The sequence below is a fragment of the Sciurus vulgaris genome (assembly GCF_902686455.1).
Source record: "Sciurus vulgaris genome assembly, chromosome: 6".
Taxonomy (NCBI): Eukaryota; Metazoa; Chordata; class Mammalia; order Rodentia; family Sciuridae; genus Sciurus; species Sciurus vulgaris.
Genome location: NC_136466.1, coordinates 44770906 through 44915084, shown reverse-complemented (window position 1 = coordinate 44915084; position 144179 = coordinate 44770906). Strand labels below are relative to the sequence as shown.

At 35.6% G+C, this 144179-nt stretch overlaps 2 protein-coding genes and 1 pseudogene across 4 annotated transcripts; 2 read left to right on the top strand and 1 right to left on the bottom strand.

The window, feature by feature from the left end:
• The first annotated feature begins 27940 nt into the window (after window positions 1-27940).
• CCDC112 (coiled-coil domain containing 112) lies at window positions 27941-57315 on the top strand. The gene is given in 14 exon segments (XM_079143894.1): window positions 27941-28204; window positions 39862-39983; window positions 44307-44317; window positions 44320-44346; window positions 44349-44402; window positions 44405-44425; window positions 47439-47528; window positions 49339-49414; window positions 49784-50174; window positions 53560-53587; window positions 53590-53972; window positions 55341-55436; window positions 56418-56536; window positions 56747-57315. Coding segments are annotated over 14 exon segments (1566 nt in total). The 5' UTR covers window positions 27941-28087; the 3' UTR covers window positions 56778-57315.
• Window positions 57316-61647: 4332 nt separating this feature from the next.
• On the top strand, window positions 61648-122318 carry PGGT1B (protein geranylgeranyltransferase type I subunit beta). Of its 2 annotated transcripts, XM_079143904.1 has the most exons (9): window positions 61648-61830; window positions 76577-76695; window positions 86014-86081; window positions 88347-88498; window positions 90523-90655; window positions 94321-94366; window positions 112523-112707; window positions 117266-117374; window positions 120017-122318. In XM_079143904.1, the coding sequence occupies exons 1-9, from the start codon at window positions 61691-61693 to the stop codon at window positions 120196-120198; spliced, it is 1134 nt and encodes a 377-aa protein (XP_079000030.1). In that variant the 5' UTR covers window positions 61648-61690; the 3' UTR covers window positions 120199-122318. The 2 variants fall into 2 exon arrangements, with proteins under 2 accessions (XP_079000030.1, XP_079000031.1); XM_079143905.1 differs by lacking the exon at window positions 61648-61830 and having other exon boundaries at window positions 76629-76699.
• On the bottom strand, window positions 94377-98880 carry LOC306663545 (heterogeneous nuclear ribonucleoprotein A3-like; annotated as a pseudogene). Its single transcript, XR_013766675.1, has 2 exons — window positions 96205-98880; window positions 94377-96166 (listed from the first exon to the last, which is right to left on the bottom strand). The product of XR_013766675.1 is annotated as a heterogeneous nuclear ribonucleoprotein A3-like (transcript).
• Window positions 122319-144179: the final 21861 nt, after the last annotated feature.

Here is a 144179-nt window from a genome sequence, read left to right as displayed (position 1 = left end):
CATATCTCATTTTGCTTTGCAGTCCTAGCATTGAGCATTTAACTAGCACATAATGATCATTCAATAAAAAAAAACCATTGAATGAATGAATGAAGTTAGTTTGTGGTCCCTTGGCCCTGTTGTGGCAGACTTGGAAAAAGCCCCTATACGACCCCTTCTCTATGTGGAAGAGATAATCCATGCTTCTACCCACCTGTGAGAAACCGTCGATAACTACTGCATCATCCCAGCTAAAATCCCTATGAATGAACACCCTATGAAAGGGTTCAATGTCATGTTTTTATTGGTTTCTGAGTAAGTGAATGAGGGTGATGAGAAAAATCAGTTGCCACTTTAAAAAAAAAAAAACAATGACATGTAATTTCACCTAGGACTTGCAGTGTTTTTGTCATTTCCATCCCATTTCACCAGTGGACAAACACAGCTACTTTTAACAGCTCCCATGTTTGGAGCTCCTGTATTTGGAGCTATCCTCTATCCCACAGTTCTAAAGTTAGTTCTCATTTCAAATCCTTGTCCAAATATGTCCTAATTTTTAGCTCAGAAAGTATATACTCATTTATTTATTCATGCATCTGTCTAACAAATATTTATTGGTGACTATGATGGGCCTGTTTCAGACATGTGGATGCAACAGTGAACAGAACAAAGCTCATCCCTTGCTGAGCTTGCATTCTAATAGAGGGAGGAAAATAAACATTAGAGTCTGTATTCAGTAATATTTGCCTTCAACAAACATTAATTGGGCACCATGATGGACTTAGTGCTGGATAGCAGTGACACAGAGGTGCACCATGGATGTTACTGTAGAAGGGAATGGACATTACTGAAATCATCACACAAAGAGATAACAAATGGTATCAAGGATTGTGAAGGAAAAAAGTAGAGTGGAAGGGATACAAATATAGATGGGGGTGGGAGTGACTAAAGAAGTCTCCTTCCCTGGGAACTGACTTTCAAACTGTCTCTAGAAGATCACAATGAATAAGATAAAGGAAGGGCTAGAGGCTCATTCCTGATAGAGCTGCTAATATATACAAAGGGGAACTGGCACATTCTGGAGGCCAAAAGAAGTAAATAGTAGCTGGAGGATCAGGAGACACAGAAGGAAGGAGAAAAGGTGGTTAGGAACCAGAACATGCAGTTTACATGTATTCAGACTATTAGGGAATAAATGATTACAGAACACCAATGTTGCTAGTCTCTATTCTTTTGGAGTACACTCTGGTGTAAGCAATTGAGTTTTTTTTAACTCTTTGCATCATGTAAAAATTGATATCCTTGAAAACTACTGTAATAGTTTCCACTAAAAAAAAATTCTTAGATTAAGTATCAAAATTTTGGAAACAACCTATTTAAGAGACTGTTGATTATATTTGAGAATCCAAATACAACAGTAAATGTTTTTATTTATCTTCCATGATTTTAACTGGTATGTTTCTTCCTACTTCAATTACTGATATAACAAGAACATTTTTATTTTCATTTTTTTCATAAAAGATGAAAATCATTTTTCATTTGCAAAAAAAGCAGTCTACTTTTTTTTTTTTACTGTTTCTCAGGTGACATCTGGTGGATGAAAACTGAAATGCATTTTATATAGTTAAGAAAGGTGGGGTTCTCAAAGAAATCTTTAAATTGGGAGCTGAATTGGTTTAAGATTAATTTTGCTCATATTTTTGGCATTCTATTATTCACAGTAAGTAGGCTTCATGTAACGAGGTTTGACAGAATATTCTGGTGCTCAAGTAGATTTGGCAGGCTCTGAGTCCTGCTCAAGCCTCTGGCAGTAAGTGGTTAAGTGACTTAATTTTATTTTGTTTTTCAAAGAGCTTCCAAAATGGAAAAGGATTAGCTAAAGATGAATAAGAATCAGATTCATACTGGGTTTCTCAGTGGAAATAATAGAAAGAAACAATAAAACAATATCTGCAGTGTTCGAAGCAGAATTTTCTTTCTATATAGAGCTAAAAAATTGAGTGAAATTTTCCTGGTCTAAGTAAAATAATAGTGTTTTTAGACATGCATGGATATGAAAGTTAACCCTGCTGATGTCTTCGCTGAAATAGTAATTAACTTAAAAAAATTTTTTTAAAGAGTAACTAACTTAAAGTATCACCTTGAGCATACATTAAAATTGTATTTGTTTCTGTGTGCATGTTCCAATAAATATTTGGTAGAATGTGTCCCTTATTATTATTAATTTTCTTCCTGAAAATTTCTGAGTATTTTTGTTTATTTTTTTCATGTAAGTTACAGACATGCTGTTCTATTTAAAATTTCTGTTTGGGACTGGAATATAGGTCAGTGGTAGAGTGTTTACCTAGCATGTGGGAGGTCCTGAGTTTACTATCCAGCACTACAGTAAATAAGTAAGTAAATAAATAAAATTTTATTTACATTTTATTATATTCTTTTATATATTCTAAAAAATAGTGAACAGGCATGCAAGGTCCTTTCTAGATTGGAGATTATGTTTTAACTTATTTTTAAGTATTTTCTTTTTTGCTATGTCAGATTGGGTCTTTATTCTCATTATGTTTTCTAACTGGTTGTTTACATAAATGAAAGAAATTGACTTTCCTTTTTTTTTTTTTTTTTTGAGATGGGGAGTCTCCCTGTGTTGCTCAGACTGGTCTTGAACTCATAATCCTTCTGCCCTTGACACCTGAGTACCTGAGATTACAGGTGTTGGGCCATCATACCTGGTTCAACTTTCTTTTTTTGTGTGTGTGTGTACTAATTTTATATCCATTCACCCCACAAGATCTCATGTTGTTTGCAATAGATTTTGAGTTGAGTTTCTTGAATTTTCCAAGTATTCAATTATCTGTAAATAGTGATCATTGTACCTGTCTTTCATTTTTCCACTGTTTGTATCTCTTATGTCTTTCTCTTGTCTGAGTGCACTGGTTAAATCTCCAGAGATGTGCTAAATAATAGTGGTAATCGCAATCATAAATGTCTTGCTGCTGATTTTAATGGAACTGCTTTTATTGTTTCTTCATTAAGCAAAATGCTGGCTTTTGATACATATTGATCTTTCCTATTTTATTAAGATTTTTTTTAAAAAATCGAGTGTGGGCATTAAAATTTATCAACTGCCTTCTGTCATATTTGGAAAAATATGTAATTTTTTTCTTCTTTAATCAATTTTATCAGGCAGATTCAGTTTCAGTAAACAGAAAAGCATTTAAGACAGAGAATCAACTCCTTGTGAATAGGTAATTAACTGAAAGCAGACTTGCTAGAAAGGACCCTCAGAACTGCAGAACTGGCCCCCAGGGAACGTGCTCCCTCGTCAGAGTCAGGAAGTCTTTATGTGATATGAGAACCAAAACCTGCCATCATGATTCTTAGTTCCAGGAACACAACTTATGTGTCACCTCTAGATTAGGAAACCAAGGCAAGAACTGTCAGCTCCAGAGCCTCACCATGTCTGCTACAATAGCTGCCCCCTGGCAAATAGATGCCTCAGGTGCCATCTCCTGCTCTATTTTGTTGAGTTCTAAAATCAAGTTTTACACAAGTACATAGATCTGATTGGCAAATATAATTCACATTGAAGACCTCAGCAGCAAGGGAACCTGGGAAATAAAGATTCTTAACATTCCCACCTCTATGGCATAGGATGGTACACCAAAAAGATTGTAATAGATACTGAGTAAGCCAGTTGGTCCTACCAACCAGTTACTAACACAGTGCTGAATCGTTGTGTAGATCCTGGCCTGGGGACAATGACACTTTTTTTTCTCGTAATTCTTTTAAGGTGTTGTTGGATTTAGTTTGCTAAAACTTTGGTAAACAGTTTTTGCATCAATATTCAGAAATGATTTTTGTCAATGATTCCCCATCTTTTTTGCTAGTGCTGTCAGTGTTTGTTAACAAGTATATGTTGCTTTTTCCTTCTCTACTTTTTGACTGTGAAGCTCTGGAGCTCACAGTTCCTTTTTTTTTTTTTTTTTTTTTTACAGTTCCTTTTTGGTTGTTGATTTTTTTCCCTTTATTTTTGAACGGGATGGCTAATTCACTTATTCTCTTGTTAATATAATTATTGAAAAGTGATTTCTTTCTTCTGAGGATTGCTTTAGCTATATCCTATGAATACTAGCATGTAATGTTATCAATGTTTCCAGATTAAACTATAATTTTAGTTTTTGACATTCTCTTTGACTCTATAGTTTTAAAATTCCAGGTGATCAGATTTTTTATTTTTAGTTAATATGCTTTGTGATCAGAAAACTATAGCTGTATTTTTCCTGCCTTTGGCATTTATTAAGGGGATTGTGGCCTAAATATAAGGTGAGTTTTGTGAATGTTTAAGAAGAAGACAGATCATGCTGAGTGAAATAAGCCAAACTCAGAAACTCACAGGTCAAATGTTTTTTCTCATATGCAGAAGTTAGAGTAAAATAAAGGAAAGGGAGAGGGAAGGATAGGATGACATAAAGACCCAATCAAAGCCAGGTGCTGTGGCCCACACCTATAATCCCAGCAGCTCTAGAGACTGAGGCAGGAGGATAGCGAGTTGGAAGTCAGCCTCAGCAAAAGTGAGGCGGTAAGAAACTTGGTGAGACCCTATGTCTACATAAAATACAAAATGGGGGCTGGGGATATAGCTCAGCTGGTAGAGTGCTTGCCTCGCAAGCACAAGGCCCTGAGTTCGATAGATAAATAAATAAATAAAATACAAAATAGGGCTGGGGATGTGGCTCAATGGTGCTTCTGAGTTTAATCCCTGGTACCCCACCACCCACAAGAAGAACCAATCAAATATAAATTAATAGATGAGTGAAAGGAAGTCAAGTAGAGTAAAGAGAATGGGAGAGGGGAGGGACATGGGAGGGAAAAGGGGAGAATCGTGAACTGAAATAGAATTCCATGCATGTATGAGTTTGTTGAAATGAACCCAATTACTGTGCATAACTATAAAGTTCTAATAAAAAGGAGAAGGAGGAAGAGGAGGAAGAAGAAAGAAGGCAATCTCTTGCCAGGCTGAGTGGTGCATGCCTGTAATCCCAGTGACTCTGGAGGCTGAGGCGGGAGGATTGCAAGTTCAATGCCAGCCTCAGCAATGTAGCAAGGCCCCATGCAACTTAGTGAGACCCCTGAGGGCTGGGGGATGTGACTCAGTGGTAGATCACCCCTGGGTTCAATCCCCAGTCCAAAAACAAAAGAAGGTAGTCTCAATTTGAATGCATAGAGTAAGTATTTATCAATCTACTTTATAAAACACAAGTTGAATATTCCTTATCCAAAATGCTTGGGACCAGAAGTCTTTCAGATTTTGGGGTTTTTCAGATTTGGGAATATTTACATAGATTTACCAGTTGAGTGTCCCTAATCTGAAAACTCCAAATCCAAAATGCTCTGAAATCTGAAGTTTTTTGAGTTTAAGATTTTTGGAGTATTTCATGTTTCAAATTTTCAGATTGGGGTACTCAGTTTGTACAATATTTAATCTATACCAAAAACACCTACTCTTTACACCTTTCTCTAATTAGCTTCCCCATCATTTGTCAAGACTGCTATAGGTCTCTGCTAGCTACAGTTTCAAGCTCTGCCAAGTCAGTGAACACCATTTCCTCCCATATTAAAAGCCAGTTCTTGCAGAAATATTGATAAGGAGAGGAAATAAACAAGAATCTTTCATTATCTCTCATTCATTTACACTGACCAGCAACCAAATCAAACGTGTGCTTGTATTTACCTATTCGTAACAATACCAAAACTTTTTCGGTTCATTCCACTAAGGTTTTGTGTTAGTCAGCTTTTTGTCACTATGACTAAACTATATGACCAGACAACTCAGAGAAGGAAAAGTTTATTCTGAGCTCACAGTTTCAGAGGTTGAGTCCATAGTTGTCTGATTCCACAACAAATGAGGTGAAGAATCATGGCAGAAGGGTGTTGTGGAGGAAAGCTGATCATCTCATGGCAGCCAGGAAGCAGAGACAGAGAGGCGAGAGAGAGTCAGGGACAAAATGGAAACCGCAAAGTCAGCCCCCAGTGATCTACTTCCTCCAACTACATCCTATCTGCCTATAGTTATCACCTAGTCTATTCAAATTAATTAATCCATCAAGTGAATTAATCCACTGATTAGGCTACAGATGTTGTAATCTAATCATTTTCCTTCCTGGAAAACACAGGAGTTTTGTTGGGGGTAGCTCATATCCAAACCATAATAAGTTTTTACCAGGTACTTCCCTCAGATTGATCTGTAACACCTCCTGTGTAATCTGTCTATCCTGCCTGCTTGGGTATCCAAATCAGAGTGGGACATCCACTTCCACTTTCTTTCTTGTGTTTCTCTGTCCTAGGCAACCTGGTTTGGTGTCTGCATCTTTCCCTGATTAAAAACGCTCATAATTGCTGCTTTCCTACCAATGTGAGTAAGTCATATAGTTTCTATGCTCCAAATTATATCCATCACTATGTTTACTTTTTGTCTTATTTTATAGGCCTAGTAAATTGACAGTATTTGTAAGCATTATCTGAGTTTAAGTGTAACAAAACTCCAAAAGCAATGGTTTTAAAGATAGTTGATTGTTTTCACATCAAAAGAAACTCAGACCAAGGAGGAATTTCAGGATGAATGGAATTCTCAATGAGCTCCTGAGTTCACTGTGACTCAACCTGAGGTCACTGGCCTGTCTGAAGCAGGCAAGTGGGCTCCATGCCTATTTATTGCATCCTCACTGAAGACCCACCTGTAATCAGGCTACTGAGTGGGTAGGAACAACAACTGGGTGGGCTTAAGGTGTTCTTGCACAGGCTCCTAAGCAAAGTGAGAATAAGGTTGACTGAGAATAAACATTTCTTTTTTAGAAGGAGAAGAAGCAGCCCCAGCAGCAGCAGAAGTAGCCAATATAGCTGCTCATACAAATAAACAGTAATTATAAAAAAATTTCTTTCATTACTTCATCTCTGGTGTTTTATCATTTTCTTGATATATGATTTCTTAACTTCTACATTTTTATATGGATCCAGTTCTGATTTAAAATTCTCAAACAAGAATAAATAGTTAATTGGAAAATTCTATGGTATATAAGAGTTAGATGCTTCTGAGAAATTTCCCCTAAATCCAGGGAACAATATAGATGATATATGAGTTTAATTTTCTATCTAACTATAAAATAAAATGACCCTACAGTAACTTTTCTGAAATTAATTTTGAAATGATAGGTTCATGTTCATCATATGGGAAAAGTACTCTATTGGAATTGAGTGATGAGATCATAAACTATCATCCACACTGAAGATTTTTCATTTTTCTAAGTCTGGTCTGAGAAGTATAAACTTGGAACTAACAGAAAAGAGTAACCAAAAACCATTCAAACACAATTTATTGTTTTCTTTGATTTCTACTGGTTTCCAGTGAATTATTATATTTCAAAAGAAGGAAAATAGACTTGGAGCTTTTCTAGTTGAGAAAAATAAGTACCAACTATAAAATCACATTCAGGCTTGATGTTTGGCTCTGCCCTATGCTAGCTATTTTAGCTTAGAATGTTTACTAACAAAGGCCCTCGAACTTAATATATTTATTTATAACAAAGAGAAATTATTAGCAGAGACAAAAATGTTTGCACAGTAAAAGCAATGAGAAGGTAGAGGTTATTATTTTTTAAATAAATATTTGCATTTTTTTTTCTCTTTTGTTCAGACCTGACTTCAAACTCTTTTGTCAGCTGCTTTTGAAATAAAGATTTCCTATTGTTGCTGTGGCTGTTGTAGTTGTTGAACAATAAATCTCTTTGACCCACCCTGGGGGAACTTTAGTCTCTTAGGTGTCTGGTTAGAGAACTGACTTTTCTAAGGATCTATAAAATGAAAGTTGAAAGACTGGCAACTCTATAAATCACGTCCTCTTTTTAGTGTTCAGAAATATAGTTTGGTTAAACAATTGAATGTCTTATATGGAAATAGTCGGTAATAGATTGATAGAGAATCTCAGTTGCCCTTATTTGAGAGAGAAAATTGCAGAGGGGGTTATTGCCTCATATGTAAGTAATATTGATTAACTTGTAGTCTGTTCTAAAGTCAGTATAAAACAATTTATTTCTGCCCTGGCAATTTATATTGGTGAATTCTGTAGGACAACAAAATCATCCATTTGTTGTATTTGAAAGTGTAATGCAAATATTTTGTTGATAAGTAATCCTTATTCTAAAAAATAAACCCAGTGCCCAGGCATAAGAATGTATCTGATTTTTGCCTAACTCTCTGGAAAATTCCACCCATTTTCAGCATATTATTCTGTGACGTTGGGATGAATTATAACTTCTCAATCTTTTGCTGGACTGATTCTCTATAAAACACTTCAAGTCATTACTTAACAACACTACATAACAGGTTCATTAATTGGACTAAGCTTATTTGGTTACACTTGGAAAGTAACCTTTTCCCCCCTCCTCCTGATGGTTCTTTAAGCTTCATCTGTTGACCATCTCTTTCCTGTCCCTAGATAACATCTTTGGTGGAGCCCATATGTTTTCTGGTTACTTTGGGTATTACTTGTTTTCAGATATTAAAAAGTCAACATTGCCCAAATAAAAAAGATCATATCTAATTTGAAAGCTTTTCCTTATCCCTTGATCAAAATCAGTAACCAGCATTAGAGAAAATGGTTACAGTTTCTTCTTTCACTTTTCTTGACCCACCTCCCTGCTTCACTCACTAACCTGCTACTTCAGGGTCAAGGCAGGTTTGAGGAGCTAATGGAAAGTCAGGGATTGGTGACTGTAAATATGTAATTGTTTGGTTTTCAAAGAAAATTGACAGTAAGCCAGAAATATAAGGCTATGACTTGACAAACACATTGGTCATGAAGCAATGTTCAATAATATGCTCCATATAAGAGACATGCCAAGAAAAGTGATTTTAAAATGTTGAAGCAGATGGAAAAAGCATGCCAGAAAAATGCAGATAAAAAGAATCATCAGTTAATTACCAGATGTGTTCAGATAAGAGGACATTCAGAGCAAAAACAAAACAAAAACCAAACAAAAAAATCCCAAAACCATTAAATAAGAACCAGTACAATCCACAATGCAGATCCCAGTTATAAATTCTATACACCTAAATAACAGAGCATCATAAATTCATAAGAATTATTACAGGAAATACAAGAAGGAAAAGACAAAGAAGCATAAGCAGAAAAAGACAAAGACAGATCAAGAATCAAAAAATTGAGGAGATCCAAGATGGCAGACTAGAGGAAGGCTGCGTTCCTTGTCACTCCATAACTCCGGATTCAAGCAGAGGATATCTGTTTCTTGGTGAGGCAGTTCTTGCTGCTTATCAATCCCCTGCTGTTTACCCCATTTGTCTGCTGTGATCACCTGCAGTCAGCCAGCATATGGACGCCTTTTTTGAGTGCAGATTGTTCACTGTCAGGCACCTATCATTCGCCATTTGCCTGCCTCTCACCTGTCCATCACCTGCCTTACACCTATCCATCACCCAATGCACGAGGTTCACCTCCTGATCACCGACAACAGTCAGCAAACTGATCGCTGGCCGCCAGTGGAGCACCAGCTGCCTGCTGTTGCCTGGAAGTTCACTGTTACAGTACCTCCAGGTTTGATTACATGTGACTGCCACCATTTTGAGATAACAGCCAGGCCTTGTAGGACCCCTGGCCAGACTGACTGAGCCCTGTCTCCAGGATACCTCAGCCCGACCAATCACTCCCTGTCTCTGGGGCCCTCATATCAACTGACTACTCCCTGCCGCCAAGACCCCCAGACCAACTGACTGTGCCCTATCATTGAAACCCCAGACCGACTGATTGCACCCGGCCTCCAGGATCCCACAACCACACCAAACATACCCAACCTCCAGGACCCCTGCCTGACCAACCACACCCTGCCTCTAGGGCCTCCAGCCAACCATGGACACACCCTGAGCTGCAGCTCCCCATTTGCCAACACATTTCGAAGCCAGAGTGGCCATCTTGGATAATTCTGGAAGCCATAGCTTCGATCTTTAGGTGGGGCAAATCCCATCCTGAGACGCCTGCTGGAGGCTTGAAGCTCATCGTCAGGTACCTCTCATGCATCAGGCTACTGAAGACTGGGAGGTTTCATTACTATATGACTGTTATTCTGTAGATTTTCTTTTTTCTCCTCATTGAAAAAATTTCAGTTTTTATTTCTTTACGTTTCTTGCTCTCTTTTCCTTTTGTTTACCCTCAGAGTCTCTTTCTCCTTTTTTTGCATGCTAACATCCAATTTCTTTTGATTACACTCTCACCCTTTCTATTACCTAGAACTTCTGTATATTCTTTTCTTCTCCCATTAACAGCCACATTCTACATCTCTCTGCATCCTCTTTGTCCTCCATTTGAAAGCGCAGACCTTATTGCAAATCTGTTTGTTTTACTGAAGATAATATTTGAACTCATTCTGTTTATTATGACAATTTTTTTATTGTCCTCATAGGAGCTATTTGGTCTAGGATTGCGTAGTGTCTGAATTGGGCACTGCTAATATTGATCTCCCCTTAAAGAAAGGATTTTGGAAATCTATAGGGCCACTACAAGACTATAGGGGGAAGTCTGCAATACCCCAGATCTGCACTGCTAGAGGTTAAGATACATGAACAACATGAAAAAACAAGGGAAGAAAATGATCCAAACAAATCTAGATTCTATATTAATAGAATTCAATGATGGCATGTTAGAAGAAATGTCAAAAAAGAACTTCAGATTATACATGATTAAGATGATTCACGAAGCAAAGGATGAGATAAGAGAGAAAATGCAGGCAATGAATGATAATACCAATAAGCTGGAAGAGCACCTGCAGGAAGCTAAAGATCATTTCAACAAAGAGATAGAGATTCTCAAAAAAAAAAAAAATGGATATCCTTGAAATGAAGGCAACAATAAACCAAATAAAAAACTCAATGGAAAGCATCACCAAAAGGCTAGACCACTTGGAAGACAGAACCTCAGACAATGAAGACAAAATATTTAATCTTGAAAATAAAGTTGCCCAAACAGAGAAGATGGTAAGAAATCATGAACATAATCTCCAAGAACTATGGGACATCATGAAAAGACCAAGTTTAAGAATTACTGGGATTGAGGAAGGCATAGAGAAACAAACCAAAGGAATGAACAATATTCAATGAAATAATATCAGAAAATTTCCCAAACCTGAAGAATGAAATGGAAAATCAAATACAAGAGGCTTACAGAACACCAAATGCACAAAATCACAACAGATCCACACCAAGGCACATTATAATGAGAATGCCTAACATTCAATATAAAGATAGAATTTTGAAGGCCATGAGAAAAAAACATCAGATTACATATAGAGGGAGACCAATACAGATAGCAGGCAACTTCTCAACCCAGACTCTAAAAGCTAGAAGGGCCTGGAACAACATATTTCAAGCTCTGAAAGAACATGGTTGGGGACCAAGAATCCTATACCCAGCAAAACTAACCTTCAGATTTGAAGATGAAATAAAATCCTTCCATGATAATCAAAAGTTAAAAGAATTTACAAATAGAAAGCCGGCACTACAGAATGTTCTCAACAAAATATTCCATGAGGAGGAAATGAAAAACAACAATGGAGTCAGCAAAGGGAGGAACTACCTTAGAGAAAAACCACTCAAAGGAGAAACCAAGCCAACTTAAAAACCAAAAATAAACCACATGACTGGTAATACAAATTATATCTCAATAATAACCCTGAATGTTAATGGCCTAAACTCATCAATCAAAAGACATAGACTGGCAGAATGGATTAAAAAGAAAGACTCAACAATATGCCGCCTGCAAGAGACTCATCTCATAGAAAAAGACATCCACAGACTAAAGGTGAAAGGATGGGAAAAAACCTACCATGCACATGGACTCAGTAAAAAAGTGGAGTTTCCATCCTTATATAAGATAAAGTGGACTTCAAGCCAAAGTTAGTCAGAAGGGATAAAGAAGGACATTTCACACTGCTTAAGGTAACAATAAATCAGGAAGACATAACAACAGTAAATATTTATGCCACAAACAATGGTGCATAAACAAATCATTCTCAATTTCAGGAATCACACAGACCACAACATAATAATTCTGGGTGACTTTAACACACCACTGTCACCACTAGATAGATCTTCCAAACAAAAAACAACCAAAGAAACCATAGAACTCAATAACACAATCAATAACATAGACTTAATAGACATATGTAGAATATTCCATCCATCAATGAGCGGATTCACTTTCTTCTCAGCAGCACATGGAACCTTCTCGAAAATAGACCATATGTTATGCCACAAAGCAGCCCTGAGGAAATGCAAAAAATTGAGATACTGCCTTGTGTTCCATCAGATCATAATGGACTGAGAGTAGAAATCAATGACAAAATAAAAAACAGAAATTACTCCAACACCTGGAGACTAAATAATATGCCATTGAATGAAACATGGATAACAGAAAACATCAGGGAGGAGATAAAAAAATTCTTAGAGGTCAATGGAGAATGACGATACAACATATCAAAATCTCTGGGACACTATGAAAGCAGTACTAAGAGGAAAATTCATTGCATGGAGCGCATTCCAGAAAAGAATGAAAAGTCAACAACTAATGACCTAACATTGCAGCTCAAAGCCCTAGAAAAAGAAGAACAGAATAACAGTAAAAGTAGTAGAAGATAGGAAATAATTAAAATCAGAGCTGAAATCATTGAAATTGAAACAAAAGAAACTATTCAAAAAATTGACAAAACACCAGGAGGAGGAGGAGGAGGAGTGTGGCCACTTGGATTCGGAGTGACTATACCAGAGTTACTGGCGATTGCCAGAGGAGGAGCTGCACAGCGAGCTGTTTGGACTCAGAGCGACCGCTTCTGAACACCAGGGCCTGCCCTGAGGAGGAGGAGAAGGAGGAGAAGGAGGAGGAGGAGGAGGAATGCGGCGGGTCGTTTGGACTCGCAGTGACTACATTAGAGCTCCAGACGGCTGCTCAGAGGAGGAGGTGATTGGTGAGTTGTTTGGACTCAAAGCGACCGCTCCTCAACACCAGGGGGCTGCCTGGAGGAGAAGCGCGGTGGGTTGCTTGGTCTCGAGTGGCCGCACCAGAGCTCCGGGCGGCTGCCCGGAAGAGGCGTGCAGCGGGTCACGTGGATTCAGAGCCACTCAGAGCGACCGCTCCTGAACACCCGGGGGGGTTACCTGGAGGAGGAGGAGGAACGTGGCGGGTCACTTTGACTCTGAGTGATTGCCCGGGCTATGGGCGGTTGGTGGGAGGAAGAGGCACTCAGTGAGTTGCTTGGACTCCTAGTGACGGCACTGGAACACCGGGCAGCTGTCTGGAGGAAGAGGCGTGCGGCAGGTCGCTGGGACACAGAGTGATTGTACGGGGCCCCAGTGGCTGCTCAGAGGAGGGGCCGCATAGCCAGGCGATTAGGTGCAGAGCAGGGTCCCTGGATCTAGGAGGCTTCTTGGTGGAAGAGCCGCACAGAGACATGCTTAGGGGCGGAGCAAAGGTTCCAGGACTGCGGGCAGATTCGCTGAGGAGGGGTAGCCTAAGGAGATTCATCTGCGAAGGGTGAGGCTCCCAGGCCCAGGAGGTAGGGCCGGGCCCCTGGGAATGTTGCAGAGGAAGGCAGCCCAACCCAGGCGGTAGTTGTGGATTGAGGGGAACCTCTAGAAGGGGAACTGACCAGTGAGACCTCCCCACTGGGTGAGTCTTCCCTGCCGGGTGAGGTTTCCCCACAAGGACGGTAAAACCAGAGACACAGGCCCAAACAGGCCTTGCCTCAGCCTGCAGCCTAGTTCCACTTTGGATGACCATTGGTCAACAAGTGGAGGCACCTCTGCCCACTAGCAGGGAATATACCCCACCTGAAAGCCACCACTCCTAGAGAGGCAGCTTCCTTGTGGAGCACCGCATTATCAACTTCCTCCAAGACTTCAGTCTACTGAAGGCTAAGAGGGGATATACAGAAATCTTCAGGGACATTATAAGTCAATAGAGGAAATCTGCTATATCTCAGCGGTCCACTGATACCTGAACAATATGAGAAAACAAGGAAAGAAAATGCTGCAAACAAATCTAGATGTTACATCAATAAAACCCAATGACAGCATGGCAGAAGAAATGACAGAAAAGGAGTTCAGAATGTACATAATTAAAATGATCAGGGAAGCAAAGGATGAGATGAAAGAGCAAATGCACACACTGAATGATGAGATGAAAGAGCAAATGCAGGCATTGAATGATCACACCAATCGACAGTTAAAAGAGCAAATACAGGAAGCAAAAGATCATTTCAATAAAGAGTTAGAGATATTGAAAAAAACCAAACAGAAATCCTTGACATGAAAGAAACAATAAACCAAATTAAGAACTCCATAGAAAGCATATCCAGTAGGATAGAACACCCGGAAGACAGAACCTCAGACATTGAAGACAAAATATTTAACCTTGAAAACAAAGTTGAAGAAACAGAGAAGATGGTAAGAAATCATGAACAGAATCTACAAGAACTATGGGATATCATGAAAAGGCCAGATTTAAGAATTATTGGGATTGAGGAAGGCTTAGAGAAACAAACCAAAGGAATGAACAATCTATTCAATGAAATAATATCAGAAAATTTCCCAAATCTGAAGAATGAAATGGAAAATCAAGTTCAAGAGGCTTATAGGACTCCAAATACACAAAATTACAACAGACCCACACCAAGGCACATTATAATGAAAATACCTAACATACAAAATAAAGACAGAATTTTAAAGGCTGTGAGAGAAAAGAACCAAATTACATTCAGGGGGAAACCAATACGATATCAGCAGATTTTTCAATCCAGACGCTAAAAGCTAGAAGTGCCTGGAGCAACATTTTTCAAGCCCTGAAAGAAAATGGATGCCAACCAAGAATCTTATACCCAGCAAAACTTACCTTCAAATTTGACAATGAAATAAAATCCTTCCATGATAAACAAAAGCTAAAAGAGTTTACAAAAAGAAAGCCAGTATTACACAACATTCTCAGCAAAATATTCCATGAGGAAGAGATGAAAAACAAAGAAGCAAATCAGCAAAGGGAGGAATTACCCTAAAGGAATTGTCAAATAAAGGAGGAACCAAGTCGTGTCAAATAAATAAATAAATAAATAAATAAATAAATAAATAAATAAATAAATAAATAAAATTTAAAACATGAACCAAATGACCGGGAAACCAAATCATATCTCTATAATAACCCTGAATGTTAATGGCCTGAATTCATCAATCAAAAGACATAGACTGGCAGATTGGATTAAAAAGAAAGATCCAACAATATGTTGCCTACAAGAAACTCACCTCATAGAAAAAGACACCCATAGACTAAAGGTGAAAGGATGGGGAAAAACATACCATACACATGGACTCAGCAAAAAAGCGAGAGTATACATCCTCATTTCAAATAATGTGGACTTCAAGCCAAAGTTAGTGAGAAGTTATAAAGAAGGTCATTTCACACTGCTTAAGGGAAGCATAAATCAGCAAGATATGACAATCATAAACATCTATGCCCCAAACAGTGACTCATCCATGTATGTCAAACAAATCCTTCTCAATTTCAGAAACCAAATAGACCATAACACAATAATACTAGGTGATTTTAACACGCCTCTCTCGCCACTGGACAGATCTTCCAAACAAAAATTGAACAAAGAAACCATAGATCTCAATAACACAATCAATAATTTAGACTTAACGGACATTTATAGAATATACCATCCAACCAAGAGCGAATACACTTTCTTCTCAGCAGCACATGGATCCTTCTCTAAAATAGACCATATATTATGCCACAAAGCTAATGTTAGCAAATACAAGAAAATAGAGACACTACCTTGTATTCTATCAGATCATAATGGATTGAAGTTAGAAATAAATGAAAGAGTAAAAAACAGAAACTATTCCACTTCTGGAGTTTAACAATATGCTATTATATGATGAATGGATAACAGAAGATATTAGGAAGGAAATTAAAAATTCTTAGAGGTAAATGAGAACAAAGAAACATCATATCAAAATCTTTGGGACACTATGAAAGCACTACTTAGAGGGAAATTTATTTCATGGAGCACATTTAATAAAATAAGTAAAACTCAACAAATAAACAACCTAACACTACAGCTCAAAGTCCTAGAAAAAGGAGAACAGACCAGCACCAAAAGTAGTAGGAGACAGGAAATAGTTAAACTCAGAGCTGAAATCAATGAAATTGAAACAAAAGAAACAATACAAAAAATTGACAAAATAAATAGTTGGTTCTTTGAAAAAATAAACAAAATTGATAAACCTCTAGCCACACTAACAAAGAGAAGACGAGAGAAAACCCAAATCACTAAAATTCAGAATGAACAAGGAAATATCACAACAGACAGGATTGAAATACAAAACATAATTAGAAACTATTTTGAAAATCTATACTCCAAAAAAATAGAAAATTTTGAAGACATTAACAGGTTTCTAGAGACATATGAATTGCCTAAACTGAACGAGGAGGACATACACAATTTAAATAGACCAATTTCAAGTACTGAAATAGAAGAAGTCATCAAAAGCCTACCAACAAAGAAAAGTCTGGGACCAGATGGGTTCTCAGCCGAGTTCTACAAAACCTTTAAAGAAGAGCTCATTCCAATACTTCTCAAAGTATTCCATAAAATAGAAGAGGAGGGAACCCTCCCAAACTCATTCTATGAAGCCAATATCACACTGATACCTAAACCAGACAGAGACTCATCAAGGAAAGAAAATTTCAGACCAATATCCTTAATGAACATCGACGCAAAAATTCTCAACAAAATTTTAGCAAATCGCATACAAAAACATATTAAAAAGATAGTGCACCATTATCAAGTGGGTTTCATCCCAGGGATGCAAAGTTGGTTCAACATCAGGAAATCAATAAATGTAATTCACCATATCAATAGACTTAAAGTCAAGAATCACATCATTATTTCAATAGATGCAGAAAAAGCATTTGATAAAATACAGCACCCCTTCATGCTCAAAACACTAGAAAAAATAGGGATAGTGGGAACATTCCTTAACATTGTAAAGGCCATTTATGCTAAGCCCATGGCCAATATTAGTCTAAATGGTGAAAAACTGAAACCATTCTCCCTAAAAACTGGAACAAGTCAGGGATGCCCTCTTTCACCACTTCTATTCAACATTGTTCTTGAGACTCTAGCCAGAGCAATTAGACAAACCAAAGAAATTAAAGGGATATGAATAGGAAAAGAGGAACTCAAACTATCCCTGTTCGCTGATGACATGATTATATATTTAGAGGAACCTGGAAATTCCACCAGAAAACTCTTAGACCTCATAAGTGAATTGAGTAAAGTAGCAGGTTACAGGATTAATGCTCATAAATCAAATGCATTTTTATACGTAAGTGATGAATCTTGAGAAAGAGAAATTAGGAAAACTACTCCATTCACAATAGCATCGAAAAAAATAAAATACTTGGGAATCAATCTCACAAAAGAGGTGAAAGACCTCTACAATGAGAACTACAGATCACTAAAGAAAGAAATTAAAGAAAACCTTAGAAGATGGAAAGATCTCCCATGTTCATGGATAGGAAGAATTAATATTGTCAAAATGGCCATACTACCAAAAGTGCTATACAGATTCAATGCAATTCCAATTAAAATCCCAATGATGTACCTTACAGAAATACAGCAAACAATTATGAAATTCATCTGGAAGAATAAGAAACCCAGAATAGCTAAAACAATCCTCAGTAGAAAGAGCGGAGCAGGGGGTATCGCAATACCAGATCTTCAACTCTATTACAAAGCAATAGTAACAAAAATGGCATGGTATTGGTACCAAAATAGACAGGTAGATCAATGGCACAGAATAGAGGACATGGACACAAACCCAAATAAATACAATTTTCTCATACTAGACAAAGGTTCCAAAAATATGCAATGGAGAAAAGATAGCCTCTTCAACAAATGGTGCTGGGAAAACTTGAAAACCATATGCAACAGAATGAAATTAAACCCCTATCTCTCACCCTGCACGAAACTAAACTCAAAGTAGATTAAGGACCTCGGAATCAGACCAGAGACCCTGCATCTTATAGAAGAAAAAGTAGGTTCAGATCTTCAACATGTCGGCTTAGGACCAGACTTCCTTAACAGGACTCCCATAGCACAAGAAATAAAAGCAAGAATCAATAACTGGGATAGATGCAAACTAAAAAGCTTTCTCTCAGCAAAGGAAACTATCAGCAATGCAAAGACAGAGCCTACAGAATGGGAGAAAATCTTTGCCAATCATACTTCAGATAGAGCACTAATCTCCAGAATATATGAAGAACTCAAAAAACTCTACTCCAAGAATACAAATAATCCAATCGACAAATGGGCTAAGGAAATGAATAGACACTTCACAGAAGATGATCTACAAGAAATCAACAAACATATGGGAAAATGTTCAACATCTCTAGTAATAAGAGAAATGCAAATCAAAACCACCCTAAGATTCCATCTTACCCCAATTAGAATGGCGACTATCAAGAATACAAGCAACAACAGGTGTTGGCGAGTATGTGGGGAGAAAGGTACACTCATACATAGCTGGTGGGGCTGCAAATTAGTGCAGCCACTCTGGAAAGCAGTGTGGAGATTCCTTAGAAAACTTGGAATGGAACCACCATTTAACCCAGCTATTGCACTCCTTGGCCTATACCCAAAGGACTTAAAATCTGCATACTACAGAGATACAGCCACATCAATGTTCATAGCTGCTCAATTCACAATAGCCAGACTGTGGAACCAACCTAGATGTCCTTCACTGATGAATGGATAAAGAAACTGTGGTATATATATATAATGGAATATTACTCAGCCATAAAGAATGATAAAATTATGGCATTTGCAGGCAAATGGATGAAATTGGAGAATATCATGCTAAGTGAGATAAGCCAATCTCCCAAAAACCAAAAGACCAATGATCTCGCTGATAAGCATTTGATGACACATAATGGGCGGTGGGGGGGCAAGAATGAAGGAAGGAGGGACTGTATAGAGGGAAAAGAGGGGTGGGAGGGGTGGGGGGAGGGAAAAAATAACAGAATGAATCAAACATCATTACCCTATGTAAATGTATGATTACGCAAATGGTATGCTGTTACTCCATGTACAAACAGAAACGACATGTATGCCATTTGTTTACAATAAAAATAAATTTTAAAAAAATCAAAAAATTAAGTAAGGATTGGCAGGAACTACACTGATGTGGCGTAAAATTGTTTATATAATAAACTATTACTTTCAAATAATATTTCAGTGAAAAGTAGACTAGTAGAGGAAAAACAGGCTTGTACTTAAAGACCAAACCAAGAAACATAAGAATGATTAAAAAGACCAACAGGCAAGGCTGACTCTAACCCATCCATCCTCACAACAACCTAGAGAAAGTACATTTTCAGGATGCCTAGACCTAGCGGTGGCCATGTGACTCAGCTTCAGTTAAAGATATCTAAGTGGAAGGCATTGGAACAGTCGCCTAAGAAAGCTTTGTATGAGGGACAGATTAGCTATCACACTCCTTTTTCTCTCTGTCTTTTTAGCAGACACGATAGATATCCTGCCTCCATGTACACCCAGGCCTCTTTCCCTGCTTCTTGACCTAACAGTTTTCCCTGGGAGCCTGTTTAGTCATGTGTGGGACAGTCTGTAAATATTGGTGTTTAATGTCCCCACAGCAACCTTTGATCAACAAAGCTTGGAATTTGGCAGGTAAATTCCTCAGCTTCCCATCTTTTAGAGGGAATATTATGAGGAATGTTCTGTAAGATGCCCCAGAAGATCTCCAGCTAGAGTGAGCCCTAGTTGCCCACCCCACCTCTTTATTGATTTTTCCCCCTTTCCCTGTCTCCCTTCCTTCTCTAGAACTTCCTTGGCTTCCTGAGATCACTTCCCAGATAATTTACTTGCTCTGACCAAATCCTGGTTCATGATCTAATCTCAGGGCAGCCTTCTTGCTATCTAGAATGTAAGAATGGAATTAAAGAGAAAAAAATACCATGATCTCCGTTTGCAGATAATATATAGTATATATGGAAACCCTAAAAGATTTATTATAAAAGTAATACCAAAATTAAGTATTTATTTAATAACAATTTATAGAATAACAATATAAAAATAATGAATAAAGAACAATTGTCTTCATGCAAAGAATAACCAGATAGAAGATATAAGTAAAGGGGAAACCACGTTTACAGTTGTAATAAAAAAGATTTTTAAAATTTAATAATAAAATAAAATGTTTACTATTCAAAAAATGCAAAAGTAGATTTAAACAAATGTAGAAGGCATACCTTGCTTATGAATAAAACAACTATGCCTCATAATACATGTTAATTATTTCCAAGTTAACAAATAAATTTAATGAGAGTCTAATCAAAGTGTCCATTTTTTCCCCTGAAGTAGACCATGGATACTGAAATTCTTATGAAAAGTGATCAAATAGGAACAGTAGTAAAACCTGGAAAAGCAGAATATGAGAGGAACTAGCCCTATAAACTATTATAACATTTATAAAGTCCCTATAATTTAAAAATGTGTTCATTTATTAATACACAGACAAAAAGAATGATAGAACAGAAAATTCAGAAATAAAACAATTATATGTGACAAGTTCAATGACACCAAAAATGATAAATTAACATATATTCTTTTTAATAAATGTTGGGATATCCATTTGGGAAAAAGTAAAATTGGATCATTATCTCACAGTGGATACCAGAATGAAATCCAAATAATCTAGATATGTAAAATGGTTATGGTTTGAATCTAGGAATGTGTCCCAAAGAGTTCAAGTGTTAGGCAATGCAGCAATGTTCAGAGGTGAGAATATTTGAATGATGAGAGTAGTAATCTCATCAATGGCTGAATCCATTTGATGGATTAATACTTTGAATGAACTACTGAGTGGTAACTGTAGGCAGGTGGGGTGTAGGTGGAAGAAGTAGGGCACTGGGGTATGACTTTGGGGACTGTATCTGTCCCCAGACCCTTCCTCTCACTCTCTGTCTCTCTGCTTCCTAGCTGCCATGAGTTGAGCAACTTTTCTCTGCCATGCCCTTCTACCATGTTATTCTGCCTCATCTCAGACCCAGAGCAATAGAGTCAGTTGATCATGGACTGAGACCTCTGAAACCATGAGCCAAAATAACTTTCTCTCCTCTAAGTTATTCTTGACAGGTATTTTGTTCACAGCAATGAAAAGCTGACCAACATAATAAACGTGAAAAGTGAAACCACACAAGAAAAGAAAAATTAGTCAAGAATACAAATAATAAATGTTGGAGAGGCTGCAGAGAAAAAGGAACATTTTTACATGGTTCGTGGGATTGTAAATGAGTACAACCACTATGAAAATCAGTAGAGAAGTTCCTCAAATGACTAGGCATGGAATCACCATATGAACCAGCTATACCACTCCTTGGTATTTATCCTAAAGAATTAAAGTCATCCTACTACAGATATATATGCCTACCCATGTTTACAGCAGCACAATTCACAATAGCCAAACCATGGAAACAACCTGGGTGTTCATCTATGGATGTATATATACACAATAGAGTTTTATTCAGTCGAAAAAAAAATGAAATTATATCATTTGCAGGTCAATGGATGGAACTAGAGACCATTATATTAGTGAAATAAGTCAAACTCAGAAGGTAAGAGTCATATGTTTTCTCTTGTATGTGGAAGGCTAGAGAGGAAGAAGGAAAAGAAAGTTGGAGGGTTGGGAAACTCATGAAAATCAAAGAAAGATAAGTAGAAAAAAGAGAGCCAAGGATAGGAAGTGGGGAGGGAGGAAGAAGGACTCACTGGCGAGTGAAATTGGCCAAATTATATTGTTATATTGCGTACATATATGAATATGTAACAACAAATCCCATCATTATGTGCAACTATAATGCACCAATTTAAAAAATGGAAAAAAAGGGAAAAATTCCCTGCCTTAAAAAAAGAAAGAAAGAAAATGGTTCAACACCTATGGAGAGGAGCTTAGCAGCATCTGACCAGGTTGCATTTGAAGTTATCCTCTGACCTGGCGATTCCACCAAATATACATTTTGCCAAATATAAAATACTTATGAATTGTTTCTTGCAACAGGAAAAGATTGGAAATAGCCCAAACATCTATCGGAAAACTAATTGAAAAAAGATAACAGAATATTACACTTCCATTTTAAAAATTTGAGGAAAATTTCTGTGAACTGATAGGAAATGAATTCCAGGATACATTGGTAAATGAAAAATGTAAGCTTTGGGGTATTATATATCATATGTGTTATTGCTTGAATTGTGTTCAAAGAGTTATGATTAAGACCTAACCCCTGATACCTGTGAATGTGACCTTCATGGCAGGCATAATCAAATTAAAATTAATATTGGATAATAATAGTATCCTTATAAGAAGAAGGAAATTTGGACAGAAAGACACAGATACTCAGGGAGGTCATGCAAAACTGGAGACAGAGATTGCAGTGATTGCTCCACAAGCCAAGTAACATCCATGATTGTTGGCAATCTTCAGGAGCTAGGAGACAGGCATGGAATAGATTTTCCATCTAAGCTTCCAGGAAGAAATCATAATGTTGACATCTTGGTTTTGGACTTCTGGCACCATGAGTTATGGGAATCAATGTCTGCTGTTCTAAGCTACCCAGTTTATGGTACTTTATTACAACAGCACTAGAAAATTAGCACAAAATGATACACCACCTCCTTCTTTTTAGTATGGAAGATTGAATCCAAGGCCACTGAGCTACATCCCCAGGCCTTTTTGTATTTTGAGACAGAGTTACCCAAGCTATTCTTGAACTTTTAATCCACTTGTTCCAGCCTTCTGAGTCACTGGGTTGTAGGTGTGCACCACTGAGCCTGGCTATGCTGTTTTTGTAAGAAAAAAGGAAAAGTAGAAATTCATATGTATGTATATTTAAATTTTTGCAATAAGAAGTCTAAAAGAATGAGTCAGAAATGACTGAAAATGGTTACTCATAGAGAATCAGTTTAAGTGGTGTGGAGAGAATGAGTTTAGGAGCAAGACTTCTTCAAACATAATACCTTGTCATATAGTTTTGACTTTACATATATGATACATTTTAATTTATTTTAAAGGTAAATCAAATAGAAAAACAACAAAAAAGGAGAAATACTGAAATTGAAGAAAAGCATAACCAAAAGAAGTGAACTGCTTATCAAATTGGTTCCCTAACTATGTAGAGAAAAGACTGGTATCAAAAAACTTCGAAACACAATACTCTGGCAATCCCAAGGACAAAAAGAACTGTGAAAGGATCTTAAGGCTCAGCTAGTAGATTTACTTAAAATGGTAATATTAATTTAAACTACATGATTATTGCAAGATAAAGGGGACAAATATATTTGTTGATATTCTAAGTAACCAGGATTTTCAGTGTAAGAGGAAAAAATGCAAATATAAAACCAGTCAGGAAGCTGGTTGTGGTGGTGACCACCTATAATCACAGTGGCTGGGAGTCTGGTATGGGAGAACTCTGAGTTCAAAACCAACCTCAGCAATTTTAACGAGGCCCTAAGCAACTTAGTGAGATCCTGTCTCTAACTAATATAAAAAAGGGCTGGGGATGTGACTGGGGATGTGGCTCAGTGGTTAAGTGTCCCTGGATTCAACCCCTGGTACAAAAAAAAAAAGTCAGGGAAAGATAAACCTGTCATGTGAAATTAGAATTGGCACAAAATGAAAAATGGAACTATACAGTAAATATACATTTATAGCTCTAACCACTGGGAGGGTTTGCAAGTGAGGACAGAGGAAGCTATCTAGTCTGCTGGTCACAAAGGTCTGCTCTGGTTTTCTGCTTAGGAGATTAATTTTTTTAAAAAAAATTTACATTCTAATAAATCATTAAAAACCCTAAATTTGGTGAACATCTGGGTGGTTGCTCCTATTTCCCTTATTTATTATTTATTATTTCCAGTGCAGTGTTGTCCCTCACAAAGGTCACTTGATTCAAAGTGCTGATTGACTTATTTTCTCCTAAAGCTGCAAGATTTTCTGAGCTGACTAATACAGAAATTTGGACGATGTACAAAGCTCTCCTCCCTATCCACTATCGAGATGAGTCCCCGTTCCTGTAAAAGACCAAAACTTTTGCTTGTGCTCCGGACTTGTCTTGCCTTCCAGCAGTCTTAGTAAACTTTCTTTTCTGTGGCATCAAATTTTGTCCTCCCCTGGGTCATTCCCAAACATTCAACCAATCCTCCACATGGGAGCACAAAACAGCAACAACAAAGACTCTCCTCTGAGGCCCATCTTCCTCTAGCTACTACCTTATTTCCTTTTTTATATTTTATTATTTATTTATTTATTTATTTATTCATTCTTTTTTAGATATACATGACAATAGAGTGTATATTGACATATTATACTTAAATGGAGTATAACTGTCCATTCTTATGGTAGTACATGATGTGAAGTCACAATGGTCACGTATTCATATATGAACATAGGAAAGTTATGTTTGATTCATTCTATTGCCTTTCCTGTTCCCCTCCCTTCCCTTCCCTTCATTCCCCTTGTCTAATCCAATCAATTTATATTCCCCACCCCCACTTATTATACTTTAGCATCTACATATCAGAGAGAACTTCAGCCTTTGGTTTTTGGAGAATGGATTATTTCACTTAGCATGATAGTCTCTAATTCATCCATTTACTAGCAAATGCCATAATTTCATTCTTCTTTATGGCTGAGTAATATTTCATTGTGTACATTTGCCACATTTTCTTTATCCATTCATCTATTGAAGGGCACGGAGGTTGGTTCCATAGCTTAGCTCTTGTGAATTGAGCTACTATGAACACTGATGTGGCCACATAACTGTAGTGTGCTGATTTTAAGTTCTTTGGGTGTATACTGAGGAGTGAAATAACTGAGCCAAATGGTGGTTCCATTCCAAGTTTTCTGAGGAATCTCCATACTGCTTTCCATAGTGGTTCTACCAATTTGTGCCCACCAGCACATATATGAGTGTAACTTTTCCCCCATATTCTCGCCAACATTATTATATATTTTTTTTTCTTTTTTCTTTTAGTTGTAGATGGACATAGTACCTTTATTTTATTTATTTTTATGTGGTGCTGAGGATCAAACCCAGTGTCTCCTCACACATGCTAGGCAAGTGCTTTACCATGAACCACAACCCCAATCCCTGCTACTTCTGTTCTTGATAATTGCCATTTTGACTAGAGTGAGATGAAATTTCAGCGTAGGGTGTTTTTTTTTTTTTTCCCCAGGAAGCAGGGCTTTATTCTTCAACACAGAGGAAACATGCTTTGCCCACCTGCCCCAGATATAAATTGTTACAACTCAAGTACTGGCCAAAAATACCCCTTTTGGGCCCCATGAAGGGTTCTAAAGACAAAACAGAGCCCCAAAATTCTGAGCTTTTTTCCCATAAACACACCCATATTATTTACAGAATTCACTTTTATACTGGTATTAAAAATTACAATAAAAATTTATCACCAAACTAACTTTATTATTTTTTCCGTCTTAAATTTCTTTGTTGAATATCTTCACTATCCTGATGGGTTGGGTTGTTTTTTTGTTGTTGTTTTTTTGGTACTGGGGATTGAATCCAGGAACCCTGTACCACTGAGTGAGCTCCATTCCCAGCACTTTTTAAAAAAATTTTTGTTTTTTGTAGTCATCATAGATGTAGTCATAGATGGACAAGCATGCCTTTATTTTATTTATTTTTATGAGGTGCTAAGGAGTGAACCCAGGCAAAAGCTCTGCCACTGAGTTACAGTCCCAGTTCCTCAGTATAATTTTTATTTGCCTTTCTCTAAACAGCTAGAGACCGTGAACATCTTTTCACATATTTGTTGACCAATTGTATTTTTTCTTTCATGAAGTGTGTCTTTTCAGTTCCTTTTTCCATTTTTTGATTGGGTTATTTGGGTTTTTGGCATTAAGTTTTTTGAGTTCTTCATATATCCTGGAGATAAATGCTCTAGCTGAGGTGAATGTGGCAAAGATTTTCTCCCATTCTCATTCTGTAGGCTCTCTCTTCATGTTCTTGATTGTTTCCTTTGCTGTGAAGAAGCTTTTTGGTTTAATACCATCCCATTTATAGATTCTTGATTTTACTTCTTGTGCTTTAGGAATCTTGTTGAGGAAGTCAGTTCCTTGCAGGCATGATGGAGAGTTGGGCCTACATTTTTTTCTTGTAGTAGGTGCAGGGTCTCTGGTCAAAGGCATAGGTCTTTGATCCACTTTGAGTTGAGTTTTGTGCGTGGTGAGAGATAGGAGTTTAATTTAATTTTGCTACATATGGATTTCCAGTTTTCCCAGCAACATTTGTTGAAGAGGCTATCTTTCCTTTAATGTATGTTTTTGACACCTTTGTCTAGTATGAGATAGCTGTATTTGTCTCCTGTTACCTCATTTCTTTGATCATCCTGTGTACCTCCAAATCCATTAAAATAGTTGTCAAAACGCACCGTTTCTACCACCCCTCCTCCACTATTTCCTCAACCCATTCAGCCAGCCATTGGTCCTTACCACCCACTGGGACTTTCTCTTGGCATGCCTAACAATGGCCTATTTATTGCCAAACCCAGCTATCATTTCTCTGTTTTCTCAGCCTCAGAACTGTAGACCACACTGTTGAGCCTTCTCTCCTTGAGACACTTTCTTCCAGAGTCTGGTTTTCCTTCCTCCTCACAGACTTCTTCTAGGTCTCCTCCTCCTGTCTGGGACATCTACACTGGATAGCCCTAGATTCTATTATCGGATTTCAGGTTATATATTCCCCGGAGTACTCAATTTTATTTTAAGTAACTCCTATATGGAGATGAAGGCCAAATTCATATCTGGCTTTAGTCTCTCTCCTGGGATCCAGAAGTATTTATCCAACTGCTGTTTAATGTCTCTACCTGGTTCTCTGGAATCAGACTAGCTTCTTCCTGTGTGATCTGGACTGTTTCACTTATTTGTGAAAAGGATAATCCACATCACTAAGTTGTTTGTGAGGATTAAACGGGAAAGCACATTTGAAACATTTATAATAGACTGATCCAAAATAATTGCTCAGCAAAGACCCACTTTGTTTACCTAAATTTTCTCCTAAAAGTCATGACAGAAGAAACCTTGTGTATCTCATTCAAGGATGAATTCGCAAGACCTGAAATGATTGATAAATGAATTCATTTAAACCAGGTAAAGGTAGAACCTATAAAAACTAGATGCCCTGCCACAGGTTGCCTTAATTGGAGGAATCATTCAGGTCTTTTCTTCAGCTTCCCAACACACACTCTTTGGAATCTTTTTATTGACCAACACCGAGAAATCCAATTATAGCATTTCTGCCTCTGATATCTGCTTTGCGGGCCATGCTTTATTTTTTCTTAGAAAATGTGAAATATATTGCTAGAACCCATCAACAGTGCTTTTTCATTTATATTCATTTTCACCAGCATTTATTGTAGCAGAAAACTAGAAAGCAGCTACATCCTGTGAAAAAGATATGGCACCAATTCAGTTTAAGGAATACTATGTAATACAATAAACTTTCTTGGCAGGTATGGGGTTGTGCCCACACTAGCATACCAGCAACTAAAGAGACTTCACAAACCGCCAGTGGACAGAATGATCCTCTCCCCCAGCGTATACTACACCCGGCCCCACCTCCCCACCGTTCCCGCCCTTCACCCCGCCCTTTCCATCCGAGGCCACGCCTCCAGCCCCGCCCCACCCTGCATTCGGGCCCCACCCTCGATAGCCCCCCTTCCCGGCTCCTCCACAGTCCCTTCCTTTACCCAGGCCCCGCCCTCCGCGACCCCGCCCTGCACCGCGGCCCCGCCCCGGAGTCGGCCCCGCCCTGCACCGGGCCCCGCCCCGCGTCTCGTCCCGCCCCGCACCGGACCCTGCCGGGCGTCTTGGCCCTGCACTGATTCTGCCCATCCCTGCGGCTGCTGTAGGAAAAGTCTGCAGAGACCAGAACCCCCAGGCCTAAGCCGCTCCGGGAGGAAACATGGCCGCCCTGACTACGGTCGTGGCGGCTGCGGCGGCCACCGCGGTAGCTGGGGCGGTGGCGGGGGCGGGCGCGGCCACCGGGACCAGCGTGGGAGCGGCGCCCGCGCCGCAACAGGTAAATCGAGGACCGCTGGGAGCGGCTCTGGTGGCGGGCGTGGGGCTCGGGGAGCTGTGGGCCCTGGGGGCGGACCGGGTCTCTGGCCCCAGCAGAACAGGTGTCCTCCGCAGCGCCGCCCGGGAGGTGCCGAGTGCACTTCCCTTGCTCGAGGCCTGGTACACCCGGCGGCGTTGCTCTTTGTTGGTAAATGCGTTTGTCTAACAGCTTTGATAAGCCACCTCCACGTAGTTTTGAAGTCGAGGAAGACCAGGGTGGAAGCCCCGGGCTTTGCCGCTTTCTAGCCGTATCATAGGAAAATGCCTCGGCCGCTCAATTTCTTCTCTAAAAATGGGTACTGATAAATAATCCGCCCCTCACCGAGCTGTGGGCATTATGTCTGGGGAGCCGCTGACATAAAGCTTGGTTGGAGGGAGACTTGGCACCCAGTATCATTGCCAGCTTTTTTATTGTACGGGTACTGGGAACACAAAGAGGGATAAAATATGGGAGGATCTGAGCAGAGGTGTTTCCCACGATGGGCTTAAGGACCATTTTCTCCACAGCGAAGACCAACATACCTTTTGTCAGATGCCATCAGCTTAACGAGACTTTTCCTTACCCTCTAAACTAGATCCCCCTTATACCCAGCACACCCAGCCTCCTTTTCTGGTTTTGTTTTTCTCCATAGCACTTATTACCATATGATATAGTACATATTTTTTCATTCTTTTCCCCGCCTCCTTGAGAATGTAAGCTCCATGAAGGCAGAAATTTTTGGAAGCTTTATTCACTATTGTATTCCCAGCACCTAGAATATGCTCGCTTTGTAGTGCCAAGGATATAGTAGGCACTTACTAAATATTTGTGGAGTAGTCCAAACCTGAAAAAAGCTGTTGTGAACTAAGGACAGGCTTGATAGTTTTAACCCTCAAAGAAATTACAGTGCCTTTTCACCTTTGCAGTTCAGGAAATTCCACCTCAGACAAATTTCTTTCATGTTCTTTGTGATTCTGTTCTAACTCTGGATCAAGTGCATCAGGAAAAAAAATATAAAAATACAAAATAGATCAAATGTTTTTAAGTATGGACTAAAAAATGTATGATCCTGGTAGTTTGCCTATATTACTGGCTTTCTCCATGAAAACTATTCAACTAGTGCAATGTGATTCGTTTTCTAAATTCTCATAGCCTGTTTTACCTCCTGATTTAGTTTTTTAAAAACTACCTAATATTGCTATTGACAAAGCACTTGAATCTGCTATAGTGATTCTCAGAAGTGGTGTTTGCCCCAGGACTTCATCAGAATCACCTATAGAGTTATTTCAAACATTATATTAGTTCTCAGAAGGCATTTAGCAATTTCTGGAGACTTAGTTATGACAAAAGGGAAGAGGTTTTGAGTTGCTGCTAACATGAAATAGGTAGAGGCCAGAAGACCACCCCCCACAACAGGTAGTAGTACTAAAGTTGAAAAAACTTGCTTTATATACCTTTCCCCCACTTTATTAGGGAAGACAGAGCCTCATAACTGAGAATCACAGCAGGAATGAAGTAGAAATCCTCAGGTGTTTGGTTCTAAAAAAAGTTAGAATTACTGCTGTACTGTTGTGATATTTTTGAGGAGTTTAATGTGTGATGTATCTTTGAATTCCCCCAATATGTCACACGCACACATATTTCTAAATAAAAATTCTACAATCTAATTCCAAACCTGAATATTTATCATGAATGAATATTCCTGCTCCTTAACACTGAAACCTACTAATATTTCTTGAGAAGAGATGATCTTTCTGATAATCTCATGATATTCGAAGTATCAAAAAAATATCTGAAACCTAGGGTTTCCTTAACAGCGTATTACAGGTTGAGTGACTAAAACAACAGAAATTAATTTTCTCACAGTTCTAGAAGCTGAAAGTCCAAGAACAAGGTGTGTTAGGGTTGGTTTCTGGTGAGACCTCTTGTCCTCACCTGTAGACAACTATCTTCCTGCAGTGTCCTCATGGGACCTTTCCTGTGTGTGCCTGCAGAGGAAGGGAAGAAAGGAGGGGGGGGAGAGAGAGAGAGAGAGAGAGAGACAGATCTGGTGTCTTTCCTCTTAAAAGGATACCAATCCTATTGGATTAGAGCTCACCCTTATCACCTCATTCAACTAAATATCTCTGGAAAGGCCCTATCTCCAAATGCAGTCACTTTGGAGCTTTGAATTTGGGGAGGAAACAATTCAGTCCATAACAATTCCCTTAAATTAGTCTGGAATAATTATCTTTAAAGTTCTAGAACTATTTTATATTGTATTTTATTTTATAATCTCCTTAGGGTGTAAATGTCATACATTTAATGTACCCTCTCTATGCTTTTTGATGTTTGTATATGATTCAGCCACACTGCCTTTCAAGACTAAAGGCCACAGATCTTTTTATTCTCCTCTCAAGTGCCATTGCCCTCTTATTCCTGTAAACTGTTCACCTGATCATTTTAGTTTTGAATTATGAGTTTTTTTTAATTGTCTCTAACTGATGCTGCTGGTTTTGTACCACAATAGGGCTGTGTCTTCTGTTTTATTTCTAGTGAACTTTTCCCTAATGAACTGAATTTTAAGCCCTTTGACTGCCTCAAGTAGCCCTTCAATAATAACTACATTCCTTCTTTAACTTTAAATGGTCATTCAAAATGGATTTTCTCTCAAAGGTCATGCACATGGATTGGGCTGTATATGTGCTCAGGTGTAGTAGACTGAATAGTTCCCCAGGGCATACATCATAAGCATCTCTGCTGATTTAATTAATATCTTAAAATGGGGACATTTTCATGGACCTTCTGATGGGACCCATTATGATCACAAAGGAGGCAGGGGAGTCAGTCAGTAGTAGATGTGATAACAGAAGCAAGGGGATAGAGTGACTTGAGGAAGGGGCCATGAACCAAGGAGTAAAGGTGGACCCTAGAAGCTAAGAATAAGGTAAGGAAATAGTTCCTCCCCTGAAGCCTCCAGAAGAAATATAGCCCTACCCATACCTTGATTTTACTTATCTTTTATTAAGATTATTTTTAGTGAATAAATCATGATGTACCCTCATGATATACATTGTGATGTTTTGATATATGTATACAATCTGGAATGATTAAATCAGGCTCATTGACATATCACCTCACTTTTCATTTTTTGTGGTGATACATTTGAAAATGCATTCTTTTTTTTTTTTTTTTTTTTTTTTTTTTGCGGTACTGGGGATTGAACTCACGGCCTTGTTTGCAAGGCAAGCACTCTACCAGCTGAGCTATCTCCCCAGCCCTGAAAATGCATTCTTTTTCATGTTTTATTTATTCATTTATTTTTAGTTATAGATGGACAACTTTATTTTACTTATTTTTTATGTGGTGCTGAGGATCAAACCCAGTGCCTCACACGTGCTAGGCAAGCACTCTACCACTGAGCTACAACCCCAGCCCTGAAAATGCATTCTTAATAGTTATTTTGAAGTATACATTTTTATTGTGCAATAGGTCTCAAAACTTACTTCTCATTTCCGTCTTGACTTTGTACCCTATGACCAACTACTCCTCATGCCCGTCTTCCCTGTTCCCTCCAATCTCTGGTAACAACTATTCTGCTCTTTACTTCTATGAGATCAACTCTTTTTTAGATCTACATGTAAGTAAGATCATGAGGCATTTTTATTTCTGTCTAGTTTATGTCACTTAGCATAATGTCCTCTAGTTTCACATCATGATTTTAGACTTGACTTCTACAACTGGAAGAGAATAAATTTGTAATGTTTAAGTCAGAAAGTTTGTGGTAGAAGAATTTGTGATAAATTTGTTGTAGCAGCAAAGAAACATCAGGATAGACCTGAGAAAGTCCTGTGTCCTCATCTTTGACTAACCTTAAAGCTTGGTGCAGACAGAAAGAAAAGTCTGAGGTAGAGTTGTAAACTTCCTGCCTGAGTTGAAGGTGTGCCCCAGAATGTATGCAGACCCTCTCACCCAAAGATAGCAAAGGCTAAGACTTATTGGTTAAAAGCATCTCAGGAAATTTATGACCAATTATTAACTGACAACTCACTAACCAACCAGAGATTTCAGTGCTGCACCCAACAAAGAATATATACAGTTCAGAATAATGAGTAAACAAACAGCAACAAAATAAATCCTAACAATCTTATTTTCAGAGTTGCCACATTTTATTATTTTAAATGTCCAGTTTTTAACAACAATAAAAATATGAGACATGCAAAGAAACAAGAAAGTATGGTTCACACACAGGGGAAAAAAGAAAAGTGGAGGACTAAATGATATACTAGACAAAGACTTCATATCAGTTGTTTGTTTTTTTCATATTTAGTCATTTTACCTTTTTACTCATTTATTTATTTAGATGGCATTTTGATGTTGCCTAGGCTCATCTCAAACTCATGACTGTAGTGATTCTTCCACCTTAGTATCCTGAGTAGCTGGGACTGCAGGTGTATGCTGTTGCGCCTGACTTAGATCATTTATTTTAAATATATTCAAAGAACTAAAGGGAACTAAAAGAAAATATGAGAATGATTTGTCACCAAAAAGAAAATATCTATAAAGAGATAAAGATTACAAAAAAGAATCATATAGAAATCTTGGGGTTAGGGGCTGGGGATATAGCTCAGTTTGTAGAGTGCTTGCCTCGCAAGCACAAGGCCCTGGGTTCAAATCCCCAGCACCACAAAAAAAGAAAAGAAAAGAAATCTTGGGGTTAAAAGTACAAGAACTCGAATGAAAACTTGACTAGAGAGGCTTAATACCAGGTTTAGCTGGCAGATAAAAGAATCAGCAAACTTGAAGGTAGGTCATTCAGATTATCCAGACTGAAGAACAGAAAAAAAAAAAAAAATTAAGAAAAATAAAGACTCAGAGATGTGGGACACCAGTAAGCACACTAATATTAATAATGAGAATTTCAGAAACAGAAGCAAAATGTACACAAAGAAATGGATATTTGAGTGATGTCAGAAAACTCCCCAGATTTGGTGAAAAACGTTAACCTACACATTGTTGGAACTCATCAACTACAAGTAGGATAAACTCAAAGAGTCCATACCTGGATATGTCATAATGAAGCTGTCAAACAGTATAGATAAAATAAAAATCTTGAAAGCTCCAAGAAGCAATTCATTACATACAAGAATGAATTCTCAATAAGATTAGCACATCAAAAACCAGGGGCATTGTATTAGTCTGTTTTCTGTTTCTGTAACAAAATGCCTGAAGCTGGGTACTTATTTTTTTAAATATTTTTTTTAGATGTTGATAGATCTTTATTTATTCATTTACTTATATGTGGTGCTGAGAATGGAACCCAGTGCCTCACACCTACTAGGCAAGTGCTCTACCACTGAGCCATAACTCCAGCCCTATGGGTACTTACTGGATAAAAGATTTTTATTTAATTCTCTATTTTGGAGGCTGAAAGTTCAAGATAAGTGGACTCCATATGTTCAGCCTCTCATTAGGGCCCCCCACCCTGTGTCACAATGTGGTGTATGGCATCATGACAGCATATGTGAGAGGGAGAGAACAGTCACATGTGAGACAGGAAGCAAGGGAATGACTGAAAAATGCAATAATATCACAGAGTAAAATACACAAATTAATTTAGTAAAAGGGGTGCAAAACTCAAACTTTAAACATTTTTAAAATAAATTCAAGAAAACCTATGCAAAGGGATATTTCATGTTTATGAATTTAAAGACTTAATTCTGTTAAGAATGATATTCTTAACTGAGAATCCAATTCAGCTGCCCTTTTTTTGGACAAAAATTTACAAGCTGATCCTAAATTTCATATGGAAAATGCAGGGTACCCAAAATAATAAAAACAGCTTGGAACAAAGAACACAGTTGGAGGGCACACACTTTGTAATTTCTAAACTTATTTCAAAGGTACAGTAACCAATGTATATTGGCACAGATATATAGATCAGTGAGAGTCAAGAAATAAACCTACATTGTGGGCATAAAAAGTGATTTTCAATAAGACAATTCAGTAAGAAAAGAATAGTCTTTTCAACAAATGATATTGGGACAATTGGATATCTGCATACATAAATTGAGCTCCTACTTCACACCATATATGAAAATAGAGACCAACATGTGGGATATAAAGCTCTTAGGAGAAAACACAGGCATAAGTCTTCATGACCCTTGAATAGGCAGTGGTTTCTTCTATACAAAAACCTGACATATAAACAACTGAGCTCAAGTAAGATAAATTGTACTCTATCAAAATTTAAAAATTGGTGCCTCAAAGACATTATCAGGAAAATTAAGAGGCTTGGGGTATAACTCAATGATAGAGCATGTGCTTAGCGTGCACATGGCCCTTAGTTTAGTTCTAGTACCAAAAAGGTGGGGTGGAGGGGAGAAAGAAAGTGAAAAGACAAATCAGAGACTGTGAGAAAATACATGCAAGTTTATAAAGGTTTTATGTCTAAAATATATGCTAAAAAACAAAATTACACAACTAGTTTAAAAATTGAATTGATTTATTTACAACTCATGAATTGGAGCAGTATCTCATTCTATAAAATAAAATAACTCCCACAGAACAGTGTTCCATTGCTGTTTTTCTTTTAAGGTAGGAACTAGAAAACAAGAGAAAACTATATCGCTTAACATCAGGTTGCTTCAGTTTACTTTTCTCGTGAGAGTTAAAGAGGATTTATTTATTTCACTCCCTCAAGACTCCCTCAAGACTGTTAAATCACGAGAGGAGCGGAGAGAGAGGAAGAGAAAGAAACTTGTCCATTTTAAAAATAAGTTGCAGTGACAAAGCAGTGAGGGCTATATTCAAAGCATAAAGTGGACCACTGTTACAAGAAGTCACCTTTGTGTGCCTGCGCTACTGGGAATCTTCCTTCCCAAACAAATGGAGATACCTCTCGCCGTAATTACTACCTTCATATCAACCTCAGTGGACCCTGTCAACAGTTAGTTGCATTAATCCTTTTTCTTTTGATGTATTTTCCCATTAACTTCTTTGCTTCTGTTTATTTTCTACAAATTAACTACCACCCTTTGCTTTCTCATCTACTTTGAAAGTAGTTTAAAGAAGACCCTAAAGTAATTTAAAGAACACTTGTGACCTTGCCATGCATTTCACTGCTCATTGCTAGCTACTCTGGGATTACAGGAGTGTTACCACCATGCCTGGAAAAATTAGTGATTTCTACAGTCAGCTAAAACTAAAGAGGAAATGAAGAAGGGTACATGTTAAACAAGAGAGAAAATGAGAAGTGGAGCAAGCCGAGGGCTTGGTCTTCCACCTCCTGCAATCAGTGACTAACTTTGACAACATTGGAGCAACTTTTTGAGGATTCAGCTCACCTACCAATGGACCCATTGCAAAAAATTAACCCAATCGTGACCCAGGAGTCTTTTCCAATGTCTGAAAATGAAGAAAAATTCCCTAAAGATTCAGTAGAATCTCGTCCATTCAGCTCAGAAATGCTAATAAGCAACTTCATAACTTGACACTGAATCCTTGTGCTAAATACCCTTCCCCAGATAAAGAAGGACATTTCATACTGCTTAAGGGAATCATACACCAACACATGAATCCTTCTCTAAAATAGACCATATGTTATGCCACAAAGCAACTCTCACCAAATGCAGAAAAATAGAAATACTACCCTGCATTCTAAATGCCTTTCCCCTCTGCCCAGAAGGTCCACCACAACCACAGGAAGAAGGAGAGAGTCTTACAGGAGGTCACAAGTGGCTTTCCCTACAGGTAGCAAGGAGTTCGGACATTGTTATCTGAACATGTGGCAAAATGGAGATATCTCCTCAGTGTAAGATTTTCCCAGCCTGAAAGAGAACAACAAAGAGACAACAATCTTACGGGAGTTCAGAGTGAATCACAAAGTGTACCATTCAAATGTACCTGCAGTTATTAGGTATATCATGGATGGGATCCTTCTGAGAATGCTGGAATAGGGTATGATTATGACACAGAGTCAATATAGGCATAAATTATATCTTGTTCCTCATGATGATAACTTTAGGCATGCTTTTCTACACTTAGACTGAGTACCAGTGATTTTGAATAGCCTATGTATGAGTTCTGTGATGTCTTTATTCTTTTGCATCTATTTTTTTTCTGGTGTTGGGGATCTCTTCATGCCTTAGTGTCAGTAATTTATAAGGAATCTGTGCAGTTAAAATGTACATAAATGATTTTAATATACTTTAGTTTTACTTTTCTGTTTGACCTAAAGAAGTACCCATAGGTCTCAAGTCTTCCTGTGGATTTTATAAGCCTGAAATCCATGAAATAAAACTCAGGAACTGGAAGAGATGTAAAGAGAATATTGGATAGTTTGATTAGACTGTAATAATTAGAGTAGATAATTTGATTTTCTGGTTTTCAAAAATTTGAGTTGGAATAAAAGGAAATTTTGATGTGCTATTTTAATTTTCAGTAGCAAATAAATGTGTACATGGGGAGTGAGGGAGGAAAGACTGATAAAGCCTTTCTGATTGGTTGTTGTGAATGTCCTGTTAGGAAAAGTTGATCTGTTTGGGGATCTATTGGCTTCCTTAGAGTTTCAGTTTGATTATGTAGCACTTAGCATGAGTGATTCCATTTTGGTTTGGTCTGGTCTTTGGGGACTTAGTGAAGGAGTTCAGTCTAAAACAATGCCTTCCCATAAAAATGAACATACATAAATAACTCTTAGAATTCAACAATAAAATGGTATGTAGCCCAATTTTTAAAATGAGAAAAGGCAGAAGCCACCATATTCTTTGTTTTTCTAGACTCCAATTCACTTGCATTTATAATGCTGCCTGGAAGCCAAAGTCACACTTCCCATGTGGTCCTTCAGCCAGGGGGCATGTCAGATGAGAGCTGCTCCCTGGGCAGCACCAGAAACTTAGCCACCAGCAGCAACTGAACCATTTGCAATTGACTTACCCGCATCTGCACCTCCCAGCAAAGTCTGATGCCATCTGGGTACTGCAGCTAGTGAGGCTGTGTACACTGCTGTCCAGCACACACAGGGTCATACCATTTTTAAAACTATAGTGGAAGAAGTAATGCTGCGCCCTCAAGCCTGACCTCACTTACCAGGAGTCTCAGGGACCTGAGCCAGCACAGCAGCAGCAATTTGGTGGCCCTTGCTTTTGAGATACAATAGTTTTGGGAGTATGCCTAGAACCAGAGTAATGTGAAGCCATTGTAATGATTTCAGTGAGGTACTGAGACAGTGCAGACTTGTAATAGTCTAATCTAATTAAGAAATTCAAGTTGAAGAAATAGAAGATCAGCTCTGATGACCAAATTACTTCAGCATAAAAATGTAACTGGTAGTGAAAATATATTCAGTATGGCAATGGAAGAGGAAGTTCCAAATGTATAGAAGTTCATTGAGATGGTATAGAATTGGGGGCTGGACAAATGTTTGTGTGACCCAAACCATTCATGATATTATTGCTTATGAGTTAGTAAAAGTTATTTTCTTCCAAAACAAGAATGAGAAAAGATTTAAGTAGGTAGACATTCCTCAAGAGTAGTGATGTATAAGCTCATGAAAAGATGTGCAGCATCATTAGTCATTAGGAACTAGTCAAAGATTAATCACTGTGAAATGCCCTTTCACAGGCATTAAAATGGCTAGAATAAAACAGATAATAGCAAGAGTTGGTGAGAAATTGGAACCCTTATGCAGTGTTAGTGGGAATGGAAAAGGTGGAGCCATTGTGGAAAACAGTTCGGCAGTTTCCTCAAAAAACTAACAACTTTTGTGCATCAGAGGCATTACTAAGGACATGAAAAGACAACTCAGAGAACCAGGGAACTAACTGCCAATTGTTTAATAAGATACTTATCTTCTGAATATATAAAGAATGCTTCCAACTCAACAAAAGGGCAACCCAATTTTTTTAAGTGGGAAAGTAAAAAATAAAGCTACCTTATGACCCAGAAATTCTGCTAGATATTTACCCAAGAGAATTGAAAACATTAGGGCTGGTTATGTAGCTCAGTGGTAGAGTGCTTGCCTAGCATATGTGAGACCCTGAGATCAATCCCCAGTACCATAAAAATAGTCAAGCTAAAATTCACATGCAGATGTTCATGGTGACATTATTTGTCTGGGTCAAATAGTAGAAACAACCCAGTTGTCCATCAGCTGATGTCCAATGAGTAGGTAAATAAAATGTGGTGGATCCATATAAAGCATCACTATTCAGCCACAAAAAGGAATGGAATACAGATTCATGGTACAGCTGGATGAATCTTGAAAACATTGTGCTAAGTGAAAGGAGCCAGACAGAAAAGGCTACATGTTGTATGAGTCCATTTAGCCAGAATAGGTACATTCATAGTTGGAAAATAGTTTCATAGTTGCCTGGAGTTGGGAGAAGTGGGGATGGGGAGTGACTGCTAATGGGTACAAGACTTCTTTTTGGCATGACGAAAATATCTCAGAACCACGTAGTGATGATGGTTGCACAGCTTTGTGAATATACTAAAAACCACCAAATTGTACATCTTAAACAGATAATATTTTATGGAATGTGAATTATATCTCAACTTTTTAAAAATTTCCTAAACTCTTTACTTTGTTCTTGCTCCTAGAAATATAGAGCCTGAATTTCCCTTTTTCTTCATCTCTCACATCCCATTGTTCAACAATTCCTTTTGGTTATACCTTCAAAATAAATCCAAGGTTCTTACTTACTGTAATTTCTATCACCTGAGCAGTCCTGGACACTCATTCCATGCCTGTTTTGCTGTACCAGCTACTCCACTGATCTTCCTGCTTCAAGTCATGCCTCACCCACCCCCACACTTCCCACCAGTTAATTCCCCCAGAACAGCTAGAAAATTTTTCTTAAAGAATTAAATTTACCACAGCATTTCCTTACTCAAAACCCTGCATAAAATACACTCAGTGATCTAAACCATGTGTGTATCTGGCATGTACCTACCTGTCAATTCTCATCCTACCAAGCCCCCCACCTTTACTAATCTCATGCCACATTACCTTTTCTCTGCTTGAACTAGTCAGTCTTTCCTGCTCTTTCTAGTTTGTGCAGCTAATCTGTAGACCTAGCACACCATTCTGTGCTGCTTCTGGCTTGGCTGACACTATTCTTTCTTAAATGTCACCCCCTCAAATAGAACCCCTGAGTCTATTCAAACTGAAAAGCAAGCCTGATCCCATTTTCTCCATGTTAGCATTAGTTCCTTAATAGCACTTATGACAGTTGGTGCATTTTTATTTGTTTTTATTGTTTGTTTTGTATTTTCTTTTTAAATCTGTTTCCTCACCATAGGTTTTAAAGAGGGGCCATACTAGGATGGATCATTATTGTTTCCCTAGTGTCTTATTCTGCACCTGTCACATTGTAGATAGTGTTCAATCTATAGGTGACAAATGACTGGTGAATGACCTAGATCTTTTTTGTAAATAATCTCTGGATTATTTATTATTATTATTATATATTATTAATTTAGCATTTTAAGATAGAAATTCCTTCTTACACAAAATGTATTTTTGAAAAAATTAGATTTACCTTAAAAATGACACTCAATAAACTCCAGTATTGATGTTTTACCATCTGAAAAAAAATTTCTCATTATTTCTTACCACTTTTATTATGGATAATACCTTCTTGTTATTCTTTATGCAGAATGATGGCTGTTTTAGTACTTCAGGTGGAATTCGTCCTTTTCAACTTCAAAACTGGAAGCAGAAAGTTAGTCGAACTAAGAAAGCAGAATTCATACGCACAGCAGAAAAATTAAAAAACCAGTAAGTATGTTTTGTTCAAATAACATTACTAGTCAATTTATAATAAACAGTATTCACCCTACCAAATCCTATACTATTAGAAAATTATAGTCACTAGCCTGTCAACCATAACAAAGAAAGGTGGGAGATATGAAAGGACAAATGGTAATACAGTATTTAATATAAAATTGTAAGTGAAATTGTTTCAATTTTATTTTATTCTTTTACCATTTTGAATTTGTATTTTAAGGAAAACAAAACAGTTGTTTCTTTAGATTTGTATATCAGATAAACTGAGTACATTTTCATTTTTACAACTGTAGGTAACATTCAGTAAGTATTTTTGGGTAAGTGAATAATTTGTGGGGTTGAAATATATATGTGTGAAAAATGCTTTATAAATAAACATGTATTTAAATTGCTATTCTTCCTACTTTGCAGAGGACGATTATAGGGAATAATATCTTCCCATGGGTTAGTTAGTAAATGATTGATTTAGGGACTCTTATGGGTGGGCTTCAGCCACTCTGAAGCCATTGCATTTTTTTACTAACCAGTGCTGTTCTTCAGTAAAGCCTGTTGGAGTGTGTCAGTGTGATCTCATTGAGGAAAAGCAGTGACTAGTTTTCATGAAAAATCTGTACCCTTGAGTTACCCTTTTTTTAAAATAACATTGATCTCTACTCCTTTCTGATCTGTTCTATACATTATGATGAAATTGAGAAGTTTCTGTTTATTTTAAAATGTTAGTGTATAGTATATGTATTTAGTCCTTAAGCAGTGATATTTATTGAATGTTCATCGTTGTCTACAGCATCATGATGTAATATCATGAGGAATGGTAATAATTAGAACTCAAAGTGCCCCACTCTGCTCTATAGTTTTTTATAAACATGCTGCTTTGAATTTAAACACTATCAATTGCCAAAGACTTGAGAATTCCTTACTATTGTAAGGAATAGTCTCTGGAACAGAATTAATGACAGTTCTCTTAGAAATTCTGCCAAAGAAAAACTATACTATTTGAATTTTAAAAAGTTATACCATATGTAGCTTTTGGAGATTAATTCTTACTACATTTATATAATACTTGTCTTTCCCCCCCAGCTTTATTGAAGTATAATTGACAAATAAAAATAGTATGTTTGAGGTATACAACATGATTTTTTTAAAGTGAATTTTTTTAGCTGCAGCTTTATTTTACTTAGTTTTGTATGTGGTTCTGAGGATTGTCACAGGTGCTAGGCAAGCACTCCACCACTGAGCCACTATCTCAGCCCTGATGTTTTGATATATGTATACATTGTGAAATTATTATTGCCATCAAGCTAAATAACATATTCATCACCTCAGATATTTACTGTGCACATGCGTGTGTATGGAGTGTGACTACTTAATATCTGTTCCCTTAACATGTTATACTGAATAAAACAAGTCAAATTCTGAAAGACATACATGGCTTGATCTCATTTATATGTGGAATCTAAAAAAGTTGAACTCATAAAAACAGACCAGAAGGGTAGATACTAGAGGGATGGTATGTGAAGGTTAGGGGGACAGATAATGGGGAAATGTTGTTCAAATACTATGTGTTCACGTTGGTTAATAATAATATAATAATAATATATTTGAAACTTATAAATACTATCTCTTTAATACCCAGAATTCAGTAAAATACTATTTACTTATTTGTATTTTTTCTAAAATGCATTACTCTAGGTAGATTGGATTCTTGTTAAGTGTTCTGGTTTATATTTCTTTCTAGATGGCATAATGTCCACTAAATGGTTAAGGTCCATAAACACAGCAATTTGATGTGTTTCTGTTCAATTCTTATTGAATAATAAGGGAAAAACAATTTGTTGTATCATTGTTATTTAAAAAAAATTTTTTTTGGTTGTCGATGGACCTTTATTTTATTCATTAATTTTTATGTGGTGCTGAGCATGGAAACCAGTGCCTCACACATGCTAGGCAAGTGCTCTTCCACTGAGCCACAACCCCAGCCCCATCATTCTGTTTTTAGAGTAGGTAATACATTCACGTAGTTCAAAAATCTAAACAATATCAAAGGGTACTCAGTAGACAGCTCAGTTTTACCCTTAATTGCAGCAATCTAGTTCCTCTTCCCTCAAATAACCAGTAGTACTAGTTTTTTGTATATTCTTCCACTTATTTTATGTGTTCATTAGGAAATGGAAATATATATTCACATTTGTCCTTTTTATGTAAATGGTAGCATATGGTACATACTGATTTACATCTTGGTTTTTATTGTTGCTGGTTTTATTGTTGGTTTTATTGTTTTTAACTTCAGAGTATATCTTAGATACAAAGGCATTGTTGATTTTGTCAGGTTCTGCAATGGCATGGTAGTTATATACATCAAATATCCTTAATCTCCAGAGATGCACATGGTAGTATGTTAGAGAAAAACTGCACAGGGTGGAGGATTTACTTTAAATACTTAAGCAAAGGAAGAAAGGATAGATTAAAGGAGAGGTAAAATTGTTGAATCAGAGCAATATGAAAGGCACAGCATGAGGGTAGATGAGGGGTCAATTTATCATTCTCTGGCTGTGGGCATGTTTGACATTTTCATAAAAACTTTGTAATAAAAGAGTGTCTTCTTGGAGATGTTTCCTGTTCAGTATGTGGAATATACTTCTGCTGCATTATTAGTCTGGTATTTGAGTGTAACATGACTTATTTAGCCTGTTCTAAACTTGTGGATGTGTAAGTTGTATTATAATGAAAAATGCTGCAATTAATTAATCCTTATAGGTCCACATTGTTTTGCACATGTGTGTATCTTCAGGAGAAAGATACATGTGTGTATCTTTAGGAGAAAATACTGGGTCAAAGGCATATGAATTTGTGATGTGATAAATATTGCTGAATTGCCATCCATAGGCAATTTATAATTTCACCAACAATGTATGAGAAGAGGTATCTCCCCACAGTTTTAGCCAGTGGAATATGTTATTTAAACTTGTGATTTGGGGATAATCTGATAGAAATGCAGTGTTACTATGTTACAGTTTTAATTGCATTTCTCCTAATTTGAGTTTGGACATCTTTTCATATATTTAGCAATTTGTTTCTTTTAGTATATTTTGAATGTCTTTACATGTTAGTATTTCTAGTCTGGCAATAACAACATGTAACTGTCATATTGTATCCTGTGTCCTTGGCAGACATTTCTATTTGATCATAATATTATCCTTGCTCCCTATCTAGAGCCTTCATGGGATTCCCAGTTCTTAACACACAGGACTTCAGTAGTAACCCTTAATGTGTTAGAAATTCATGTAGAATGAGTCTATTCAACGTCTCTGTTCTATTTCTTGCCTCCTCTTACAAACATCACAAACCTCCTAATCATACATGCTAAGATATAATCCCCTCTCTCTTTAGGGCCTGAGGCTTTCTCATCTATTTCCCTGTTGTGCCTCATAAATATTAAATTTTTCTCTGTGTGGCAAGGTGAAAAACACTGATAGTTGCCCCTCAGATTGTGTGAAATTAAGTCAATGGCCAGAGATACTCCAGCACTCATTAAATCCAGGATTAAGGAAGAAATATTCATATTAATTTCCACCTTGTGAGAGAAAGGAAACTAACATTAACACAGTTAATTTCTTTGCCCAACTAAAAAAAAATTCTTAATAATTTATCTTTTGTTTTATCCAAGGGCTCAAACTAGCAATTACAACTTCTTACTGGTAGATGGACTAAGTCCAAAGAGCAATAATAAGATGAAAGAAGCTTTGAAATAAATGAAGACATTATCCCTGAAGTATACTCAATTTCCTGTCTTTGTAGCTTGTTTACCTCTTGAAGTTTTAGAATTAATATCTGCACTTGAATTTCCATAGTACATATTTATATATTGTAGAAAGATCCCTCGAATACTTTATCTCATTTGATGTTAATTATAGCCCTATTAGGTAGTACAGCACTGTTATTAATCCTGTTAGCTATGAGTCACGTCAAATGAGGTTAATGACTTGGCTAAAGTTACAAAGTTAAAGGTATCTATTGCTAAAAACAGTGATCAACAGTGACTGCCATTTTCAGACCCCATGAATTGGAAACTATAAACAAGTGGTCTGGTGTATTTTCAAAGGGAATTCATATATCCATGTTATAAATTAAGTAATAGTTCAAATTACAGTTGATATTGGTTGAACTTATTCCTACCTACTATTTTGATTCCTTAACCTTATTAATCTAAGTAATTACTTCTTTTTAAATGAATTAATCTATTTTGAGTGTCTTCATATTGTAAACAGTTAAAATATATTTAAATCATATTTATACCATTTGTTTCTTTTCCTAAAGAGTTATTATCATAGAAAAGATAAACACAGTCATTTCTACAACCAAGAAGTGACTTCAGAATTGAGCATAGTATGCTGGAAGAATTGGAAAATAAATTGATAACAGCAGGAAAACAGAAAGTAAGTTGAGTTCATGATGAACTAAAAACTGTTCAGTGAAATAAAGTTATAGTTTTGCCCTGACTTTGTCTTTGTGCATTGACTGTATTATATTCTGTATCAAGGTATTTTAGTTGGTAGTAAGTTTGTCTTTTTAGGGACATGTGTTTATTTTCTCAGGTCACTGTTTAGTCATTCTAACTGGAATGTTTTCTAAGTATATTCTTCAATTTGATAGGAAAGAGAGGGTTTTGGTGTTTTGGTTGACGAATTTGTAAATGCTATTAAAATTTCCTAAAATAAAAACAAAATGGTTCTGAGCTATCTGATCTTAGCTGGTCACCCTGGCATTATTAACCAACCTCTGGACTCAGTAGGCATTAGCAGATTTAGAATCTGTACTGTATGAGGAGAGCATGTCACATGATTATTTAAATCTTAGTTTCCTCATCTGTACTCTAAAACCTACCATTTCTACCTCAGGGAAGATAATATATAAGAAAGTGCTTTAAAGATTGCAGTGAATATTTTCTAATATTGTCATGAAAATTAATCATTTTCAACAGAGTGTACTAAATGCTAGCCCTAAAGAATTCTATGAGAATACCTTGTAAAATTAAATTCTTTAAGTTGAGAAATCCACTTAATAGAAAAGCAACTTAGCATTGCTTACAGAAAAAATAATGGTTATCAGTTAGCTAAGCTTTATGACATGTTGACTTACTATGTAGAGATTAGGCTATTTATGGTACTCTCATCAGCAATTAAATCCTAATAACTTTTTTCTTTCACAGTACAAAATTATACTATTTTTAGAAGACATCTTTTGTCAGGTAGTGGCAAAAAATCATCCCCCTCTTCTGTTGGAATGACAATAGGACTTAATGTAAATAGCACTTTTCCAGTTCTTTCTCCTTTGAGTCATAGAAGAATACAGACTTTGCTGATTTAGTATTTGTTAATTTCCCTTAGTTCTTTTGCAAGCAAATGGGAAACTAATCTTTCATTTCTTGGTTATGTTCTTAAGTAGAATATCTCAATTTGTGCATTTTTAAAGTCTACTTGATTTTCTCTTTTTTTAAGACAACTTTGTTTTCATCTTTTTATTTCCTTTGTTCTGTAGTTTTGCGTTTTGTTATTAAGACTTACACATATCTAAGACAGGAAGGAGTATATTGTTTTACTATAGAGATATAGAAGCTTCCACTTTATAGATCACTGCTCAGAAATAGTAAATACCTTTTCCTTACCTCAAATATCCGTGCCTCAGTTTTAGCCTGAATTTAAATTTTGTTGTTCTTTGGCTATGCAGAGTGTCAGTTCCAAAGGATAAATAAAATAAGGTTGTTTGCCATGTAGTGATTTTACTGTAGCTAATCAAGCTAATAAAACAACCAAAAATTCTTTCTTAATTATTTAAACTTACTAGAGAAGTTTCTTGACTTAAAGTTTTATGACTTAATGTTTTATAACTTCATAGTCTTGATAGTGATCAAGATTATTAAATTAATGGGATAAGCTGTCTTTTATAGAGCTCTCAACTGTTAATTAAAAAATAGAACAAAGCCATATAAATATTCAGAAGCTTCTTTTGGATATTAGCCCTGACTCTAAGATTAAATAACCTTAAAATTCATAACAATTAATTATTATTATTGTTATCATTATTATTGCCAGGGCTGGGGGCATAGCCCAGTGTTTGCCTTGCCTATATAAAGTCCTGGATTCCATTCCAACACTGCAAGTAAATAAAATAAAATAGAATGTCTTTACAGACTTTTGATACTTGATGCTCATTTGTCAAAGTTGCAAAAACGCTGGATATGGTGGCACACCCTGTAATCCCAGTTGCTCAGGAGACTGAGGCAGGAGAAGCATGAGATCAAAGCCAGGCTCAGCAAAAGTGAGGCACTAAGCAACTCAGTGAGCCCCAGTCTCTAAATAAAATACAAAATAGGGCTGGGGATGAGGATCAGTGGTTGAGTGCCCCTGAGTTCAATCCCTGGTACCCCCACCAAAAGTTGCAAAAACAAAAGGAGGAGGGCACATAAAGTACCCAGTGTTGATAAAATAATATTACTGTTATACGAATACATATGCATGAATATGAGTATTTACAACATAAGCCTACTAACTTAAATAAATCTTAAAGTAATAATATTACTTCAGAAAAAAATGTGAAAGAAGAATCTAGTCTTTCTACTACTGATAAAGACCACTTGAAAATGTCTGAGACTCTTAACCTGTTTTCCAGACTTTTTAAGCCCAGGGCTTAACATTTTACCTCAGGATATTCCTCTGGTTGAGCTTGGCACCTGTAGCATAGATACCCCTTAATGGCACCTGAGGGACCTCTTCAGGGGCATGACAGTGACACCAGTAGGTATCCTCTCACCTTTGTCTTAGAGAATGCATTTAGATGAATTTAAATCTTGGTGGGAAGTTTGTCGGTATCCATAGAATTAGTAGTGGGTAGACAGTTTTAGTATTCCCACTAAATTCTATTTCCATAAATTACAACAAATTAAAAAATGCTTTAAGCCTGGTGCAGTGGTGCTGTACTACCAAAAAGAAAAGAAAGAAAGATAAAGGAAGGAAGGAAGAGAGAGAGGGAGGGAAGGAAGGAAAAGAAAAGAGAGAAAGAAAAAATAATTTAAAGAACAAAACATGATAAACTTAAACTACTAATCCTGCATTCAAAACAATGTGCAATACTTCAGTCTCCACAGAAGGTAAAAAAGACATTTCCTTGGCACAAGTTTATAGTAAAATTTAACCCACTGTACTTTTAAATATTGGAGAAAATTAAGAATACTGTTTTTAGAACAGGGTACTTATTTCGGTTGTTTTCATATAAACATCTTTTATTCTTTCATTGTTCTTTGCTACCTTTTGTGATCAGTGATGTGAGGCATCTCACATCACCTCTGATCAGTGATGTGATCACTGATTATGACCAGTCTTATGTGTAGAATCCTAATTGCAACCACACTTGTCACAGAATAATTTTACAGTATGTACTTCCTCCTCACAGGAGCAAAAATCCAGCAACAATTGGCCAAAATACATAACAATGTAAAGAAACTCCAGTATCAGTTAAAAGATGTGAAGCCTACACCTGATTGTAAGTAAATTCAAATTGTAGAATTTTTGATATATTAATATCTCTTCATGCTCATTAGAAAAATTTATACTTTTCTAGTATGAAATGTCTGTTTTTCTTCTTGGCATTAATGATGGTAACAACTACTTTATTGTTTGGAGATTGATAAGGATATATCAACTGTAGTATCTGGTGTTTACATAGATTTTTTTTTTTAATCTTTAGAGTGCTACCAAATCCTTAAAAATTATAAGGTAGGATAAACAGATATTAGTGTCATTTATAAGACAGATAATCTGTGGTACAAAAAGTTTAGATTGAGTTAATTAAGGTTAGAGGGAACACTGATGTCCTGATTTCTGGCTTAGTTCTTTTCCTGTCATTTGCTTTTTGAAATAATTACCTTGCAGAGGAATTTCAAATGTGTAAGAAAGGTTCAATTGTATTGGGGCAAATGCTAATTTTGGGAGGAAAAGTTGGATCCCTGTCTCCTTGTTTATATTAACATTGATTCCCAAAGGTTCAGAGCAATAAAGTAAAGTGCTCAAGATTATGGACTAGTACAGATGACTTGATCTGTCATCTGTTAGTTTTATAATTTTAAATTTTAGGCAAATTACTTGAACTTTTGTTTTCTTAGTTCTCATGGTGTTGTTGAAGAGATGAAGTGAAACAATGCACTAACACACTTATGCAGTGGTTATAACATAGTGAGCACTAAAAGAAAGTTAAATATGAATAGCGTAGTTATTTTTCATTAAATAAAACCATAAAATATTAGAATAGAACATGGTTTAATATATTTATAATAATATTATGTTTCAAAGGATAAGAACAAAGTATAAAGAAAAAAGTGAATATAACAACTACTTACAAAACCTTCAACCTGTAAGCAAATGTGATAAACAAATCAGAAAAGTATTAATAGTATATATGTAATTTTAAAAGCCAACATCCATAATATACATAGAATGCCAGAAATTAGAGCAACCAAAATAAATAACCTAATAGAAAAATTAGCAGCATAAGATTATAAGGTGTACAGTGTAGCAAAAGAAATTCAAAATACATATAAAAATGCTCAAGCTTATTAATGATCACAAAAATGTCAGCTTACATCAGTGATGATAAATTTTTGCTGCATTTTGGAAATGGTTAAAAGTACATAGGAAGGGGCACTCAGAGAAACAATGAGTTGGTATAGCATCTTTGAAGAACAAGGTAACAGTATCTAGCATACTATAAACTTTTCTACTTAACATTTAAAGTTTTATCATTTATTCTCTAAGATCACTTATTTGAGTGTGCTAAAAATGTATGCAAGGAGTTTTACTATGACATTGTATATATTTAAAAGTTAAATTGGAGAGTGGATTAAATGAATTACAATATATGTAGCCATATATAGCCACAGGAAAGTGAGATAGTGATGTGTGTGTGTGTGTGTGTGTGTGTGTGTGTGTGTGTGTGAAAATTTTATCACAATTTTTTTTACCTAAAAAATTTTTTTTTAATTTATGATTTTTTTTTAATTTTTGTAAAATTTTGTTAAATGAAAACTCCAAACAGCAGTATGTTTTGAAAATTTTTGCAGAAACTAATATTAATTATAACATTTAATTCTGTGGATACATAGGAAAATTATCTGTAATCAAAAATAATTGTAATCATAAAAGTTTACTTTTGAAAAAGGTTTATTAATTCCTTAGGCCAAGAAGTATTTTAAAATTAGGGAAACATTCCACTTTTTTGTGTTAATTTTTAACTCTGCTGTACTGAAATATAACAAAATAATTTGTCCCTGGCTTTTTTTTTCTCTTTCTTTTCACAGTTGTTGAAAAGCTCAGAGAAATGATGGAAGAAATTGAAAATGCAATTAACACTTTTAAAGAAGAACAGAGGCTTATGTATGTTTTAAACTTACTTTAATATCACGGACCTTTAATTTTTAATAACACCACTAGATTGTTGTATACAACCATATTATTATTTTGTATTGAATCTTACACAAAAGAAATATAACACCTCTCCTTTTGTCTTAGAGTTTAGATAGCTTTTCATGTCTTTAGGGAATTTTCATTCATATTTGGACACTATAAAATTTCAAATAAGAATTAGAAAGATTGATTTTATCTTTGAGAAAACTTAGGCTTAGATTTATAAATGTTAATGTCAATTAGAGAAGAAGATATAAAGAGTCAGGAATAATTGAATTTGAGGGCAACTGGAAGATTACTATGGTTTGATTTTTATCTTCAAACTTTTTAAAATTTTAGATATGAAGAGCTTATTAAAGAAGAGAAAACAACGAATAATGAGTTGAATGCCATATCAAGAAAAATTGACATATGGGCTTTGGGTAATTCAGAAACAGAGAAAGCTTTCAGAGCAATCTCAAGCAAAGTTCCTATAGACAAAGTGATACCAAGTAGTCTTCCAGAAGAAGTGGTAGATTTTGAAAAATTCCTTCAGCAAACAGGAGGGCGACAAGGGGGCTGGGATGATTATGATCACCAGAACTTTGTAAAGGTGAGAAACAAACATAAAGGGAAACCAGCATTTGTGGAAGAAGTTCTTGAATACCTTCCAGGAAGAACACAGGATGAAGTTCAGCAGCATGAGAAATGGTATCAAAAATTTCTGGCTTTAGAAGAAAGAAAAAAAGAGGTAATAATAATGGCTGTTATTCATTGTATGTTTCTCTGATCTAGGCACTGTGCTAAACTTAACTATCATTAACTTTGTAGCAACACTTTTAAGTGTATTTGTAGTTGTTTTTACCCCATCTTACAAAAGATGAAACTGAGGCAATATGAATTTAAGTAATTTTACCCAAGTAATGGAACTACAGTTAGGCTTCCTAAAGGGCACAAATTTCTACCCCTAAGAATTTGCACAAGGGGCCATAAAATTAGTAACTGTGGACTTTGTCTCCATTTCTTAAAACTGTATATAATTTATATCTACTCAAGACTTTTGAAAAAAAAAATCATCTTTTCAGCAAAGGTTACATATTTTGAATAGAAAGTCAGGAAGCAGAGGAGAAAATACTATTAAAAGAGGATTTTTTGTTTGTTTTGTTTTTGTAGTCTTCCGCTCTGATGAACTTTCACTTGCTTGGTTTAATAAGAAATGTATGTCTGTTCGACAGATGACACACCTAAGGAGCAGCAAGGAAATATTGATTCCATGTTTAGTCTAAAGTTTTAGAGGAAGTAGCTACATTTTTTGTTATTGTCATTGCGTGCCCTACCTCCCTTTAAATAAAGTGAATGTATTGAGATTGATTCTGGGAGTTTGAAAAATATTTTTGAGATGTTATTTTTAAAGACTCAAGAGAGTCTAAAAATAAAATAAAAACTAAAAATAAACTAAAAATTATTTTGTTTTTTCTTCTGGCTACTGAAAAGAAAGGGGTGTTCTCAGAATACTCCCTAAACTAACAAAATTAGCATCACCTGGGAATTTCTTAAGACCTTTCTAGACCCCAATCCCAGATCTAATCAGAACTAAGACCGGTGGGTGGTCCCCGCAATGTGTACTTTACCAAGCCCTCTGTATTACTTGTTTCAAGCTCATATTTGAGAGAACCCTCACTGGAAAAAAAAAGAACAGACATTGTACTGCTTATAATAAAAGTAAACCACCCCAGTCCCAGATTACTGTTGTTCCCAACTACTCATTTCTTGATATTTGATGATTGATTGGATGTAGGACTGAGATAGAAGGGGGTGTAGAGTGGAAGTAATAGTTCACTGAAGAAATGTTGGAGGAGAAGAGGGAAATTTGGGGAGTATATTAGGAATTCAGTTTGAAATCTACTGAGTTTAGGATGTGTGGGAAATTTAACATTGCTATCTTCCACTTATTTTAATGTAGCCTTTTTTTTTTTTTTTTTTTTTTTTTTTGGTGCTGGGGATCGAACCCAGGGCCTTGTGCTTACAAGGCAAGCACTCTACCAACTGAGCTATCTCCCCAGCCCCTAGCTTGTGTTTTTTGTGAATGAAGCTACTTACCATTTTCATACATACTCTGAACTTTTTAAGTGCCCTCCAGTATCTTGTTCTTACTTTATGTGTCTCTATTCTTTCCTCTTCAATGTCCAGCTTATCAAAATCTGCATAGAGCAGAAGCTGCCTTCTTCTTGCCCACCCAAACATAGTTGTCCTTGTCACACTTTCATAACACGTTGGTTATACTTTTTTTTTAAAATGATGTACTATGGCATGCCCATGTGGTATCTCCCCAAGAATAGTGCTGCTCAAACTTGGTCCGTGGACTGGATATTAGTTTGTAAACTGTTACTGGTTTACAATGAGATAAGGTGATTGCCTGAAAATCAGTTCCCAGTAAGCACACTATTTAATTCAGTTGACTTTTTTTTTTCATAGAAAATTTTCTCATTGAAGGCAGCAGTGAATTGATTTACATTGTCATGAATCCCTTATACTTTTTTGGATTGGCACTTCGAATGCGTTATATCAAATGGTATTTGGTATTGTTTAATCATCTATGAATCTTGTCACATTGCCTTGTGTATAATATACATTCCATGTGAATGTAATGAATGAATGGTACATGATAAGATGATAAAATGTATTTATATATGTCCTATGTGGCATTGAGAAGGACAGTAGAATTTTAAATAATCTTTCCATACCCAATCTATACAGATATTGAACTATTTTATTATTTGTTTTTTTACATTTATGAAGTACTGTCTTCCAGGTACTGCCTTGTCGCTGCCCGCGGCAACAATCGTGTGGGTATTTATCGGAGGCGGACTGGGAATAAACTACTTTTCCTATATTCACTAATTTATAGAGGAACAGAGACTTTGAGAAGAAGAGATGCTTTGCTTAGAGGTTAGAGGAAGAGAAACTTTGCTTATCAGGAAGAGAGACTTTGCTTAGAGGAAGAGAAACTTTGAGAGAAAGATAGGTTTTGCTTATAGAAAGAGAGACTTTGCTTATTAGGAAGTTTTTAGAGAAAGAGAGGCTTCTACACTTATCAGAGATCTATTTCTTCTTAGAGTTGCGTCCCGCATCCTGTGAACTAGGTGCTATCTATCTGAGGGCTCGCTACTTCTTCTAGATGCTTCTTCTCTCTGCTAGCTGCTTCTGCTTACTGCTGCTCCTGTTCTCTGCTAGCTGCTTCTGTTCTCTGCTAGCTGCTGCTGCTTGCCTTCTGCCTATTGCCCGCTTATATTCCCTCCAGGAGGTGGAGGGCGGGGCCACGCCACTTGAGATTAGGCGAGGAGCCAGCTGCCCTATCACGGCAAAGGTTAAAACGAGCAGGCCTGAGCAGGAGCGCTCGGGAACACCTGTGCATGCGTTGTATGCATGGACTTAATTGAATACGGCCAATGATAAATCACCTGAGTGTGCTTATGTTAATTAACCTCTTCACTGCCAATGTGATCAAAGCAACCTCCGGCTGGCTGCCAGGCGCCATCGTGGCGCAGCCCACATGGCACAGCCCCCAACAATGCCTCATTTGGTCTTCATAATAGCCCTGCATAAGAAATACAGGACAGAGTAGCTTATTGATTTATCCAAGGTCACATCTAGTAAATGGCAGAGCCAAGATTTGGTCCCAGATAGTCTGACTTTGGGGCTCTTGCTCTTAAACTACCTCACTTTTAATTCTGCTTCTGATATTTGAACAGAGAAAGATCACCCAGAACATAGGCTAAGCCTAGAAAAAGAATTTGGAAGCAAAAGTGAAATGATTAAAGGAAAGGGATGTTGCCCATGAAAATAAGGCAGGTGAAGAGAAGAAGACTTAATAAGTATCGTCCTTGTGAGCCTAAGTATTTAGAGAGGAAAAGGAAGGCCAAAAGAATGACCTACTATTCAGAGTTTTTAAAAGAGTAATATTTTAAAACGGAAGTAGAAAAAAATTTTCATTGGTTCAAACAAAACTTAAAACCCTAAGTACCCAGCATCCTATAATTTTTATCCTTTCTAGAAAGATGGAATTGTAGTTGTATTTTATATTACTTTGGAATAAATATTTTTCTCCTGCTATCTTTTTTTTTTTAACTGTTTAGTCTATTCAGAATTGGAAAAGTAAAAAGCAGCAAAAAAGGAGAAAATTTTCAAGTTAAAAGAAAAGGCAGACAATATACCTTTGCTCTTTCATAATAAACTAGAAGATAATCAAAAGCAAAAGGAAGAACAAAGAAAGAGACAGAAATTGGCAGTTGAAGCTTGGAAAAAACAGAAAAATATAGAAATGTCAATGAAATATGCTTCCCAGTTAAAAGAAGAGGAAGAGAAAGAGAAAAAGCAGCAGAAAGAGCGTCAACGCCAGTTTAAACTAAAATTACTTCTAGAAACTTATACCCAGCAGAAGAAAGAACAGGAAGAATTTTTGAAGCTTGAAAAGGAGATAAGAGAAAAGGCAGAAAAGGCAGAAAAAAGGAAAACTGCTGCTGATGAAATTTCCAGGTTTCAAGAAAGAGTGAGTAAATATATTTCTTAAATAATACATGGAGGTATTATTTCCAGATTCAATTCAACAAAAGTTGAGTGCATCTTATACATCAGAGCTATGCTTGGCATCACCATACTAAAATGAGTAAGCCAGACTCTCTTAACTTCCAGTGGGTATAATCTAGTGGGAAGGTGTATACAAATAGATTTCAGTATCAAGTGGTAAATAGTGCAGTGATTGAAGTGTACACAGATTATTTTAGGAGGTGATATACAGAGATGCTTCCCACAGCTATGAGAGAAAGAAGGTGTTGCTTGGGTTGATTCTTGAAGGAGAAATCTTTCCTAGTAGCGGGAATACCATGAATAGCATCTTAGAAGAGTGTTACAGCATGGTGTAATATAGATACTTGATGTATACTTAATTCATTTTGTCCTATCATCCCAGATGTGAAACACTTACAAAACTTAAATTGAGCAACAAATATACCACTTATGATAACTTTGAAATCATATTTCCAGAACTGAAACCTTGTGACTTAATGGGTTAAAAAACTCTGTCTTTGCTAGGTAATAGGACTACAGGTAATTTTCAACAAATATATCCCAGAAAAACATTAGTAAAGACAAAGTGGAATTAAGTCCAAAAAATATTAAGACAAGGAAAGGTTTTTTAAATGCAAAAGGGTGCAAGTAAGATATAACTTATGCATGTAACTGTTAAGAATTACTATGTTCATCAAAATGTATAGCAGTAACATTAAAGCAAAAAATAGTGGAAGTATAAAGAAAAATAATAGACAAAATACATTAATAATAGAAATTTTAGTTCATTTTTTAGTCCATATATAAAAATCTTTTTCCTAATAACAAAAGATTTCATGCCTTCTCACTTCCTCAAAAGGTAAATGGGACATGTAATAAAAGACTTAGAAATAAGAAAACCAGTAAAACCGAAATATGAGAAATCTAAAGCTAGACCTATCTGTAGCAATAAATGAAGATGGACTTAACTTATGTATTAAAAGGAATTTTAGGTTGAACCTTAAAGTGAAATAAGTGATACCTAAAAGTATACAGAAAGGATGGGCATGTTACAGTTATATTTAGAAAAAATAAAGCTCTTAGCCTTTGTTGGAAATGGTTGATATTGAAAGAGTATTGATAGTTAAGGTAATTTAATTTTATTTTCCAACAACTAAATTTTAAACAAATTCTAGTTGATTTTCTTTTTTTTTTAATATTATTTTTAGTTGTAGATGGACACAATACCTTCATTTTATTTATTTATATGTGGTGCTGATATTCAAACCAAGTACCTCACACATGCTAGGTGAATGCTGTACCACTGACCTACAACCCCAGCCCCTAACTTTTTTTTCTTAATTTTTTTAAGGATTTACATAAACTTGAATTGAAAATTCTAGACAGACAGGCAAAGGAAGAAGAAAAGGCAGAAAAACAAAGAAGAGTGGCAAAATTAAAAGAAAAGGTACTCTGTACTGAGATTTAATTTCTTTTTTAAGAAACTACATGAAAACATAAAAATTATACATATTAATGGGGTACCATGTGATATTTCAATACATATATATTCACTGTGTAATGTTTAAACCAGGACAAATATAGCTATCTCCTCAAGCATTTTCATTTCTTTACAATACCACTGAAAATCCCTTCTTTTAGCTTTTGGAATTGTACAGTACATCATTGTTACCGACAGTCACCCTACTGTCATTAGCATACCAGAACTTGCTCCAAACTATAACTCAGTACTCATTGATCAGCCTTTCCTTATCTCACTCCTGTCTTAATTCCTTGGTTTCTAAGTCTACTGACATCATATGTATTTTCTTCATATCGTTTTTATATTTGTATACTTTAAATTTCCTGTTCATTAATATATTACAAAACATAGGCTTACAATTTAAAAACTATCATTTGAATTCTACCATTTTACATTATAAGTAGCCTTTTCTTTCACCCTGAATTCTCTCTCTTCCTACTTTTTCTTCTCATTTTCATTCTTTCTATGTAAACCTGTTTTTTATACCTGTGGCAGCTGTGAGCACTTTGAATCTCACTGATAATCCTGAGAAATAAAGAGGTTGATGATCCGAAGGATTAAACAGAGGACTCATTGGTGGTTATTTATCCTAAATTTTTGTCTGCCTATATCAGTATTAAACTTAGTTGTTTTACATTTTTCTCATAGTAAAAAGAGAAAAAAATAGAAATAGAACTAGGAAAAAATCTAATAGTTTATTAATAAATTGATGTAGTCCAAATGCTATTTTAGCTATATGAGCACAATTAGAAGTTTACTGAACAGGTTAACAATTTTATTATTGTTTAACTGATATCAAATATGTTTTTTAAAACTGCTTTGTGTTATGTTACTAAGGATCTTATTCATTTAAATACAAACTTAGTTCATATAAGTTAACTGGCACTATTTTGCTTTGGATTATAGGTTGAAAATAATGTTAGTAGAGATCCCTCTAGGCTTTACAAACCTACCAAAGGTTGGAAAGAACGAATCAAGAAGACAGAACCAACAGGCTCTGGGCCTCTTCTACATATCCCACATAGGTAAAAAGGAGTTAGAAGGGGTGTTCACTTTAGAGAAATTTAATAGCTGCATGTTTGTATTTTATATAATTTCTGTATTATATTTTACAATTAAGAGGTTGATAACGTAAATCTATACACATTTTTAGCAGTTAACATGTAATCAGATGGATTTATGTCTTTAATTTTTTTCCTATATATTTGTAATTGCTTTTCTCTTTTTCTCCGTAGGGCTATTCCAACCTGGAGACAAGGAATATAGAAAATGTCAGATAACTGAATTGCTATTCATTTTTTGAGAATGTTAACATATTCAGTTATACTAAGAGAGTAACTAACCGTATTCTTTAAATATCACTAGCTTATTAGCCAGGTTAATTATTGTGCTGTAGGTGAATTGAGAGGTATTTTTAAGTTTCATGCACCATTGTCATTAGTATTTCCTGCTTCTACTAAGAGGATACTTAAGGTGTATGTTGGCCTTTTATTAATGTTAAAGTTATTTAAATAACTTGTTCAAACTTTATTCCATTTAAATACTGAAAACATTTCAAAGATATTTTGTTTTTTTGTCATGTGTAGCAAAATAAATTGGGATAGTCATAGAAAGACATTTTTTAAACCAAAATTTTGTAACTTTTATAACTTTGAAGTAAGTTAGCTAGAGTAACAAAAATGTAAAGTGTCTTTTTTTTAAGAGTTATGAAATACCTTAATATTTTTTCTAAGTTTAACAAATTGGTAGTTTGTCAGTTATTACATTTTTGTGTAATAAACATTTTGTATTTGTTTGGAGCATGCTTTGTTTTATAAAGAGAATACTTTAAAAATATACCTTGCACCTCATATTCCCTATTAATTGAATTATTGCTATCATCCTTTTGGTTTCCTTCAGCTATTCCCAATTGCCCTTCAGTCTTTCTGAACTTCATACATTTATAAAATCTTTGTGTCTTTCACATCTTACTGGCTAATGCAGTTTTATTGTCTGCTCTGTTTGCCTTACAATAGAAAAATTCTTTGTTCTGAAACATCATCTGAAATGAGCTAGCTTTAAAATACTTTTTTTCTTAGGTGACATTTAAAATGCTTTAAAATTGCTAGACAAACATATTTGGTACAAAGTGTTTATTTTTAAATTTCTAAACTTTTATAAATGAAAACACAATTTTACTGAATTCAACTTTTCACATTATAAAATCGTAGTTCCTAATCCTAATTACTTTTCATTTATAGGAAACATACTGTATTCATAAAAATACAAAAAAAGGTTTTTCTTATAACTTTAAAGTATCTTTTAATTGTAATGTGTTACATATAGGCTGAATGATTCATAGTGGTCAAAACCTTTTCTAATATAATAGATAATATTCAAAGCGTGTAGATTCCAAATTTTACAAATTGAATTCTAATTGTATAGTTATTGGTGCAAATGAGAAAACCAACTCAAAAGATCTTTAGTTGCAATTGTCCATTCTACTTATATTATTTGTTCCCTGTAACTTAATGATCTGAAATAATTAAAAAATAAAATGTGTAAGACAAGGGAATTTTAACAACAGCTTGAACCAGCTACAAGATACAGAAAAGCAAATCTTTCTTCTGTTGCTTTCTGTTATACACAAATGCAGCTTTCAATTTCCTTCATCTAAGCTAAGCATTCTGATTGATGTGTTTCTTATGGCTTTTGTTTATTTTGGAGAGTTTTGTTTTGTTTCAGTGCTAGGGATTAAACTCAGGGCCTCAAGCATGCTAAGCACATGCTTCCCCACTAAGCTATACTGCTAACTCTCTTTTATTTTATCTTATTTATTTATTTTTAATAAAGTATGGAAGTTTCTCTGAAGAAAATCATTCTTTTTAACTGAATCTGAAGTAAATGAGGAATTTATTATATAAATTCCTACATAAAGAATGTCAGATATGGCAGAGCACTTGCGTAGCAATGCAAGGCCCAGAGTTCAGTCTTCAGCCCTGGAAAAGAAAAGAAAAAGAATGTAGGATAAACATAATTGAAAAAACATTTAGCTATAGTTTTGTAGATGAGATATCAAATAAACATTTCTTACACTGGTTTAAAAAGTATATGAATAAGAAATTTAGAAAGAAAACACCAAAGAAATGTTACAAAGCATCTGTAATTCCAAGACAACAGTTTTCTAAAATATAGCTATATATTTTATAACAGATACATGGAGGCACATATTAGTTACTATATTATAATCACTTAATAATACATTATACATGTTTTCCTACGTTTCTACATAAGTTGAACATTATTTTTTTTGTGGGAGGAAAGGCACTGGGGTTTGAAACCAGGGACACTCTGCCACTGAGCTACATCCCCAGCCCTTTTTATTTTTTATTCTGAGACAGGGTCTCTCTCAGTTGTCTAGGCCAGTCCCGAACTTGTGATCCTTCTGCCTCAGCCTACCAAGCCTGGTATTATAGGCATGCACTGACACCCTACCAGGCTTCAACATTTTCATTTAATGGCTAAATAATATTGATTTATAGATATGATGTCATAGCTTTGAACTATTCGTACTTAGCTAATTATGTAGAGTGGCATTTTATGTGGATGTTAGATTCTGTCATGCATATACCAAATATCTTGTATGATCAGACTCACTGATGGAAAGTCTTTTACTTACTTAGGAGGTGTATAATATATCTTTCAATGAGTTCAGCATAGCAAGTTTTTCCTTCAGCTTCGTATTAAATTGCTAGCCCTTGAGCTTAAGAATGAGATGAAATATTTGCCTTCCCTAATTTAAGGACTATGTTGACAAGAATTGTCAAACATGTATAGAGCATACACAGTTGATTCTAGTAAATTAAATCAGTGTTATGACTCTATTTTTAACATCTTCAGGTTGTGTGTGTGTGTGTGTGTTACCTGTTGTGTGTATGAGACAGCTTAATTGTAATAATAGCAAAAATATGATCCAGTCTGGCCATAACTGAGAACAAGAACTGTGAGCTCCATATGTGTAGCAAAGCACCAAGGACAACCCTGAGACCATCAGGCTGTTTGTTAATACATTATTTATTAAAGAAATGCAGGAATGCCTGTAAATAAGTAGTTACTAATAGCAAAAATCACAGAAGGAGCCTTAGATTGTTGAATAAATATAACACCCGCCCACAGGCACATTTAAAAATTTTTTTCTTTAGTTTTACAGACTGCATTTTGATTCATTGTACACAAATCAGGTGCAACTTTTCATTGCTATTATTGTACACAATGTAGCTTCACACCATTCCTGTAATCATACATGTACATAGGGTAATAATGTCTCAGTCCACTATCTTTCCTTCCCCCACCCCTTCTACCCCATTTCCCTCTACACAATCCAAAGTTCCTTCATTCTTCTCTTGCCCGCCTGTCATCCGCCCTGTTATGTATCATCATCTACTTATCAGAGAAAACATTCAACCATTGGTTTTAGGGGCTTGAGTTATTTCACTTAGCATGATATTCTCGAACTCCTTCCATTTACCAGCAAATGCCATAATTTTATTCTTCTTTATGGCCGAGTAATATTCCATTGTGTATATATACCAGTTTCTTTATCCATTCATCAACTGAAGGGCATCTAGGCTGGTTCCACAATCTAGCTATTGTGAATTGAGCTGCTGTAAACATTGATGTGGCTGCTTTACTACACAATGCTGATTTTAACTCCTTTGGGTATAAACCAGGGAATGGGATAGCTGGGTCAAATGGTGGGTCCATTCCAAGTTTTCTGAGGAATCTCCATACTGCTTTCCAGAGTGGCTACATCAATTTGCAATCCCACCAGCAATGTATGAGTGTGCCTTTCCCCCCCACATCCATGCCAACACTTATTATTGCTTGTGTTCTTGATAATAACCATTCTACTTGGAGTTATAGGAAATCTCAGGTTGGTTTTGATTTGCATTTCTCTAATTACTAGAGATGATGAACACTTTTTCATATATTTGTTGATTTCCCCACAGGCACATTTTTAAATAAAACAGATTCTAAGAAAGCTAGCAAAAGTAAAACCAAATTTCTAATAGCATAGTTATTTTTAAATAACCTAGTTTTGGCCTGATCCTTCTCCTCCACAAGAGTGCCTCATGAATCTTTAAAGGAAAATGTACATAACAGCAGTAACTTAAACCCCCATTTTTTATAAAAGATCTAGAAGCACCCTATTTCAGTCTTAATATAGTTAGTTGGAGAATATGTTGAGCTTATTTTGGTGTTGCAAATTGATGCAACGATTCCTGATGACACTTAGTCACAAGTGTTAAATCTGGTAAAATGTGTGAAAGAAAAAAATGCAGTCTCGTGCATATGAATACTGTAAGTTATCTGTAAAGTGTGTATAGTGCATATATATAAATGCTCCTCCATGATAGGATTATATCCTAATAAACCCTTTTTAAGTTGAAAATAAATTTAAAAATGCAATTAATACACCTAGTTTAATACATAGTACCTTGGAAATATTATGAATATTACACTATGCATTTTGATACCCTAAGAGTATTGGTTAGTCCTGGCTGATTGTGCCTCCCAACCCTCGTTCCAGCCTTAGGACAGTATCCTATTACCTATTACTAAGTTGAGAGGAAAAAATAAGAATTCAAAGTATGATTTCTATTGAAAAATCGTTAGGTCATACCCTGGTAAGTTGAGGACTATACATTCATTTTTAAAAGATTCTGGTCAGTCCAAAGAAAATTAGGAAAATCTGAACGTTTGTGGTGCTGACAATTATATGATAAGCATGTTTATCTCCATCATTTTAATTAGGTTTAGTTTCCCTATTCATTGAGATTACAACTGTGTTCCCTTGGAAATGACTCTATTAGCAAATTTATGCTTATCCATCCCTAGCTTCAGATCTACCAATTTTACATTCTTTAGGGCCAGGATTTTTACAAAACGAACACGGAGCTCTTGTCCCACTAAGACCAAAGTTTTCACAGAGGAATTTCCGGGCTGAAGTTCACAAGATCAAGTATTTCCAAATCTCTGGAAGCGCAAGGTAGAAAATGCTGGACATTTCCAGTCTACAGACTATAGCTCCCACTATCGAGTTGGTTTACAACCCGGCACATCCGGGTCGCTAGTGAGGTTTTGGTTACTCTTTACGCCTATTGCTTCCGGGTCGCGGCGGACACCACTTCCGGAGCAGCATGGCAGCCGCGGAGGATGAGCGGCTTCCTGGGAGCGGTGAAGGCGAGCGGCTGGATTTCCTGCGGGACAGGCATGTGCGGTTCTTCCAGCGCTGCCTTCAGGTCTTGCCGGAGCGCTACTCCTCGCTGGAGACCAGCAGGTAATTCATGGCCACGGCCTGGAGGGCGTACAGCAGAGCCCGGCCCCCTCGGAAAGGCGCAGCGGGGCTGGAATGAGAACAGGGCGTCCGCCGGGGAACACGCGACACTGACCGGTCCCCCCCCGCCTCAGGTGGAACTACAGTCACCCTTGCACCCCTGAGGTATGGCGGAAAGGTTTGGAAAGCTCTAAGTGAACGGTTTTTTGGAATCCTCAATTTCCGCCTCTTATACTTCTCAGCCATTTTTGTTTGTTTATTCTAAGCTGCTTTTTTACTTGTTTCCCAGATCCCGTGAATCAGTTTGTTTCGTTATTTATGAGTATAAAAGGAAAACACCAAGCTCCTGTGCTTCCCTTCTTCCGTAGTCAGTAATGCGTAATTGAAAGCTAGTATGGTGTTTGGTGTGTAGGAGCAGCGGAGTGTAAGGTATGAGTAGAAATTTACTTTCCAGGAATTTAAGTCCAATGGTAAACAAAAAAGGTGCAATGTTGCATGAAATATTTCGTTAAAGTGTTTTTGCATTTGCCTTTGTTGAGGTTGGAGACGGCTGAGGAATGTGATTCACAGTAAAAGTCTGGGGATGAGAAAGAGAAAGAGGTGATATTTGCTCCGCATTGCTGTGTTTTAAAGTGAGGCTTCAGAACTGCATGGGACTGGATGAGAAGAAACAGATTGAGTTTTTGGTATTTTGAGTACTGCACAACTGGGTTAGTTTGGGGAATTTCAGATTGCTTCTGCACACGAGGTCAAGTATGTTTATTATGGTAGTTTTTGAAATACAACTGAATAAGACAAGTTCTTCCAGTAGAGTTCTATTTTAGTTCAGTAAAGCTTTCTATTAATACAGAGTTCATGGGAGCATATATAGAAAGGGCATGTACCTAATCCACGATTCCTTAAGAGAAGCCATGTGTAACCACCACTTGACGTGTGTTTATTATTTGATTTATTTACTAACTTTGTGACACACAGAATTGTAAATTTGTGAAGGCAGGATTTTCTATCATGTTTACCTCTGTAACACATTGAGACTGCCTTGTCCATATGGTATCTACTAGCCGCATTTTAATATTTTGTTTTGAGTAAATTAAATCAAATTTAAAAATCAGTTCCCCTGGGGCTGGGGAGATAGCTCAGTCGGCAGAGTGCTTGCCTTGTAAGCACAAGGCCCTGAGTTCGATCCCCAGCACCCCCCCCCCCCCAAAAAAATCAGTTCCCTTATTCCAGTAACCACCACATTTCAAGTACTCTGTCACCATATTGGCCAGTGGCTGTTTTTCTTTCTGTTTCAGCAATTTGCATCATCTTACAAAGGCCTGTGAGGCTGCATTGCACTGATGCCTTGAATGGTATTTGTCATATAAGCAGTACAGAAATATTTGTTGAATAATGTGAGCTGAGCCCAGGAGGACAAACAGACTCTTGAAAGACTATAATGTTACTTAGGTTCTTTTCTTCATCTGTAGAATTGGCTAGCAGAGCCCGTAATAACTACACCTTAAATTGAGATTTCAGGTACTGGTTCAGTAGCAAGAGTGCTTCTTTAGCATGCATGGGACCCTGGGTTCAATCCCCAACACTGAACATGCAAAAAAAAAAAAAAGAAAGAAAGAAAGAAATCCAGAACTTAGTCCATTGATATGAAATGTTTAAAAATGTTAATAGATCAATTTTATGGAGATCGATTTCATGTAAATTCAGATTTTTGTTACATTGTGACTTTACTTACAACTATCCATATAGATCTGTGGTTACATTTTCAAGATGCCACCATGTTTGATCTATAAAATTCCAGCTTATACAAAACCATGTAGACTAATGCATGGTGGCATTAAATTGTGTAATTCTGCTCACAACATAAGTAACAGCAAAAATTGCCTGACTTAATTAATTTAACAATTTATTTAATAACTTTTTAGTAGGACCTACACCAAGCATTATGTATTAGAGAATAGATAGTACTGTTGCAGTGGTTAATTATATTCTTTTTATGTTTAGTATTTGTCACTTGCATAGAATTTTTTATCATTTTTAGTTTTCCTATGCTTACTCACTAGCCGCATTTAAAGGTTAAAAAATGTTTCAGATTTTGTAGTTCGTTTTTCAGTTTCTCTTTCCCTAGTCTTTACCTTTCTTCATTCAGCATTAAGGTGTGTGGGATTCATAATTGACTTTCAGATGATTGTGAAGAAGCTTTAACCTTTTAAATAAAGGTGACTAGTCACAAAATTTCTACTGGTATTAGAGTTTTAAGATGAAAACAATGCCTTGGGTAGGTCACAATTTTTACCTAGTTTTGCAGTTCAATTCCACAAACATTAATTGAGTGACTACTAGATGTCTAGTTACAGGAATACAGTGTTAAGACAATGACTCAGGTGTTCTCTGTTCAGTTATTTTTGCAGATGAATATGAAACAGTTGACTTTTTAAGGCAAATATTGAACCAGATATTTAGACACTTATTTTCTGCCCCAGTATTTTAGCAAAGATAAAGAATAAGTTTCTGTCAAGTAAGAATAAATGATTTTTTACTTTTCTGGTGACAGTTACTTCATGCAAATAAGTATATTGTTTGCTGTTTCATCTGAGGTTTTTCTTTTAACCTTGGAAAAGTGGTAGTTACTAGTTAAGTGACTAACCTTCAGATGGTAAGCTTTGTCAATTAAAAACGTTTTTGTGACTCTAGAGTTTTTTGTTGTCTGAGTTATTGTCGTTTGTACTGGGGTAATAAAAATTAGGTAAAACTTTTTTTTGATTGAGGAACACCATAGTGAGCATTTTCTATATATTTATTTGTTTAATCCAGCTGTTCTAGAAGAAGGGTTTAGGCAGTTTTTATTTTAGGAGGCATTTTTAATCTACCAAATTTTTGTGTATCCTGTGTTGTGACCTCTCTGCTGCCTCCCATTCTGCAACTACAGTGTCCTTTCATTCCCTTTCTTATATCCACCATATTGTAGTCTAGCAGTGTTTCTTTCAAAGCATAATTGTGAGAAACTCTTTTTTTAGTGACATGGGTGCTTATAAAAATGCTGGTTCCTGGTCGCCTCCCCATATCTGCTATTTTAGACATGGGCCTGGGATTTTGTATCATAACAAGCATCCCAAGTGGTTCTGATGCTTGCTGAAGTTTGAGACTGTTTGTCTGATAGGAGAGAAATATATGCAACAGATTATTGCAACAGTGCTTCCCAATTCTTATGTGCATATGACTCACCTGGGATCTTGTTAAAATGCAAATTCTAATTGCGTAGTTCTGGGTGGGGTATGAGATGCTGCATTTCCAACAAATTCCCAAGTGTTGTGGACACTGCTGATCCGTTGACCACACTTTGAGTTTGTATATACAATGATGGTGATATTCACAGGGCATAATGGAAGCACCTAAGTAACTGAACCTGAAAAGAGAGGAACTCAGAGAAGGCTTCCTGGAAGAAATAACTCCCAAATTAAATATTATTAGAGTGTGCTCCAGTGTTTTTTGGTGTTTTTGTGGTTTGTTTGTGGGTCGTCACCATCTCCACCCCCTCCCCCCCGCCGCCCCAGCCAGTGGTGCTTTGCAAGTGGACAGTAAGAGTTAAGGCAAATGACCAGGTGTTTAGGAGATAACTAATATTGGTTCAAAATGTAAGGCAAGTGTGGTAGGAATTGAGCCTAAAGCGGTAAGCATGGACCAAATCATTGAAGACCTTGTGTACCCTGTTCAGAAACTTGAATTTGATATCATGTGATGGAAAATCACCGAACAGTGGATCTTAGTGTACACTTCAGGGTGATCGTTGGATTTGAGAATCATCATTATATTGGATGAGACAGGTCCAGAACCAGGGATATCAAATAGAAAGCTTTTGCAGTAGTCCAGGAGAGAGGGGCTAGAACCACGAAGTAGGAATCCTCATCTCAGAATTCCAGTATTGGAACTATCATCTGTTCTAGAGAACAAGAGACAAAAAGGAGCAAGTTTAGAAAGGAATGATTTCTATGTATGTATTGTAGAACCTGCTTTAAGTTACAAAGATTTATTCATTTTTGTGATGACATCAGGTTCTGTCTAGTTTTTAGTAACTTTCTTCTTGAGTTAATAAGATAGGAGAAAAACTATTTTACACATTAAGTAATTCTAAAGTCGTGTGACTATACTTAAACATATTTAATGAGTCAGCCATTGTAAAGTATGAATGAATAATGCTTAAAATTCTAGAATTCATACTGAATCATTTCAAAGTATTGGGGCATCTATGTGCTAGTATTTTAACTTCATGATTGATTTTAATGTGTCCTCTAAGGGCTGTCTGTTGACACTGTTATCAGTTTAATGTGTATATCTGTTTCTCAATGTAGCTGCTTGTTTATAATTTTAGATTTCTGCAGTATGATTTAACCATAGCCCCACCTGAGATCTAGGCTGAAATATAATCCATCTTAGAGATATCCGTAAAGGAAGGCCAAGGTGTTGTACCAGAAAGGGACAAAGCAAGTGATCCAAAATTTGGGAAGCCAATTAACTCCCATAAATCAGTATTTCCAATGTATTCCCAAATTGTCACTCACTGCCCTGGCCTGACAGCACACTGCTTATATCACTGCGACTAAATTCTTTTTTCCATCGCCCAAACTTAAGCTTGAAAAATGAGGTCTTTTGGAGATGTTTATTTCATCCATCCCATCTTTGCATTGATCCAGTGATGAAGCAACTTTTATTTAGGGTGGGAAATATTACTTTACTGCCCAGGTAAGATAAACTCTGTGTGTGTGTGTGTGTGTGTGTGTGTAGATATATGTGTGTGGATGTGCGTGTGTGTATAAATTTTTCCAGTAAGAGTTAGGGGGTACATGGTACGTGGCTTGTTTGCTTGCTTGCTTCAACTTCTCAAGCTACAAACTCAGAGATTCAGTTATAGGAAAAAGAAAGGAAGGAAACAAATGTTCTCCAGAAGTAGTAATAAAGTAAAAATAATTTAGTTGACCTGATTTTAGAGGCATATGTTGACAAGCATTACCCCTCTATATACCTGATTAGAAATTAACCAGCAGTTTATATCCTAAGTAGCAGTCATTTGGGCAACATAACCCTATATTATTTCTCTCAGAGGCCTACAACCTAAAATTCATTTACATATCTTACAACTTGTTTAATTCTCTCCCTCATCAACTTAGGGCTACTTGAGAATTCTGAAATTATCAGAAAAGGAATGCTTTACCAGCCTTAGAGGGATGCTGGGCCTTTGCTCCAAAGAACCTTATTGATTCTGTGTACCAGCTGTTACTGAACATTTCTGATGGGGCCTTCATTTATTTATTCTAATGGTACTTTATAGTTATACATAATAGTGGAATTCATTGCTAAATATTGGTACATTCATATAACATAATTTGTTTAATTTCATATGTTGCTAACCCCTTTTTCCCCTCCTCCCTCCGCCTGATAATGGGAACTTAATTTATAAACATAAGCAATTTTGGACTGTGGTTGTAAGTCAGTGGTAGAGTGCTTGCCTCACACATGGGGGCCACTGGGTTTGATTCTCAGCACTACATAAAAATAAAAGTAAAGGAATCGTGTTGGTATACAACTAAAAAACAATAAAAAAAAAAAAAAAATAAGGAGTGTACTGTAGCTGCGTTAATCCCCGAAACTTTAGAGTCTCTACTTAAATCTTCAACCATGAGTTAAAAATACTGGATTTTTTAGAAGCCCTTAATAATTTAAGTGTGCAAGATTTTAAAATTCCTTACCATCATATGATTGATTTATTATATATACTATTTGGCATATAAATTAAGTGCATCAATATGCAGAAGCAAGTAAAATAAAACTCATTTAACCCTTCAGATAACAGTATGAATAGAATATGCAGAAGCAAGTAAAACAAAACATCATTTAACCCTTTAGATAACAGTATGAATAGAATTTCTCATCATTCGCATTGACATTAGGAATCAGAGGATTCTTTGTTCTTTGGGCCTGTCTTAGGTATTGGAGAACTTGAGCAGCATCCATGGCCTTTACCCTATAGATGACAGTAGCAGCCCCTCCCAGTTGCTTATGATATATCCCATTCAGGGCAGTGTTGCTTCAGTAAAAAACCACTGTGAAACCTGGCAGCACATTAAAATCATCTGGGAAGTTTGAAAATGAGAACAGTGCCCAGACCCTATACCCTGAGATTCTGATTTAGAAGTGGCCTGGACTTCTAGGTTATGTTCTGGTGTTTTAACTTTTTTGTCTGTTTGTTTTTGTTTTGTTTAAGTGGATTCTAATGTGCAGCAGGTTTGAGAAGCACCTCTATGGGAAAGAATACTGCACTGAACTTTAATTGATTAACCAAAGCATAGAAATCTAAAGTAAATTTAATCCTTTGGACTTTATTGTCTTCAACTTAAAGAAATGGTCTTAATAATTTCTGAAGTTTTTAACTTAGAAAAGAATACCATAATTGGGCATGGTGCTGCACATGGCTCGGGAGGCTGAGACAAGAGCACTGCTAGTTCAGAGCATCAGGAAAAGTGAGGTGCTAAGTAACTCAGACCGTCTCTAAATAAAATATAAAATAGGACTGGGGATGTGGCTCAGTGGTTGAGTGCCCCTGAGTTCAGTCTCCAGTACTCAGCAAAAAGAAAAGAATACCAAGTTGTTTTTACAGCCCTTTTTTTGTTTGTTCGTTTATTTGAGATGCTAAGGTTGGAACCCACGACCTGCAGCATGCTGGGCAAACTCTAACCATTGAACTATACTCCCTTGCCCTGCCTTTTGGATGTTACCTTTATAGCTTTTACTGACTAAAAGATCTTTGTTCTGTCTGTTTCCAACCTCAAGTCCTTCCTTTTTTTTTTTTTTCAATTTTGATGTCTCTCTTGCTTTTTTATATAACAATGCTTTAATAAACTATATTATTCACTATTAATTTTATCTGATCATGATCATTCATTTTATGGGTTATACCAAAAACTGAAAACCCTGCTAAAATTCTCCAGGAATATAGATATATGTATTGCAGGATTTTATTTGTCAGCAAATTCAATAAATATTTTGAGTACATACCACCAAAAAAGTAGATCTTTTTACATAAAAGTTACCTCCAGGAACAGTAATTTTCAAACTCAGCTGCTGTTAGTAGAGGTTTTCCCAGTGTCTAGAGTATCATTTTATTTTGGAGAAGAGCATTCCTCTAGGGAAGAAGGTTGCCAACCAAGGACCTGGAGAAAAGGTCTGTAATACAGTGTGATTAGAGCTTAAGGTCATTATTTTTCCTGTCCCTGCATGTTAGGATAGACACCAATAATGATGGTTTCCATTTGAGTGCTTGTTGTGGACAGATAAGCACAATACTGTGTGATGACTAATGATGATTTACATCATTCTAGGAAACTAAAACTTAGGAAAGGTAAAGTAACCTGCGCAGATTCATGTGACTAGAAATTGGCCAAAATTGAATTTGAATGTAGCTCCTTTGACAGCAGAGTTTGAACTCTGAATTGTATAACACTGTTTCCCACATAAAAGGGTTCCACTACCCTTAATTTAATCCTGATCTTATGCAGGTTAATAACCTTAATTAGATAGATCTCAGTGGGTTTAGAAACAAAGTGATACATTAGCAATTTCCTAATTCAGTATCCAGTATATGCTAATAATCTCTAAATAATACTAGTTTTATTTTTCTTAAGTACATCAGTATCATTGGTTTTAGTTTTTACCCTTAAGGTTTAGTTGGAATTAAAATACTGTGATTTCTTCTTTTACCTAGTGGATGCCAGCCCTTTTTTTTAAAACAGGGATCAGAGAGAGAATTACACCCTAAAAAAAAAAAAAAAAAAAATGAATGTTTTCTCATTTCTCTTAAAGTTGGTAACACCATTGTAGATAGTTCTAACCTAGATGCACAGTTAATTTATTACATACAGTGGATGGCTTATGGCATTAAGGCTTTATTTTCTCTGGGACCTTCCTAAAAGACTACAGCATGCTTCAGATGGTCTGCCATACAGTATTATACTGGAAAATTTGAAATAACTGTTTTTTGCTATTACTTACAGAGATTTTTAAACTATGGAAATGAGTTAATGGTGCTCAAATGAGCAACATTATAGACTTTGTCAACTTAAAAGGAATTAAACTTTCTTTTTTTTAACATACTTTTCTATGTATTTATTTTTTGCAGACTGAATTTTGTGATTTTTTTAAAAAATATTTTTATTGTAAACAAATGGGATACGTGTTGTTTCTCTGTACATGGAGTAAAGGCATACCATTTGCGTAATAATACATTTTCATAGGGTAATAATGTTTGATTCATTCGGTTATTTTTTCCCTCCCCCACCCCTCTTTTCCCTCTATACAGTCCCTCCTTCCTCCATTCTTGCCCCCTCCCCCCAATTATGTGTCATCATCCGCTTATCAGTGAGATCATTCGTCCTTTGGTTTTTTGAGATTGGCTTATCTCACTTAGCATGATATTCTCCAATTTCATCCATTTGCTTGCAAATGCCATAATTTTATCATTCTTTATGGCTGAGTAATATTCCATTATATAAATATACCACAGTTTCTTTATCCATTCATCAATTGAAGGACATCTAGGTTGGTTCCACAATCTGGCTATAGTGAATTGAGCAGCTATGAACATTGATGTGGCTGTATCTCTGTAGTATGCTGATTTTAAGTCCTTTGGGTATAGGCCGAGGAGTGGGATAGCTGGGTCAAATGGTGGTTCCATTCCAAGCTTTCTGAGGAATCTCCACACTGCTTTCCAGATTGGCTGCACTAATTTGCGACCCCACCAGCAATGTATGAGTGTACCTTTTTCTCCACATCCTCGCCAACACCTATTGTTGCTTGCAGTCTTGATAATCGCCATTCTAATTGGGGTGAGATGGAATCTTATTGTAGTTTTGATTTGCATTTCTCTTATTACTAGTGATGTTGAACATTTTTTCATATGTCTGTTGATTGCTTGTAGATCTTCTTCTGTGAAGTGTCTGTTCATTTCCTTAGCTCATTTGTTTATTGGATTATTTGTATTCTTGGTATAGAGTTTTTTGAGTTCTTTATATATTCTGGAAATCAGTGCTCTATCTGAAGTATGAGTGGTAAAGATTTTCTCCCACTCTGTAGGCTCTCTCTTCACATTGCTGGTAGTTTCCTTTGCTGAGAGAAAGCTTTTCAGTTTGCATCTATCCCAGTTATTGATTCTTGCTTTTATTTCTTGTGCTTCCTGTTAAGGAAGTCTGATCCTGGGCCGACATGTTGAAGATTTGGACCTACTTTATCTTCTATAAGATGCAGGATCTCTGGTCTGATTTCAAGGTCCTTAATCCATTTTGAGTTGAGTTTTGTGCAGGGTGAGAGATAGGGGTTTAATTTTATTCTGTTGCATATGGATTTCCAGTTTTCCCAGCACCATTTGTTGAGGAGGCTATCTTTTCTCCATTGCATATTTTTGGCCTCTTTGTCTAGTATGAGAAAATTGTATTTATTTGGGTTTGTGTCCATGTCCTCTATTCTGTACCATTGATCTACCTGTCTATTTTGGTACCAATACCATGCTGTTTTTGTTACTATTGCTTTGTAGTATAGTTGAAGATCTGGTATTGCGATACCCCCTGCTTCACTCTTTTTGCTAAGGATTTCTTTAGCTATTCTGGGTTTCTTATTCTTCCAGATGAATTTCATAATTGCTTGCTCTATTTCTGTAAGGTACGTCATTGGGATTTTAATTGGAATTGCATTGAATCTGTATAGCACTTTTGGTAGTATGGCCATTTTGACAATATTAATTCTGCCATTCCAAGAACATGGGAGATCTTTCCATCTTCTAAGATTTTCTTGAATTTCTTTCTTTAGTGTCTGTAGTTCTCATTGTAGAGGTGTTTCATCTCTTTTGTGAGATTGATTCTCAAGTATTTTGTTTTTTTCGAGGCAATTGTGAATGGGGTAGTTTTCCTAACTTCTCTTTCTGAAGATTCATGACTTATGTATAAAAATGCATTGGATTTATGAGCTTTGATCTTGTAACCTGCTACTTTACTGAATTCACTTATGAGGTCTAAAAGTTTTCTGGTGGAATTTACAGGTTCCTCTAAATATATAATCATGTCATCATCAAACAGGGATAGTTTGAGTTCTTCTTTTCCTATTCGTGTCCCTTTAATTTCTTTGGTTTGTCTAATTGCTCTGGCTAGAGTTTCAAGGATGATGTTGAATAGAAGTGGTGAAAGAGGGCATCCCTGCCTTGTTCCAGTTTTTAGGGGGAATGCTTTCAGTTTTTCTTCATTTAGAATGATATTGGCCGTGGGCTTAGCATAGGTGGCCTTTACAATGTTAAGGAATGTTCCCACTATCCCTATTTTTTCTAGTGTTTTGAGCATGAAGGGATGCTGTATTTTATCGAATGCTTTTTTTTTTTCTGCATCTATCGACATAATCATGTGATTCTTAACCTTCTGTCTGTTGATATGGTGAATGACATTTATTGATTTCCAGATGTTGAACCAACTTTGCATCCCTGGGATAAAACCCACTTGATCGTGGTGCACTATCTTTTTAATATATTTTTGGATTCGATTTGCTAAAATTTTGTTGAGAATTTTTGCGTCGATGTTCATTAAGGATATTGTTCTGAAATTTTCTTTCCTTGATGTGTCTCTGTCTGGTTTAGGTATCAGAGTGATATTGGCTTCATAGAATGGAATACTTTCATTTTCATGGAATACTTTGAGGAGTATTGGAATGAGCTCTTCTTTAAAGGTTTTGTACAACCCATCTGGTCCCAGACTTTTCTTTGTTGGTAGGCTTTTGATGACCTCTTCTATTTCATTGCTTGAAATTGATTTATTTAAGTTGTGTATGTCCTCCTCGTTCAGTTTAGGTAATCCATATGTCCCTAGAAACCTGTTGATGTCTTTGAGATTTTCTGATTTGTTGGAGTATAGATTTTCAAAATAGCTTCTAAAATATTACATTTTGTATTTCACTCGAGTCTGTAGTGGTATTTCCTTATTCATTCCGAATTTTAGTAATTTTTCTTTCTCCTTCTCTTTGTTAGTGTGTCTAAGTGTTTATCAATTTTGTTTATATTTTTAAATAACCAACTCTTTGTTAATTTTTTCGATTGTTTCTTTTGTTTCAATTTCATTGATTTCAGCTCTGATTTTAACTATGTCCTGTCTTGTACTACTTTTGGTGTTGGTCTGTTCTTCTTTCTCTAGGGCTTTAAGCTATAGTGTTTTTAAGTCGTTTATTTGTTGATTTTTTTTCTTCTTTTATTGAATACGCTCCAGAAATAAATCTTCCTTTAAGTACTGCTTTCATAGTGTCCCAGAGATTTTGATATGATGTCTTTGTTCTCGTTTACTTCTAAGAATTTTTTTTTATTTCCCTCCTGATGTCTTCTGTTATCCATTTATCATATAACAGCATAATAGCGTATTATTTAATCTCCAGGTGTTGGAGTAATTTCTGTTTTTTATTCTGTCATTTATTTCTAATTTTAATTCTTGGGTTTTTTTTGGCGGTGCTGGGGATCGAACCCGGGACCCTGTGCTTGTAAGGCAAGCACTTTACCAACTGAGTTATCTCCCCAGCCCGCTCTATTCATTTTGATCTGAATGAATACAAGGTAGTATCTCTATCTTCTTGTATTTGCTAACATTAGCTTTATGGCATAAAATATGGTCTATTTTAGAGAAGGATCCATGTGCTGCTGAGAAGAAGGTATATTTGCTCTCTATTGGATGGTATATTCTATATGTGTCCATTAAGTCTAAATTGTTGATTGTGTTATTGTGATCTATGGTTTCTTTATTCAGTTTTTATTTGGAATATCTGTCCAGTGGTGAGAGAAGTGTGTTAAAATTGCCTAGTATTATTGTGTTGTGGTCTATTTGATTTCTTGAGTTGAGAAGGATTTGTTTGACATACATGGATGTACCAATGTTTGGGGCATAGATATTTATGAGTTATGTCTTGCTGATTTATGCTTCCCTTAAGCAGTATGAAATGTCCTTCTTGGGGCTGGGGAGATAGCTCAGTAGGTAGACTGCTTGCCAGCACCAAAAAAAAAAAAAAAAAAATAGAAAGAAATGTCCTTCTTTATCCCTTCTGACTAACTTTGGCCACATTATCTGAAATGAGGATGGATACTTCAGCTTTTTTGCTGTGTCCATCTGCGTGGTATGTTTTCCCATCCTTTCACCTTTAATCTGTGGGTATCTTTCTATGAGATGAGTCTCTTGCAGGCAGTATATTGTTGGATTTTTCTTTTTAAACCATCCTGCCAGTCTATGTCTTTTGATTGATGAGTTCAGGCCATTAACATTCAGGGTTATTATTGAGATATGATTTGTATTCCCAGTCATTTGGCTCATTTTTATTTTTGACATGACTTGGTTTCTCCTTTATTTGGCTATTCCTTTAGGCTAGTTCCTCGCTTTGCTGATTTGCATCATTGTTTTTCATCTCTTCCTCATGGAATATTTTGCTGAGAATGTTCTGTAATGCCGGCTTTCTTTTGTAAATTCTTTTAGTTTTTGTTTATCACGGGAGGATTTTATTTTGTCGTCAAATCTGAAAGTAAGTTTTGCTGAGTATAAGATTCTTGGCTGGGCTGGGGATATAGCTCAGTTGGTAGAGTGCCTGCCTCACAAGCACAAGGCCCTGGGTTCAATCCCCAGCACTGCAAAAAAAAAAAAAAAAGATTCTTGGCTGGCATCCGTTTTCTTTCAGGGCTTGATAAATGTTGTTCCAGGCCCTTCTAGCTTTTACGGTCTGGATTGAAAAATCTGCTGATATTCTTATTGGTTCCCCCCCGAATGTAATTTGATTCTTTTCTCTCGCATCCTTTAAAATTCTGTCTTTATTTTGTATGTTAGGTATTTTCATAATAATATGCCTTGGTGTGGGTCTGTTGTAATTTTGTGTATCTGGAGTTCTATAAGCCTCTTGTACTTGATTTTCCATTTCATTCTTTTGATTTGGGGAATTTTCTGATATTATTTCATTGAATAGATTGTTCATTCCTTTAGTTTGTGTCTCTGTGCCTTCCTCAATCCCAATAATTCTTAAATTTGGCCTCTTCATGATATCCCATAATTCTTGTAAATTCTGTTCATGATTTCTTACCATCTTTTGTGTTTGGTCAACTTTGTTTTCAAGATTAAATATTTTTTCTTCAGTGTCTAAGGTTCTGTCTTCCAGGTGTTCTATCCTATTGGTTATGCTTTCTATGGAGTTTTTAACTTGGTTTATTGTTTCCTTCATTTCAAGGATTTCTGTTTTTTTTTTTTTTTTTTTCAGTATCTCTGTTTATTGAAATGATCTTTTGCTTCCTGTATTTGCTCTTTTAACTGTTGATTGGTGCGATCATTTAATGCCTGCATTTGCTCTTTGATCTTTTCCTTCAATGCCTGCATTTGGTTTTTCATCTGTTCATTTGCTTCCCTGATTGTTTTAGTTATGTACATTCTGAACTCCCTTTCTGACATTTCTTCTGCTGTGCTGTCATTGGGTTTTATTGATATAGTATCTAGGTTTGTTTGGGACATTTTCTTCCCTTGTTTTCTCATATTGGTCAGATATCAGTGGGACTCTGAGATATTGCAGAGTTCCTCTATTGGCTTATAGTGTCACTGTAGATTTCCAGTATATCACCTCCCAGCCTTCAGTAGCCTGATGTCTTGGAGGAACTTAATAATGCAATGCTTCCAAAGAAAGCTGCCCCTAGCCTGCTACTGGGTCCAGGGCTCAGGGGTTCTGCGTGGAAATCCTCTCACTGGGCGGGTCTGCTCTGAGTAGCTGGATGTGTGCCGTGCCTGCCGCTGGATGGAGCCAGGCTGCTTGGGAAAGCCTCTACCCTGGTCCGAGAAGCTGTCTGAGGTCAGGGACCCGCCACTGGGTGCGGGGCTGTGGGTGGGTATGCTCGGAAACCCTCTCACTAGGCGGGCCTGCTCCGAGAAGCTGGCCGTGGACCAGGCCTGCCGCTGGATGGAGCCGGGCTGCTGGGGAAAGCCTCTGGCCCCGCTGCCCTGGTCCAAGAAGCTGCCTGCCGAATTAAACTATGTTGAAAGCAACCACTAAGATGCTGATTTTTATAGAACAGCACAGGGTTTAGAGTTCTGATTTAATGCACAGTCTTGGAGAGGAATGATGTTGCTGTATAGGTTTTTATTCCATCAAATAATGTTCCTCTATGGAAAGATGAAGTTGAAATGCATTTGTATTTAAAGTATTTCTGTTTTCCAGAATTCACAATTTTTCTCAAGGAGTCATATTTATAAACAGATTTGAATAAAGGTTAAATTGGTATATTCCTCAAGAAGTAAGCATAAGTTTATAAAACACATTTGCTGTTGGCAAATTAGCGGAAATTGACCTTTTTATACATTTTCTCAGCCTTTTTGGCTTATTCATACTGATTACATGCAGGGAATTCTTTACTTTAAAAATCTACGTTTAACCTTCATGTTGTTTATGTGCTGGCTTTAGTGGATTCACTTGTACTTCAATTGAGGATTGATTTCTTAGCCCATAAATGTCCCTTTTTTACAATTAAAGGTTTGACTGATACTATTAAATTATTAAAGGTAAACTATGTGGAGGGGATTTTTTTTTTAACTTTGACAAAGTGGGAATACTGCTTAAATTGTTTAAATGTTAAAATGAGTTTGTTTTTGTTTTTGTTTTTTTGAACCATAAAGAGTTCAGTTGTTTGATAGTTAAGATGGAATCTTACATTTTTTTCTTTTAGGTTAACAATTGCATTTTTTGCGCTCTCCGGGTTGGACATGTTGGACTCCTTAGATGTGGTGAACAAAGATGATATAATAGAGTGGATTTACTCCCTTCAGGTCCTTCCCACAGAAGACAGTGAGTGAGTTTTTAACATTTTATTTTTAGTGTGACTAGTTGTACCTGATATAACATGTGTTGAACTAGCAGATCTTAATATTCATTCATATAATATTAACATATTTTACATGTTTTCTTTGTAATGTGACACTCCCATTCTGTTGAGATACAACATCTAACAAGTCTATTCAGTAATCTCTGGAGAGGACAATTTAGAGTCCTTAGGGATTAGAGAGTCAACAGTTGTAGCTCTACACTATTTTGTACACTCCCATGTTGATGACTGCTTATTTATATTCAATGTTTATGTATGATTAGTTCCATAGCATTCACTCTCTTCATTCCCAGCCATTCATTTTGTCTCTTCAGTGAAAAATTCTACAAGCAAAAAGTTTCATTTCAGTATCTGGTCATGTTTAATTAGCATTTTTAAAGGGTTTCTTAGAGTTCTTACTTATATTTCAGACATTTTTATACTTCTTAAAACAAAAAAATTTTGATTGACTTATCAGAATTCCTAAATTACCTGATCAACTAAATGTACACGTTTTATAAACTCTACTAGATACTCTTAAGTATAAAAAAACCTAACATATGTAACTTATACATGTTAGAGAGTCTAACCTTAAAATGATCCAACATGGCTGGAAATGTAACTCAGTGTCAGAATGCAAGCTTATTTTAGCTTTTGTGGTCTCCAGCACCAGCTGTGTACAAAAAAAGATTAAGCAAATGAACTTCTAGAAAATCATGCAGTTTGTCAGTGGTCACCACTTAACTTTTAAGAGTCAGCATTTATCAATTTAAAATATGGTTCATTGATTAAAGTAGTCATTTATAAATCTCATCCAATGGCTTTTGGAGAAATAAGCTAAAATTTTATTTAAAAAGAAGTTTGGACTGGAAATGTGGCTCAGTGGAAGATTTTTTGCCTAGCATTTGTGAGGCTCTGAATTTGGTCCCATCACTGACCAAAAAAGAGAGAAAGAGGTTTTATATATTAACAGATAATCTTGAATATAGTTTATAGCTTTCTACTTTGTTCTTGAAGTTCATAGTTTTTGTTTTTACATAATTTAAAAAATATATACATACTTACCAATTCTTGTTAATTAAGCATTTTGAACTGGGTCTTTCAGAATAAATAATCAAGACACTTTTCCACCAGCTTCACGAAGAAGTGTATAAGACAATGTGATCATTATTTATAGGTTCCAACATGTTGGTTAGTCAAAGATACTGAATTTTTTGTTCAGAATACTCAGCTAAACCTATAGAAAAGTTTTGTGATAAATTACAAGACATAGTCTTCTCTGTAGGATGGCTGAGACCAGGTCATACTTAATCCTAGTTACTTGCATAAAGAATTAACTTACAGTTTTCCATTTTTGCCAGGATTTTTTTTTCTACAGTTTTAAGTGTAAGTCTAGATTTTTTTTTTTTTTTTTTTTTTTTTTTAAGTTCAGTGTTAGATGTAAGATAGTATTACAGATTCAGCTTGGGGTCCCCTCCCCTAAAAATATATGCCATAATCTAATTATAAACTGTAGTTTCTTAAATGTATCTTACATAGTAAAGATAGGCACATATACTATACTGTAGCACATAGAAAAGCTATTCTGTGATTATTGAAACATATTTTAGTATTGCTTTTATTTAAAAATAGCCTGATTCATTCTCTTGAAATAAAGTGACATTTGTCTCTGTAGCATAATATGAACCATAACATTTTAGCGAGAGAATTTATGGAATAAATTAGTTTCCAGATTACTAGTCACTTATTAGCCATGCTTTCTATCTTCTGCAATTATATCTTCCTCTTTTTTTTTTTTTTTTTTAACCTCTATTTTACTTGTTTATTTTTATGTGGTGCTGAGAATCAAACCCAGTGCCTCATGCGTGCTAGGGAAGTGCTCTACCACTGAGCCACAACCCAAGCCCTCTTCCTTTGATTTTTAAAGACTATTTGGTGGCTCCATTTTTGAGCTGGTTTTTTTTTTTTTTTTTTGGCTGGTTTTTGATCTATTCTTCAGTATGTGTTTACTTCCCACTATCATTTTATTAGTGAAATGAGTGGGTTTTTTTGTTGTTGTTAATATAACACTCTAAACCCACTTTTTACAGCCTACATGCTGTTTTTATATATTTAATCTTTAAGAGATTTACTATTATCTGAAATTTGGCATCTGTAGTAATTTTGTTTGCTCCATACCTATCAGAATGACTTAAAAAGGGAAAGGTGAAATATAAGTGTTGACAAGAATACAGCAAACTGGAACTCTTAGATTGCTGAAGGAATTTTATAACTACTTTGGAAAACTAGGACTGGGATGTAGCTCAGTGGTAGAGCTACATGCTCAAAGCCTTGGGTTCAATCCCTAGCACTACCAAAAAGAAAAAAGAAAGAAAAACTGTTTGGTGGTAGTTACTAAAGTGGAACATTATACGTTCTGTGACTCACAGTTCCACTCCTAGTATAGTCCCCAAAAAATGAAAACATGTTTACCAAAAGGACATGTGCTAAAGTGTTTATAGCAGTATTTTTCATAAAATCCCAGAGATAGGAACCATATAAACAACTCTCATTGGTGTGATGATATACTGGCCTCTTTGCACAATGGAAGACTATGCAGGGGAATGAACAACTACAAGCAGTTCATGAAATGAGTATCAAAAACGTGTTTTGAGAGAAAGTGCATACTTTTTTTTTGAATGCTTAAAATCTTCTGAAGTTAATGTTGCAATTTACTGTGTCTTTGAGACCTATTAGAAAAATTTTTTTCCTATTGTCATTTTTCATCTGTTCTATCAGTTTGAAGCCCTTTGCTACCTAAAATATTTGTTACTTCTGTCTGAATTGTAAATGCCCAGAGCATGATCTGACTCAAGTATTTTCTCATTCATAAAACATTTACAAATTAAGTAGAATTCTGCAATTTACAGGTCATTATTTGCCTTACTTTATGATGTCATAAAAATATTAGGGAATTTAAAAACCTAAATGTTAAACAAAACCTGGAGACCATAAAGGAAAAATTTGATCAATTTGACTAAATAGTTAGAAATTTTCTGTAGTGAAAGCCAATAATTTACATAAGTGACAGACTTGGAGAAAAGTGTAGCTATAATCAAATTATTTGTATCCAGACCATGAGAATTTCTTAAAGAGCGAAGAGAAAAAGATATACCATCCTTTAGAAAATGACAAAACTTATAGGTTGTTAACAAAAGAAATACAGATAATCAGTAAATACATGAAAAGATAATTAATAATGCTACAAATTGGGGTGTGCAAATGAAACAGTGGTGTTACATTATTTTTACCTAACGCATCAGTTTAGCAAATATTTTTAAGAGTTGGCAAGGATGGGGGAAGCACTTTAATATTCAGTTGGTAGACGTAAAAATTATTACAGAATTTTGAGATGTAATTTAGCAGTTTAATTTTTTTATCCTACCTGACATACTCTCATGTGTAGTGGATGAACAGTGGCCTGATAAGGGTATGTCTACCCAGAACCTCACACTGAAACCTTATTTGGAATAAAAATCTTTGCAAATATAATTAAGAAAGGATCTGGAAATGAGACTGTTTCTAAGAGAAAGGACAAGGAGATGAATCAGAGGAGGGAGGCTAGGTTGAGACAGGTGACTTAGAGTGATGCATTAACAGGCTAAGGAATGCCAAGGAATGCCCACAGCCACTAGAGTCAGAAGACATGAAACGATTTCTCCCTCAGAGTCTGTAAAAGGAAGCAACACTGATAATATCTTGATTTTTGGTTTCTGGGTCCCAGAATTGTGAGAGAATAAATTTTGGTGACTTAAGTCACGAAATTTGTGGGAATTTGTTACTAACTTCAGGAAACTAAGAAGAGTGTTTATTTGATGTTTTATTGCAGTAACAAATTAGAAGCAAAATAAATGTTTATCAAAACAGAACAGTTAGCCAAGCATGGTGGTGCATGCCTATAATCCCAGCAGTTTAGGAAGTAGAGGGTGGATGATGATTGCAAGTTCAAAGACAGCCTAAGCAATTTAGTGAGACCAAGATCCTGTCTCAAAAAATAAAAAGGGCTGGATATGTGGCTCAGTAATTAAGCGTCCCTGGATTCAATCCCTGGTACCAAAAAAGAAAAAAAAAGGAACCATTAAACCATGAGTCAGTGAAGAATACTGCCTAACAGTAAAATAATTGAGATAGATCCGTATATGTACTGACTTGAAATTCTGTCCATCATATATAGTTAAATACTAATAAAAACATGCACGAGAGTAGAGCATGATGGTTCACACCTGTAGTCCCAACTTTTGGGGAGGCTAAGCCTGAAGAATCATTTGAGCCCAGGTGGTTAAGGCTATCCTGGGCAACATAGAGACCATGTCTCAAAAAAAAAAGAGAAAATCATTTTAATAATCTATGAGGATAAAGGTATAGGAAAACTCTGAAAGTATATGTAGATTCTCAAACTAATTTTTGAAATTTAGAAAGTAGATTTGGAAAAAATCATGTTTTCTTAGAAATTAATTACTTTATCCTGTTCTGGCTTGACATCCTTAAACAAGAAGTTGGGTAAGACGTGTCCTCTTACTAAGAAATTTTATGTTTCTGGAAGTGCGAAGAATTATATTTATATTCGTAAAATATAAATGTCCATTTTTAAATTACATTGCCACATTCCTCACTTGAATTCTTTCTGCTTAATGCTAACTTTAAAAATGGAAATTAGAAAGTTAAGAAATTATCAAATCAGGTTTTGAATTACATTTAAACAGTGTGACCACCATTAATAGTGTAGTAATATTTTAGCCCAAGAGTTGCCCTTTGTTTTTTGAAGTACCTAAGTGTAATTTGTATGTGTTTTTATTTTCTCTTTCATAGAACAGTTGTGAGAGGGTAAATATACTACTTTGAAAAGCAACTCCTTCAGTTGAAATAAATTTTATTTAACTGTCATTGACTTCTTATTCTGTTAGTTTATAACCATTTTCTTTAAAAAAAAAAAATTCTACATGTACTGTCTTGTAATGCATGACATATAGTTATGGTTATATAAAACCCTAAGTTTTAAAGTGAGATATGTCATCAGACAGGAGTTAGCTTAATAATTGTTCTTAATGTGCGACTTGATAGATAAAAACATATTCTTTAATAATACTCCCCTCTACTTATTTACACATAAGCACATATACCCATTTGCATCCATGCATAAATTCTCAAGTTTGTTGCTTCTCCCATCTACCAACTTTTATTTTTCTTAAGTCACTTGGGTTTTTTTTTTTTTTTTCTTTTGTACCAAGGGTTGAACCCAGGGGCACTTAACAACTAAACCACAACCCCGCCCTTTATTATTTATCTTGAGACAGGGTCTCCCTAAGTTGCTTAGGACCTCACTAAGTTGCTGAGGCTCACTTTGAACTCATGATCCTCCTGCCTCAGCTTCTGGAGCCACTGGGATTACAGGTGTGTGCCAGCACGTCCAGCAAGTCACTTTATTATAGATTGCCACCAGAACAACATATTTCATGAACTAGTTTACCTTCATAAAGACTAGAAAGTAGAGGGTACATTCATTAAATCAGTGGTTATCAATTGTTTTTTAAAATATGATTGTTCAGGCCCCACATTTGTGGTTTTTATGCAAGCCTTGGATAGGATCCAAGAGGTACCTATATTTTTTCAAACTCCTGTGTTTGATTCTGGTGGGCAGACAGACCCACCAGATAGGAACTTTCATTGTGCTACTGTTGAGTAGGAACGCTAGATGGTGCTATTAGTAACCTCCAAAGAAGTTTAAACTTAACCTGGATTAGAGTGAATTGCTGTTATACCTTAGTCAATATCATGAAAAGGTTAGATTACTAGAATTATTACTAGCACAATAGCAAACAGATCTTGACAGGAATCAAAAGGGAGTGCCTAATGAATCAGAGTGGCAAAAATGTTACCTCTTATCACCATTTAAAAAAATTAGGATTTAATTAGAATTAAATAGGATTAATAAATAATTTTTCATGGGTTCTTAGGTTTTTAAAGTTAATCAAATTCCCTAAGAAGTGTTAAGATCTCTTTTTGTTGCTGTTACTTATACTGAAATATACAATTTCATTTTTCCAGCTTTGTAGACCATAGACAGATTAGAAGAGGGCAAGAAATATACATTTTTTTCCATATACTGTGACTGGTGCTTAAGATTATGTTTTTTTTCATAGTGACAGTATGCACTCTTATTTTTGAAAAGTTATTTTTACTTTAAAGATATTTTCCTATGGTAAAACTGTTAATTCTTATTTCATTTTTGATAAAATGTAATTGATTTTAAATGGTTGCTGTATATTAAGCCTTGGTCATTGCTAAAGTACAATCTAAACATGTCCTTTTAACCCTTACAAGAACCTTGCAAGGGTTATATTTGCAATGTTCCCAGTTCAAAATGGAAGAAACTAGCTCAGAGAGGTTTTTCTTCATGTCCAAAAAACATAGTGCTCGGGAAAAAAAAGATCCCGAGTTTGATTCCAAGAGTTCATACCGTAGTCTCTTATCCTTATATGGCGTTTTTGAACATTAATATTTCTGCTTTTCACAAATGTTATTAATGTAAAAGACTAAAATTCAGAAATAGCAAACAAATGCCATTATTTATTTACATCTAAGGAAGTGATATTTTACTCAAACAGATATTTCATTGAATTCTTACTGCATGTTTGCCTCTATGTAAAACATCTTGCAGAATTGTCAAATTCAGCAGGGGAATCAATATAAGCTTCCAAATGAGAGCATAAACTCAGACCCAAAAGATGGAATTAGAGCTTTCTTCCATCAAAAATAGAAATGGGGTCAGATTTTTATGAAGAAGTTTCAACAGGTTGGTAGCTGGAAAGAAGAACCTTTAGAAAGGCAATCCTAAGTGGCAGAGGGTGGGGGATTGATTATATATCTTACAGGAAAATACACCTTTTGACACTGCCCCTCTCTCAACTTTAGGGTGATTTAAACAAAGGATAAAGGGATTCGATCTGGGGGCTGTTTTAGGCAGCTTTCAAATGATACTAACTGCACAAGATTCTTTTTCCCCAAACACTAATCTAGGCCCTGCTGTGAAGGGACTTTGCAGATGGGTATTAAGGTAATACTAATTAGCTGATCTTGAAATGTGGAGATTATTCATGGTTGATAAATATATACAGGTGGGCTCAGTATAATCATATGAGCAGCAGAGGAGTCAGTCATGGAAAATGTAGTGAAAGAGAAAAGAGAAAGCCAGAGAACCATGGAAGGGATTTGAGTTTTACTGTCAACTCTGTTAAGAATTCATTTGCAAGAAATGGGAAGAGAGTCTCTAGGCACTAAGGGGAGTCCCTAGCCTTAGCCAGCAAAGAAGTAGAAACCTTGGTCCCATATCTGCTAGGACCTTCCTACTGCTAACAGCCTGAATGAGCATGGAAACCAAATATTCCTACACTACCTCCAGTAAGTAATTTAGCCCTGCCAACACTTCGAATTTATTCTGGCAAAACCTGTGTTGAACTTCTACCCTTCCAGAACTGAGAGATAGTAAGTGCCTAAAGTTGCTGAGTTTGAGCTGATTTATTATGGAAACAGTGACTAATACAGAGGACAAAATTCACCGTTGTTCATATCATCCTACACACTTAAATTGTGTTGTTTATTCCCTTCCAGACTTTGTCGAAAAATGTATCATTTGCTACATTATAAAAATAATAATGCAGACACACTTTAGTATCCTGCTTTTTCTCTTACATTTCTCCATGTTGCTATATAGTTTTATTAATAATTGTTTTAAATAGGAGCATAATGTTCCTTTTAGTGGATAACAGCATGATATACTTAATATACTTAATATAATATACTTGGACTTTTATGTCATTTCTAGATTATCACCATTATTATACTGCAGATTATCACCATTATTACCCATTTCTATGCTTATAATCTCATATTTGAAGTAAGTTCTCAGATACAAATCGTGACTTTGTCAGAGTATATAATTGTTTTTAAGACTTTGTTATGCATCAGCAAGTCTTAATGGCTTAATTTAAGTCTTTAGCAAAATAAGAGAACCATGTTCACTAGTCATTTTCACTATAAATATCTTTTTAAAATAAAAAGATTAATGGGGGAAGATAATTGATGGAGAGTTTTAAATTCAATGGGTCCTAATTTGTCCAAAGAATGCATAAGCAACTATTCCAAATATTTCAAGCAATAGAAAGCTAAATAAAGTACAGTGCCTGATTTGAAGAATCAGGAGAGTGAAAAACAGTTGTTCTGAACAAGTCAAGAACTAGTAAAGAGAGATATTAAAGCAGTTCCTCACATCAGAGCATATTTTTAAATCAGGTTTTTTTAGTAGTTCATTTGTAGTCTCCAGATCCATTCTGTCAGAATTATTTTTTAATAGCTGTCAAAACCATATTTATTATGGATGCAATTGTTTTGTTAAATTCCCAACTTTCATTCCAGTTAATGTCTTGAAAAATGAAAATTTTTTAAACAGAAAAAAAGTATGAATAAATATACCTTGAATGGGTAGAGACTTAAAGGTTAACTTATAGTACTCTATATGCTTCAAAGCCATAACCTAGAACAAAGGTCTAATACTGAAATACAGAGTACATGTTTTCTCTGGTTCTAGAGCAGTTCATACCTTATCTTGCTCTTGTGTAAATAAGCAGTGTGTTAAAGTAAAAGAAACTGAGCTGGGTGTAGTGGCTCAGACCTGTAATCCCAGTGACTTAGGGGGCTCTGACAAGTGGATCACAGTTGGAGGCTAGCTTCAGCAACTTAGTGAGGTCCTGTCTCAGAAGGACTGGGGTTGTAGCTCAGTGGTAAAATGCCCCTGAGTTCATTTCCCAGTTTTACCCCTGAAAAGAAAGGCAATTAAAAAAAAAAAAGAAAAGAAAGAAAAAGAAAAGAACACTGAGTGGGAAGTTAGGATTCTAGACCTGTTGTTTTGAACATGAATGTTTTCCATTCTGTATAAAGTGGGATTAAATATGTTGATCAAATGAAAAATGGTCATACAGGAGAAGTACAAAAGCATTTTGTGTGCGGTAAGATAGGCTATAAATAAATGTACATAGTAGGAAATCACTATTTTGTTTCTAAGTGGTATAGAAATTAAATGAGGATGTTCCCAGAAAGCACTTAGAATGGACCTGGCACATGGTAAGCATTTAACATTTGCTAGCATGAAAATGGAGACAGTGACAAAGCTTTGGTACTAAAATACTTTTTTTCTGAAAGATTGTATAATTAAACTGCTTTAAACTCTACAAAAATAAGGTGTATTTTAAATATGTTTTATTTTCTAGGATCAAATCTAAATCGCTGTGGTTTCCGAGGCTCTTCATACCTGGGTATTCCGTTCAATCCATCAAAGGTTAGTTCTTTTTGGGTCAGAAGATAGGAGAAGGGATGTAGAAGATTTTAGTGAGAAAGAAGACTAAGAAATTATTCAGAGAGAACCAGACTTCCAGGTTTTAATCAGGCTAAATGCTATTTAATAATGTATAATATAAACTGAAACCTCTTAAAGGAAAATCGTATTCCCCTTCCTGTAAGAATTACATAAACACACAAAAATTTCAGTTTTTTTTTAAAACCTCTCTTACTATTGTGACTAATTCAATGACTACCTGAATTTAAAGTTTATTGAACATTACGCAAACTTATTCTCTGTGAGACCACAGAAAGTTGTTATACAAGAAAGTCATGTAAGTCATGGTGTTAATTTTCCAGTATTTAAAACAGTACTCGGTGAACCCTAACAAACAGAAGGGAAAACTATGGGAAGACGAATTAAGAATATACTCATTCTATCAGAAGTAAACCTTTCTTCCTCATCTCCCCCTTTTTTGGGTGCTGGGGATCAAGCCCAGAGTCTAAAACTTGCCGGGCAAGCTCTCTATTAATGATCTATACCTCCACCTTCCACCCGGCCTCAAAAGAAAACTTTCTTGATCTGAGAAATTAATGGGAAATTTTATATTTTTCAAGTGAAGTGTTCTTTTTAAAATAACCAATTAAGATCAGCTGAATATTTGAAATTATAAAACTATATGCTTTTGTGTATTGTGGCATATAGAGTTACTTGATATAACTTATTTTGGGGAGTGGGGGTACCATGGAGTGAACTTGGGCACTCAGCCACTAAGCCATATCTCCAGCCCTATTTTATATTTTATTTAGAGACAGTCTCACTGAGTTGCTTAGTGCCTCACTGTTGCTAAGGCTGCCTTTAAACTTGTAATCCTCCTGCCCTGCTAGGATCACAGCAGTGCACCACTGCACCCAGCAACATAACTTTTTTTTTTTTTTTTTTTTTAGTTGTAGATGAACATATGCCTTTATTTTATTTATTTTTATGTAGTACTGAGGATAGAATCTAGAGCCTCACACTTGCTAGGTGAGTGCTATACCACTGAGGTACAACCTCACTCCCCATGACCATTTTTAAATTCAGATTTTATCTATGACAATGCCAACTCTCAGGGTCTTTATAGGATTTCTTATAAGAAGTCACATGTTTTGTGAACTTAAACAATCTTTTATAGCTTTTCAATAAAATTAACTAATTTTATTGAAGCAGTTAAGTCAGGTCAAATTAATCCCACACATATTTTGGTTTCTAAGTCTGATTTCCCGTCTTTGTGCTAGTCTAATAATTGTCCCTGTGTAAGAACATAGGCTTCATAAAATGCTTTTTGCTTGAATTCTAAATATCTACATACTTCAAGTTAACAGTATTTTATTTCCAGTTTTTTAATTTTAGTATTTTGAGTTTTTGTTTGCATTTTTTTGGTTTTTGCTATCCTAAGTACTAGTGTTTTAGTAGAGACTCAAATAATTAAACTTACATAGGAACAGAATGATTAGGTTTTTCAACTGTATTTTTAAAAATTGTTATGTGATTACTACTTTAGTATTTAATTTACATTTGTGCTGTATAAAAGTCTTTATTTCTTTTATAAATCTTTTTTGTTTAAAAGACTGTATACAAGCCTGGTGTGGATCACAGGTTTAAAGCCAGCTAGGGCAACCCTGTCTCAAAATAAAATAAAAAGGGCTGTTGATGTAGCTCAGTGGTAGAGCTCTTACCTGGCTTGCAGGAGGCCCTGGGTTCAATCCAGTACCCCCTTCCAAAAAGACTTAAATTATAAGTAATAAATTTAATTAAATATGAAGTTCATAACTACTTCTATAAAACTTTTGAGGGCCCTGAGATAAATTTAAACATTGTGTTGCCTGAAATGTATTTGATCATATTTATACCGAAATATATATTAAAAAGGAGTTTTGTTGGGTATAGAGGCACACACCTGTAATCCTAGTGACTTGCTGAGGCTGAGACAGAAGGATCACAAATTCAAGGGGAGCCTTGGCAACTTAGCAAGACCCTGCCTCATAATGAAAAATAAAGCGAGTTGGGGTTATAGCTTAGTGTTAGAGTGCCCCTGGGTTCAATCTCCAGTACTGAGGGGAAAAAAATTTTTTTAATGTGAGTTTATTTTTCTCAGTTGGATGTCTATACAAATTAGTATATACAACATTTAATTTTACTGTTTATTAACAACACTTCATGTCAAGCTAATTAATGAAGGAAGTTTTCATTTCAATTCATTAATTGATATATTTTTAAATTTAGAATCCTGGAACAGCTCATCCTTATGATAGTGGCCACATAGCAATGACCTACACTGGCCTTTCATGTTTAGTTATTCTTGGAGATGACTTAAGCAGAGTAAATAAAGAAGCTTGCTTAGCAGGCTTAAGAGCCCTTCAGCTGGAAGATGGGAGGTATGAGTCATTCCTTGTTGTTTTTTGTTTGTTTTAAAATAAAAATATTGTGGAATAAAAGAGATATAATACTAACTAGACCTTTAGAGGATCACGTACTCTTCTTAGAACTACTTAAAGTTTATTGAATACATAGTTATGTGCTTAATCAAAAAAGTAATGCGGGAATTTTTTGTGAATGAAAATGATAGTAATTTTATAATAGCACAACTCCTTTTTCACTTCATTTTTAATTTGCCTTCCATAGGAAAAAAGCGGATATTTGGAGGCAAGTATACGTTTAGTCCAAACATTCCTTAAAAATATGGAAGAATGGATGAACATGACATTTTCAAAGGGTAGAAAAAATAGTGTGCTCCTCATACATTGCTGGTGGAATTGCAAATTTGTGCAATTTGCAGCCACTCTGAAAAGCAGTATGAAGATTCCTCAGAAAACTTGGAATGGATCCATCATTAGAACCCAGCTATCCCACCCCTCGTTTTATACCCAATGTACTTAAAAGCAGCATACCACAGTGATGCAGCCACATCAATGTTTAGAGCTGCTCTCACAATAGCTAGATTGTGGAACCAGCCTAGATGCCCTTCAGTTGATGAATGGATAAAGAAACTGTGGTATATATACACAAAGGAATATTAGTCATAAAGAAGAATAAAATTATGGCATTTGCTGGTAAATGGATGGAGTTCGAGAGTATCATGCTAAGTGAAATAATCCAAGCCCAAAAAACCAAAGGCTGCAGTTTTTCTCTGATAAGTGGATGATGATACGTAACAAGGGGAGGGATGGCAGGGGGTAGGGGCACAGCAAGAGAAGAATGGAGAAACTTTGGGTTGTGTAAAGGGAAATGGGGCAGTAGGGGTGGGGGAAGGAAAGATAGTGGACTGAGACAGACATTATTACCCTATGTACATGTATGTTCACACAAATAGTGTGAATCTACATTGTGTACAACCATATCTATGAAAAGTTGTACCCCATTTGTGTACAGTGAATCAAAATGCAGTCTATAAAAATTTAAAAAGGGAAAATAAATAATTATTTTCAGAATACAAAATTAGATTAGATTTATAATCATTCTGATTTTTGAAACTCCATGTAATTTGGACTGTTCCCTGTTGTTTAGATATTACTTTGTAATGGTGGTAACCATGTAATAAAGACCAAATTAAAATCCAAGAAAAAGAAAAAGTAGTGTGCTAATATTTGGTAGTTTGTATGGTGTATCTAAAGAATTTTTCTAGAATTTTAAGTCAAAACAGTTTTTAAGTCTGCAAAGTGATACAGTGATGCAGTTTAAAGAAGACTTTGCAAACAAATCCTGCTGTATTGTTACATCTTTGTATTCATCTACTAATATTTTTTCAAAACACTGCTCCTGGTGCAGGAAAAATTAATGTAGACCTACAGAATAAAATGACATTCATAGGAAATATTATAATACTTCAGCCAGAATGTGTGATTAATATTTTACTATTGTCCTCAATTACTGCCACCTTTGTTCATAAAGAATAGCCATGAACACATATTATTACCTCTCAGAAACTAATTAGATGTGTAAAAGTTAAAACAATGTGGTCAATTAATAGTTATCTGTATGTACATTTAGAACAAATTTTACATAGCAAAACATGGGCTTAGGAATTTCTTACTGCCCAATAGGACCCAGATTTTCCTTTCTACTTTTTCTACTGTTACTTCTCAAATCAGTGTATTTCAACTTCCCTCCTTGGGAGTAAATAAACTTATTCTGAATGGTAGCATCTGGGAAAAAGTAACGTGGTAGGGTATAATACCACCCAGGTATCAGAACTTTGAAGTAGAATGTTGACTTAGAGATCATTTTAATTTATTCAGTTAATAATCCTGTAATTTACAGACAAGTAGAACATGGTTTCTAAATGAGTGATAGATATTTCTGTTAAGACACAAAATCTAACAGAAAAATTTTTTCTAACCCCCTTGCAAAAAAATTGTAGTCCAGCATTAATAGAAAATCACCTTACTGTTTTAATTTTCAGTTTTTGTGCTGTACCCGAAGGCAGTGAAAATGACATGCGATTTGTGTATTGTGCTTCCTGTATTTGCTATATGCTGAATAACTGGTCAGGTATGGATATGAAAAAGGCCATCACCTATATTAGAAGAAGCATGGTGAGTTATGTTAATGACACTGAGTAGTTTAGGTTATTATTGCTGGTATATGAGAACTGCAATAATAATGTATGCCTCATCCTTTCCACCTAAAATTTGGAAGTAAAGCCAGTAAGATTGATTTCTTGGTACCTCATGTATCAGAACACTGTGTAGAAATAGTTGTAAAGAGCAGATCAACTCCTTAGCCATTAAAATTTAATACTTTTTGTGTGTGTGTGTGTGTGTCAATGTTTTATTTTAAGTTTATTTTACGTTTTATTTTAAGTTTATTTTTACGTTTATTTTAAGACTAATACCAAGTAAAATTGCTGTTCTTTCACACAGGACAATTTAATCTTTTTATTGGCAGTAGTGAGGAAAGCTTAGTCTCAGCCATAATTATTATTTGCCCTGTTCCATCTCATATGTAAAACTGAAGTCTGACTGAAATACTAAATTTTAAGATTTATTTATTTATTTATTGTTGATTTATTTTAATTAAGTTCAAAGAAGTAACAAAGAAAACCTGAAGAAATAGAAATACTGCTTTCTAGGTTTATTACTTCCCAAGTATGAAGTTTTTAAGTTTTATAAATTAGAATTTTCAAGGATGTTAATTCAGCTTTTACAAGTTCATGTAAATACCTCATATTTCAATCTGACACTATAGGGTTCATGTATTTTCCCTCTTTAATGTAATTATGTGTTATATTTGAAGTACAGTTAAGTTTGTTTCTATTTGGATTCCTTCCATTTTGCACCCCCCTTCAGTTTGTTGATTTTTGTTTGTTAACATATGAAGCATTAATTTGATTCTGAATGTCACAGTGAAAAGGTGCAGTCACAGAAGTTTGTCTCCTTATTTCCTCTTCCATCTTCCAAACCCTTCTTGACCCCCAGATTTAACATCTTATTCCCATTCACTGTAGGTGACCATTCTCATTAATTTTTTGATTTTCTTATAGTTTTATGTTACTCCAGTGTAAGAATATGCCATAGTTATATCATCTAATTTATATATAGAGCATGTAGTTTCTGAACAGTGATATAATTAATAACTTCATGCCTGTATGTTGGCGTATTTTGTTAGAGATGTATCTTTCAGGATCAATTTGTGATTGTGGAATTGCTTGATCAAAAACTAAGTCTGGGCGCAGTGGTGCATGCCTGTAGTCCCAGTGGCTCTGGAAGCTGAGTCAAAAGGATCACAGGTTCAAAGCCAGCCTCAGCAACTTAGCAAGACCCCATCTCAAAATAAAAAATGAAAAAGGGCTAAGGATGTGGCTCAGTGGTTATGCATCCTTGAGTTCAGTCCTGGTACCACAAAAAAGCTAAATATATGTGTAATTTTATTAGATATATCTCATTTTCTCTCCAAAGCAGACGGACCAATTTGTATTCCTGCCAATGTAGGCAAATAACCTGTTTCCATACAGTCTAACCAATAGAATGTACTTTTATCTTTTTATGTCAGTGTATTTTTAATTTGCATTTCTTTTATTATGAGTGAAATGGACTGTTTTCTTAAGATCTATACAAAACCAGGCTGGAGGCCTGACTTTTTTTTTTTTTTTTTTATAATATTTATTGTTCTTTTTTGAAAAAAAAAAAAAAAAACTTAGGTATTTCAGTTTTATGTATATTCTTTTGTGTTTAGTAATTTCATGGATTTTTTTTTTTTTTCTTAAAAGAATTTCTAGTTTAAGGCTACCTGCTTTTCAGAGCAACCAAGTGTGATTTCTGAAAAGGATGGTTCATTTTAGTAGAAGGGAAAGGGTTGTGTGTTTTGTGCTGTTTCTGGCAAAAAAGAGATTCTCTTGTTTCTAGGTTCTTTGGGGTTTTTCTTATTACATGATCTTCAGACGGCCCCTCTTTCTTTCTGACTTTTCTCATCAAAAGTCATGCCCTTTGAGCACTGTTACCTTGACTTGCATACCGTTTTAAATCCCTTTCCTGTATTTAGTGCTGTATTTTATCAGATCTCTTTCAGTTTAGGCAGTCCTTGATTTTCATAGAAGTACTAAACCATAATGATAACCATGCATACTGAAATTATGCAAAATTATTTTAATCATTGATGGGGAAAATGCTAATTGTTCTGTGACCTTTGAAAGTTTTTGCCAAAGCACAAAAAACATTTACTGTCAAGAACAAATGTATGCAGTACATTAAATATTTAGTACACTATAATTTTAAAACGTTACAAATGTAATGTTTATTAATTCTCAGTAATACTGAGAATTAAAGTGTTTGAACAGCACTTTGCCTTCTCGCTTTGCCTTCTCATTATGTAACTGACTATATGGAGTGAGCGTTTTTTGTCTAGGCCAGTGATCATACTCCCAGGTTTCTGGTAGTTTTCAATTTGTTCTTTGTGTTTTCAATGTTGTGAAATATCTCTTGAGATTGTTACATTTTTGTCAGAAATGTTTCTCTAGAATATCTTCATCCTTTTTTATCTCAACTCCTTTCACCTTCACTTATTTCTTCTGATTGCATATCTAGAACTTCTCAAACAGCAGCATTTTCAACATGTCAGCGACAGCTGTTTCTTCTGTGACTGTTTGTTTTCATGTTTATTTACAGTGTTATCGCTTTTTATTTCTTTACTGTACTTTTCGTCTTTAGTTACTAATCCTTTCTTTTCATTATGCATTTTTGTAAAACAGCATGTGGTTTGTCACTGAGAAACAAAGAGACAGTATAGGCACATGCTTGCTGTGTGAACTGAACAGCATTTAATGACCAATTACTAACAGACTTTGAAAAGGAGGATGTAATTGGTCACTGGTTATGATGCATATCTGTTATTTATGTAATGACATGTGGACTGAAAAACTTAACACTTTATGCAATTATGATTAATATACCATACTTAATGAAATTTGAACCCTTTTTATTTTTAAAGTTATGGTAACTGGAATTTGTACAGATTGGAACTATGCAAAACAAGGGTTATTATATTTTTGGTATTGGGGTGAACTTTATTTTTTAGGCAGTGATCTTTAAGTGAATCTCAGACCTATCATCTCCCCCTGTTGTTTTCCTCATAATTTTTCACAAATCACCCTTCACTTTCTAAAAAAATATATCAGAGGTTTGAGAGGTAGGTTCCTGAGATTTGATATTTCTTTTTCTATAGACAGTTGGTAATCTGAAGCTTGAGAATTTCTCGTTGCTTTGCTAAGGTTTGAGTTTTGTAAATTTTATTGTTCTTATTCTGTTTTGATTTTTTTAACAATATTGGGAAATTGAAATTTAGGCCATTCTTACCCTTCAGCAAGTCCATACTGTCTCACTAGATTTGTTTCATGTTCATAAAGTTCTATGACACTAAAATCCTTATGTTTTCATTCAACTCTTACGTAACTGCAAATGTTAGAGGAATAGGGGTGAGCACTTTTTATTAGGTAAAAATTGAACATGTGGATGCAATCTTTGAACAGTCTATTCTCAGAATTGCATGCATTTAGTGATTTGGCTTGGTGAATAAAAGACAGGTATTTGGAAAATGCCTGCTTCTACTTCTCTGTGGAGAAAAATGCAAATTTTGAAAGATGCAAAGGAGAAATGAAAATAAAAGATTTTCTAAAAAAAAAAAAAAAGCCACAATGGCGACTGTTAAGTCATTTATTATTCCATATTTTTTTCTTATTAAACTAAATAATGTTTTTCTTTTTCAGTCCTATGACAATGGGCTTGCACAGGGAGCTGGACTTGAATCTCATGGTAAGACATCTTAAATGAATGTGTAGTTTCTTTAAACAGTATGGAAGATCTCTGAAATTTGTCTTAGCCCTTTGGGTAACCTTATTATCTTCTTTGTAACTTTCCTACCTCTCTCTTTAGACCCTGTTGTACCTATTTGAAGCCTCTTGGGTCAACATTCATTAAGGCATTATTCAAACTAGTGTTCATACAATATTTCCTAGTAATTTATTCAAGTGTTAACTGTACAAAAATATCTTAAGATTTCTTAACCTTTGTTAGAAAACAGCAGGTTTTTTGTTTGTTTGGTTTTTCTTTTTGTTTTTTTGGTATAATGTTCAAAGACCAGAACAAAGAGATGCAGAATATCTAATATGAATCAATAAATTCATGAAGAGATGAAGATTTTTGTTCCTTAATATTATTATCCATAGACATAGACATAAAACATTTTGCTGCTTAACATATGTTTAGTAATAGTGGTCTCTCAAATTTTCCTCACTTGGCAGAAGCAAAATAGTGAGATGGTGGTCATTAAGTTTGTCAGCACATCAATAGCTTGAACTCAATGAAATTAAAATTGCCATTCAGAAGTAAATAAGCGTGCATTCTTCTTTTCTAAAAAGGAGCCCAGATCTTATAGGTTTTCTGAGTGAGCTTCAATTTTCTCTTCATCACAGCAGTGTTTGTGTTGTTGTTGTTGTCTTGTTTTAAATATATTTATTTGTTTTCTCCATCCCTCTGCTAACATGATAGAGTAGGAAGAACAGATCAGTCTTTATGTCATGATTCTGGCACCAGTTGTGTGACCTTGACTTCTCTTTTTATTTATTTTATTTTTTTGTGGTGCTGAGGATTGACCCCAGGGCTTTGTGCTTTCTAGGCAAGCACTCTACCCTCTGAGCTATACCCCAGCCCTTGGCTCCTCTCTCAAGCGCAACAGAATGGAAATAATTGTCTTTATTATGAAAGATAAAGGGGAAAGTTGTTTGTAAACAGTAAAACATGTATAAAATTTTATTTTTAACATATATTCCTTGACCCTATATCCTAAAATATCTCCCAGGTTGTTGTCCTATCAGATATCTCCTCCCCCTCTTGCATCTTCACTCCTTCCTTCAGTTTAGATATTTGTAGGGTATATGATACTAAGGGTATATGGAGGACTATCTTGGATTTTCCTCTGAAACCATGCTATAATTTTGGCTCCATAATTCTTGTGTGTGCCTAAGTTACACATGATTGATTGTAGGAGGAACTGGTAATAGAGATACTGGGCAAGGACTCACTGACCTGTGCACATAGAATCCTGTACAGTGGCATTAGTTACTGCAAAAAGAGTGTTATTGCACAACCAACAGGGAGGTCAGTCTCGATAAGTTCAGATCTGCTTCCCTGGTCAACTGGTAGGTATCAGGAGGAATTTATAGGAAGGGAAAAAGAAGAAGCTACTTACTGATTGAATGTCAAGGGGAAGCTTTAGGGTTCTTTTACATAGGTGTAGATGATCATCATGCCTCTTTATAGGTCACATGTTTCTTTTCTGAAGGCAATTATTTTGAGTTTGTGATGTCAAAGGTCTTAGCTGGAGAGCTGACTTCTTCAGCACATCCTCATTCTTGAAAAACTGACTTCAGACTTTCAGACTGTCCTTAAGACTTGTCCTGCAAGATAACTGAGAACTTTGTTATCTAAAGGTTATTTAAAGACTTTGTCCAGCTGGGTGTGGTCGATGCCAGCTTCAGCAACTTATCAAGGCACTTAGCACATCAGTGAGACCCTTTATATTATACAAAATATAAAAAAGAACTGGGAATGTGGCTCAGTGGTTAAGCACCCCTGGGTTCAATCCTCAGTACCAAAAAAAAAGACTTTGTCCAGGTCTTAACCAGTTTCCATAGCAGTTACATTACTAGTTCATCCACATAATCAGAAGTGATATAGTTATAATGATACTAAGAAAATGGGATAACTCTTAAAAATTTCTGAAAAGATAGGATCGTGGTGCTCACTGCTGAAATACTCAAGCTGGAAAGACATTTAACCAGCACAGGAGACCTATGGGACAGACACTGTTATTTCCAGTAAATTGGAATTATGTTTTCTGGGATATGAAACAGGGGCTGCTCAAACACTTTGGAAGGCTCCTAACAGGATAAAAACCTTCCTGAGGCATGCAAGTCATTCTTTTTTTTTTTTTTTTCTTCCTCCTTTTAATTCCTTAATTTTGTATTCCTGGTACCACTACCACAATTTACAGGGCAATATAACTGATGTAATGAAAAGAAAAAGCTACAACAGATAAAAGGCCTCAGAAGTGTACATTTAATTGACACTACATTGCATTAATCAATAGCTGCACTTTTTGCAGATTGTGGCTATTACAGTCCTGAACAGGAAGGGTTTCCTGTTTAAGCTCAGTAACTTTTCTGACTATGGATCATCATTCCTTCTGTGGCAGATTTTTACAGTTCCTCTAATGCGTTTGGGATGACTGTCTCAAAGTAGCCTGAAGTTTTTCTGACAACTTCCCACTCACTCTCTCTCCCACTAAGAACTGTAGCTCTTTTCTGCTATTTTTAAAACCTTCTGCTACCATATCCATCACTTTCACCAGATCCATAACCATAGGAACTGCCAGAGTTTCTTCCACCAAAACTGCCCCTCTTCATGGGTCTATAATTTGATTGCTGTTGTCCCCTGTAATTTCCAAAATCATTATAGTTCTCACCACCACCATAGTTACCACCATCAGAATTTCCTCCTTCATTCTAACCATCATATCCTCCTCCTCCACCACCATATCCACCGCTACTACCATAGCCTCCTCTACTACCATAACCAGGACCACTGCCATAGTTGCCACCATTACCTTCAGATCCATTATATTCACCATCACCTCCTCCATAACTACCTCTGCTGCCACTACCTCCACAACCATAGCTGCCTCTTCCATGAAAGTTTCCACCATAGCCAAAATTACCTCCACCACCTCCAAAGTTTCCTCCACGACTCACAAAGTTGCCAGATCTACTTCCATGACCTCTTTGTGATTCAGCAGACTGCATCTCTTGTTTAGAAAGGGCCTTTTTCACTTCACAGTTATGCTCATTAGTAGTGTGGTATTTCTGAACAACAGTTTTGTCAACTATATTATTATCACCAAAAGTTACAAAAGCAAATCCTCTTTTTCCCACTCTGCCTGTCTTCCATAACTTCTATGGTTTCAATCTAGCCATACTTTTCAAAGTAATCTCTTAAATTATATTCTTCTGTACCACCAACAAAAATTTTCTTCACTATTAGGAGGCTTTACAGAATCCTCTCTAGAAACAGCTCTCTTTGGTTCTACTACACATCTATCAACCTTGTGTGGCTGAGCACAAATTGCTGTATCCATCTCTTCAACACAAGAGTGAGTCACAAGACCAGAAACCCCTGGAATGTTTTGTTTGGGGGTCTCTCATTACCACACAGTCTGTTAGTGTTCCCTATTTCTCAGAATGTTCTCTTAAACTATCATCTGTAGTTTCAAAGCTCAGACCACCAATAAACAGCTTCCTCAATTGCTCTGGTTCCTTTGGATCATGGCTGTCCTCCCCGCACCGCAGGCAGCAGCAATGACAACAGCCGGAGTTGGGCTGTAGATGACCGGGCATTGCTTTTATCTTCATTTTGAGACTGGACTCGCCTCTTCCAACTCAAGTTCAATATGGGACCAAGAAGAAGAGGCGCACAATTCACTCTTATGAGTTGGTTTTGTTTAGCTTGATGGGTTTGAGACCTAAAGCCCTAGAAAAGAGTTTCCTAATCAGAATGCCACAGTATCCTTGTATATCTCAAATAGAGTGTAGGTATTTTCAAATACTTTATATACTATGAAGGTGAGTGAGACTGAAAGTACTACCCTAGAGGTCTTTGGTGTAGCCTTCCTTCCCTTTTTTAGCACTATCCATACTAGCAAGTAAAACTTTTTCCTAACATGAAGCCCTGCAATTTGCCAACCCCATCAGGTGATTGTTTTCTTCCTTTTTTCTTCTTATTGTTAATCTTTTTTGGAAAAGTGGTCCAAATATATACTATTTGCCTGTTTTTGCAAATGCCTTTTTTTTTTTTGTACCAGGGATTGAACCCAGGAGCACTGAGCCATATCCCCAGTCTTTTTTGTTACTTTGAAATGAAACAGGGTCTTGCTAAGTGGTTAGGAACTTGGTAAGTTGCCCACGCTGGCCTTAAGCTTGTGATCCTCCTGCCTCTGCCTCCACATCTGACTTTTTCCTTAATTTTCCATGTAAACCTTCAACAACTTAACGAAGTTTCTCTTTTAAAGTCATGAATAATTTACTTTTCAAATCCAGTGTGTTTTGCTTATTTCTCATCCTTTATTCATTGAAGCATTGAAAGCTGTTAACTTCTCCCCTTCTTTCTTGAAATATCATCTTCTGTTTGTACAGCTTTCCAATTAATTGTATGTGGTTCCTTTACCATCTGTTTTTTCTTTGTATCTCTTACCCTCAATCCATCTTTTCCTTTTTATTTTTACATTTTTTTTTGGGCTTTATTGATTGATGGGATTTACAATGATATATCCACATATAGATATATACATAGTAAATTGGTCATGTCCATCCACCCTTCTGCTTTCCCCTATCCTGCATCCCATGTCCCCCATTACCCTTGCCAGTCGCCAGTAATCCCTCTTCTTTCAGGTTGACTTTTTAAATTATTTGTTTTCCTTTTTTCAATTTCCATATGAGAAACAGAAAATACAAAACTTTCTTTCTGTGCCTGACCTTAATAGAAAAATAACGTCCTCCATCTCCATCCATTTTGCTGCAAATGACGGGATTTCATTCTCCTCTATGACTGAATAATACTCTCTGTATTGTATACACATTACATTTTCTGTATTGATTTATCTGTTGATGGGCACCTGAGCTGATTCCCTGTTGTAGCTATCACAAAAAGTACCACTGTAAACACGGGTATGCAGGTATCTGTTTTATGTACTTTATTCATTTGCATAGTGGCTACTAGTTCACATTCCCTCCAACAGTGTTAAAAAGGATCCTTTCTTTCCATATCCTTGCCAACATTTATTATTTTTTATTGTTGATAATAACCATTTTAACTTGAAAGAGATAGTATCTTGTAGGTTTGATTTGCATTTCCCTGATGACTTATGTATTAGGCATTTTTCATTTATTTTATTGTCCTTTTATACTTCCTCTTTTGTGAAGTGTCTGTTCAGATCATTTGCCCATATTTTTAATTTGATTACTCATTTATTTTTGTTGTTTTTCGAGTTCTTTTTCTAGATACAAGCCCTGTGTCAGATGAATAACTGGCAAATATTTTCTCTCATTCTGTAGGTTTTCTCTTCACTCTTTTTTCTTTGCTATACAGAAACATTTTAGTTTAATGTAATCCTATTGGTTAATTTTTTCTTTTGTTTCCTGGGCTTTGGGAGTCCTATTCAGAAAATCATTGCCTCAATATTTTTAAGTTTTTCCTCTATGTCTCTTCTAGTAGTTTCAGAGTTTCAAGTCTTATATTAAGGACTTTAATTCAGTTTGAGTTGATTTTTAAACAGGGTAAGAGATAGAGGTCAAGTTTCAGACTTCCACTTGTGGAAATTCAGTTTTCCTAGCACCATTTGTTAAAGAGGCTGTTCTTTCTTCACTGTATGTTTTTGGCAACTTTGTGAAGAATCAATTAGCAGTAGATATGTGAATTTATTTCTGGGTTCTCTATTATTGCTAGTACCATGCCATTTTTGTTACTGTTGCTCTGTAGTATGTCTTTTTTTTTTTTTTTTAAGATGTTATTGGATCTTTATTTTATTCATTTATTTACATGTGGTGCTGAGAATCGAACCCAGTGCCTTGCACATGCCAGGCAAGTGCTCTACCTCTGAGCCACAACCCCAGCCCTGTAGTATGTCTTGAAGTCTGGTATTGTGATGCCTCTTGCTTAGCTCTTTTAGCTCAAGATTGCTTTGGCTATTTGGGGTCTTTTGTGCTTCCATCTGAATATTAGGGTTGTTTTTCTAGTTATGTGAAGAATGTCATTAGTATTTTAATGGGGATTGCATTCAGTGTGCAGATTGCTTTGGGTAGTGTAGATATTTTAAACAATATTCTTTCTATTTATGAACATGGAAGATCTTTCCACCTTTTAGTATCTTCTGTTTCTTTCTTCATTGTTTTCCACTTTATATTGCATAGGTCTTTCACTTAGGTTTATTCCTAAGTATTTTGTGGGAGGCTCTTGTGAATGGGATCACTGTCATGGTTTCTTGCTCAGCCAGTATTGGTATATAGTAAAGCTGCTGTTTGCTTGTTTGGGGGGCATTGGGGATTGGACCCAGGGGTGCTTGGCCACTGAGCTATATCCCCAGCCCTTTTTTTTGAGACAAGGTCTCACTTAGTTGCTGTGACTGGCCTTAAACTTGTATTCCTCCTGCCTCAGCCTTTCAGTTTGCTGGAATTTCAAGTATGTACCTCCACATCCAGCAGCTGCTGGTTTTTGTATGTGGATTTTGCATCCGACTTTACTGAATTCATTTATTCTATGAATAGGTTTTTGGTGGAGTCTTTCGGTTTTTCTGTGCAAAGAATCTTAGCATTTGCAAACAGATCATTTGACTTTTCTCCCTTTCTATTCGTATGCCTTCTATTTATTTCTCTTGCCTAGTTAAAACTTTCTCTTGTCTAGGTAAAACTCCTAGTACTGTACTGAATAAGAACCAAAAGAGTGGACACTCTTGTTCACTGTATGCTTTCAGTTTTTCCCCATTCAGTGTGATATATCATTTATCATATTAACTTTCAGTCCTTATGCTAGACTAAACAAAAGAACAGAGGAAGACCCAAATAAATAAAATCTGTTAAGTGCTTTTATTATGAAAGAATATTGAATTTTATCAAATGCTTTTTCTGCATCTATTGAGATGATCATGTAATTTTTATCCTTCATTGTTTATGTAGTGTATTGTTTATTGATTTGTGTATGTTAAATAATCCTTGCATCACTGGAGTGAAACCTTCGTGATCGTGGTATATAATATTGTGTGCAATTAATGTGCTACTATATGTATAATGTGTAATGAGGATTTTTGTATCTATGTAAATCAGGGATATTGGTCTGTAGTTTTATTTATTATTTATTTTCAAATATGTCCTATTCAGGTTATGTTAACAGTGTAGTGCTGACCTTATAGAATGGTTTTGAAAGGGTCAGCTACCTTTGAATTTCGTGAAATACTTTTAGGAACATTTATGTTAGTGCATTTGAAGTTTTGGCACGTTTCATCAGTGAAACCATCCAGTCCTGGGCTTTTCTTTGTTGAGAGTCTTTATTACTGATACAATTTCATTATATGTTATTGGTCTATTCAGACTTTTTATATCCTCTTGGTTCAGTTTTGATAGGTCATATGTGTCCAGAAATGTGTACATTTCTAGATTTTCCATTTTGCTACCATATAGTGTTTCAAAATAATCTCAATGGTCCTTTAAATTTCTGTGGTTATCATCAGAGATTTTATTTATTTGGGTCTTCCTCTTTTCTTTTATTTAGTCTAGCTAAAGGTTCGTCAGTTTCATTAATTTTTTTCAAAGAACCAAATCTTTCAGTGGTTCTTTGTATTCTTTGAGTTTCTATTTCAATTATTTCTGCTCTGATCTTGCTCTGATCTTTATTTCCTCCTACCAGTTTTGGATATTTTTTTTCTTGCTTTTCTGAGACCTTGAGATGCATCATTAAGTTATTTATGTGAGATCTTTCTTCTTTCTTCTTTTTTTATTTTAATGTGGACACCACCTGTAAACTACCTTCTTAGTACTGCATTTGTGTATCCCACTGGTTTTGGTATGTTGTGTTTTCATTTACGTTTAATTCAAGTATTTTTCTAATTTCTTTCTCAGTGACCCACTATTCTTTGAAAAATGTAATGTTCGGTCTCCACGTATCTATAATTTTTAAAATTTCTCTTTTCATTCTTATATTCTTTCCATTATGATCAGAAAAGATGAAGATTATTATTTCTTTTTTTTAATTTCTTAAGATTTGTTTTGTCATCTGATATTGTCTGTTTTAGAAAATGTTCTGTGCGCTACTGAAAAGAATGTGTATTTTGGAGCTTTTGAGTGGAAAGTTCTGTAAATGTCTGTTAAATTTATTTGCTCTATAGGATAATTACTGTGTTTTTTTGTTTTTTGTTTTTGTTTTTTGGTTTTGGTTTTGGTCTGAATGATCTGTTGGTAAGACTTAGGGTATTGAAATTCCCCACTGTTATTTTATCGGAGCCTATCTCTCTTCTAGGCCTAATAGTATTTTACTATAAAATTGTGTGGTGCTCTGTAATAGCTAAGCTCTGGACCCAACATAGGTGCCCTTCAGCAGATGAATGGAGAAAGAAATATGGTAAATATACACATTGGAGTATTTCTCAGCCATTAAGAAGAATGACTTTGTGACATTTGCCAGTAAATGGATAGACCTAGAGACTATCATGCTAAGTGAAATAAGCCAGTCCCAAAAAGCCAAAGGTCAAATGTTTTTACTGATATGTATAAGCTAACCCAGAAAAAGGGGGAAAGAAGGAAGAATAGATATTCAGTAGATTAGACAAAGGAGGAATGAAGGGAAGGGAGTGAGGATAGGAAAAGGAAAGACAATGGAATGAACCTGGTGTACTTTTCCTCTATGTACATGTATGAATACACCATAGTGAATCCCACCATTGTTTACAACCACAAGAATGAGGTCCTTATTAGAATAAGATATATCCCATGCTTGTATAATTTTATCAAAATGAATTCCACTGTCATGTAGAACAAAAAAGAACCAATAAATAAATAAATTGGGGGCTCTGACACTCAGTGCATAGAGATTTGTAATTATGTCTTATTGATGATTTGCTCTCTTGATCATTATATAGTGAACTTTGTTTCTTTCTATTGTTTTTGTTTTAAAGTCTATTTTGTTGGATAGAAGTATAACTGTTCTTGATTGCTTTGGGATTCCATTGCTTGGAATATCTTTTTTGGGGGTCCTTTGTCTTTGCAGTCTATATGTCTGTGTCCTTACTGGTGAGGAGAGTTTCTTGTAGGCATACATACTTGTTTTGTCTTGGTTTTTTTTTTTTTTTAATCTATTCAGCCAACTTGTATCTTTTAATTGGAAATTTAAAGCTATTTTTCAGAGTAACTGAAAGGTGTGGACTGGTGACATTTTGTTGGCTTTCTTCTAGTTATTTTAAATGTGTTTTTTTTTTTTTTTTTTTTTTTTTATTCAACTGTGGTTTGATGGTTTACTGTATCAATGTTAGGTTTCTGTCCTCTTTCTCATTTGTATATCTACTCTTCCAGTCGGATTTGTTCTTTCATTTACTCTCATGATGGTAGTTACCTTTCTTCCACTTCCGGGTATAGGAATCCCTTAAGCATTTTTGTAAGACTGGTCATGAATGCCCATAGTTTATATGATTATCTTAGAAAGTATTTCTCCTTCAATTTTACTAGATTCAGTAAACTTGATTGGTAGTTATTTTCTTTCAGGACTTGAAATACATCAATACATGCCCTCTGGCCTTTAATGTTTCTGCTAAGAAATCTGCTCTTCGTATAATGGGTTTGTCTTTAAATGTGACTTGGCACTTTTCTCTTGCAGATTTTAGTATTCTTTTTCCTATAATTTTGATATGTTATGGTGAGATTCTTCTCTGGTCGTTTATTTTGGGTACCAAAGGCCTTCTATACTGAATATCTGTGTCTTTCTCATGATTTAGGAGATTTTCTGCTATTATATCATTGAACAGATTTTTCTCTGTCTTTAAACTTTATTTCCTCCTTTTTAGGGTATGCTGATAATGTAGACATTTCATCTTTTAATGGTGTCCTACAGTTCTTGAATGCTTTCCTCATTTTTTTGTGTGTGTGTCTGAAGGTAGTATTTTAAAAGGTCTATAAGTTCTGATATTCTTTCTTCCACTGTATCTTAGGCTTTTAACTGAATATTTTATCAGACTTGAAACTTTTCATTTCTAAGATTGTGATTGGTTTTTTTAAGAATCTCTCTTTGATGAATTTCTTACTCATAGCCTGCATTGTGTTCCTTATCTGTATTAAATATCAGCTTTTTAAATATTACTTTTTGAATTATCAGTCATTTTATTTATTTTGTTATCTACAAACTGTTACTAGAAAGCTATAAACCATAAGAAGTGTCATATTACTTTTTTTCCCCCATATTGTTTGTGTTTCTGTGTTGAGATTTGTGCACCTGTTCAGATGAATATCTCTACCACTTTTACAGAATGACCTTCTTACTAAACAGTTTTCTCCAGAGGATGTTACCTGGGATATCGGTTTGTTGTGTGATGTTGAGTTTATTTCTAGCTGGGCAGCCTAGTGTAATCTCCCTGTCGCTCTTTTGGTTGTGATTAGTGTTTGGTCACAGTACTGTATCAGAGTTCAAAGAAAACTGTCTTTGCAGATTTCGCAAGAATGGGAACGCTCTAGGAATTCAGGCAGGTATTTGTAGGCAGCAGAATGTGGGGAGTGCACACTTTGCGGTTAGTCTTAGAGAAGGAGTGGTGGCCCCATCAGGTGATGGGGGTTTCTTCAAGGCACTCTTGGTATTGGTTCTGTTACTTGAAAGGGTTTCTATTACTGGGTGCTCCAGTTGTGGGAAAGGGCCGGAAATATTTGTCTTTTAATTAGACATTGGCGTTGGGTCCAGGTGCTTCAAGAGGAAGGGCAGGAGTCAGAACAATAGCTCCCTTCTGTGGTACTCATTCCCAGTGGTGTCAGCAAGGCCTGATCTAACCAAGGTGCTGGTAAAACAAGGCAGAGGACTCACGTAGGTACGGTATTAGCAAAAAGTGAGTTATTCCATCTTGCTGCTACTGAGCACGTTGTCATCAGGCCTCAGATCCCCCCTATTTGTGAATGGCCTGGGGCTTTTCTTCCTACAATTCTTTTTTTTGGAGGCGGGTACAGGAAATTGAACTCAGGGGCACCTGACCACTTAGCCACATCCCCAACCCTATTGCATATTTTATTTAGAGACAAGGTCTCACTGAGTTGCTTAGTGCCTCACTTTTGCTGAGTCTGTCTTTGAACTCTAGATCCTCCTCACTCAGCCTTCTGAACTGCTAGTATTACAGGTGTGTGCCACTGTGCCCAGCTCCCCCCAGTTCTTTATATTGGAGTGCCCACCAGGGCTTTGCATGGATGTGGATCAGAGCTGGAGCTGGACAAAACTACTCTCAGCTAGACTTTGGATGTAGCTTAGTAGCAGAGTACCCCCCTAGCATGTGTAAGTCTTGGGCTTGATCCTCAGCACTGCCAAAAAAAAAGAAAAAAGAAAAACCATAAACAGATCTTCTGCTACCACCACCACCACCAAAATGACAACAGGGAAAAAAATTCTTCTCAGCTGAGGTGTATCCATGGTCTAAGTGAAATAAAATTTCTCTGGATTTGCTTTGGCTGAGCACCTTCTGGGCAGGGCATTGGCCATACATGGCCAATGTGAGTCCACCCCCCACACACACCTGTCCACCAGATATAGAACAGTAATGAGTCATGGCTGAAACCCATTAAAATTTCCTCAGTGCCTACTGAACCATTCGGGTCAGAATGCAGACAGTGCCAAGCAACTTTCTCTCCTAATCTTCTTAGACTCTGTACCCCAGGAGTAATGTGTGGTTTATTTGTAATTGCCACAGGAATCCTCTGTGGGTGTCCAGGTAGAGGGGAATAGCAGACCTCACAAAGTTTTGTGCTGGGAGAGGGGCAGCAGTATGTGTGGGGGCCACAGGTGCCCTGAGTCCTGGCACCTGTGCAAAACCAAATGTGACTCTGCTGTCTGAGTCTCCATTTCTAGAGGGTGGCACCCTCTGCTCCTCTCTGAATTGTAGCTCCTGTTCCCTACCATTCGTCACTTTCAGCAGGTTTGTATCAGTCACTCCAGTGAGCCAGGTCTTTCTCATAATCTCCTGCTTGAGCACTATAGTGGGATGACCACAGGCTTCCAAAGATGGAAATATGCAGGAATTTGTGACCCCAGAGCAGCCCAGACTCAGTGGGTCTTTTCTCAGTATGGCTCCCATTAGTGACACCCTGGGAATTCACTGGGAAATAATAGTGAATTTCTTCTTCAGAGTCAGCCCACTGTGCGGACACCAGAGCTCTTATCTGTTTAGGCTATAACTCTGCCTTATGCCAGCTGCTGCATCAACAGAACTTGCTGGGACTGTCTTTCACCTTTATTCCTATATAGGGGAGATTCCCCTCCTCTGTGGAGCCAGGTGGCTGGTGTTGGAGTATTTTGTTTCTCTTACATGCTTGTCCCCAGTCTTTGGATTTTACAGTCTTTGGAGTTTACAGTTCCGTTGTTGGACTCCAGTAGCATTCCACAGTCACTGACCTCAGTATGCATCTACACACCTGTTACTTTGGTTCTACTCCACATAGGAACTGATGAATGCTAGGTGCCTCTGTCTTGCCATCTTGCCCCTCCCCATCCTCATCTTTCTTATCTCAGTGCTTTTGTTCTTGTTATTCCTTGTACACATTATCTTCTAGTCCATCCCATATACCCAGCATGTACCTGTCCTTCCTTCACATCCTTCAGATCTTGGTCAAATTATATTTGTTACGAACCCCTTACTTAAAATTGTTAACCACCCATATACACATAGTTCATTTAGAATTGCAAGCCAACTATATGTACCCCATTCTTTAACCACCTTTCTGGCTTTATTTCATATCACTAATATTTTATGAGTGACCTTATATTTTAGCTGTTTATTGTCTGCCTTTTGCCTCTTATTTTGAGCCTTACCAGAACAGATTTTTGCCCTGGTTTATCCACTGATATGTTTACTGTGCCTATAACACGCTGGGCACATAGTGAAGGAACTAACTTTTTAATTTGTTGCTTCTGTGCTGCATAGTCCCCTTTTCATCTGCTCACCAGGCATGTCCTCTGTACTTCCATTTTAACATCTCACACTGGATACTTTGAATTATTAACTCATTAATTGTACAGATTACTGGGTTTGACTGAAATTTTCATACATGTACATATTGTACTTTGATTGTATTTACTTTCCTTGCTACCCCTTTCACCTCTCCCTTTCCCTTCCCCAATAGTTCCTCATATACTTTCAGGCTTGTTTGTTTCAGGAATAGTTGGAGGATAAGAGAAAAGTCTCCTACAAGTTTTTCAGGTTTTCATTAAAAAGGGAAAACATGGAGTACTTATCTTTCTGTGTTGACTTATTTCACTTAACATCATGACCTCTAGTTTACATTTTACAAATTACAAATTTATAAATTAGTAAAGCCACTATGGAAAACTGGAGGTTTTAAACTGCATACATTTAAAATCACCATCATTTTTTCCTTCCTAACAAGCCTGTTAATGCTATGAAGAAATGTGGAATAACTAACCACCAGATCTGATTTTTCAGAGAAGCCAGCAGTCCAGAATTTAGGGTGTTTTTTCTCCAGATTTTTTGTTTTTATTTACCAGTTGAGCCACTTGTCACCCCCCATAGGTCACTCATTTATAATCTGATTTAGAGATTAAGAGCAAAATTATTTATTAAGCAGGAGAGCTGTTTGCCAGTAATATTTGATATTTTACATCCATAATCCTCACACCAGCCCTCTGAGAGTAGGTATTTCAATAATAAATTCAAATTCAATCAGTATAACAAAACATTATTCGTATTAAAGAATAAAGGAGGGCTGAGGTTGTGGCAAGTATGGTAGAACACTTGCCTCGCATATGTGAGGCATTGGGTTCAGTCCTCAGCACCACATAAAAATAAATAAATAAAGGTATTGTGTCCATCTGCAACTAAAAAAAAATTTTTTTTAAAGAATAAAGGATGTATTACAGGAATAGAGTTTTACACAACTATGGAAGAAGATGGAGAAAAACATAAAAGGAATAGAGGATCAGAGAAAAGTCACCTACAAGCCATCATGAAGCACTGGCAGAAGTGGGCAAACCATACTTCACAGGGGAACCTAGAAAGCCAGATGTATCCACTGCCAAGATGTGACTATAAGTAGGTTAGTTTGTGGAGGGCTATTACTCCTGCCTCTGGGTCGTGTCACACCAGGGCAAAGAAAGAAGAATTTGTATGGCAAAGTAAAGCCAGCACTGCTGCCTTCGTTATTTATCTCCTTCAACTACAACTAGGGTAATGACTGCTGCTTCATTTCTGCTTTACATATTTCACACAGATTTCTCTGACAACTTTAGATCACATAGTGAAGGAGTTTCTGGGAAAATAATTCTTGATTAATGAAGTTGAAAAACCACCACAATAATTATAGTCAATTTTCTTAGAGATTTTGCTGTGCCTGAGTGTCAGACCCACTTCATAAATCCATACTTGCCCATCAGCACTGTCCTACCTATGTTCAGGTCCATTAGTTTAGTCCAGAACTCATTTTCCTTCTAGTTTTATGGACCCATGTAAAGTGATCCGTCCAGGCACTCTAGGCTTAGAGAAAACATATTTTTTAAACATTTGCACATTTTCAACTTTGCTAATATTCTTTTTCCTTTCCTTCTGTTTACTTTCTCCTTGTTCTCTTTTCTTAACATTCACGAATTTGACCTTTCTGTGCTTTATTCCAGTGTCAACTTTATGAAATTCTCATTGTCTTTTGTCCAACTACTCCTGAGCAATTTTTTCCTTTTCCATATTCATGTAACATTTGGTCCATATCCTGTTTATGGTACTTCCTACATGAAATCTCTGCTTCTTAAGCCAGAACAGAAATATGAAATATCTTTGCCCTTAATTTCATGTAAACATTCAGTTCCCTTGAATTTGTTTCACTTTACCTTTTTCACGTGGTATTTAAGTACAAAATGATGTACTTGTTTGTGTTTTTATTTATTTAGTTTTCTCTAGCCATGTGATTGTTGACTGCCCTAAATGATACATTTCTGAGGTATCAAATACTAAGAGAATGTTTACAACTGAGCTGTAAAATTATGGCAGCAATAAGTTAATCTGTAACTGTTCACACTGCTAAAATGTCTGTAGACCATAATATATAGAACTAAGTTCTATAGTACATTCTTTACCCTGCACCTGCACCTCCTTCCAACTGGGATATTTTATCACTCTGGTATTCTTCATATATTGATTCTCCACAACTATAGCATATCACTTCAGATGACAAACTTTTAATCATTTCACTTGGAAATCTTTCTTTTATTCTCTTTTTATATGTACTTTATTTAATATTCTCTTACTGTTATGTGCCTTAAAGAAGTAATTTTTAATGGTCTTCAACTGAGGCAAAATGAACAGTTTAACCTTTTCTTAATGAATTCAGATCATTATTATGAGACACACTCTTGTATTATACTTTAATGATATAACCTTGAAGTACTATGAAGTATGCAGAGTTCATTAACCTATTTAAGTTCTTTTGCTTGTTTTAAATAGTATTTCTTGATCATCTTATTGATGAACTGTTACTAGTTTGTTTTTGGTGTTTTTCCTCTACCACCTTCTGATATTCTACTTTTAACCTACATCTTTAGAACTAGTTTTTCAGAATTTTATGTAAAATGAGACTTTTTAAAATTATTGGTTTATAATTATACATAATAATGGGATTCATTGGGCCATTTTCATCCATACACTTAACATAATTTGATCAGTCTAATTTCCCAGTACCTTCTCTTTCCCTTCCCTCCTTCCTTCCCAATTCCACTTGCACCACTTCTTTTTTTTTTTCAGTTGTAGATGGACACACTACCTTTATTTTTATGTGTTGCTGAGACTCGAACCCAGTGCCTCACATGTGAGAGGCAAGCCCTCCACTACTGAGCTACAACCCCAACCCCTACACCTGTACTTCTTTACTCATTGATCTTCCTTCTAGTAGTAATGGCCGTAGTAGTAGTAGTAGTAACAGTTGTAATTCTTTATGACTATAGGTTTAAGCAGAATTCATTGTGGTATATTCATACATGGATATAGAATAATTTGGTAGATTTCTTTCCCCATTACTTCTGCACACGTGCACACACACACACCATCATCTTCCTCTATCAAATTGGTCTCCCTTATTATCTAAAAACAAAAGAGACCCTTGTTGGTAAAATTGGACACTTACAGCTCAAATTTACTTCTAGAGTTACCATTTTCAAAAACTGGGAAAAAATCAAGTGTTTTTAATTTGAATTGTGATCGTTTTCTCTACAGAATCCTAACAAGTAGTTTAGAGAATAATACTTAACTTGCCTCTTTTTTCCTTTTGGTATTTGAAGACTATGTACTGTTATTTAGAGGTTTTATCTTTAATGATATAACAATACCTGAAGTCATGGGTAGGTTATCATGAAAGAGAAATTAAAATTAGTGAGTCATTATAAAGGAAATATGATTGATGGTTGCTTAGTAGAAATTATTCTAAAGACTTGTAAGAAATTTGTTTTGCTTTTCTGTTTTAATTCACTCTAGAATAGATCTCCCAACTAATTTGGAAGATTCTAAAGATTAAGTAATTGTTATCATCAGTAACATTTTTAATTTGATAGTTTCCTTGAATTTTCTAGAGGTAATGCTCACTTTTCCTTTCCTGTTGCCGCCTGTGGCAACAATTGTGCGGGTATTTATCGGAGGTGGACTGGAAATAAACTATTTCTATTCCTGAGCTGCTTCCTTCTTGCTTGCTTATTCTCTAGCTTATTGAGGAAAAAAGAGGCTTGCTTGATTTTAGAGAAAGCGAGGCTTTGAGAGAAAGAGGCTTTGCTTATAGAGAAAGTTTTAGAGAAAGATAGGCTTCTATGCTTATCAGAGATCTATTTCTTCTTAGAGTTCTGCTGCTTCTTAGAGGTAGGTCGCGCATCCTGTGAACTAAGTGCTATCTATTATATCTGAGGTGCTTCTTAGTGGTGCATCCTGCGTACTGCAATCTGAGCTGCTGCTTCTCTCTGCTAGCTGCTGCTTCTTTCTGCTAGCTGCTGCTTTTGCTTACTGCTGCTTCTCTTGCCTTCTGCCTACTGCCCGCTTATATTCCCTCCAGGAGGCGGAGGGCGGGGCCATGCCAGTTGAGATCAGGCCAGAAGCCAGCTGCCCTGTCACAGCAAAGGTCAAAAACGAGCAGGCCCAAGCAGGAGCACTCAGGAAGCGTGCGTGGACTTAATTGAATACGGCCAATGATAAATCACCTGGGTGTGCTTAAATTAATCAACCTCCTCACTGCTGATGTGATCAAAACAACCTCCGGCTGGCCACCAGGCGCCATCCCGGCGCAGGCCACATGGCACAGCCCCCAAAACTTTCCAAGATTTGCAACACCAACAGGAAAGTTAAGGGATGAGACATATTAGGAACAATCTATTTAAATTGCTGAAATTAATAAAAATCACTAGGTGAAATTATAATACATGGGAAATATAAGTATTTTCAAATTGGAGTTGACAACAGATAGTGCCAGTGGAAAGTGTTGTTTCTTTTCTAGAAAAGTACTAACTTTTCATTTCCTGAGGAAAGTACAGTCATCCTATGCAGGATTGTTCCAGGATCTCTGCAAATGCTATTGCTCAAGTCTCTTATATAAAATGGTGTAGTACTTGCATATAATGCCTTCCTGTATACTTTAAATAGTCTCTTCGTTATAATACCTAGTGCAGTGTAAATGCTGTATAGTTTCTGTATTGTTTAGGGAATAATGACAAGGGAAAAAGTCTGTTCTACTGTACAGGCACACTTTTTTTTTTTCCCAAATATTTTCGATCTTCATTTGGTTACATCCCTGGATGAAGAACCCACAAATATGGAAGGTTAGACTTAGGTGATTGAGTTGGACAGGGACTTTGTAGTTCCAGATTTTAGTTACAAATTAGCCATTAATGATGTAATTTTGAACAAGTTTCTTAATCTTGTTCTGAGTCTTTTTCTCATAATCAAAATGATTCTTGTAACTTTAAATTATTTTAAAGTCTTGTTTCATCAAATCAACACTAAAGACTTTAGGGTTCTTTTGAAATCAGCTGGCACTTAAATTTTATTTCACTGCTTTCTAGAATTATTTAACCCCTTTTCCCCCCAGGCATTTTGTACTGTTTTTATAGGCTTCTAATTTGAAGTTTTTAACATTGTGTGATTTTGATTAACAGGAGGATCTACTTTTTGTGGCATTGCATCACTATGTCTAATGGGAAAACTAGAAGAAGTTTTTTCAGAGAAAGAATTGAACAGAATAAAGAGATGGTGCATAATGAGACAACAAAATGGTTATCATGGAAGACCTAATAAACCTGTGGACACCTGTTATTCTTTTTGGGTAGGAGCAACTCTAAAGGTAAGAGAAATAATAAAAATGAGAAATCTAAACTTCTTGTTATTATAAACAATGCTAAAATGTTAGCTCTTGGTCATGTGCATTAAGTACTGCTAAGTTTAGGCTACTGTTTTATTTTTTTCTCTCTGCTACCTGAAATTTTTTAAGAAGTATCTTCAGATAGTCTAGAATCCAAATAGTCTGTGTTCATCTTCTTTATAATATCTTAATTTTTTTCTCTTAAACAAAATTTATGTGTATGGTTAAAACAAATTCAGAACGGAAAATGATTTAAAATGAAAGGAATAACATCTCTGTCTCTCCTTACTTCTAGTGCTCTTTCTCAGATGTCCTGGTTTTATTTTCATTTTTTAATCATGGGAAATTTCAAACATACTAGAAAGTAGGTAGAATGGTGTAGTGAATCCCCATTTATTCATCAACCATCATCAATATTTATCCCTGGGCTGGGGAGATAGCTCAGGCGGTAGAGTGCTTGCCTTGCAAGCACAAAGCCCTGGGTTTGATCCCCAGCACTGCAAAAAAAAAAAAAAAAAAAAAAAAAAAAATTTATCTCTAAACCAATCTTCCTTTATCCATACTTGCCCTATTTCTCTCCCATTCACCATGTTATTTAAAGGCAAATCTGATATATTTTATCTGGAAATTCTTCAGTATTATCTCTAAGTCAAATTAACTTCTTAATAAATACAACCTTACTATCATCACATCTAAAAAATTAGCCATAATTTCTTGTTACCAGTAAATATCCAATCCATGATGGTATGTATTTCCCATTGCATCACATCAAGAGGCACATATCTGATTGATTTCTCCTTTTATCAGAAGGCTCCAGAATTGCCAGCCTGATTTCTTCCATTAAGTTCCTATTAATTTTTTGTTTTTCTACATTGTTTTATTGTAAAATATACATACATATCAGTTTAACCATTTGTAAGTATGTAATTTAGTGGTATTTATATTCACAATGTTGTAAAACCATCACCACCATCAGTATTCACTTTTTCATCATCCACAACATAAATTCTGTATTCATTAAATCATTAAACAGTAACCTCCTATTTTGTTCTCCCAGCTCCTAACCTGTTCTACTCACTGTCTCTGTTAATTTGTCTGTTCTAGTTACTTCATAGAAGTGGAATCATACTTTTTGTCCTTCTGTTATCTGCCTTATTTCACTTAGCATAATGTTTTCAGGGTCTGTGTTTTGTAGCATGTGTCAAATTGTTGTTCCTTTTATGGCTAGATAATATTCCATTGTATGTGTATGCCACATTTTGCTTATTCATCTTTTATGGTTACTTGGGTTGTTTCCACTTACTGGCTGTGTAAATAATGTTGCTATGAACATGTTGTACAATCCATGTTCAAGTTCTTATTTTCGTACTTGGGCTATATGTGCCCGGGAGTGGAATTGCTGCATCATATAGTGGTTCTGTGTTGAACTGTTTGAGGAACCACTAAACCGTTCTCCGCAGCAACTGCCCTATTTTATATTCCCACTAGCAATTATGAGGATTCCAGTTTCTCTACATCCTCACCAACATTTTTTTCTGTTTTGTAGTGGTTGTCATCATTCAGTTGTTTTTGTTTTGTTTTGTTTTTTAAGTAATCACCATCTTAGTGGGTCTGTGAAGTAGTTATCTCATTGTGGTTTTGATTTACTTTTCCTGAATGATGAGTGATATTGAACATTATTGTTACTGAGTTGTAGGAGTTGTTTATTCTACATATTAATCCCTTAGCAGATAAATGATTTGAAATTTTTTTTCCTTCCATTCCTCGGCTTGCCTTTTTACTATGTTGATAGTATCCTTCAGTGAACAAAAAATTTTAATTTTGATGTAGTCCAATTTAATCTTTTTTTTTTTTTTTTTTTTTTTTTTGTGGTGCTGGGGATTGAACCTAGGATCTTATGCATGTGAGGCAAGCACTCTACCAGCTGAGCTATATCCCCAGCCCTATTTTTTCTTTGACACTCATGAGATTATTGTCCAATCAGAATCATAAAGATTTTTCCCATTGTTTTTTTTCTAATAGTTTTATAGTTGCAGGACTTAAAAGTTTGTCTTTCATCAATCTTGTATTAATTTTTATACATGACACAAAGTAAGATCCACACATGTCAGTTTTCCCAGCACCTCTTTGATATTCTTGGAACCCTTGTCAGATCAGTTAACCATATAGGTGAGGATTATTAAAACTTCATAGTAAGTTTTGAAATGAAGAAGTGTACATCTTCTAACTTCCATGGTTTTTAAGATTATTTTGGCTGTTGGGGCCTCTTGCAGTTTCATACGAATTTGGTGATTGAGTTCCATTTCTAAAAAAAACATAAGAAAAAGTTTTTGGAATTTTGATAGGGATTGTGTTGTATATGTAGGTATCATTGGGTTGTATTAATATCTTGACAATATTAATAATCATTGGAGATCTTCCCATCAGAAATGTTTTTAGTGTACAGGTCTTTAACTTCCTTGACTAGATTTGTTTCTAAGTATTTAATTATTCTAAATGCTTATAAATAGAATCACTTTAAATTTGCATTTGGATTATGTATTGCTAATGTTTAGAAACCCATCAACTTTACACGTAATGGTTTTAGTAACCATTGAATACATCACATCATTTGTGTCAGTAAGTGATTGTAAAACAGCAATAGTCTTATCATTTCTTCTGAAATTATTAACTAACATTCCTTATAAAGAATTTTACCTTAACCTGAGGTATAGTTTGTCCAGAGAAAGGCAGATTATTTCTTTACAATTTCAATAGTATTTGCCACAGTAAGTTGGTTCTCTAATATCCCTTCAAATTTTCCAGTGAAATGGCTTTTTTTTTTGGTACTACCTTTGTGAACTCATATATTTCAATATTTCATTCTTTATTTTTTTCAGTGCTCCTGATTGTCCCATCTGTGGCCAGTAGGAGCCTTTTAAAGTTGACTCTTGAAGTTTTTTTTATGATCTCAGCAACTACTTTTAAACATTTCTTTTTTTAGATTTTGTGGACATTTTACTTTATAAGCTGATTTTATTTATTTATTTAGGTATCAGGGATTTGAACCCAGGTGTTCTTAACCACTGAGCCACATCCCCAGCACTCTTTTTCTTTCAAACATTTTTATTTAGAGACAGGTCTTAATAAGTTGCTCAGGGCCTAAACTAAGTTGCTGAGTCTGGCTTTGAACTTGTGATCCTCCTGCCTCAGCTTCCTGAACCACTGGGATTACAGGCGTATGCAGCCACACCCCAGCCTATGCTGATTTCTTGACTTAACAGCTTTAAATTAAACATTTTCTTTGATTCCTAACTAAGAAATATTTAGGATTTAGCCTTCCTTTTTTTTTCAGCATATTGTTGCTGACTACATTATTCTTACTTCTGAAACTTTTCTCCTACCTTCCAAAACTATAAGTTTGCTTTTACTTTTATTGTGTCACATTAGGTAACTATTTATATTGTTAATATTGTTTGATTGCTATCTGATCTTTTATATTTTCCCTATAAGTAGATTCTTCACTTTGGAAACCAGTAATAAACACTTTTGTGATAATATGTAAATATTGTTTATTGTTGGACCAAGTCAGTATTAGATTATAATTTCTTGAACTGGAGATGTAGTTCAATGACAGAACACTTGTCTAACATGCCCAGGCCGAGTATTCAAACCCCAGTAGTAAAGAAACAAAAGTTAATTTCTTCTTTTAGGCAATGATTCATGTGCTACTTGATAGGAAATGTGTCACTTTCTTTCCTTATATTCTGTTAACTGAATCAAAGAAAATAAGTTTGTTTCTTATTTATGTGAATTTTCTTAAAGTAATTTTTGAGAAATAGTGCTTGTTTATCGGTCACTAATATCTTTCCTGATTCTCTGATTCCTGAATACACTTTACACTTGAAACTACTTTGTGTCTTCAGAAATTTCTTGAACCCTCTTATCTACCATCTATCCCATCCTTATTCCTGTCATAGTTTTTTTTTTCTTCTTAATGCCTCTTGAGAGAAAAGATGTCCTAAATCATTAAGCAACAAAGGTTTTTATGTCGCAATCATATTTTGTCTCACTTTTATCTTTCCTAACTAAAGAGCTATAATTTTTTACTTTTCTCATAGAAAATTATCTCTAGCATGTAGTTATTAATTTTGCTCTTATTTGAGATACTTTGAGTTCCAGTTACTAACAGTTTGCAGTAAATGAATCAAAAGTCTATAATAATAAGTTAAAATATGACTAGATAAAATGGTTCTTTTTTAAATGACTGATTACGTTTAGTAGGTTGAAGAAGTCGTGTTTTAAATGTAACTCAATGTGGTACAAAGAGCCAAGTTGAACCTGGTTTGGAAGAAGGAAACAGTAGATCAATAAAAGGAGAGTAGATTTTGGAAAGAAGATAAAAAATCATGTAGCTTGACTGATTTTAAGTGCTGAAAAGTCCCCAAAGATTTCCTCTGTAAGTGTTAGCTAGAAAGAAGCATATCGAAATGATGTATACCTGAAATGTGAGCCAAAGGTCAATATCAAAGTTTTACATCAATTAATTTTGTCATTTCAGCTTCTGAAAATTTTTCAATACACTAACTTCGAGAAAAATAGAAATTACATCTTATCAACTCAAGATCGCCTTGTAGGAGGATTTGCCAAATGGCCAGACAGTCATCCAGGTAATTATTTTCTGTATGAATACAGAATAGTATTTATCTCTTGAGTAGATCTTTAACATCTTTATCAGAAAGGTGTGCGATAGGAAATGTTGCCACAGCTCTAAAGTTACAATAAATAATATTTTTCAAAAGATAAATCATTTAAGTTTGAGATAGATGTAGGGTATTAGAATGTATATAGGAAGGGGATGATTATCAAGATGGATCAGCATAGTATGCATTTTTTCCCAAATACTTATTAGCAATGTCTTATTTAATGTGTGACTTTAACAGATGGTCTGAATGGGTCTTTTTCCAAAATAGGATTATTTGGCCATCCAAAATCATTAAGATTATTAACTATGACTTGCTCTAATTAGACTAAATTACTCTCAGTCCTGAAGGGAAACAGTTTTTATTCTTTGAGAAGTCATTAAAAAAAAAAAAAATACAGTTTTTCTCACTGCTCATATGCTTGTTCTATAAAGAATTACTGTAAATACATGAAATTAGATGTAAGAAAGATTGTTTTTATAGCACTGCAATAGAATCATGATTTTTATTATCATCAGTCTAGAAAGTAACTCTTCAGCTCATCTCTTTATCATAGAACTGGTATGGTTAGAACATGTACTTGAATCAATATATAAGGTGCTCATGAAATCATATTTTTGTTCTTGAAATGGGCAGGAATATTTCCTCACTCCCATACTTAACCTATATTTTTATTATAAAACATACTTCCTTAGAAAAATGGTACAGTGCTTTCAGACATAAAGTATGTTTTCATAAATTTCTAAAGCAAATTTTTTTTAATTTTTTGATACATAAAACATATAGTTATAAATGTTTAAAAAGTACCTCAAGAAATATGAGATGCCATTTTTTTGAGATGCCATTTTTTTAATCTGTGTGGTACTATTCCTAAAAGTAATGAAAAATGAGTAGATGGAGATTATAGCCTCTTGGAAAGCATTTCTTTTATAAACGTAACTAAAATAAATATGAACCTTTTTCTAGAATGATCAGTTGTTAACTTGGACATTTGTGTAAATATTTGAATAGGATATGGACTTTTTTACAGATAGATTAAAGTGTCTCCAGAGCCTGTACACTGGGGAGTTCTAGTAAGTCTAGATTTGACATGAGGAGATTTTTATATATATTTATGGAAGGAGACTTTAGTTATGAAGTAAATAGATCTTTCACCATATAAAGTGCTTTTATATGTTACCACCTACAGATAATATTTTTTTTTTTTAAAGAAACTATTCCAGATTTGAAACAAGTTCTGGTCTTTTTGACTTAGAAAATTCCTTTTGAGGAAAATATAAGCTTTACTTCATCTGTAAAGATTTTAATTTTATATAAGATCCTATTTTTCATTATTCTGTGTGTATATATTATGGCCCCTTCTCCCTCCCCGTCTTTCTATGGTACTTCAGAGAGAACCCAGAGGCCTCTACCTCTACCACTGAGCTATACCCCCTAGCTATTTTTATTTTGAGACGGGGCCTCCCTAAGTTCCCCACGCTGGCCTCAAAGTCAAAATTCTCCTGCCTCAGCTTGCAGTGTAGCTGTAATTAAAAGCATGTGAATCTGTGCCTGGCACTTTTATACTTTCTTTTTCATTTTTTTTCCTGGAAAAAATTTCCTCATTTATAAAACTGAACCTTAATGTTGCTTTGTGCTCTTTGTAATTTTAAAATAATTCTATGAAATAATGTAACAGTACAAAGGAAATCAAGTTTAATTTTTCTAGTCTGAAAATTGGAGGAAAGAAAGCCAGAAGAAACCTAATGATTAACCTAACTTAATGATGTTTAACTTTGTGAGATGTTTTGTACTTTTATAGATCTTGAGGTCATATGTGCTAGCCAGTTCAAAAATAAGAAAAAACCTCGACTGCTCAAAGCTGTTCTTTTGTAATGTTCCCACAACAGCACAGTTCTGAGCTTTTCAGAATTTTTAAAAATAAGGCTCTCAGGCAGGCAGTAGATGCATACATGATTTCAGTCCCTACACTTTTTAGAAGGTTGCTGTCCCCTGGAAGATGGGAAACTGTAGTAAGGCCCCTACAGAAGAATTGTTATTGTAACCAAATAGAATGTGATTGAATGTGAATTTGTTTGTTTATTTTTGGTAAAGTCAGATATTTTTAGAATGGCTGACATTATCCTAAATAGAAGAACTAAATATGGGGCAACATTCCAGAACAGATTATTTTTTCACTTAACACAATATTAGTATATGGCTTAAGTAAAACTTAGAGGTAGGAGGGAAAGCTATATTGCTACTTACATTCAGAAGTAGGTTTGTTTTCTTTTCTAATGTAGAGTGAAAGGCACTTGTTTCCATGTTCTATAGTAAGCAAAAGGAAAAACTCACTAATATGAGAGATCCTTTTATATTACTGCTATTCTTTCTTTGTCCTTAGAGAATATTGGCAGTTTCATCTCAGTTGGTAACTGTTCTTTAATTTCATTAATAAAATATTTTAATCATCTGATTTTTAAATTGGTTTTTGAAACAGAAAGTATTTCAAAAACTATTTTTGCCTTTGTTAAAATTTATTTTTAATGTAGTATCATAGACATGTAGCTAAAATATTTTGTAGCAGGTACAGAATGCCTATTAGAATTTTAAAAATACCTTCTTTTCAGATGCTTTGCATGCATACTTTGGGATCTGTGGCCTGTCACTAATGGAGGAAAGTGGAATTTGTAAAGTTCATCCTGCTCTGAATGTAAGCACACGGACTTCTGAACGCCTTAGAGATCTTCATCAAAGCTGGAAAACCAAGGACTCTAAACAGTGCTCAGAGAATGTACATATCTCCACATGACTGACTTTAGATTGGGTGGGGGGGATTTGTAGCATAATGGTAGCTCAAGGTTAAAAGCCATGTATAACCAAGTGTGCTCTTTTTTTTAAAGGGTAGAGTCTTGCAATCAAAGCTCATACTGATATCACTTTAGAAATGGTCTTGAGCCAGTAACCTTTGTACTAGGTTTCAAGAAAACCTTTGTTGAAGTTCGAACCACAGTGGATTCTGTTATGGTTCTTAAATGTTTATACAATATTTCTAAGAAGTTCTCTGGGGTAAATTAACTGTACGTATGTAGGTTATCTTTTTAAAAACTCTTAGTACAAATTGTATCATAAAGTGAACACAAATCTTCAAAACAAGTTTACACTTCGTATAGCACTGATAATCTTCAGCTGAGGACTTAGTGATCATTTCAAAATCTTGACTGCTGATGTTAAAAAAAAATACTGCTTTAATGAATTAAGTATCTGGGATTAGTCTTTGAAAACAGATGATCTTATAATTTTTTTTAAAGAATGGCTTATTTTGTCTTATTCTGAAGTGTGCCAATTAAACTTATGTGGCCAATATTTAATTTCATTAAATGAAATTAATAACTTCATAAAGAGTAAATAGGCTTTAACTAGTATAGTTTTCTAAAGGGAGATTGTTTTAAGAAGACTATTATGTAACTGAATAAGGAAAGAGTAATTTAACTGTGATTATGAATGAGAAAGTTTTGTGCTATGTGGATCTTTATGTAGACATTGTTGGGGTGACTACTAGTTATGTTTTATTTTAATCTCATATCATAAGTTGTCTTTTCTAGGGTGGGGGAGAAAACATTCTTATCTAGAATGAAAAACATTTAGTGTTTTTGTTTATATTTCTGAGATTCATGATACTGAAAATTATACTTTTCTAACAGTTACTTTTAGCCATTTGAAATTTTTGTTTGTTGACACCAATGTGTTATTATTAGCTGTTCAAACTATCAGGTTGAACATCCCTAATCCAAAAGTCTGAAATCTAGAATGCTCCAAAATCCAAACTTTTTGAGTGCCAGCATAACACTCAAGTGGAAAATTATCTGACCTCTTGTGACAGATCATGATGAAAATGTAATAAGCACACTAAAAATATATAAATTAGCTTCAGCTTTTTATGTAAGGTATAACGAAACAAATTCATTGTGTTCAGAGTTAGGTCTCGTCCACAAGATATTACATATGTATACACACACACATATATTCTAAAATCTCGGGGGAAAACATTGAAAATCTGAAATACTTCTGGTTCTAAACTCATGGATAAGGAATATTCAACCTGAAATAATTTTGTAGCTTTTAAAATTAAGTTAAAATTTAAATGCAAAAACAGGACCAGTCAAGTAATTTCAATGGTGCAGCTCCATACATAGTCATGGTAGTTTACAGTATATTTTCAGGTAAATGGGAGGGAAATGTAACCACTTAGAGGGTAAGAATTGGAGTTGTCCTTTTATTCATTATTTTGTATTAATGCAGTGAACTAGCTAATTGCAAAGTTGATGGTGTAAAGACTTTTCATTAGTAGTCAATTTGTCAATAAATCACATCTATCACTTAGTCACATTCAGAGATATGAGCCTAATACTGATATTAGGCTAATACTGATATAGAAGGAAAGCTCACTAAAGGAGCTGGGCTTAAATTAGTCTTGGTAATGATAAAAGTTGAGTCATTAGTTCTACATACATCAGTATAAAAACTAAGTTGTGTTACTTTTTAGGCATTATATTTTCAAATTATTTTAATTTTGTGCCTAGTTTCAAGAATATTCTAAAATAATTCTTCCCAAGGGAAACCTAGTATGTACTTGGGAAAATGATTTGTTTATTAGAATTATTGGTATGTTTAGTTTTAAACTGGAGTTTGCAAAGTCAGATGTACTTTATTAGAAATAAAATAGGGCTGGGGTGTAACTCAGTTATACAATGTTTGTCTAGCACGTGTGATGCCCTGAGTTCAATCCCAGCTCCACCAAAAAAAAAAAAAAAAAGGAAGAAAGAAATCTTCCAGTGGTGAGGAAAATATAGACTTATCAAAAGGTGTTTTTCTTCCGTGAGTTAATTCCAGTTGCTTCTCTTTAAATCCCCACAAGTTAGGTATCCCTCCCTATCAAACTCAGTCATCTATTAGAGATTAAGAGTTAAAATAACATGTATGTAATGGCTTTACAAGTATGTAGAAAACCCACATTTTTCCTGAGTCACCATCAGTGGTTAGAAGGTAAGAATGGTAACTATATTCATAAATGAAAGTTAAGTGAATTCTAATGTAAAAGTCATTCATAAAATAGTTGGATACTTTTAACTCTTTGAATAATTTAATAGCAAAAAATATTAATAATAGAATAATTCTAGTTGATATACATTAGGAGACAAAGTTTCTTGTGAAACTTTATAGACCGGTGAATGTTCACTTTTCACCAAAACATACTGACCAAAAAATATTGGGCTGTTGAGATTTGTGGAAAGACTATTCCTAACTTTTTAAAAATAATTTACAAGAAAAGTATTGATTAATAAAGTAAATTATAGACAATATTTTACAAATATACTTTGTTCTTTAGAAGTAGTGATGTAATGAGAAGAGAAATATGAAGATCAGAATCTCAAATAACTATTCCCAGAGTCTCTAAATTTTCTCCTTCCTAGCAGTTTTCATTTATATATATATATATATATATATATATATATATATATATATAAATGGTGTTATATATATATATGGTGTTTTAAATTTCATCTACAGTATGTATTGGGTTTTTTTTAAGTTCTTATTTGTAAGTAATCTAAATTCAAGCAGAAATTTTGCTACTAGAAGTATATAGTTTGAAAATTCTTGAACCTGATCATATTTGATTGTTAAGAAGAAGATGCTCTGGAGTTAGGTAGCTTGGGTTAACATCCCAAATCTTCCAGTTCGGCTTATCTTGGAACCCAGGTACCCCATTGGTAAAATGAGGAAAATAGTAAAACTGAATTCACAGGGTTGTGTAAGGATTAAATGAGGTATTGCATATAAACACTTGGCATGGTGCCTGAAATCCACCATATTCTTAATTATAGTGTCATAATCACAAAATTATTTTTTAAAGCTTCTACTCCATAGTAGAGGTCTTAATAGAATGTAATACAACTCAGGGAAGATGATGGCAGCATTGTAGTTTTTAATCTCTCCATAAGAAGACAGTAATTGGGGTAGCCACAGACACATTGTCTATAAAAATAAATGGCAGGATATTCCCATGAAATACAAAATACAAGTAAATGAGAATAAAACGCTGACCCACATGGTTTCACTATCTGTGAGGATGTGTGAGGAAGGTAGTTGGTTTCTGAAGACTTTTGAGTTAGAGAACTATGACATTGCCCAGAGCTTCTCACTGTGAAGTGCAGTGGGCCATCTGAGAACAGAAGCTGAAATGAGGAAGGGTTCTACAGAATCCCATCTGCAGGTGAGTGCTTAAGCAATGTGGTATGGTCTAATAGTTAACTAGAGCAGCCGGGGTCTTATACTTACTTTTGGTACAATCTTTTGAAAATAAGACAAAGGCCAGCACTGCAAGAAACTGCTGGAATTAAAATCCAGGGTGGACAGGACAGGTATAATAGGATAAAAAAAAAGAGGTGGTCAAAACGAATATTGGAAAGAAGGCCAGTAGACAAAAATATATAAACACAGACAATCATTTCAATCATTGTGGGGGAAAAAAAAGGGAGCTCTGGGTCCATGAAACTGAAAAAGTTAGAGTACTCCTTCCCAAAATCACAGGAAAACTCACTTTTTAAAAAAACTAAACAGGGTTGCAATCAATTCCCATTCAAAGTTAGTATAAGAAATAGGAAAATAAGTAAATCAGCATCCCCACAGACAATGAAAGACAAAAATCTAATGCTTCAAAACAAAAAGCAGTGATGAGAGCAATTACAGTATCTTGTATGGTTTCAGTAGTCTTAAAAGCTGAAGTAAACACAATGAAGGAATTAGTAAAGATAAAAGCAAAAAGAATTGATCCTCAGCACTGCAGAGGAAAGCAAAAGTAACTGGTAGAAAACAAGAACAGTAGAGTCAATAAACTGACAACCTGATTCTTTGACCAGGTTGGGGGAATGAGGAAGCTCAATGAAATAGACCATCAGCTCACTGATTTAAGAAATAAAGGAGGACGCACAAATAAGAAAAACTTAAATGACAAGGGGGAAATAACCATAAAGCAAAATTTTTTTCGAACTGACCTTTTATGCAAATTAGAAAGGAATTGTATTCAAATTAGAAAGCTTTTAAAATAAATATGCAAATTGCCCAAATTTCATACATGCAGAAAACCAAAACAAACCAGGCATAGAAGAAACAAGTAATTAAAGGACCTCCTACCAAAAATAAACATTTAGGCCCAGATTGTAAGTTTTACCAAATATTTAAGATCAAATATTCCCAGTATTACTTAAATTACAGAGACTATCCAAAGAATCTTGAACCTTAAATTGCAAAAAAAAGAAACTTTTTCCAGATTTTGTTGTTGGGTGAGTATAATAGCATTGATCAAAAAGCTTGGCAAAGATTTTAACAAAAATAAAATTCTAGGCCATTAACATGAATATCAGTGCATAAAGTTTAACAATTTATTAGCAAACAATCCAAGAGCACTTTCAAAAAGTATTAATCATGACTGAGTTCAACTTATTTTAGGAAATGCAAGGATAGTTCAGTATTAGACAATATATTACAAGCTAAAGAAAATATTATGGTCATCTTTGCAGAAGACATCTAGTAGAATTAAGTACTTTAGGTGTAGGAACTGATGAGTAACTCATTAACATTGTATTTATGCACCAAAGCGGCTTCCCAGCCAAACTCAGGAACAAGACATGCCCACTATCTCCTCTGTGCTTAAACACTGTGTTCATAATTTTAGCCAAGGAAGGTAAACAAAACAAAGGCATGAACTAAAAAAATACAAAGCTATATATATGTCTGGAAAACCCAAAGGAATTTATATATAAACTATGTATATTAGAAAAGAACTTGGTGAAGCAGCTGTTAAGTACAGTTAAATAATCAGTAGCCTTCCCAGGCACAAGAGTGCATACTCTGATTCCATTATAAGTTCAGAATAGGCAGAGTTCACAAGTGTTTTCAGAAATCACCCCTTTCAGCTACAACCTCCCTTCGGAAAGGTAAGTGCTATCAAGATGTAATCATTAATTAATTTTGCCTGGTTTTGAACTTTATATGAGTGGACCCATGTTGTGTACATTATTTTTTTACCTGGTTTCTTTGGGTCTCGAAGAGAATACAGGGAGGCTCAATGGTGCTGGTAATGTTTTGTTTTATGATCCTAGGTGCTGGTTACATAGGTGCATTCATTTTATGAATATTAAGCTGTACATAAGATTTTAGCACTATTCTGTATGTATAATTATAGATAAATAAAAATATTTAGTAAAAAGAATAAAAGACTTTATATGTGTGTGTATATATACATATCTATATATACACACACAATCCTAAACTAGATTTACTCCAAGAGAAGACCCCTGTTGATTGCAAAAAAAAAGTATAAACCTGATACATCTAAAACCTATATGAGAAATCTTTTTGTTCAGAACAATGACTCAAAAGTACCAAAAAAAAGACTTGAACAGTGAAAAACTATACCATATTCTTAGATAAGAACACTCAATATCAAAACAGGATCTCCTCTCTATGTTAATTTGTAAATTTAATGACATCCCCTTAATGTTATGCTTGTTTTCATTTGAGAGAACATACTAGAATAACAATGAGAAAAATAAAGAATGAGAGGCACCAACCCTACCAGACATTAAAGTATATTCTAAACCCTCCTTTGTAAAAGCTATCAGAATTTAAAATGTGCACTCTTTGCCCCATTAATTCTTTATTTGTAAACTGCAAATGGGCAATGTTATAGTTTCAAAGATATTACCGCAATATTTTTGTAAATTGTGAGAAATGCACTGATGATGCATTTATGCAGCGCAATACTATGCAACTGTTTTAAAGTGTGGACACAAAGCCATATGGCTGAATGAATTATGTTTGATATAATATACCAGACATATAAATAGGCAGTCCAGTGGAACAGAAGAAAATTCCAGGAATAGTCTCAATGTCATATTATAATACAGTAAGAGACAAAACTCAGATCAGTGAGGAAAATGAACTTTTAAGTGATACTGGAATGACTAGTGCTTAATTACTCATTTTTTTAAATTTATAGCTCCATTCACTTTGAACCTTTGCTTTTTACACTGGACTCTTAGTATTATAATTTAAAAAAGAGTAATAGTCCTCTTCATCCTCACCCGCAACCTGTTCTTCTAAGACAAATCCTGCAAACCTCTGTGTGTGTATACAGAGAAAGAATGTTAAGTGACTGTATTTAAGCATTACTCATCCAATTCTTTATACATACTTAGACAAATACAGATATAAGGATGCATACAAAGATCTGAGATTGAGTCCATAAGATAACTTTTCAATAATTTATTATTAATGCCTTATGATATCCATATTTTTCATGGTTCTATAGTGTTGCATTTCATAAGTATCAGTACCTTATTTTCACAATTACAAATATTTTGCTATTAATATCCTTGAAAATATGTCATTGTGTGTTTCTTTAAATTTATAAATAACAGAATTGCTGGAGCAAAAACTATATTTTAAGTTCTGGTAGTTTTTCCCATGCTGCTTTCTAAGATAGGCATACTAATGCATGTATACCTCGATATTGAGAATTTAAGTATCAGAAAATCTAGTAATAAAACTGCTTCTACTTGTAACTCAGAATTGTGGCTTTAGAAGAGACTTTAATGGCTTAGTTCCTCACCCTTTTTTAAATTATTTATAAATCTGAGCCCAAACTATAAAGTAACTTATAAGATCTGTGTGTGTGTGTGTGTGTGTGATTAGTAACAGTGCTACAACTTGAGTGCACATTTTCTTTCTCCAGCACAGGGTACTTTTGTTCTTTTCATGCCACGTATTTTTGAGGTGTACCCTCATCCTCTTGCATTTTTTCATATTTTTCCTAATGTTCTAATTTTTATTAAAGTCCTAACCAAAATAAGGGTTGCTATTAAAAGTGTATGTGCGATTTCCTGGAGTGATTAAGTGATTGATAATGTACTGCAGCTTTCTTTGTTTTGTTTATGGAGAATTGAACCCATTGGCACCCAACCACCAAGCAACATCCCCAGCCCTTTTTTAGATTTTATTTTGCAAGGACATCTCACTAAGTTTCTTAGAATACACTGCAACTTTGGATGATGTACTCATTGAAGAAGCTAGTGAGAGGTGTGACTGCAACTTTAAGTATTTCAAAGTAAAAGGTTTTATAAAAGTGTATGCAGAGTATTGGGCATGTAACTCAATGGTAGAACACTCGCTTAGTATATGTGTAGGTAGTAGATATCCAGGACTGGGGGAAAAATCATAAAATGAATATGCAAGACTGGGGATGCAGCTTAGTGGTAAAGTTCTTGCCTAGCATGCATGGGACACTGGGTTCCATTCCCACTATCACAAAAAAAAAGGGGAGGGGGACATGAAAATAATGTAAAACTCAATGGAGAAACTGAAGTGAAAGTAGACAACAGACATGGTAAGCTTAGGCTCATTCAGTTTCTCATTTAATCATACATGAGTAAGTCAGGGGAGTTTGTTAGAGCTTTATAAAATATCAAAGGAGTGAAGGAAAATATGATTAAAATGATAAAGTGCACATGAGGAGGTTTCTAGAATGCTAGTGTATTTTTCTTGTCATTTAAATTTCAGCAATTGAATAACACTAGAATATTCACCCTTTTTATTTTTTGAGACAGGGTCTTGCTAAGTTGCCAAGGCTGGCCTCTAACTTGTAATCTTTCTGCCTCCTCCTGGGTCACTGGGATTACAGACATGCACCACCAGACCCAACCACAAATGAGATTTTGTTGTAGAATATCCTTTTCTGCTCCAAAACATCCTGTAGGAAATCAGTAAATTATAGAAATAGTTACATGATTGTTGAAGCAATACCTTTTTTTGCTTTTATGACTCAATACTCATTTTAATATTTCCTATATTAAGGGACACTTAGGTTTTTTCTAACTCACAAATGTTGCTGTGAACAACATTCATTTCTGTGGAGTTCCTAAAAGAAAATGTCTGGACTAAAGGATATCTGATTTAAAAATATTGGTAGTTACTGCCAAATTGCCATCCAGAAACAGTAAAGTCATTTCTTAACTCACCAATAAGGTAACAGCATATAGTACCATTGGATTTTATCAATCTTAAAGTGTTTTTATTCTTAGTGGGGAAAATAATTTATTCCCTTTTCAATAATGTGTAGAAAAGTTCTAAGTTTGGGTTCATTTTTTAATATGTGTTACATGAGTGAATGTCAGATGTATGTGAGAATGAAATCAGAATATTGTCTGTGCATTAGCATAGGACTTTGTTTTTTATATTTTTTAGTTATACATGATAGTAGAATATATTTTGACATAACATACATATAAGGAGTATAACTCCCTGTTCTTGTTTTACATGATAAGGAATTACATTGGTGATGTATTCATATATATGCATAGGAAAATAATGTCCAATTCATTCTATCTTTATTCCTATTCCCTCTCCTTTCCCTTCATTACCCTTTGTCTAATCCAAAGCACTTCTAATTCCCCCCCACCCCATTGTGATTTTAGAATCCAAATTATCAGAGAAAACATTTGGTATTTGGTTCTTTGGGGTTGGCTTATTTCACTTAGCATGATAGTCTCCAATTCCAACCGTTTACTGGCAAATCCCACAAATTCATTTCTCTTTTATGACTGAGTAATATTACATTATGTAAATGTACCACATCTTCTTTATCTGTTTAGCTGTTGAAGGGCACCTAGACTGATTCCATAGTTTAGCAATGGTGAATTGAGCTGCTGTAAACATCGATGTGGCTGCGTCACTGTAGTGTTGATTTTAAGTCCTTTGGATATAAACCACGGAATAGATAACTGAGTCAAATGATTCCATTCTGATGCACATTCATATTTCAGGACAAGTCACTGGGAAAAAGCAGATTGGGTAGGAAAAAGAGTGAGAGTTCTAGAACTATTTGCAAATAAAGATAGGGTTTTTACTCAACAGTGAACTGAGTATAATTCGATAATGTGATTTTTACCTCCACCCCAAAAATGCTGCAATGATCTTTGTAGGGTTGAAATTTTAATATATGACATTTATTTTTTGAAATACACCAATAATCTTAATTTACCTATGTCTTTGAACATCAAAGGATTGGGGAGGCTACAGACATGGAGCCTTTTGAATTTGTCAGCTAACAATCTCAGTCTCCACAGAAATCACTTTTTTTTTTTTTTTTTTTTTTTTTTTTTTTTTTAGTTATCAATGTATCTTTTGTTTCCTTGTATGTGGTGCTGAGTAGTGAACCCAGGGCCTTACACGTGCCAGGCAAGTACTTTATTGCTGAGCCACAACTCCAGTCCAGGCTGAAGCACTCTTATCTTTTTCATATATATATATAGCTACCTCCTCTTTAACTTCAATGCTACTGAACCACCCTGGATAGCAAGTGATCCTCACTGAATGATCCTATACCAAAGGTAAGCCTGTTTCTCTTGGCCTATATACCTCTCTCTGCTAGGCCTGAAGAAGATCACTGAGTCACCAAACACACTACATCTACCTTTTTTTTTTTTTTTTTTGGTATCAGGGATTGAATCTGGAGGTGCTTAACCACTGAGCCACATCCTCAGTCCTTTGAGACAGGCCCTCAATAAATTGCTAAGACTTTCCTCAAACTTGAGATCCTCTTCCCTCAGCCCCCCAAGCTGCTGGGATTACAGGCATGCACCACTGCACCTGGCACGAGTCTACATATTTATAAGTTGGAAATCAAACTATCAAATTATTAAGTTTTCCTAGGTTGACAAGTACATCTTCATAATTACAGAACTGAAAAAATAGCAAACCATACCAAATAGCACAAATCTACAGTTAACTCCATTTTCTACCCCAGGCCACGGCTGTCTGGAGCAAAATGAAAGGAAAGAATGTCTCTCTAACTTGCTGGCTTGCTAACCCTGGCTCCCTGTAATCACTAGGGATAACCACAGGATAAACATCTTTCTCCTCTTGGAGTGCCAGGGGGTGGGGTTTGGGTCATGGTTCTCTCATGCCTGTCCAGTCTCTTCTCTTTGCCCACCTGCATGGTCTCCATTGGAGTATAAGGTTTCTTTAAAAAGAAAGCAAACTTCACCTAGCCTGAGTCAGACAATCTTATGTGCACAGTAGATATTCAGCCGCCTATTCCCACCATTATCCTTTCAATTTCCTCAAAGGAATTTGAGGCTGTAAGGCCAGATTCAAATTTAGAAATCTTAGCCTCAGGGTTCCCAGCCTTCTTTTTGCCATACCTTGAGGAATCCAATTACCCTTGTGGAGGCTCCCTAGCCCCTTTTTCCAAGCTCCCCATGACCTTCAACTCCACATACAGCTGCTCATTTATCACACCTTGGGTCTAGGGCTACATAACCTGGCAGCACAGTCTGAAAAGGACACAGGGTAAAGCCCATGAAGGCCCTGTTAGTGGGCTGGGACAGGGAATTGCAGAATTTCTGGTGCCTAGGATGACCTAAAAAGTGGCCTCACAGGTTTTTCTGATATGTAGGGGCTTCCCTTGCCCAGATCTAAGGGCAGTATCTGAAAGACCACCAACCTTTATGTACTTAATTTCTTTCATATCTATCTAGACCTTGCTATTTCCACACACCTCTTCCTTCCATCTTTTATCCTTTCTGCATAGTCTCAGGGCTTGGAGTAATAGGATTTCCTTGCTTCATCTGTGGCAGTGACTTACCGTCCTCATTTTCTTAGACTTTAATAATTGGAACTTAAGAAAATTAGGAAATTCTCTCAAGTGACACAAACTACAAACTATATTTTTTTGCTGCATATTTCCTCCATCCATCTCTGCTGTCATGATCTAAACACCTCCAGGTAAATGGGTGTCTCTGATAGAATAGGAAAAGAAAGGCCAAAAAAAAGAAGAAGAAAAAAAACCACACATTTTTCAGATATGATTTCCCTACCAAAGTTCTTTAATAGAAGTAGAATGGCTAGGATGGATCCTCAGCTGAGTTCTATGAGAGTAGAAGAACTAACTCCAGTGTCCGATTCCAGGAAATTGAAAAGGAGGGTACACTTCCTTATTCTGTGAAGCCAATATAACCCTGATACCAAAACCACATAAAGACACATCCAAAAAACTACAAACCAATATCCTTGATGAAAATAGATGCAAAAATCCTCAACAAAATATTAGCAAAATACATTCCAAAACATTAAGGTATTATACTATGATCAAATGGGTTTCATTCCAGGGATGCAAGGTTGGTTAGTATGTACAAATAAATGTAATTCATCACTTAAATAGAATCAAGGATCTCATGATTGTCTCAATACATGCAGAAAAAGCCTTTGATAAAATGCCACAGTCATCCCTGTTAACACTGGAGAAACAAGGCATAGAAGTAATTTACCACATTATAAAGGCAATATATGACAAACCCAAAGCCAATGTCATACCAAACGGAGAAAAATTAAAGCTTTTCCTCTAAAATCAGGAGCAAGACAAGGATGTCCACTTTACAATATAGTTCTCAAAACTAGCCAGAGCAATCACGCAAGAGAAGAAAATAACATCAGAAGTCACTGTTTGCTGATGATATGATCCTTTCTCTAAAAGACGCAAAAAATTGCACCATTAGACTTCTAGAGCTTATAAATGAATTTGGCAAAGTAGCAAGATACAAGACCAATTCTCAATCAATAGCTTTTCTATACTCCCAACAGCAGTTCAACTGAGAAATCAGGGAAACCATCACTTTCACAACCTCAAAAAAAAAAAAAAAAAAAAATCTGGGAGTTAATCTAACCAACGAAGTGAAAGAACTACGGTGAAAACAGTAGAACACTGAAGAAAAAATCAGAAGAGGAAAAGACCTCCCATGTTCTTGGATAGGCTGAATTAATTTTGTTCAAAATGACCTTACTACCAAAAGCAGTATATAAATTCAGTGCAATCCCCATCAAAACCCACCAATGACATACTTCACAGAACTAGAAAAATCAGTCTTTAAATTCATTTAGAAGAATAAGACCTAGAATAAACAAAGCAATTCTGAACAAGAAAAGTGATGCAGGGGGGTATCAAAATATCCAGTCTCAAATTGTTACAGAGCTGTAGTAAAAAAAACAGCATGATACTGGCATCAAAATAGACATGAAGACCAATAGATTAGAAGACACAAACCCAAACACAGCTGATACTTGACGAAGGTGTGAAAAATACATGTTGGAGGAAAGACAACTTTTTAAACAAATGGTGTGGGAAAACTGATTATCCGTATATAAAGACTGGACTCTAATCTTGCATGAAAATCAACTCCAAGCAGATCAAAGACCTGGGAATTAGACCAGAAACTATGAAATTCCAAGAAGAAAATATAGGTTCAACATGCCAGCATATAAGCATTGGCAGTGACTTTCTGTTGGACCCCCAAAGCTCAAGCAATAAAACCAAGAATCAGTAGGTAGGATGCCATCAAGCTGAGAAACTTCTCTACAGCAAAGGAAAAGATTCTAAGACAGTGAAGAGAAACCCTACAAAATGGGGGAAAAATCTTTGCCAGCCACGCCTCTGACAGGATTAATATCCAGATTACATAGAGCTTAAAAAAAAAAAAAAAAAAAAAAAAAAGAAGAATACAAATGGCCAACAAATGGATGAAAAAAATGTTCACTGTCTCTGTCAATCAGGAAAATGCGAATCAAAACTACAATAAGATTTCATCTCACTTCTATCAGAATGGCAATTATCAAGAACACAATAATGCTGGTGAGGATATGGGGGAAAGGTACACTCATACATTGCTGATGTTTTCAACAAGTTAATGGCAGGGGGAAACTAGAGAAAGATACAATAAATTGCTCAATATTAAAGGCAAGTAGCAACCAAATGCAACATGTAGACCTTATTTGGGTTCTAATTTGAACAAACAACTTTTGAGACACCTTTGAGCTAATTAGGAAATGCGGATCTATACTAGCTATTAGATAATATTTAAAAATTATTCTTGTTAGCTGTCTGTGATAATGGTTGTTTTATAAGAAAATTTCCTCATATTTTAAAAACATCAAGAATTGGGATGATGTCAAAACTTTGCTTTAGCCAGGCATGATGGTACACACCTGTAATCCCAGCAGCTCTGGAGACTGAGGCAGGAGGATCACAAGTTCAAAGCCAGTCTCAGCAACTTAGCAAGGCCCTTGGAAACTTAGTGAAAGCTTGTTTCAAAAATAAAAAGGGCTGGGGATATGGCTTGGTGATTAAGTGCCCCTGGTTTTAATTCCTGGTACCAAAACAAACAAGTTGGCTTTAAAAAGACTACTAGGTGAGGCTCAGTTTGTAGCTCATTGGTAGAGCGTTGGCCTAGCACGTGTGAGGCACTGGGTTCCATCTTCAGCATAACAAATAAAATAAAGGTATTGTGTCTATCTACAGCTAAAAAGATATTTTTTTAAAAAAAAGACTAGGGGCTGGGGATATAGCTCAGTTGGTAGAGTGCTTGCCTTGCATGCACAAGGCCCTGGGTGCAATCCCCAACACCACACACACACACAAGACTAGTGGTTACTGGGCACAGTGGCACATGTCTGTGATCCCAACTATTCTAAGACTGAGGTGGGGGATTACAGGTTTGAGGTCAACCTCAACAACCTAGCAAGACCCTGTCTTAAAAGTGTTAAGGATTTAGCTAAGTGGTAGAGCATTTCCCAAGCATGTGCAAGGCTCTGGGTTCAATCCGCAGTACTGCAGAAAGACTACAATGGAACTTCCACTTCAAACCAAGATAGAGAGTAACAGAGACTAGTTTTATGTTCCTCTTGAATAAATCAAAAACCTGGATGGAATATATGAACCAGTGGTTTTCAAGACATTGGTCATCAGGCAATGGAAAGTGATCCCTGTGAAATGAACAGTGAGCAGTTGCCCTGTCTTACTGCTTTGTTTATCTCTAGACCGCCAAAGGGAAGGGAGACCCAGATGGAGAAAGTAAAGGTTTCTAGGAGATTAAGATGGCAAGGATTCGTAGGTCAAAGTGCCAGGAAAGAGCTACACAGAGACCTAATCTGAATATCTGCAGGGATTTCTCTTCCAAGTCTAGTTACACCTAACTCATCTTAAAAATTAGACACCAAAAGATCAAACTCCTTCCAAGTAACTGTCCCAGAACAAAGCCCAATAATAGTTGTAGAAATATAAAACTATCAGAATTCAACAAGGTGAAACAATGTCTCAATCAAAACATAAGGCATAGAAATTATAAAAATGACTCCAATTGAGAAAAACCAATCAACAGAAACTGGCACAGAAATGACAGGATTAGAAGATAAGAGCATAAACAGTTATTTTCATATATTTCATATGTTCAAGTTAGAAGGATTAAACATTGTCAAGTAGAGACATGGGAAATATGAAAAAGGCCAAAATGAACTTTTCAATATGAAGTCTATAGTGTCTGAGATGAAAACTACCCTGGATTATATTAGCAACAAATTAGACTTTGCAGGAAAAAAAGATCAGTGGATTTGAAGACATAACAGTAGAAACTGTAAAATGAAATGCAGAGAAAAGGTTATTTTTGAAAAATGGAAAGAACTTCAGTGGACTGTGGGACAACTTCAAGCAGCCTAATAAATGTACATGTAATTGGAGTCTTAAAAGTGGGTAAAGGGGATGCAGGAAAGAATACTTGAAATGACCAAAATTTCTCCCATATTTGATACAAAGTAGTAAATCCACAGATCTAAGATATCCAAGTGCAAGAAACAAATTGATCAAAATCAGTGGTAAAGAGAAAATCTTAAAAACCAGAGGAAAAATACCTAAGTATATAACAAAAATGTAAGTATGACAGCAGATTTCTCATCAAAAATAATGGAAGTGAGAAAACAGGTGCAGCATCTTAAAGAAATAAATTGTTGGCCTAGAGTTCTATATCCAAGGAAAATTTTAAAAAAACCAGAGAAGCCAGGCACAGTGGCTCAGGAGACTGAGGCAGGCGGATCAAGAGTTCAAAGCCATCCTCAGCAAAAGCGAGGTGCTAAGCAACTCAGTGAGAACCTGTCTCTAAATAAAAATACAAAATAGGGCTGGGGATGTGCCTCAGTGGCGGAGTACCCCTGAGTTCAATCCTCAGTACCCCCACCTCAAAAAAAAAAAAAAAAAAAAAAAAAACATAGAATTAGATGAAGAGGAAAAGAGAGATAAAGCAACTATGGCAAAATGTTAAAGTTCTGAGGTCTGTGTTAATAGGAAATCATTTTGCTATTATCGTTGTTTGAAAACTTTGATACTGCAGAGTTTTAAAAATGCTAATCTGAGTGTCTCAGACTGCAAGTTCATCAGTCCCAGTTAAACCACTTCCTTGGCTTTATATTTATTTGGTTTTGAACCCTTAGGGGAATTCTTTTATTTTTATATTTTTATTTTCTATTTCTTTCTATATCTTTACTGGTGCATTACAGATGTACATAATGATGTGATTTATTGTTACATATTCATACATGCACACACTATAACTACATAATTTGGCCAATATCATTCCCAAATCTTTCCCCTTGCTCTCCTCTCCTTCCACCTTCTGGGTTCCTTGACTTTTATGCAAAAGTATCTCCCATTTCTGTTACCTAACTGGCCCTATCTTCACTGAAGATAGTGAAGTTGTATAACGTTTAATAGAGTTTGAAATGACTATTTCTAAACACCTTATTACACACTGAAATTTATGTTTTATTAGAATAACCTAGTAAACCTATAAAACATTTAGATTCCAAGGACTTAGCCCTGAAACTTTTTGTTTTTATTCAGAAGGCTATGGTGGAGACAGGCTTGATTCGTGTTGTTTGCTTGCTTGCTTGCTTTTTGAAATTTCCATGGATCATCTAAACCAGGTTTAGAAATCACTGTATTAAACCGGTTAGAACAAATTTAAAAAATTTTTAAAAATCACTATATTAAATAACTCATAAGTTTCCTTCTAAAGTGAAGAGTATAGGTCTTGAAGTGGCAGATTAATAATTGTATTATGTCTCTTAAGCAATGGTTTGGGGCAATGTCTTTAGCTAAGTTTCTAGTAAAATATTCTTTTCTTGGGAAGTTCATCAGTAGTAGGAAGACTGAAATTTAAAAAGAATAAAGACCAGCAGTTCTTTACCTTCTACTTTAGGCCTAGCCTTCCAAAGAAGGAAGATGTTTTTGTTGGAAACAATTATGAAATATTATTATATTGAAAATGAATTTTATCTCTGTCTCTCTCATAGATGAAAGCTTAAAAATTAAGGATTTCTAAAAGACCTATTAATTATAAGTAGATGAATGAGTTTCAGGAAGCATTGCTTTTACATATTTATGAACGAGATTGTACTACCCACTTGGACAGGAAACAGTATGGAACAATAGAGCCCCAACCCAAATCCCTCCCTCTTTCACTGTACAACAGGCATGTACCAACATAACTTTAGAGTCAAAATAAGTTCAGAGAGTTCAGTTCAATTTATTAAAATGAGGTTTTATGTAAGTCATCAGATTGCAGATTAGGTTATAAATGTTGAATGTTTCACATGCATTGTACTTGTGGAAGACAATAATGCTTCTATGCTCATAAATATTTAATAGCATAATGGAAGTCCTCCATTAAGCGTTTAGTCTCTATAGCACATATCTGGAATGTGCTTTGCCCCAGAGTTCTATGATATGGTGGGAGAAGAGAGGGGCATCAAAGAAGATGTTTGCTGTATAAAAACAAATATCTGGAACAAAAGTCTTTTCCTTCACTACTTTTGTATTTTGTAATGCTGCATCTCATTTCAATTGTTTCTCTATTGTCTAAAGAGGGGACAAATTATTTACCTAGGAAACAACTGAAAAAAATCTATGGGGAATATTTTATCTCAAAGACTGATTTTCTTACTAACATTCTAGGTAATTTAGCAACCTGGATTTAAACTTCAGGAGACTTAAAGATTATTAATCTTTTCCCCTTAAACATACACTACAAGACTGCAAGTTCAAAGTCAGCTTCAGCAACTAAGCAAGACTCTAAGCAACTTAGCTTAGCTGTCTCAAAATAAAAAATAAAAAAGAGTTGGGGATGTAGTTCAGCGAGTAAGCATTCCTAAATTCAATCCCTGTACCAAAAAAAAAAAAAAAAAAAAAAAAAAGGGGTGGGGGTGGGGGAGCTGGGATGTGACTCAGTGGTAAAGTACATCTGGGTTCAATCCTCAATACCAACACAAAACAAAAAACAACAACAACAAAACCCACTACCTGCCTCAGTCAATTGAGGCCAAGTGAGACACTAGCTCATTTTCAAGTCTTACTTCCACCCTGTTGCTCCCTTTTCTGACTATGTGCTTATTACAGTACTTATCACATTGTACCATAATCCTCTGTTTACTGTCTACTTTACCAAGGGACTAGAAGCACTTAGAATATAGCACAGTTATATGACTTGTTAAACCTCTCATAGGAAGAAGGGTGCCAGGAAGTATCTCCCAGAATGTGGTTCACACCTAAAGAAAAAAATGCCTTAGCCTTGCTGTCAAAGGGTATTACAAAAATGCCATTGATCTCCATCATCAGTCCTAACAACATTAACAAAAAATCAAGACTGTCCCCACTCTCCTGGGAGTGCTAACATATTTACAGTTCAGAAAATCATGCACAAGCCTCCTTTCTCAGAGAGACAGGAGTAAGCCAAATTACTTGGGCTGTGATTTTGCTGCCCATGTATATCAAAGTCCTTTCATAATCTCCCGAAAACTGGGCCACTGAATGTAAGATTTATGCCCTGACAAGAAAACTGGCTTTAGAGTTATACTACTACTGGCACCTAGTAACTCTTCAAAAGGGTCCTTGAGTCTGTAAGAAAACACACCGCAGAGTCCCAACAGCACTAAGAAACATTTTCCCTAGCCAGGAATCACCAGCAATTCAGGCTTAAATTTTTTTCCCTGGGGTAAACAACCATCTCCTTTCCTGAAACCGGTTTAATACAGTGAGGTGCCTTCCCTCTGAGCTCCCTCAACACGGGAGCACTTGCTTCTCTTATACTGAAATTGCCGACTGATAATATTTGCACCCCCCCACACTGTACCACATGGTCCCTGAATCAGTTTCTGTTTTAAGTTCCTAGTGCTTACATGGTAGGTGCTAGCCAACATATGTTGAATTAAGTGGAACTGAATTCATCTAAGCAGATTTCCTGCCAGCCTCTCAAAGGCACTAGAGAGGTAAGCAATCAGGACTCCACACCCAGCTATGACCCTGTTCTGGTGACCTTTATCAAGCCATTCCCTATGCTGGATCTAATTACTAGGTATCACAGGAATCATAAAATTGCCACCTAGATCAGCAGAAACAAACAAACAAACAAAAAAAAACAATGTATACCTTTCTACAAAGTGTCCAAAGCTCTTCAGAAGAGAGAAAGAACATTCAAGGTTTCTATAAAAAGGGGGATAGTATATTAGCCAGCTGAATAAAATCTCACAAATAGGAGAGGACTTTAATACATTGCCCATGCTTGCTTTTTTTTAAAAGTATTTTTTTAACATTAGAATGGTTTAGATTTACAGAAAAAAAAATTGCAGAGTCCCCAAAGACTCTGTGCCCAGTTTCTCCATTACTAACACCTAACATTAATATGGTGCATTTACTATAAGTAATAAACTCATATTGATGCATCATGATTAACTATATTCAGATTTCCTCAGGTTTTTCCTGGTATCCTTCTTCTGTTCCAGGACTGCATCCAGGATACCAGCTGCTTTTAGTTATCATGTCTACTCTTGGCTGTGACAGTTTCTGAGACTTTCCTTGTTTTGGTGCCTTATACAGTTTATTTATTTATTTATTTATTTTTAGTTGTAGATGGACACAATACCTCTATTTTATTTATTTTATTTTTATGTGGTGCCAGGCAAGAGCTCAGCCACTGAACTACAATCCCAGTGCCCCTTGGACAGTTTTAAAGAGTACTGGTCAGGTATTTTATAGAACGCACCTCAACTGGGATTTATCTGCTGTTTTTCTCATGGTTAGATTGCAGTTATGGGTTTGAGGGAGGAAGATGACAGAAATAAAAGAGCATTTTTCTTCCTTTCTGCTTACTAAAAGTCCTGTGTCGATCGCCCCCCTGCGACTCCTGCCCCACTCCACTGCACCCGAAGCTCTTAATTACTAGAGCAGGACAGAATTACTAGGATCCAGGACAGAAGGCCTTATTGCAGTGTACATTATAGGAAGTGATGCTTACCCTGTTGAAAACCACTATCAGCAAGGCAATCCTCAGAAAAACTTCCCTGAAGGGCTGACCTTACACTCTCAGGCCAAGGTTCTCCACAACTTTTGATGGTTAGTTGAGATGACAGGCACCCCAACCAAAGGCAACAAGCTTCTGGTGTGGAAGACAGAACAATCAGCTTACTGAGTGGTAGAAGACAATCCTTTCTAAGTGATTAAAGACTGGAATGTGGAGTAACAGGAACACTAATATGACCATAGTCAAAAGCATGTGGGCAAAGAAGCACACCCAGGTGCAGCAGAGTGACTGAGGCTTGAAAAGTGAGGATAGAAAATTGAGTTTAAGGATGTAGACAGGGGAAGCAGGTGATGTCTAAGACCCTAGACTCTCACTTGGCTCTGCCACTGCTTTATCTGGTGAATGAGTCAGTTACTTCACTGTTTGGTCCTCAGGTGGCTAGCTCTGAATAGTGCATAGAATAGTACCTGCCTTGTAGAGTTTTATGAGGATCAAAAGAGATAATGAGAAAGCACTGCAGTGGTGCCTCACCCATAGTGCTCAATACATATTAATTGTTAAGATTATATTATGATTGGAGTGGAGCCAATCTGGAGGCATGATAGAGTTAAAACCCTAAGATTCAGAAGTTTCTAGATAACCTAACTGGGGGAACAAAATTCAGATCTCTTGAAAAAATTCAGGAAACTCATTTTTAAAAAGAACCAAACAAAAAGCTTTAGTTGTAACCCCACATACCTGCTGACAGATGGGCTCAACCACCCGGAGAAGGCAGATGCTTGGCATTTCTTGGAAGGATGGCTGAGTCATACTTCCTCATATCTCCTCCCACACAATTTGAATTTGGAACCATGTTTACAGGGCAATTAACCAGGGATAAGTATGCTGTACTGTCAAAGGTCATGAAACAGATCCAAGCCAACTTGGCCCTTCTAGAAACAGTATACTTGGATTCAGACTGTGGAGCCAGCCAGCTAATGATTTGCCACTGCAAACAAGCTTCCAAGTTCACTTTCATCCTGGAAAGGATTAGAGCAACTCAGGTATATTGAAGTGCTTGTAATCTGTGAAGTACTTTTAATTGAGAAACACAGTAGGTTCTGTTAAGATCTTTGCCAAGGTCTATTACTCTGAAGAAAGTGCAAAGAAATGCAGTGATTTTTCCTCTTCATACACCTTTTCTAAGTATGATAAAAATAGTAAAGAGAAGTCACTGAGCCCTCAGTTTGTGTTGGTTACAATTCTACCCTCTTTACATGTATTAACTCATTTAATCCTTGTAATGACTCTGAGTCCATACTGTTATTGTGCCCATTGTTACAAATGAATAAATCGAAGTGCAAAGAAGGTAAATGAATTGTTAAAATTCAAACAGCTACCATGCAGCTATTTCAGCTTGGACTTAGGTTTTGTTTTTGTTTTTGTTTTGTTGCAGTGCTAGGGATTGAACCCAGGGTCTTGTGCTTGCAAGGTAAGCACTCTACCAACTGAGCTACATCCTCAATCCTGGACTTGGGTTTGATTGAATCAAACTCAACATGGTTTAAACAAGTTATACTTAAATTTTCTCTTGAATAAAAGAAGGTAGGAGGTAGGAATCAAGAGTTAAGAGTGGCAACTCCACCACTTACACTCAGATTCATCTCTCTTTCTTCCCTAATCTTCTTATTGCATGACTTCCAACATTAGGTTCTCCTCAGTAGTCCAAGACCATGGTTGGAGCGCCACATATCAGAACCATGTTGTCAGTTGAAGGAAAAGAAAGAGGGAAAGAGAGGGCCTCTTGACTTTTCCACAAGTCCCACCTAAGAACTTCCCATAGCATCTCACTGACTACTCCTTCTGCAAAGATGGCTGGAATGTACATTTTTAAAAGTTGGGCACGTTGGGCACATTTGTCAAGGTTCTGTAACAAAGAAGGACTCATTCACCATAAAATACTGCTTCTTAGACTATAACTGTGCTATTGGTTGGCAGAAGAGAAAGCAGTATTACTGCTTTTATTTCATACTTGGAGTAGTCATTTGGAAAATACAAACAATGTAGGGCATACAATTAAAAAATTAGAACTTTCCCTTATCCACAATTTATTTATAATTGATGAAATTCTATAACTTCATAGAATTTAAATGGTCACTTTAGATTCTTACAACCACGGTTAAAAGAAAGAAGTAATATAGACATAGTGGTACATGCCTGTAATCCCAGCAATTTGTGAGGCTGATGCACGGGGATTTCAAGTTCTAGGCCAACCTCAGCAACTTAGCAAGACCTTATCTCAAAATAAAAAATAAAAAAGTACTGGGGATGTAGTTCAGTGATAAGTGCTCCTGGGTTCAATCCCTATTACTGCAACAAATAAACAAACAAACAAAAACAGTATTTGTGTGAAATAATTTTCCTTCTTATGTTTATTCTGAAATTGTAATCTGAAATGTCCTGTCCCTGCAGGCATTAGTCTCAGATTTCTCTTTCAAAGAGTAAATGTTCAGTTTTCATTTGTCTTTTTAAAGGAAAAAAATAATATTTGAATTAGATATTTAGACAATTTCAAAATTGAGTTATACCAAATTATGGCTAAAATATTTCTTTTGACCTCAGTTTCTCCAATTGTAAAGCAGATACATTCATTTGTTTGTTCATTCATTCTTCATTAAATAAATACTTATTTTGGAACTTTATAGATATTAAGTATTTTATACTTAATAGTCATTTTTGTTTCATTGTTAACATAATGGGGTAATGTAAATAAAATTTTATGATATTTTCATAATTCAATAGAAAGTATTTCTTTTCATACAGGTAAACAAAATTGGTCTTGATGGTACATTGAAAAAAGAAACTTAAAATTTCTCTTGGAATTATACGACATGGATATTTCAACGAAGTATTTTTTACCCAGAAAAAAAGCATACTTTATATTATGAATCTTTACATATTAGAAAATAAATATTAACAATTTTCCTTTTTAAGATTAACATACTGTGAAATGCCTTTCTGAAACACAAAGCTCCCCCCTAGCAAGCTGATGCAACTCTAGAATAAATAAATTTGCAGAAAACAGTTTTCTCATTTATCCTAATGTAGCCATATTGATTCTCTAAGGAAATATAAATATTGCTACTATGTTGCATAAATGTGTTAGGAAGAAAATTATAGTAGCAGAGTTGCCTACAATAGAAAATATAATAAAAATGTTTCCCCTGATAGAATTAAAAACTGTGCATGTCACTGTAATTGAAGAGAGAGAACTTCAGAATCAGAGTTTGGGGCTATGGCTGGGATGCTGTTGATTATTTTTAGTTTGTTACTAATTCTGCTTACCTTCTGACACTAGGCAGTCATGCAAATAATTGAATGCACCTTTCATTTGCAGAGTGCACAGCTCACAGTGACTGTGGGAGGAAGCACCTGGGTACTGTAGTATCCCAGCTGGAGACATGTGACCGGGTGTGGGCAATGGGGGAATGCGTCCCATAAATGTTCAGCATTCTTAAAATACAGTAGGTTCACTTAAAATCACAAAAATCAAAACCCCTTTTCAAAAAAAAAAAGCAAATGACGTAAAGCTGAGTTCGTGAGAAGGAAAACTTTAAGAACAGAGTCTTTTGTGGAAAGGAAATAAATATAGTAGTTATTTTTTAAAAAGCAGAAACAGGTTAATACAATTTTCAACCTGTCTTCCCTTTTGTGTCCTTCATATTACTCAGAAAAAGGTGATTAAAAAAAACCCAAAACTTATCATAGCTCTTTATCTTGCCTTGGCTGACCAACTTGTAGTTTAGGAATAGGTGAAAATGTGCCTGGCCAAAAGCTTGCCCTTCCTGTTCCTCAAAGTCAGTATTATTTTTATGGTATGATGACGATGCTTACAGAATCCCTTACTTAGCACTTTTTCTGCTTTGCGAATTTCCCCAAGCCCTACCATATACTCGATTTAATCAATGAATCATTAGCCTGTATTGATGTTAATCTTAATTTCCACTTAATGGCAAATGAGCCATGTGCCCTTTGTTGGGAAGCTCTATTTTATTTCTGTAAAATAGAAAAATAGTCATGCTTTATAATGTTTGCCCAAGCTAATGAATTCCTCATTCAATAATCAGACAGTAGCCAATCTTCTACTAATCAATACTTCCTCATATACCCCATCTCCTTACTTAATGCCCACTAAAAGCAATACTAGATCTGAATCTGAGATACTGTAAATTATCTCTCCTCCCTCCTTTCCATAGCATCCCTCCATCAACACCTAAAAACAAACAATGTTCTAAAGTAAATAAAGAACAACTGAAAGCAGGCTTCTAGAATTAGCCCATCTGTCTTATTCCCAGCACTTATAGGTAACTTCCTTTATCTCTGGCTTAGAACTCTCAAAGCAACAATGCCAAAATACTTCAGAATGATTTTTTTTTTTTTTTAAATGTTGCTTAGCTACGAGGCAGGAGGAATAAGACTGTAGACCTTTGTCCCAGGAAGATGACTGAGTTTCTGCTGGAAGATTCTTCAGCCTTGAGGAGTGAACTTTTGTGGCAGTAAAACAACCAGGCCTGAT

Bases quoted from the DNA above. Each gene is read 5' to 3' on its own strand.
- PGGT1B (XM_079143904.1), top strand. From the start codon at position 61,691: ATGGCAGCCGCGGAGGATGAGCGGCTTCCTGGGAGCGGTGAAGGCGAG. The intron at 76,696-86,013 runs GTGAGTGAGTTT...TTTATTTTCTAG, and splicing joins GGTCCTTCCCACAGAAGACA to GATCAAATCTAAATCGCTGT. The intron at 112,708-117,265 runs GTAAGAGAAATA...TTGTCATTTCAG, and splicing joins GGGTAGGAGCAACTCTAAAG to CTTCTGAAAATTTTTCAATA.